The sequence below is a fragment of the Amphibalanus amphitrite genome, unplaced genomic scaffold (genome assembly GCF_019059575.1).
Source record: "Amphibalanus amphitrite isolate SeventyFive unplaced genomic scaffold, NRLGWU_Aamphi_draft 001422F_arrow, whole genome shotgun sequence".
In the NCBI taxonomy this organism is placed as follows: Eukaryota; Metazoa; Arthropoda; class Thecostraca; order Balanomorpha; family Balanidae; genus Amphibalanus; species Amphibalanus amphitrite.
In genome coordinates, this window is record NW_024882915.1 from 1337 (window position 1) to 145515 (window position 144179).

Sequence of the window (144179 nt, forward strand, 5' to 3'; positions counted from 1 at the left end):
AGACAGAATCGAGCAGCAGGATCAGATTCAGGTTCTAGTGCCAAACAGTGTGCTTCAGCCCAATATGACAAAGGGCTGCTTGCTTAGACCCAGTAAATGGTATGACACCCTGTGGCATGATTTGTAACGCTACCAGTAAAGGATGCCTATGCTACAGCATCCAGTAAGGTGATGTCACAGCCAGGAGTCGACTCCCTACAACATGCTGCCAGTACTAGTACAGAGAAGTGCCCAGTGGCACAGGGAACAGGCTGCAGCCCCTGGCGCGGGTGAGGGGCTCGCTCAGACCCAGTGCGGGCCGCAGAGTGCCAGTACAGCCTCAGCCCTCAGGGGTGCGGTGCGCTCACCTCCGGGCGTGGTGGAGAAGATGGTGCCGCCGGGCGTGGAGCTGTAGTCGTGCGGCAGCTCGCTGACGTGGCCCAGCTGCACGCTCCTCGTGGGGATGTTTTGGCTCATCGACTGGCGGGCCATCGGAGAGGCAGACATTTTGCAGACGAATCAGCGGCGACCAGCGACGGCGACGTGTCTCACAGCGGGCTCACAGCCTGGGCGGTCGGCGGTCTCTGCTCCACAGGAACGGCGACCTAATGCACGTAAAGTCAGCGCAGCAACGCAAAATCGCGAGGAGCGACCTGAAAACACGACAGACCCGCCTCTCCGAAACAACGTAAACAGCAACAAATACGGTCAGCTACTGCGCCACTACTGTTACAGCTGCGTATTTGTTGTAGCGAATATAACATGTGACGACTTTTGTGCGCAGTTTCTGTAAATGTAAATATAAATCGATCCAACTTTAAAAAAAAATTGCCTGAATTTTTAAAATTGACATAATGTTTTAAAATCTTATCAAGCAAATTAAAAACAAAAAAACAACAAAAATTATAGTCCCTGCTAATCCTTGAATTAGACATGCCATTTTTCATGGAATTTAGGACCATAACTCCCTTATTTACAATCAGTAAAATCATAAGCGAGCGAGACCTCGACTCACGGCGTTTTTGTGGCGATTTTGTGGCGTTTTCTGTCCCAAAAAGTCTAAGTGAAGTATTGTGCATGCGTGAGCGGAATCTAATCAGGAATGCTCTGCAGCAATTAACAAAATACTTCCGGTTCTTTGGCTCGCTATTTTGGAAAGTGGCTGCTCTAATCACAAACACTTAAAATATTTTGTTTACCAAGTAGGATAACATTTTAATCGTTTTAACTTATTGTGAATCATTTTTCATTTTTGTATTTATCAATTTTTTACTTATTTTACCATTTTTCAAGTTATGCAAAAAGTGTTTTTGATCAAAGACAGCGCCTCAGAGTCTCCAAACATCCTACTTCCGGCAGCGCGTCGCGGTAGAGGGTTGGTCCGCTTCCCCTCCGTCAGTATATTGTTAATTGGGCCTAGCCAAGGCTAGATTCCTCTCAGAGCCAGAGGTGAGTTAATGTAACTTAAATTATTGAGTTGTTTGGTGAGTTGTTTTTGTTTGTTTCCAGAGATCAGTTTGGGTAACTACGAGGCGAAGATCATAAAATTGATTGGTCAACAAATAGACTTTTGATCACCATATATGGGCATAAATGCAGCCCTCGCTTCTCAGTTGGGGAAACTACGATGCGAACATAAAAATAGATTGGTCAATAAATGGACTTTTGATGACCATATATGGGCGTAAGTGCGGCCCCCGCTACTAAGGGCTAAAAATGGTATAACAAGCCGGTACTTGCGGTGTTTGGAAGCAAACAAAATTTGCGCACCGTTCCCCAATTCAGTGTAAAATTTTGCGACCATCTCTTAGTCCCTTGCTCAGAAGTAAAAAATCTCGGACTTGTCTTCGACCACACCTTTAGTTGGAATTCGCATATCACGCTCGTTAGTAAACGCTGTTTCTGAGTCCTAACTGGTCTGTCACATCTGAGGCACAGCCTGCCAGCCGGTGTTCTAGCCACTCTAGTAAATGCTCTGGTCCTGTCTCAGATCCGCTACTGCCTGGCAGTGTACGGTAACGGCTCGCAGCTCAATACGTCTAGGATTAAAAAAATATTAAACTTCTCCGCTAAAGTCATTTTCGGCTGCAAAAAATACGACCATGTATCAGACTTAAAGGAAATAGTTCACTTTCACGAAATTATTTTTTTGCAACGATTTATTATTTTTTATGTTCAAAATAATCAGCAAAGAAAATAAAACCTTTTTATAACAAAATATTTTTTTTCTTTATTTTGATATAGGAAGAACTTTTCAGTTTCTGTAAGGCACACGCGATCCAGTATGAAAAGAGCATGGGTCCCGAAAATTCTTCAGAAACAGAGAAATTATCGCAGCCACCGGCATTTGGGCGATCTGCTCGATCTGATAATGTTCCCCTGAATGTTCTAATTGATCAGTACGAGAATTTCTCTAGAGTTCTCGTAGATAATTTCTCTAGTTTCTGAAGAATTTTCGGGACCCATGCTCTTTTCATACTGGATGGAAATATATGCAAGGCACACATCCTCAACGCAAGACACCTTTTTCGGGACGAGAAATAGAATATCTTTGCCTAGGGTGATCGTTGGGCTGTAAAAGCTCCTGATTTATGCTCGTCTCAGCCCAAGCTACGGAACTGCTATTCCAGTTCAAAACCCATGTTAAAAAGTGAACTATTTCCTTTAAACCAACGGCGTGGCTGGCTGTCAGCTGCGGATCTAGGCAGGTTCCACACAATCACTCTCACTCACAAAGTTCTCCGTTCTGGCAAACCAGACTCGCTCGCCTGTGTGCTCCGGACTGTGGGTGATGTGCACGAGCGACCCACAAGACAGGACAGTGACCTCTTTGTCGCTCGATCCCGAACTGAAATGGGGAGGCGCCGCTTTTCGATCCGTGCACCTGCCCCCTATAACACGCTACCACTAAACCTTCGCCACCTCCCAGGTGCCCCCTTCTCAAGGCAGTTGAAATGTTCCCTTAGGAGAAACGCTGGGGCGAGCCGAGATCCTTTGCGGAGATAAGTCCGGAGGCTGATGAGTGAGTGCATTTTAGAGTGTGAGACGTGTGTATGAGGCTTGTCCTCCTGTTTTTATTCCCTTTTTAATCTGTTGACGATGGGTAGGAATAGCCTGAAGCTTATTTGGGATTGCCCAAATACGTGGATATGAATATGAATATCGCGTCCACTTATCGGAAAGAAAAGGCTTCCATTTTCCACTAGGAATTAGTGTGATTTGATTAAATTCAGCTAATTGACTCAAAAAAGGCAATAGGAAAATGGCTTTTCTGGGTATTAGTATATATTGGGTCTGAGTGGACAATTGTGACGCTGTTGATATAAATATGTAACAGCAAAAATTTTAGGTTTTAGGTTGGTAGGTTGTAGGTAAATAGGTAAGGTTAGGTCAGTTTTGATTATGTTTTTTCTTTTATTTGCAAGACATAAGTATCATTTTTGGATTCAGGATGTCAAATTATGTAATAATATGAAAATTTTGTCTTTTAACAGTCACTCGGGCTCAATGTATACTTTTACCCTTTTCTGCAGGTTCTGGGCGTCACAATTAGCTGGCCATTCAATAAATGGATTGGTGTTTTGAAAGAAAATTGTTAAAAGATTTAATGATATGTGTTTGTATGACTGTGTGTGTCTGTGTGTGTGTATACTGAAGTGTGCACCCAGTGTTTATGTGTCCATATTACATGAAATCATGATCTGAGAATCTTTTACCAAAAATTCAGTCAAAAAAACAAGTAAATTCAGCTTGCCTAAAACTCAATTATTTTAGATGACCTAGGTTGACCTTGACCCTGACCTCGACATCTGTACGTCATCAGACAACATGTTCCATGATAGGTGGGAGGTAAGACTGGCAAAAAAGGCCGAAATCAAGGTGTCAAAAGCTCACAAGGCCCATAGCCAAAGCAAGATGTTGAGAATTGGTCATTTGGGTCATGACATGACCTGGAAAACAAGGTCATATCTCTGAAATCAAAAACCACAGAAACTTGAAATTTTCAGTGGACATCAAGAAAGGATAGAGGAGCAGCTATACCAAAAATCAGGCTTCTAGCTCTAAAAATGTTGAGTGCAGTGCAGAGCAGAAAGACTACCTGGGGGTGGGTGGCACCCCCCCCCCCATGTGTGGGCGAGGGTAAACACATAATACATGAGAAAAGCTTCACTGATTGTGCTGAAAGGTAGCCTGTAGCCTTCACTACCACCTATATAGGGGGCATTCCACGATAGATCGGCCAAAAATAGATAAAATTTACACCCTCATATTTTATTTTTTGCTTAAAATTGGTCTACTGTTTTGTGATGGGCAGGGAACCCAGCTGTGGCAAGGATTTTTTCCTTCGAACAACGGTTTCCGAGATATAGCCTCGGGCAGTTCCTGGAGGTCACACTGCAACCCTATGTTTGGCGGCTTATAACTCAGAAACTATTGGTTTTCTACGGTAAAAACTTTATATAGTTCAACTCGCAATCAACCAACAAACGTTTTGGCTATCTCGCATTTTCGATTTTTGAAAATTTTGATCACGTGACATCTTGACCTTTTTTTCGAAGAGTGACCTTGATATTTTCCCAACTGAAAGTCGCAATTATGTCTGATGACGATTAAAGCCTTATCAATTGTCATTCATATGCGCAAATAAAAAAGTGGCTTTCGGCCTGCGTTGACCTCAGGTCAGGTCATTTTTATGACCTTCCCATTATTACGAGCGGGAGCGACAGCGAGATCTCGAGAACAAAGCAAAATAGTGACAAGTGGTAAACGGCACAAAGTACACATGGATAAGGTCTACAATTTTTAAGGAGGTCATTTTCAGGTCAGGTCAAAGATGACGTCACAGGGGTAAAAAGAAAGTCTAAATAGCGGCACTACATATATATGAAGTTTTTCTCGAATAACTTTCAAAGTATCCCAGCTATGAACAAACTAATAGCACCATCGTGATCCTCTCGTCGATCCGCATCGAAACATGTGTATGTTGACCTGGAAAGGTCAAGGTCAAAAGTTGACCTTAGGTCACGTGACCTTAAGGTCATCATATATATCATTCGATGGGCCTTGACGAGCTGAATACAATGAGCCTATCCGCGCGGCTGTATCTCAAACCTGTAAGGAGTTATTAGCAAAAAAAACATTTGGTGACCTTTGATGACGTCACATGACCCAAGAGCAACGTCACAGTTGACCAAGAGCAAAAAAGGTCTCAAGGTAGTCAAAGTTAGTCGTATATGAAGTCACTCATGGTATATTAGGCAATTCCGACGCGTTTTAGTGTAAAAACAAGGGAGCTGATTTTTTCCCCAATTGACTTATAATGGGGTGGTCAAGAAATTGACCTGATCTTAGGTCATCGGTATTGAAATTCAAAACGAACTGGCGCTAGGCGAAAGCAAACACAATGGTGCCTGTTCCACGTCTCTTTCTTTATTAGATCAAAAGGTACAGCCAAAAGGCTATTTTGACTTCCTTTTTACCCCTGTGACGTCATCTTTGACCTGACCTGAAAATGACCTGCGTAAAAATTGTAGACCTTATCCGTGTGAATCCTGTACCGTTTACCGCTTGTCGCTATCTTGCTTTATTCTCGGAGATCTCGCGTCGCTCCCGCTCGTAATAATGGACAGGTCATAAAAATGACCTGACCTGAGGTCAACGCAGGCCGAAAGCCACTTTTTTTATTTACGCATATGAATGACAATTGATAAGGCTTTAATCGTCATCAGACATAATTGCGACTTTCAGTTGGGAAAATATCAAGGTCACTCTTCGAAAAAAAGGTCAAGATGTCACGTGATCAAAATTTTCAAAAATCGAAAATCCGAGATAGCCAAAACGTTTGTTGGTTGATTGCGAGTTGAACCATATAAAGTTTTTACCATAGAAAACCAATAGTTTCTGAGTTATAAGCCGCCAAACATAGGGTTGCACGTGACCTCCAGGAATTGCCTGAGGCTATATCTCGGAAACCGTTGTTCGAAGAAAAAAATCCTTGGCACAGCTGGCTTCCCCGCCCATCACAACCCATTAGACCAATTTTAAGCAAAAAATAAAATATGAGGGTGTACGGCTTTGGTCGATCTATCGTGGAATGCCCCATAGCGTTGTTCTATGCCCAGGCCGGACCAGGTTGAAAAAGCTTTGGGCACTGTCTGATGTCCCAAAAGCACCTCCATGGGGCGCCACATGTATCATCTGGATGCAGGATGTCATACTGTAAGAATATACAAAATTTATGTCTGGAAAGTGAATCAGACTTCTGAATATCGACCTTTTATTGTTCTAAGCTGCTGCGTTTCACATGATGAGTCATTTAGTCAGTTCTGCTACTGACTGCTCTGAAGACACTCGACTTCTGATGGCCGTGGTGTGGCCGGAGGGCTGTCTCCTGCCGCTCTCTACCTCTCTGACTGTGTTTGGCACCCCCGCAGATGGACTGCTCGCCACCAGAGCAGAATTGGAACGGACGGAGCAGTCTGCAGAGACGGCCGGGCAGCGTCTGTCCGCAGTCTGCAGACGGCTGAACTGCGTCTGTCCGCGGGCTGCAGACGGCCGAACTGCGTCTGTCCGCGGGCTGCAGACGGCTGAACTGCGTCTGTCCGCGGTCTGCAGACGGCTGAACTGCGTCTGTCCGCGGTCTGCAGACGGCTGAACTGCGTCTGTCCGCGGGCTGCAGACGGCCGAACTGCGTCTGTCCGCGGGCTGCAGACGGCTGAACTGCGTCTGTCCGCGGTCTGCAGACGGCTGAACTGCGTCTGTCCGCGGTCTGCAGACGGGTGAACTGCGTCTGTCAGCGGTCTGCAGACGGCTGAACTGCGTCTGTCCGCGGTCTGCAGACGGGTGAACTGCGTCTGTCAGCGGTCTGCAGACGGCTGAACTGGCACCTTACTGGATCGGATGAGACTGTAAGATTCATTAGAACGGCGAGGCCCACAGCCATACACACATCGGCGCCGCAAACGCCCGTACGTACTCGGCGGCGGCATCGTGTAAACCCATGACTCATATGAAACACCCAGTGACACCTAGCGGTCGGCCAGACATTGCACTGACGTGGAAGTGACTACAGGCGGCGGCGCCCCACGAACTGCACCCTTCCCTTTGCTGACAAACCATCACAGAGGGAACATCTTTGTGCTGCCTGCCGACGATTGCAGATTGCCACTAGGAGCAAATAAGGTGGGTCGTATCCTGCATTTCCGCTGCCGCCCTACTGGCCGCCACGACCGACTGGCCCTAGGACAGGGTTGCGCGTCGGCCATTATTGTTCAGGCCAGAGCTCTCCAACGGCCGACAGTATCACAGACCGTATACGCAGTTATGCTCGTGCCCCATTTCAGGGAGTTACGATTTATGCTGCCACCAGACTGCTAGCCTCGCATTTTGTTGTGTTCATAGACCTGTCCACGTGCATGACCTAATGTCTCTGTGCACCCAAGGCTAAGCCACCCTGACGCCATCTTGGCGGGAGCGACCAGCAATCGTGTGACCTCTGCCCAGCGATCGCGTGATCGTGACGTCAGCGGTAGGTGTGGACACCTCCTGCGCTGGTGGCGCCGCGGCGGCAGCGACAGCAACTGCTGGTAGCCACGTGGCCGCCAGCGGCGCAGGCGCGGGCGTGTCACGTAACCGTCACTGCGCCGTGAGGCGGCCCGGTGACTCATCCGCCGTGACGTCAGCTGACCGTGACCGTGGCGTAGCGGCCTTTGGCCCGGCGCCCGGACCGCAGGTCCGCAGCTGATCGGGGGTCGTCTTGCACCGGGTCTGCAGCGGGCCATCTGGACTGGAGTCAGGTCACTGCTGGCCGTATGCCACTCTGTGGGTGCAAGAATGACTGCATGCTGCATTGCCGCCACGGGCATGTCCACTGATCGTCACACCTACACCGGAACTCGCGCCTATCTGCCTCTCACCGGTCCGGTGACCGTCGCACTCCCACTGAACTCATCTGTCCGCTGGCAGTGTGTAAGGTACTGAGAAACTTGTCCATCGACGCAGCCTGTATTAAGTCCCGGCACCGACTGACCGGCTCGGCTCACCGGCCGGTTGCGATCGTCCGCCGTGTGCCCGAGGCGCCGGACGTGCACAGCGGTCAGCGTCCACACAGGGACGCGTCAAGGGTGTGCACAGATGTCAGTGCACACAGACAGGCCGCCAGCCTTCACCAAGTCCCTACACTGCCCTTCCCGAAGAAAATGAGCCATTACGCTGCACACCAACACACAACTATGTAAAAAAATAATCAGTTTGTTTCCGCAATCGGCCCAACCGGCGATGACCAGCTTCGCTAGCACCAGACTCCGCCGGTACGGACGTTAACTGTTTCGCAGCCGTCAGCCCGCCGCTATCGGGGGGCACCGCCACTTCGACACAATCATCGCCTGATGGCGCAGGCGCCTTCGCTAATGGCACCCGCGTGCCCAGTCACAGAAGTTTCCACCGGCAGCCGCCGTGCGGCAGGATCCAGTCCGGGTAAGCAGGTCGGCGGTCGCTGGGAGGCGGAGCTCGACATTCTGAGCAGAGGCGCGTGCAGCTGGGTCGGCGGCGTCGGCTCCTCTGCAGCCGCACTCCTGGTTCGGCCACGGTCTCCGCTGCACCAGTAGTCATCGCAGGAAGTTCTGTAACCGTGTTTCCGTTTAGTCTACGTCTCAACTGATCAGTATGCCATCGCCATATCCTGCCGTCCTCTAGCTCGATCGCGTACGGTACTGGCCCGTCGACACCAACGACCACTCCAGCAGCCCATGGCGACCCAACACCGTAGTTTCCAAAAATAAAAAACACGAGATATGACACACCAAATCTTCTTTCAGATCTTACCTTGCTGTCATGATTTCCTTCTGTTTCACCTGATGCTCAGTCACTCCCTTCCGCATGTCCGGGTGAAGGAGATCCAGCCGGCTCCGGATGCTGCGTCCAACCATGAGCTCTGAGGGATAAACTGAGGTCGTGCTGTGAGGTGTGATATTCTGATAGCGCAGCCAACGAGACAAAGCATCTTCCCAGTTGTCGTCAGACCTCTGCAAGGCAAGCTTGACATCACGCACAGCATGCTCAGCCAGTCCGTTGCCTTGGCTGTGGCGAGGTTCTTTCGTCCTGTGATGTCTGCCATTTCCCTGCATAAAACATTGAAACTCGGATGAGGTGAATGATGTGGCGTTGTCAGTCACAACCGTGTCTGGTAATCCCCATCGGGAACACATTTCCCAGCCTAGTAATCGTCGACTTGGAGCTGACAGTGGTGCAGCACTCTGCCTCAATCCACTTAGAATAAGCGTCTACCAAGATCATCACGTACCTTCCTTTCGTGGGCTCGGCAAAGTCGATGTGTATCCGTGACCAGGCACGATCCGGCCAGGGCTACATGCGGAGGGCAGCGCGATCAGGTGCTGGCCTGCTCTCCTGGCATGCCCGACACAGGCTCCCGACACGCTCGATGACCTTGTCCATGTGCGGCCACCAGACGCAGCCTCTTGCTAGAGCCTTCATGCGACGTACTCCAGGTTGCGCCACGTGGAGCTCGGCCAAGATCGCTTTACGTGCCCTGCTCGAAATAACGACTCGGTGACCCCTTATGAGCACGCCGCAGCATACGGACAATTCCAGCCGTTTACCAGCAATGCAGACAGTTCCGAGTCCGTGCTGATTGGCCGGCCACCCCTTTTGGACAAGACGCTTCACTCAGGACAGCACTGGATCCCGTGATGTCAGCACCGCTGTGAGAATTTGCTTGGCTCTGGAGACTTCGGCCAAGGATGCACACCTCATGTCCGGCAGCGGCCGTGCAGCAATGTCAGGTGGTGTATGGTACTGAGAGACTTGTCCATCGACGCAGCCTGTATTCGGTCCCGGCACCGACTGACCGGCGCGGCTCACCGGCCGGTCGCGATCGGCCACCGTGTGCCCGAGGCGCCGAGCGTGCACAGAGGTCAGCATCCACGCAGGGCCGCGGCAGGGGTGTGCACAGATGTCAGTGCACACAGTAGGCCGCCAGCCGGCACCAAGTCCATACACAGTGACACTCACAGGTCCGCTGACCGTCGCACTTCCCCGGCCCGCTGGCTGGAAGCGCCCTCCTCTGCCCGCTGGCAGTGACACTCAACGGTCCGCTGACCGTCCACTTCCTCGGGCCCCTGGCTGGAAGCGCCCTCCTCTGCCCGCTGGCGGTAACACTCAACGGTACGCTGACCGTCCCACTTCCCCGGCCCGCTGGCTGGATGCGACCTCTGCCCGCTGGCGGTGACACTCAACGGTCTGCTGACCGTCCTACTTCCACGGCCCGCTGGCTGGAAGCACTCTCCTTTGCCCGCTGACAGTGACACTCACCGGTCCGCTGACCGTCCCACTTCCGCGGCCCGCTGGCTGGAAGTGGCCTCCTCTGCCCGCTGGCAGTGACACTCAACAGTCCGCTGACCGTCCCACTTCCACGGCCCGCTGGCTGGAAGCCCCCTCCTCTGCCCGCTGGCAGTGACACGCAACGGTCCGCTGACCGTCCCACTTCCACGGCCCGCTGGCTGGAAGTGCCCTCCTCTGCCCGCCGGCAGTGACACTCAACGGTCCGCTGACCGTCCCACTTCCACGGCCCGCTGGCTGGAAGCGCCCTCCTCTGCCCGCTGGCAGTGACACTCAACGGTCCGCTGACCGTCCCACTTCCACGGCCCGCTGGCTGGAAGCGCCCTCCTCTGCCCGCTGGCAGTGACACTCAACGGTCCGCTGACCGTCCCACTTCCACGGCCCGCTGGCTGGAAGCCCCCTCCTCTGCCCGCTGGCAGTGACACTCAACGGTCCGCTGACCGTCCCACTTCCACGGCCCGCTGGCTGGAAGTGCCCTCCTCTGCCCGCTGGCAGTGACACACAACGGTCCGCTGACCGTCCCACTTCCACGGCCCGCTGACTGGATGCGCCCTCCTCTGCCCGCTGGCAGTGACACTCAACGGTCCGCTGACCGTCCCACTTCCACGGCCCGCTGGCTGGAAGCGCCCTCCTCTGCCCGCTGGCGGTGACACACACCGGTCCGCTGACCGTCCCACTTCCCCGGCCCACTGGCTGGAAGCGCCCTCCTCTGCCCGCTGGCAGTGACACTCAACGGTCCGCTGACCGTCCCACTTCCACGGCATGCTGGCTGGAAGTGCCCTCCTTTGTCCGCTGGCAGTGACACTCACCGGTCCACTGACCGTCCCACTTCTACGGCCCGCTGACTGGAAGCGCCCTCCTCTGCCCGCTGGGTCTGACACTCACTGGTCCGCTGACCGTACCCATTCCGCGGCACGCTGGCTGGATATGGAGCAGCGCCCACTGTCACCGGTCCGCTGACCATACCATACCTGTCTGCTGTCTGTCACGTCTCCCTTACTAACCTGCTGGAACCCATACTCACCGGGTCGTCAAACGGTCCACTTTCTCGAGCCCACCAGCCGGTTGCCGCCGGGGGCTCTGCTGGACTAAGTAGACCGCAGAACTGGGCCAGCCTCCCCCCAGCACCAACTACCGATGAGTCACCTATTCATTCGACTAACGTCAGGGGCGACTTACAGGTCCCCGTGCCGCTGCGGCAGCGGCGGTGAAATCAGCCGCCATTCCTTCTCTCAACGCCGAAACAGGATTACCGACTAACCTTCAGAGCCGCCGCGGCGCCCGCACCGGCCCGCGCAGAATGAACGATGATGCACCGACCGGCCGCCGCCGTGTGGCGTGTCAACAGTCTGCCTCGCCCGTGCCTGTCCCATCTGCACCATGCGCGATACCGCTCCCCGAGCTGGGTCTACTCGGCTCGTCACAGCGTTCCCGACAGCCGTCTCGCAGGCGCCGCGCTCAAAGCTGCAGCAGCAGCCCGGACACCACCGACTGGGCAAGCCAAGACACCGCCGGCAGCTCCGAGTGCTCCTCTAGCTCCGCCGTCGCATCACCGCGCGGCCACAGGCGGTCTCGGACGTCATTATCCCTCACCCCTCGACGTCGCTGCCTCCCCACCGGAACGGTCGGTTTCCTTACTTTCGGCACCGTCCCCTCCACCTCCTGCCAGCCCCCTCCTCCCCGTGGCCTGAAACTGCCCACCGTCAGTGCCACCGCATTTCGCGCGCTCGCCGCGCGCACCTCGGTAGTGTCGGTGGCCGAGGTAGTCTTTCCCCGCCTACCTCCCTCCGCCAGCCTCCGCGGTCAGCCGAGGTACCCGCCGTTCACCCCGGCCGGTTACCTGCGTGGTGTCCCGGCGATCGCGACCTCTACGGCCTAATTTTCCCATACATTTGGCAATTTCTTTGGCGTCTTTCAGCGGGAAATCACGGCACTGACCCTATGCAGGACGCTGATCGACAGAGGGCGTGAAAGGAGTCGAGACCGAGTCGCGCCAAAAGAAAATTGGTATATTAAGGTTACTCGTATCACCGATCGCCGAGCACGTGCTAATGGCACCTTACTGGATCGGATGAGACTGTAAGATTCATTAGAACGGCGAGGCCCACAGCCATACACACATCGGCGCCGCAAACGCCCGTACGTACTCGGCGGCGGCATCGTGTAAACCCATGACTCATATGAAACACCCAGTGACACCTAGCGGTCGGCCAGACATTGCACTGACGTGGAAGTGACTACAGGCGGCGGCGCCCCACGAACTGCACCCTTCCCTTTGCTGACAAACCATCACAGAGGGAACATCTTTCCCCACCTCCTCCCCACTCCCCCACTATTACATTATCTTCCCTCCCAACCCATTGTCTCCTCCTTTCATCAGTCCGTCTCGTCTTTCAGCGGGTCTTTCAGCGGGAAATCACGGCACTGACCCTATGCAGGACGCTGATCGACAGAGGGCGTGAAAGGAGTCGAGACCGAGTCGCGCCAAAAGAAAATTGGTATATTAAGGTTACTCGTATCACCGATCGCCGAGCACGTGCTAATGCGTCTGTCCGCGGTCTGCAGACGGCTGAACTGCGTCTGTCCGCGGTCTGCAGACGGCTGAACTGCGTCTGTCCGCGGGCTGCAGACGGCCGAACTGCGTCTGTCCGCGGTCTGCAGACGGCTGAACTGCGTCTGTCCGCGGTCTGCAGACGGCTGAACTGCGTCTGTCCGCGGGCTGCAGACGGCCGAACTGCGTCTGTCCGCGGGCTGCAGACGGCTGAACTGCGTCTGTCCGCGGTCTGCAGACGGGTGAACTGCGTCTGTCAGCGGTCTGAGGATATCGTCCGGCCGCCGACCCAGCCGCGCGGTGACTCAGGTACGACACGCGCCGCGCGGAGCCGCGGCTCTCATTTGTGGTCTCAGTGATGACTTACCCAGTCAGTTCTGCTACTGATCGCTTTGACGACGCCCGACTCCTGATGTCGCCCAGTGGTCCCGGTGTCCCCGACCGTTGGTCGGCCCGTCTGACCCGTCCCCCTCTCTGCGGCCCTCCCTGCAGACACCGCGGCAGAGGCTACGCCGGCCCTGTATGGACCGGGCAGAGACTACACCGGCCCTGTATGGACCGGGCAGAGACTACACCGGCCCCGGAGGGACCGGGCAGAGGCTGCCAGCCGCGGCGGTGACTACGCCGGCCGTGTACTGCCGCCACCAGGGACCGATGGATGCTACCCTGGAGGACCCGCCGGGCGCCGGGCGGAACTATCTGTTCTGACTGCCGCGTGCTCAGGTACGTACTACCTTCGGGAGCGGCGAGCCGTGCCGTATTGAAGATTGAAGAGCGACATTACTTAGCTGCCATCTTAACCTCGCACGCATTGTTTTTATTTTAGAATGGTGCAGTTAAAATCAGCAAACGTAAGGGTGAGCTAATTGCCTGTTACGTTCAATGAGTACCGGACGGTGTGTGGCGCCGCTGTTGATCTGTGTACCTCCGCTGTGATGATTTCCACCAGTCAGTTCTGCTACTGAGGCGCTGTGACGACATACGACTGCTGACGGGGCCGGTCAGTCCGCCGGCCCTGCCCGCCCCGAGTCCGGCTGACGGCGCCTCCCTGTGTTCCAGACGGGTCCGAGCTGGCGCCTGCCGGAGACCGGGGGCGGACCGCCGACCCCCGGCGGGGCACCGGGCCGAGCTGGCGGCTGACGGGCGCCGTGAGCGGCTCCCACTGCAGCCGGTGGCGGACGGCCGCCGGCGCTCCGGTCCTAGCCCGCGTGTGCCGCCGCGCGCAGCGGGAGCCGCCGCGCGGAGAGGACTGTGCCGACTGCAGGGGGCGGCACTGCGGCCACTGCGTGCTGTGAACTCCGGCGGCCGTGTGCCGCAGCCAGGGCTGTGCTGTGACCACTGTGCTGTAGGTGGGCGGTGTGCCGCGGCCAGGGCTGTGCTGTGACCACTGTGCTGTAGGTGGGCGGTGCTGTGATCACTGTGCTGTAGGTGGGCGGTGCTGTGACCACTGTGCTGTAGGTGGGCGGTGTGCTGTGACCACTGTGCTGTAGGTGGGCGGTGTGCCGCAGCCAGGGCTGTGCTGTGACCACTGTGCTGTAGGTGGGCGGTGTGCCGCAGCCAGGGCTGTGCTGTCACCACTGTGCTGTAGGTGGGCGGTGCTGTGATCACTGTGCTGTAGGTGGGCGGTGTGCCGCAGCCAGGGCTGTGCTGTGACCACTGTGCTGTAGGTGGGCGGTGTGCTGTGACCACTGTGCTGTAGGTGGGCGGTGTGCCGCAGCCAGGGCTGTGCTGTGACCACTGTGCTGTAGGTGGGCGGTGTGCCGCAGCCAGGGCTGTGCTGTCACCACTGCCCTGTGACGGCTGTGACAGTCCCTAGGCTCGGCAGTGGGGTTGTTATGTACTTTGGTGATGCGCTGGCCGCTACAATTTACCGCTGCCAAGGGCAGAACGTCACATGGCAGCTGTAGCCACTTTGTAATGAAAAGGTTCAGTTATGTGCGTGTGTTTCTGCTGTCTTCTGTTCAATATATCGTCTACGTAATCAATACCGGTTTTAACCAGTTTCGTAGGTTTCGCTGGCACAGGCAGTACACCGGGCTATTCTTTAACCCCGATTTCAGTGTATTTTACCATACAGATCGAGTGAGTGTGACCTTTGGCGACACTAACTGCCCAGCGGTCAGCCTCGGCCGATCATACACAACACACGGGCACAGGAACGAGCGTGAGGCGCGTCCAACACATCCGACATATACATACTGGATGCTGATCAATCAATCGACGTTAACTGCATGATGCATGACATTGTTTCACTGACCCGCGTGCTGGATGGAGACACTAATTTATAATTTTCGGAGACGTCTTTTTTCGTTTTATTCGAACGTCTCCCCCCTCACTCTAACGGGTCAGTGGACAACAGCGGAGCATATAATTTAAGTACGTCCTCGCCAGCGAGGTTTTATCCGCATAGCAGTAACGAACACCCGACTGGCTGCCGGTGCCCTCGGTGTCCCCTCATTACGTGGTCGGGCTCGCCAGCATGCTGCCGTGACCGCTGTCCGTACCAGCGCTACCAGCGCCCTCTTTCCCACTCCTAGCCTGGTCGCCAGCGCCATCTGCAGACGGCGGCCGCCGCCGACTGGCCAGCGGCGTCGGCAGCGGCTCGTAGGTGGCCGCCGCCGCCAGTGACGTCACCAGGGTAGGCCGTGACGTCACCGGCGGCCGGGTGACCTGGTCAGGCCGCAGGTAACCCTCCGTGAGGTCGTTGATCTTTTGAACTGAGGTCCAGCTGCCGGCAGAGAGAAAGGAATCGGTGATCTAATGTAGCTTCAGCGACCACTGGTTCTCGATGAGTCCCCTCAGACCCAGTCCCCAGACCCAGTCCCAATCCTTCTAATCCAGTCGCCTAGCCCAGTCCTCTCCGATCCCATCTCCTAATCCAGCCTCCACTAGCACAGTCCTCTCATACACCGTCCTCTCACACACCGTCCTCTCATACACCGTCCTCTCATACACCGTCCTCTCATACACCGTCCTCTCATACACCGTCCTCTCATACACCGTCCTCTCATACACCGTCCTCTCATACACCGTCCTCTCTGACCCAGTCCCCGGACCCAGTCCCAGTCCCAGACCTCTGTGTTCCATCCTCACCTGATGTGGTTCTCGCTGCCCCGTTGTTCCTCGCCGTGGCCCGGACCGGGCTGCTCACGGCGTCCGCCGGGGGCCGCGCTGACGTCATACTGTCCGCCGTCGGCGGGCTGCCCGTGGTCCGGCCGACGGTCCGCCGTGGAGTGGCGGTCCTGCCACCTCCCGTGGTCCCACGAGGCCTCTCCGTGCCGGTGGTCCTCTCCAGGTCGGTGGTCCTCTCCGTTTCTGTGGTCCCATATAATGTGTCGATGGTCCTCTCTGTATTGATGTTCCTCTCTAGCTCGGTGCTCCTCTCCGTGTTGATAGTCCCCTGCGTGTCGGTGGTCCTCTCTCCAGAGTGCCTCCTCGTCCCAGCGGTCCCCGTCGTGTCCTCCGTGGCCGTCCTCCGCGGCGGTCGGCTGCAGCTCCAGCAGCGTCTGCGGCGCCTCCTCCAGCCGGCGCCGCAGCGCCGCCAGGATCTTGGGCAGCTCCTCCGCCAGGGAGGGCTCGGCCGAGGTCCGTCCGCTGGCGCCCGACTCTGTGACACACAGGGTGAGGGAGGGGTCGGCTGTGACACACAGGGTGAGGGAGGGGTCGGCTGTGACACACAGGGTGAGGGAGGGGTCGGCTGTGATACAGAGGGTGAGGGAGGGGTCGGCTGTGACACAGAGGGTGAGGGAGGGGTCAGCTGTGATACAGAGGGTGAGGGAGGGGTCGGCTGTGATACACAGGGTGAGGGAGGGGTCGGCTGTGATACACAGGGTGAGGGAGGGGTCGGCTGTGATACACAGGGTGAGGGAGGGGTCGGCTGTGATACACAGGGTGAGGGAGGGGTCGGCTGTGATACACAGGGTGAGGGAGGGGTCAGCTGTGATACAGAGGGTGAGGGAGGGGTCGGCTGTGATACAGAGGGTGAGGGAGGGGTCGGCTGTGACACAGAGGGTGAGGGAGGGGTCAGCTGTGATAGGTACAGGGGGTGAGGGAGGGGTCGGCTGTGATACAGGGGGTGAGGGAGGGGTCGGCTGTGATACAGAGGGGAGGGAGGGGTCGGCTGTGATACAGAGGGTGAGGGAAGGGTCGGCTGTGATACACAGGGTGAGGGAGGGGTCGGCTGTGATACAGAGGGTGAGGGAGGGCTCGGCTGTGACACAGAGGGTGAGGGAAGGGTCGGCTGTGATACAGAGGGTAAGGGAGGGGTCGGCTGTGACACACAAGGTGAGGGAAGGGTCGGCGGTGATACAGAGGGTGAGGGAAGGGTCGGCCGAGGTCAGTCCGCTGGCGCCCGGCTCTGCGGAGGAGTGGAAGGGGGAGGGGAGCAGGGAAGTCAGCCGCCCACAGAGCAGCAGGTAGCGGATGAAGAGGGCGCGGCGGCACTCGTCATGCACCGCGCCGCACACTCAAATGCTGGTTGATGATTATACGATAATGTGGAAGACGCGTTTTTCTAGTGAATTTCGATATTTGTCTGCAGCTCAGGGGCGTCGACACCGGTCCGACTTTTCCGACTAGTCTGACCACTTTTTCGACTAGGCGGTGCCCTGCTGTGGCTCGCGGGGGCCCCTGCTGCAGACCGCGGGGGCCCTACTGCGGCTCGGGGGGCCCTGCTAAAGACCGCGGGGGCCCTGCTGCGCCTCTGGGGCCCTGCTAGACACCGCGGGGCCCTGCTGCGGCCCGCGGGGTCCCCTTCTGCGGCCGCGGGGGGCCCCTGTTGGGGCTCTCGGGGGCCCTGCTGCGGCCACGGGGGCCCCTGCTGCGGCCACGGGGGCCCCTGGGGGCCCCCACCGGTGGGGGCCCCCCGAGAAAAAGTCGGACCAGTTTTCCTTACGCGTCGACGCCCCTGCTGCAGCTATTACCTATTTATATTGTTTTTTTTTTTTTTACAACTCAATACCAACTTCACGGAGAATAAGAAATGTTATAACTTGCATTGCATAGGGGAGAGTGGGGCAATGGCGGACGGTGGGTAATGCCGGCCACCCATCTCTAGTGAGTACTTTGTCCATCACTAATCAGCTGATGTTGTTTACATTTCACTTGAGCGCCATTCTAGCACGTGGTGCAAGTTTGTCACGGTAGCTCCATTATTTTCATTTTATAGCGTTAAATGTGTTTTTCGTATCTGATTTTTAATTTTAGTTGCATCTATTTGCTGACTCTGAAATGTATTAACGCATTTTCAGAAGTGCTGCTTTGCAATGACCTTCAATTAAGCCTTTCTTAGGCGACTGCTGGATGTGAGGCGTTTGCGGCGCAATGCCTTTGACTGCTTTCTTAAAATAAAGCTGACCTCGGGGTAATACCGGACACGTGTCCGGAATGACTCCACGCGGTTTTGTTTGCGACTTCTGTCGTTAAAGCTCAACGTTTCGGGTTGCTGTGTTTACGGCTGTGTTAGTTTGCTTGCTGTGTTTACGGTTGTGCTAGTTTGCTGCTCTGTTGGCGCCGCGCTGTTGTGTTGCAGCGAGTGCAGTGTTGTGTTGCAGTGCAGTGTACTGTTAACTGCTGAATACAGTTGTCGTTTCTTAATTCTCACTTAAATTTCCATCGAAAGAACGGTTTAAGGATGAATACCAGTGACGATATTTCGACTTTTGTGCTATTGCACTTAGTGGCCGGCATTACCCCTCGCTTTTTTGCACCTCCATTTTTCACCACATTTTCGCGTAGGCTCTGAATTTGTCATCAGTGATCTGAGATACTAAAACTGGGTGCTATCTGAAAGCCTATTCCTTTGGCTATAACCACAGTCAAAATCACCATAAAATAGCTTCAAATAGCCAAGCTATTGAGCAAAATGCTTATGGTGTCGCCATTGCCCCACTCTCCCCTATGTGCTACAAGGCAACGCAGAGTAGGGCACAAGTTGAGAAACATTTTATGGTGATTGGCAAATATTTTTAGGTAGTAGGTATACCTCTCTTGGAGCGTCCAATGAGTTCAATACCACCTCTTTGGATCTGGAAATGCTTTAATAAGTGAGTAGGCGTATCCCGCTGACAGTCAGCGTCTAACAGGTAGGCACTGCCGGATCCGCCACCGACTGCCTGACTGCCCCGCTGGCGGAGCCCGACTGCCCCGCTGGCGGAGTCTGACCTTGTAGAAACTCAAAGTGCGGCTGGTCGTCCGGTGGCAGCCATTTTCCTGCCAAGATGGCGTCGTAGAGCGCGTGCGCCGTCAGCTGTTGGCGCCTCAGGGGAATGTCGAGACTGAGTCGGCGGCTGCGGGGAAGGAGGGGGGGGGGGGGGGTCAGGTGCCGGAGACGGGTCAGCGTGGTGAGGTCGACAAATCAACAGAAGCGTCTGAAAGAAACAGAAGTAAGCAAACAAGTACGGCTCTCGCGAGATTAAGCGGTAGGTTTTGCACGGTAAGTTTACTCTGACCTGCTGCTGGACTGTGTCCTCCGTATACTGTCCCCGTACTGTCCTCCGTATACTGTCCCCGTACTGTCCTCCGTATACTGTCCTCGTACTGTCCCCGTACTGTCCCCGTACTGTCCCCGTACTGTCCCCGTACTGTCCCCGTACTGTCCCCGTACTGTCCCCGTACTGTCCCCGTACTGTCCGTGTACTGTCCCCGTACTGTCCCCGTCCGTACTGTCCCCGTACCTGCTGCTGGACGTGTGTCCCCCGTACTGTCCTCCGTTTACTGTCCCCGTACTGTCCCCGTACTGTCCTCCGTACTGTCCCCGTACTGTCCCCGTACTGTCCCCCGTACTGTCCCCGTACTGTCCCCGTACTGTCCCCGTACTGTCCTCCGTATACTGTCCCCGTACTGTCCCCGTACTGTCCTCCGTATACTGTCCCCGTACTGTCCTCCGTATACTGTCCCCGTACTGTCCCCGTACTGTCCCCGTACTGTCCCCGTACTGTCCCCGTACTGTCCCCGTACTGTCCTCCGTATACTGTCCCCGTACTGTCCCCGTACTGTCCTCCGTATACTGTCCCCGTACTGTCCTCCGTATACTGTCCCCGTACTGTCCCCGTACTGTCCTCCGTATACTGTCCCCGTACTGTCCTCCGTATAATGTCCCCGTACTGTCCCCGTACTGTCCCCGTACTGTCCTCCGTATACTGTCCCCGTATACTGTCCCCGTATACTGTCCCCGTACTGTCCCCGTACTGTCCCCGTACTGTCCCCGTACTGTCCCCGTACTGTCCTCCGTATACTGTCCCCGTACTGTCCCCGTACTGTCCCCGTACTGTCCCCGTACTGTCCCCGTACTGTCCCCGTACTGTCCCCGTACTGTCCCCCGTACTATCCTCCGTATACTGTCCCCGTACTGTCCTCCGTATACTGTCCCCGTACTGTCCTCCGTATACTGTCCCCGTACTGTCCCCGTACTGTCCCCGTACTGCCCCCGTACCTGCTGCTGGACGTGCGTCCTCCGTATTGCTCCGGCCGCTGGGAGTAGATGTTCAGGTGCAGTACAATCTGTCAACAAAAAGAAGGTAAAAGAAACAGAAACAGCCCAATTCAAAGGGTTCAGCGATTTTCTCTACTTCTTAGACTTCGTCCAGTTTTCTAGTAAAGCAAACCTGAACTCATCAAAAGAGCCTGAAATAGTCAGCCTGCACGTATTTGGATCATTGCAATCAGTTATTTGGTTTAGATGTGACTTGTCTGAAAATCCGTAGAATTTTGTTAAAAAGCGTTCTTGACATTGTAAAGATGCGCGCATCAATGTCTCTTGCGTGTTAGATAAATATTTCTTATGTTTGCCACCCTCTGGCTACTTTGTCGGTGACGCTGGCTATAAAGTAGGTACACATTTGTTTTGTTTCGGTTTCGGTTCGGCGCGGCGGCTCGTCGGCACTCACCTTGTGCATGTCGTCCTGGCTGGTGCCGAAGCCGTCCTCTCCGCCGTCCGGCCGGCTCCCCCGGTAGCTGCCCGTATCCTCGAGGTAGCTGGGGCTGAACCGGTGCTGTCCGCCGGGCCCACCCGGCGCGCGGCCGGCGTCCGAGTGGCCGCCGCTGTTGTCGGAGTAGCCGTTATTGTTGGAGTAGCCACCATTGTTGGGGTAGCCGTTATTGTTGTTGGAGTAGCCACCATTGCTGGTGTAGCCGTTATTGTTGTTGAAGTAACCGTTATTGTTGGAGTAGCCGTTATTGTTAGAATAGCCGTTATTGTTAGAGTAGCCGCCGTTATCGTAGTGGTCACCATTGCTGTCGTAGCCGTTATTGTTGGATTGATAGCGGTGTCTGTCATTATGGAAGTCGTTCTCCCTATTGTCTGAGTTTCGATAGCCGTCATTGTTGTGATCATCAAAATCGCTATTATAATTGTTGTTGTAGCTGTTATGCCTGTTGTTATCGTTTCTGTTGTAGCTGTTACGGTAATTGTTATTCTCCTGGCTGTTGTAGTTGGTGTTGTCATTGTTGTAGCTATTGTCGTTGTTGTAGTGATTGTTGTACACGGTATGGTCGTCGCGGTGCTGTCTGTCGAACCGGTTCCGGCCCCGGTGACCGGAACTGAGGTAGAAGTTGGACGACTGATACCTGCCGACGAGTACCGAGAATAGGGTCATCAGGTCAGGTCAGTGGCCATCAGGTCAGGTCAGTGGCCATCAGGTCAGAAGTCACCAGTCAGCTGAGAGGTCACCGGGTCAGGTCGACCTTCATCAGGCTACCTCAGAGCTTATCAGTCAGCTCAGAAGTCATGGGTAGGCTTATCGGTTATCGGATCAGGTCAGCCGTCTGTAGTTCTGGTCAGCGGTCATGAGGCCACCTCTCTCTGCAGTCGTAGTCTGTTTCCCAGCTGCAGGGAGGCGTTTCCCTCAGCTAGGAGCCCTTGACGTGCTGAGTTCACTGGTGCTTTTCTTGTTTCTCTATCTTAATTAGATCAAAAGTTATAAGCGAAATAAACTTTTGACCTGTTTTTAGCGAAATTTTTACATTCATACCCCCAAAACCCCCTTAAATATTGACCTAGAGCAACCAAATTTGCACAGGGGCGAGAACTCCAGGGGGCCCATCTACCTACCAAATGTGGTGTTTCTAGGTGCCATAGGAGCCAATCGCGATGGGGGGGGGGGGGTTGCATCGACCCCTGCCTGAAAAATGCCCTGCCAGGGTGAGGGTTAAAGTACACATCAAGCTGGGTCCATTCATGTCCGTAATTTGCAATTTGCTTTAAACTTGATTTTTGGCAATTTGTTAAAACATTTAATATTTTTGACAAAAAACTATGTAGATAACATGGACCATAGACCAACAATAGACCAATAAAATAAAAACTATGTAGACCAATAAAATAGATATATCTAAAAAAAATTCCGAAAATTGGCATTGAAAATTGACAAAAGACGTCAATTTGATAAGGCAGAAGCCATACCAAGTTGAAAGTTGATAGCAAGCGGTTCGTAAGTTATTCCAGAACAAACGGAGGGGTCGGATCCGACCCCCCCCCCCCCGCCCCAGGCGGTCGCGAGTTAATAAATCGCATGCCGTTTAACATAACGGTACAATATCGGTGTTCAAAACTTATTTTAAAAATACTAGAGGGACAGCATTACGCGCAGCGTAATAAATCAGTTTTATTGCAATCGGCCTAGTATCGGCTGAGTTACTGCAAGAAAAAAGTTTGGCGAATCCTTTGGCCGGCGGTGCCTTGCGCCGGTGTTCATTGCCAAGGGTCAGTGACCTGCCGTCTCTGATTTCGCTCAGTTTTCAAGCGAAGAAACGTTAGCACGTGCCGTCTGCTCGAAGCCGGCCGGGGCCCAAATTCCCGCAAAGATGCGCCCGCCACGTGCAAACCATCGGACCCACCCCCACCAAAATTTAATACGACAAATGGTTGCACGCGCCCGACTCGGCACCAAAGTTTCAACCCCGTAACACGTACCGTTCCGGAGCAACAGCCCGCCATAGGGAACAGACGTGTTACGCACGTACAGACATATTGATTTTATGTAGGCAAACTAGGTGTCCAGCATTACGCGCAGCGTATGATAAATCAAGTTTCATCAAAATCGGCCCAGCAGCGGCTGAGATATTGCAAGAATAAATTTGGCGTCTCCTGCTGGCCGGCGGTGCCCTGCGCCGGTATTCATTACCGAAGGTCAACGACCTCCCGGCTCTGATTTCGCTCAGTTTTGCAAGCGAAGAAACTGAGCCTACGGCACGTGCTCTCCGCTGGGCGCCGGCCGCGGCCAAATTCCCGCGAAGAGGCGCCCGCCACGTGCAAACCGCCGAACGCACCCCCTCGAAAAGTTGATACGACAAATGGTTGCACGCGTTCGACTCGGTGCGAAAATTTCAACCCCGCAGCCCGCACCGTCGCCTCGCAACAGCCCGCCAAAGGGAACTTATGCGTTAAGTACATACGCACAGACGTTTTGATTTTTATATAGGCAAACTAGAGGGACAGCATTACGCGCAGCGTAATAAATCAATATTCATTAAAATCGGCCCAGTAGCGGCCGAGTTATTGCCAGAATAAATTTGGCGACTCCTCTCGGCCGGCGGTGCCCTGCGGTGCCCTGCCCTGCGGTGGCCGGCGGTGCAAAGGTCGACGACCTCCCGGCTCTGATTTCGCTGAGTTTTGCAAGCGAAGAAACTGAGCCTACGGCACGTGCCGTCTGCTCGAAGCCGGCCGCGGCCCAAAATGCCGCAAAAATGCGCCCGCCACGTGCAAACCGCCGAGCGCACCCCCACCAAAATTTAATACGACAAATGCTTGCACGCGCCCGACTCGGCGCCAAAATTTCACCCCCGCAGCCCGCACCGTTCCGGAGCAACAGCCCGCCAAAGGGAACTGACGCGTTACATACATGCATGCATACATACATACATACGTACAGACGTTCTGATTTTTATATAGGCAAATAAGTCACATCTCCATAACAATGTGCGCTAGCCAGTTTTCTCAGTACCTAATTTAGCTAGCAATTCTCGTGCTGTGTTCAAAACTATTTTTACGGTGGGTGTCGAACTTAAAAACGAGCTATAGGCTCTACATAGTCCAGGATCCGACTGCATGGTGACTAACTTTCAGTGACGCGGTCTGTGCCCCGGCAGTATGTCGAGTGCACGGAAGTGTGCACAATGGCAAATCAGTAGGGATGTCTGTAGACACCGGCCTGCTTATACACGATAACGATATACAGAGAAGGTGCAGATGGCTAGGACACACTCTTTCATACAGGTCTAGTCGTTTGGAAACAGGTAGAGGTTTTGGCATTCCACTGCGACTCTCGTACAGGCTGCGAAGGAGCACCAGCTGGGTTACAGTGGAAATTCAAAACCCATGCTGGTCCCATGTGCGCTTCTTCGCATGCAGCCGTGTGGGTCATACCAGGGGATAGGCGGCGCGGGCCTAATGTGTGTCACAGTCATGCCTTGGGAGAAAAAGTCAGCTCCACCCCCCCCCCCCCCTCAAAGCTCGATGAAAACCTGCGCAGCCAGCTACTCTCAAAAACACCCCTGTCTCACTGAAAACTCCATGAAACTTTAGCATACGGGTGCGAATATAATGGCACTGACTCGTGCGAGCTGGAAACAGAATCATTTATACAGTACTGGATACCGAGTTTTGCCAGCACTGATCGGAAACAGACTAGGTACTTCAAACTGCAGTGGATAGTAAGTGCTGTGAGTGCATTGGCCAGAAACAGGCCTACACAGTACACAGTGATCACTGCGCGATGGGGGAGGGTAATGCACCTAATCGTGTGCCCAGTGGAAGGTGCAGTGTATAGAGGTAAAGTGTCCGAGCGAATGTAGTGTATATAAAGGGACAAATGTCCGGCAGAAGATATATATTATAGAGGGGCAAATGTCCTGTAGAAGGTGTAGTGTGCCTATTGACGGCAAAGCGCCCGGTAGAAGATGCAGTGTTTATAAAGGGACAAATGTCCGGTAGAAGATATACTCGTATATTATAATAGAGGGGCAAGTGTCCTGTAGAAGGTGTAGTGTATAGACGGGAAAGTGTCCGGTAGAGGATGCAGTGTATGGAGGGGCAGACCTCTCCGTGCTCGGCAGAGGGCGCAGCTCAGTTGGTGTGAAGAGGGACGCAGCCTGTGTCCGGCAGAAGGTTGCGTGGAGTACCGGATCCTGACCGGTGCTGGGGCCACAGTGTGAGGTGACACGTGTACCTGGTGATGCGAGGTGTCCTGCTTGCCACGTGGCCGGCCGGACCGTGTCCCTGATGTGTGACCCAGCCTCCCACCAGACGCTCGACCATGCAAGCAGCCAGTCGCGCTGCCATCGCAGCCAGTCGCGCTGCCATCCCGCCGTTCAGTGAGACAGACAGACAGAAGCAGCCAGTCGCGCTGCCATCCCGCCGTTCAGTGAGACAGACAGACAGACAGACAGACAGACAGATGGAAGACGGGGGTCGCCGGTTTCGTGTATTGGTTCTACATTCCGATAGAGGCACAGAAGAGAGCCGTCAGTTTGGACAGCACGGTTCAGCTCGGAGAGTTCAGTTCAGCTCGGGCGGACAGTATAACGCGGACAGTTTGATCGAGAAGGCACCACGTTGTGCGAGTCAGTGCGCGTTTATATGGTAAGATTGTGCGCCCGGCTCCCCCAACACTGTCTACCACGGGAGAACGGGCGGTACTGGAACCTTTGGTTACACTTTGGGTAACAGCCAAAAGATCACAGCGGGACAGCCAAGCCATCACAGTGGAACAGACCAACCATCAAAACGGGATCGGAAGATAAAAACGAACGGTCACGTGGCTAAAACGCCGACCAGCACGGCACCCGTGCCAATGGTCACGTGATGCGCCGAGCCAGCCACCTGACTCCAACGCAAACACAGCGCCAGTGGGCCTGTCCTGTCACGTGATATTACCGCCTGCCACCACATGCGCTAGCCCGTGCTGATCAGTGGACGGACACTCTCGATCCGGGGATTGTGGGCCGCCCCGACAACTCCGAGACATCGCCGCCAGATGATTGGGGGCACTGGGCCTACGCCTGGGGATGGGCGTGGGCCTGGACCTGGGGATGGGCGTGGGCCTGGACCTGGGAATGGGGATGAGGATGGGGATGGGGATGGGGATGGGCTTGAGCCTGGGCCTCAGCTTGAGCTTGAGCTCTGGCCTGGGTCTGAGCATGAGCCTGGGCCTCAGCATGAGCTTGAGCTCTGGCCTGGGCCTGGGCTTGAGCCTGGGCCTCAGCCTGAGCTTGAGCTCTGGCCTGGGCCTGTGCATGAGCCTGGGCTTCAGCCTGAGCTTGAGCTCTGGCCTGGGCTTGTGCCTGGGTCTCAGCTTGAGCTTGAGCTCTGGCCTGGGCCTGTGCATGAGCCTGGGCTTCAGCCTGAGCTTGAGCTCTGGCCTGGGCTTGTGTCTGGGCCTCAGCTTGAGCTTGAGCTCTGGCCTGGGCCTGTGCATGAGCCTGGGCTTCAGCCTGAGCTTGAGCTCTGGCCTGGGCCTGGGCCTCAGCCTGAGCTTGAGCTCTTGCCTGGGCGGCCTGAGCCTGAGCCTGAGCGGCCTGTGCCTGGGCTTTAGCCTGGGCGGCCTGTGCCTGTGCCTGGGCTTGGGTTTGGGCTTGAGCATGGGCCTGGGCCTGGGCCTGTGCTTCAGCCTGGGCCCGTGCCTGTGCCTGGGCCTCGGCTTGAGCCTGTGCTTGGGCCTGTGCTTGGGCCTGGGCCTGAGCTAGAGCTTCAGCCTGGGCCTGGGCGGTAGGTGTCTGTGTCACCTGAGCTTCCTCGGAGGCAGGCTCCACCTTGTTATCAAGGTATTCGTGAAAAACGACTTTGGAAATAGTGGGGAGGTGGGGCTGGGATCCCCTCACTAGGTTTTGCGATGTCAGGGGCGCGGAGGATCCCATCAGCATCAGAACTTCCATAGGGTGGGGCCTTCCCAGGGGTGAGGGAATAAACGGGAGCCCGCCCAGTGGTCCAACGGCAAACTGAGGCCCACCCAGGGACCGAGAAAGGAACTGAGAACCACTCTGAGGACCCATGGTAAACTGTGGCAGGCCTACAGATCGAGAAAGGAACTGAGAACCACTCTGAGGCCCCATGGTGATCTGTGGCCCAACCATGGATCGAGAAAGAAACTGAGGCCCACCCTGAGACCCAACGGTGAACTGCGGCCCAACCCTGGATCGAGAGAGGAGCTGCGCCCCGCCCAGGGGCCCGGGGAGGTACTGAGCCCCGCCCAGGGGTCCAGGCAGGTACTGCATGCCGGACCGGTCACCTGGGTACTCGTGGTACACCACCTTGGAGACCCTGGCGGGGATTCCCACGGCCGGGGAGGGTCCGGTCCGGTGCTGGGGAGGCTGCGGGACCTGCGGCCAGCTGCCCTGAGCCGCCACCTGTTGGTCAGACGCCGGCGCGAGCGTACCGTCGGGATACTGGTGGAACACCACCTTGGAGACGGTGGGCGCCGCCGGCAGCTGCGGCCAGCGGCCGTAGCGGCCGGCCGCCGGCTGCTGTCCGTACCTGTCCGAGTTATCCACCGGGTACACGTCCAGCATCAGCTGCAGCGGCCGGCCGGCCGAGCCGAGCGCCAGCCCGTCCCGGCGGTACCCGGCCGGGTACACGGGCCCGTCGCGGCGCTGCCCGGCCGGCGGCACAGGCCCGCTGCTGAACCGGCCGTAGGCGCCGTGACCGTTGCGCGCCGTGTCGCCGCTGATGTAGCTCAGGATGTCCTGGATGCCAGTGGCCGTCCGCGGGTAGCTGTACTGGGGGTTCCCCACAAGCGGCACCGAGGGAGCGGACGGGAACCGGCGGCCGGCCGGACTCGGTCCCACTGGGATACCGTGCGACCGCGGAGGCGCGAACGGGCGCTGATTGGTCGGAGGCGGCGGGAACGGACGCTGATTGGTCGGAGGCGGCGGGAACGGGCGGTGATTGGCTGGTGGCGGCGGGAACGGACGGCGACTGGAGTGAGGCGGGCGCTGATTGGCCGGCTGGTGTGGCGGGGCCACGCTAATTGGCGGACGGAAGGGGCCTGGCCGCAGCCCGGCGGGGGTCACGGGCCGGCGCGGCGGGAAGCGCGGCCCGAGCAGCCTGCTCAGCGCCACAGAGCTGGGCAGGGTGGGCGGCACGGAAGTCAGAGGGCGCGCAGAGGTCACCAGGTCACCGGTGCGCCCCTGGACGCTGAGCGGCAGCGGACCGATCGGCACCGGGCGCCGCACCAGGTTGGCCTCCTGGTGGGCGTTGAATCCGGCCGGGAACCCGGCGCCGGGCCGCCGGAGCAGCAGCGCCAGCTGCGGCCGCGCCGAGTGGCCGGCCGGCGGCGGCAGGCTCGGCCGCTGCACCGTCTGTCCAGAGGGCAGCGGCGGCGGCCGCAGCAGCGCCGGCCGCGGCGCAGTCAGCACCGGCGACGGTCGGCGCACAAACTGGGGCCGGCCCGCCGCCTGCCGCTCCTGGAACATCACCGGCACGAAGAGCGGCCGGCGCTGCTGCGGCGGCGGCTCCGGCCGGCGCGTGGTCGAGGTGGTCGCCGTGGTGGGCGTCTCCTCGCCGCCGAGCGGAACGGGGACGTAGGCGACGTACCCGGCCCGCGCCTCGGGCTGCAGAGCCGCCTCCGCCTCCGCCTCGACCTCCGCCGCCACGGCTTTCGCTACCGCCTCCGCCTCCGCCTCCGCCTCCGCCTCCGCCTCGGCCACGGCCTCGGCCTGCTGCCGCTCGCCCAGCACAATGGCCTCCTGGAGGGCGCTCTCGATGGCGGCGGCGTGCGCGGCGGAGCCGGCTCCCTCGGCCTTCACGGCCATGTCCAGCTGACCGCCGGCCGTGCGCGCCACCGTCAGCACGTAGTCGTCCTCGGCGCGGCCGCCCGGCACCGTCACATAGATGTCGCCCGAGTCGGCCGTATAGGTGTCGCTCGGGTCGCCGCCCGCCTTTGGCTGCGCCGGGGAGCCCTGCCGACCGTCGGCGCCGCCGAGGCCGGCCAGCAGCGGCTCGTGACGCGGCGCGTCCAGCGCCGCCGCCGCCTCCGTGACGTCAACATTGGGCAGCTGACCGCCCGATGACGTCACCGACGAGATGACCTGCGCCAGCTGCCGGACGGGGGGCGGGGTGTCAGCTGGTGGGGCCGGGCGGAGCGTCAGTTTGTGGGAATAGGAGGGTTCACACTTGGAGGAGGCCGTGTCAGTCGGAGGGGAGCGAAAGCTTGAGATTTGACTACATCCATATTTCCCAAAGTACTGCTTATACCAATCGCACCACTCTCTCGCCGCCCTTATCATTATCCCGCTTCCCTCCTCCTCTTGTTCTCTCACCACCAGTCCGAAGATGATGAGGCACACGGTGACGGTGAAGTAGATGATGGCGCGCCACCGCCGGTTATCCTTCTTCATCCTCCGCTCCTCCTGGTCCAGCTTATGATCCAGCACTGCAGGTCAACAGAGGTCAGCAGGGGTCAACAGAGGTCAGCAGGGGTCAACAGACGTCGACAGGGGTCAATAGAGATTAAAAGGGGTTAGTAGAGATTACCCATAAGGTCAGCAAAGGTCAGCGCCCACCTACCACCCCTGTGGCTACTAGGTACTGCCTATACCTATACCCTGAGTGACTTCGGTCGGGACAGCCCAACTGATCATATGTAGGTCGCACCCTACAATACCAGTTCGCACTGCTGATCACACAGCGAGTCAACTGTAGTCGCAGCCGCTCACTCACCTGGGACGCTTACTGACTGCACAGCGAGTCCACTGTAGTCGCAGCCGCTCACTGACCTGCTACGGGGTCCGCCTGCAGCTGGGGCGCCGGAGACTTGAATCCGACCAGACTCGCCATTTTACCGAGCATCCGCGACTGGGGGTGCCGGTAGATCACACTGCCATCTGACGACAGAAAACGCAACTCTCAGTAACACTTAGTCACTGCATGCAGCCACTGTCGGATACAAGGGAGGACGTATCTACGGCAGCCGCTACGTCGCAGAAATTGATGAAAGTTTGCCTGTTCCCTAAAATATAAAGTAATCAATAAACCAAGGAAGCTTTACCAGACAAATTGTTTGTACTTCCACTGCAACGTAAAAGGAAGTGATTCATTTTTTTTCATAACTTTTAGGTTTTTTTCCGGGGGGAGGAGGGAGATACTTAGGTTACCTAGGTATACCCCTTCGCAGCGCCTAGGACAAGCTCTCTGGATCCGTCAATGACTGCATGTAGTTCTTAACAATGTGTCACTCTCGAGTAGCATGACACTTGGGTTCTCCTTTCCTGTAGGGGAAAGTGGGTGTATTGCGCCCTCCTAACCAATTGCGCCCACCAACATTCCCACGAATTCAATGGCATGTTTATAATTTTGTGTTCGAAAACAATATTTTCACCACCTGATAGTTCATTTTATGGCCCAAGCTCTCCGACGAAGCCAATCAGCAGGGCTCAGTTACGCCATCAAAGATATTACGGCGTTTTCTTAGCTTTTTTGCAGTATTTTGAACCGTTGGCTATAAAAATCTGTGATACGTGTGTGATTTTCAGAGTGATATTTAGAAAGAAAGCCCATTTTTTCATTATATTTCACTTAAACAGTAAACTTCCTTCAGCATATTTATGATAACTTCTAAGCTTTTATTAAAAAGTGCCTCAATTATAATTGCGCCCATGGCAATTGCGCCATGGGGGCGCAAATAGAATAATGGTGTAGCTATTGTATCACGACAGTATGAATGCACCATTAACTGATTGCAATAAATAAGGAGTTTAATGCCAGGCAGGGGAGCAGCCCGCTGTCGCCAGTCCGCAAATTATTTATCTCGTCAAACTTATAATGCAGCTGCCATTTAGGCTGCCAACTTGTGGTGTAATTGACAAAATACGGCATTTTCAACATGGACTCGGGCGTGAGAGGTGACAGCTATGATCAAAAAGTAAAAACTGATGTCAACAAGTTGTCGAAACGATAAAAATTAATCATTTTGAGAGAAACGATTGAAAATTTAACCATACTTTCACATATATCTAGTCGGTTACATAAAACGTTTTCGTTGCACTTTTACAAACATACGGACACATATAAAGTTATTTACATGGGCAAAAAAACATCGCTATTTATATCTACATTTATTATTTATCCAGCCTGATTAACATTATAAATGTTTAAGTAAGCCGCAACGACATTACACTGCCGGGGTGTATGCATTCCGTCTCATTCGCTTAGCCATGTTAAAGTATAGGGCGCAATTTGATTCTAATTGCGCCATCCCCCTGGCGCAATTTACAGCAGTTGTCGGTAAATGCGCCCTTTTGCATGTTTCTGAAAAGCAGCTGTCGGAAGCAAGCGAAACATTCTTAATTGATCGGGAGGCTCTTAAATCGTAGCTAATGAGTTCCTCTTTAAAGTGGTTACCAGTGCATGCTTATATCTTCAGCGGTTTTCTTACAATTAACGTTTTTCCTTAAGGTGGCGCAATTCACCCTCCTTCCCCTACTCTTACACGCACAGTAGGCTTCACATTTCTCTTCCATCTCCTTTTTACTTAAAGTATTATTTCATACAAGTTCAAGCAGAAGCACAAACGGTAACCAAATACCTATGCCTCAGCAGAGAGTGCTCTGTGCTCATACAGTTACCTACATTCAGCACAAGAACCTCCAGAATTCGCAGAGTAGGTGGCTGGACGATTAGGGAAGTGGGCAATGGGCATATAGGTATGTAAGACAAGCGCAACTCCACAAATAACAGGAACTAGCCAACACAGGACGACAGTGCTTCTCCTCCCCCCTCAGATATAGTCCCGCTCCCGCAGATATAGTCCCCCTCCCCCGAGATACAGTCCCGCTCCCCTCAGAAACAGTCCCACTCCCCTCGGAGACAGTCCCGCACCCCTCAGAGGCAGTCCCGCTCCCCGCAGATACATTCCCCCAAGAGACAGTCCCGCTCCCCTCAGAGACAGTCCCGCTCCCCTCAGAGGCAGTCGTGGACTGATGACTGATGAGATACATCTGTGGATCTCCAACATCGGGAAGGCACGGATCTGAAGGCCTCCAACATCGGATAGGACCGGATCTGAGGGCATCCAACATCGGGAAGGACCGGATCTGAGGGCATCCAACATCGGGGAGGACCGGATCTGAGGGCATCCAACATCGGGAAGGCACGGATCTGAAGGCCTCCAACATCGGATAGGACCGGATCTGAGGGCATCCAACATCGGGAAGGACCGGATCTGAGGGCCTCCAACATCGGGGAGGACCGGATCTGAGGACATCCAACATCGGGAAGGCACGGAGCTGAGGGCCGACGCTGTCACCGAGCGCTGGAGAGGGGACGCCGACACCCTCTCAGCACCGGGACCCGCCGCTCGCCCGCTCACTCACTCACTCACCCACTCACTCACTCACTCACTCACTCACTCCTTCACTCACTAACTGCCACCGAACTGCCCTACTCCCTAACTCCTTGCTTCGGCCTTTGTTCGCAAGGGTCTCTCAGTTCCCAGCCCCGTGACTCTGCCGCACGAGTCCCCGTTAGCGGAGGCCGACCCAGCCGTCTGACTCAGCCAGTTGTCTCACTCAGCCAGTGTTCTCACTCAGTTGTCTCACCCAATCTGGTCACTATGCGCCGTGCCCGTCTCGGTGGCTCTGTGCCAGCCACTGGCGGCCCCCGGACCTCTGCCGGACTCTTATATAGAGTGCGGCTCGTCTTCGGCCCCACCACCCCGGCAGTGACGTCGGCGGGGGGACCGGGCGCCGGAAAACGCCGGCCGAGGCGCGGCCTACCTACCATTGTCCGCCGTCGGCCGTGTTTCCCTGTTTGGCTGCGCGGAGAACCATGGGAACCGGCGCCGAGAACCACGGGAACCGTCCGCCGAGAACCACGAGAACCGTCCGCCGATGGCACTTCCCGGGAGAGGATCGGTAGCGGGGACAGCGGAACGGACGGTGGACAGCGGACGGTGGACGGTGGACGGTGGACGGTGGGTGGACGGTGGACGGTGGACAGCGGAACGGACAGCGGACGGTGGACGGTGGACGGTGGACGGTGGACAGCGGACGGTGGACGGTGGACGGTGGACGGGGTGGACACTGGACGATGGGTGGACGGTGGACGGTGGGTGGACGGTGGACGGTGGACGGTGGACACTGGACGATGGGTGGACGGTGGACGGTGGGTGGACGGTGGACGGTGGACGGTTGACGGTGGACTGTGGACGATGGACGGTGGACGGCGGACGGTGGGTGGACGGTGGACGGTGAGTGGACGGTGGGCGGTGGACGGTGGATTGTGGACGCCGAACAGTGTATAGTGGCTAGCAGACGGGGGACGGCGCGGGCGGAGGTGCCTCCTCCACCGACCCCGCGGATGGTCGGACGTCGCACAGCGGCTGGACTAGGAAATTAGGAGGAGGAAAGTCGCCAAAGCGGGTCAGAGCACCGGCAAAGTCAAATGTCGGCCTGCCATCCCTAGAAACTGTTCTGTCTTCTTATAACGGATCAAGGTAAATGTATTCTTTCACTGTTGGTGAGCGTAGCTAACAATTGTAAAGACTGGAGCTTGTGGAGTGTGGAGCCGTGTGATTTATAAGGAGCCTGTGAGGTCGTGTGATTTGTAAGGAGCCTGTGAAGCCGTGTGATTTGTAAGGCCTGCACTTGATCACAACGCTGGACACTACCCTCTTGGTTCTTTTTGTATACTGGGGTATACATCGTCTTAAGTCGATCTCTACGGAATTCACTAATGGCTAGGCTATTTCATGGCCATGCGTTGCATTCTTCATGCCATGGTCCGCCACCTGGTGGCTGAATTTATATCCTCAAGTTGAATTTGTTGACGCCTCAGCGTTTCAATCTTCCCGGTATCCCGGCGGTCGCAGCATAGAGGTAGGGTAAGGTGCCTAATTAGCGACCCTTTCCGATTTGCGACCTACCTCCCTACAGAAAAACTGGCAGGAGAAAACGGGGTAAAAATGTCGTCAAAAGGTCAGCCATACTTTGGTTATCAAATTAAATTATTTTCCGGTCGTCGATATTTCTGGTGGGACGTTTCAGGTGAGTTTAAATAAAAATGACGAGTTTCTTATCCAAAACGTGTGTGTTTGGGCCCTCTCTGATGAAAAGCGATGCACATTAGGATGATGCACCTTTTCATTCTGAATCGACATTTCTTTTTCAATTGATTGCCGTTTTCCCATAGTGAATCGCTCAACTGTGCACAGCATGGCGGTTAAAAATGTGTCGCAACTCATATTTCCTATTTGCGCCTGACATGGTCGCAAATAGCTCAAGAAGGGAAAGAAAGGGGAAAAGAGAGAAATGAAAATAAGGTGTTGCTGAACCTTGCAATGTGTGGCAGGGGATGCCAAATGTCGTCACCGACTGCAGGGGTGCCGAATTCAGCGCGGACCTCGAATATCATACGAGATAGCCCGCAAAATTTGGGTTTCCGCCTTCTTTTCGCCTTCGGTGCATTACGTGATCAGTTTTTACTTACGTAAATGTGTTGGATAAACGTTCCTGTTCGAGTGATTGACTGCTTTGCGTATAGGTTACCTTTTTGAGATAATATTTCATCTTTTCAGGCGTCGCATTTTTTGCCATTTTTAATATGGGGAAACCCATAGACTTATTAGCGACCCTCCCCGGTCGCTAATCGGGAAGAGTTCCCTATTAGCGTTTTTTGCAATGGTTTGCCAAAATGCTCACTACAAATAAGTTAGTGAATATTGGGGCAGAAAATGACTATATTTTAACCCGCGCCTTGCTGGGGGTCCTGGATTTCCACGCCCTGCTGGGGGGGGGGGGTGTTTGAACACCCCCCCCTTGTAACTCGGCTCCTGGGCCACGTAGCGATACGCGGAAGGCGGCGTTCGAAAGAGCGTAAAAAATAATGACGAAATCACTTAGGTCAATTTTTTGGTCAGGTCAAAGGTCAGGTCACCAGAGGTCATTGAAGGCAAAATTTCGCCGATTTCCAGGTCGAATGTCGAATATTTCCAAGAAGCCAACGCATAACTCGGGAACCAATAGAGCTACAGCGCCGCGGAAAAGCGCATTCGATAGCCCTATTAACGCCCTTTCTGAGTAATTCTCTCAGATTTGACCTAACGTCAACGGTTTTGCCTGCAGGGGGCAAAAACTGCAAAAATAGCCGATATTTTCGAAAACAGTTTTTCTGCAATAACTTTTGACCCAAGCCTTGTACGAGCTTACTTTTACCGGCATCGTGTTCCTCTCGTCAAGACGCATCGAATGAACTATAACTTGACCTTGAAAGGTCAACTTGAAAATTTGACCTCAGGTCAAGGTCATGACCTGACCGGAAAGGGTCATGTTGCATATCAATCGATCCGTATCGTCGAGCTGAACACATCTAAGGCGTTTTCATCGCTCTAGCATGCCTCTATCAAAATTTATTTGCGAAAAACTGTTAGATACCATTCGTGACCTAAGATGACCTCAGGGCATAAACAAGGGTCACGGACACCATTTTTAAGTTTAGTGTGTCTAAATCACTTGTAATTCGGTGTTTGGGAGTGTTTATAATGTCTTTCATCCAAAAGAGGCGCATTTCAATTTTCTCCCATTGACTTATAATGGGGAGGTCGCAAAATTGACCTGACCTTGAGTCATCGACATCAAAATTCTGAGATATACATTTTGTACATGCTATTGCTCTTAGCAATCGCTGAAATTTTCAAAGCGATCGGTCACTCGGTGTAGCTATGACAGACATTGAAAGTTTTTATGAGGTGAGGTCACTTCAAGTGACCTGGTGACCTGACCTTGAATGACCTTGGTCTGAAATTTTCACAACATGTGTAGAATTGATGTATGATAAGGTGTAAAAAAAACGGCGGCGCTCCGCGCCGCCGTTTTTGAGATATTCGCGAAAAACCACAAGGGGGGGTGTTCAAACACCCCCCCAGCCGGGCGCGAGTTAACCCGCGCCCCGTTGGGCTCTGCCGAGCAACGCGCCCGGTTGGGGGGGGGGGGCCATTTTGGCCCCCCCCTAAGATCTCGAGAACCACGCAACATAGCGACAAGCGGTAAACGGCGTTGGATAGCCCCAACGGGGAACTACCTTGTGACCCAATTTTATTGACCTAGGTCAAACCGATGACGTCACAGGTCAGGTCAAAGGTCCAATTTTCACCGTTTACAGGCACTTCAAGAAATGCGTTGTAAAATCGAGTAAAATGCATTTCATTGAAAATCATCGATGGGGAAATGTTCTTTAAACACATATTTTGCTATTTGAGGTCACTGATACCAGGTCAGGTCACAGAGGTCAGGTCACGGGGGGTCACAATATGAAAGTGTCGTGTGATACATGTTTTATGGTCCATTTTACATGACAAATGCGATTATATGGGTCAGGCAGCCTTTGGGGCCAGCTTAGATCACGTTTTGGTCAAGGTCAGGTCAAGGTCAGGTCAAGGTCAGGTCAAATTAGGTCAAATTTCAAAGTTAATATTTTTGCATAAAATGGGTATCGAATCGATGCAGCTTGTCACGGGGAGTTCAATGGTGGTCTTTGTTTTGCCGTACGAGGTCTAGAATTGCTAAAAATTGAGTTCAAAAATTTGACGTCATCATTTTTTAACAGTTTTTTTCGCTATAACTTGGCCAAAAAACGAGATATCGATCTGAAATTTGGTATGTATATAGAAGAGCGCTGGGACTATCACATATATTCCGGTTTTTTCGAAATTCGGAAAAATTTTGGATTTTTTCAAAGTTTTTTTTTTTTTAATCAATTTTTTGATTTTTTTGGGTCAAAAACCAAAAATTTTGAAAATCCGAGACAGCAGTTTTGTAGCGCCGCCTTTTGTCTACTAGACCATATAAAGAACTTTGAAATTGCTTGATAACTGTAGATTTGGTGAGCGTTTCAAGATTGCATGTTTTTTGCTCATTTTTGCTCGAACATGACGTCAGTTTGACCTCAATAACTCCTGACCTAAGGTGACCTAAGACTTGAAATTTGGTGTGAAGGTGTCAAATTGATGCCCGGGAAGGTACTGAAAATTTGGCGGCGCTGCGCGCCGCCGTTTTCTTGCTATTCAGGAAAAACCACAGGGGGGGGGGCCAAAATGGCCCCCCCCCCAACGGGGCGAGGGTTAATAGAAAAATGAACGATCTCTCCGAAAATCAAGCCAGTAATACAGTAGCACCCACAGAGCGTGAGCAATGACGGTGCAAATTAAGGGGGTCGCTAATTAGGCACCTTACCCTACGTCTCCTAATTATTTTCCTGTTATTTCTTTTTAAGAGAATGATTCATCGAAAACTGTTGTTTTGCTAACATAACCATTCGTTGTTGGTCATTGCTTGCAGGTTTTGTAAACAAAATTGTGTGTTTGGAACTTTTCCAGAAAGAATTAAAGTTCATGTATACTAAGGTATACAAATGTCCTTGGCCCGAAAAATTTTGAGACGTGCTTAAGAAGTAGCACTACAATTATTCGGAGGAATTGACCTCTGAAAAAATAAATGTACACCCGAGTGACCAACGGGATCCTGCACGACGGAGAAATGTAAACGTCAGTATACAACGGACTGTGCCTAGGACTAGTCATGTATACTGTAGTATACATGGTTGCTGGGTCAGTTAAAGCCATTTTTTGTGGCTCACAAACAACATTATGCCTTCAAATGGCTCTGTGATTGAGCGTTAACATTCTTCGAATCGTTGGCGACCCTAATGACCGTAGATCCTCACTCAAAGTTTGATAAATCGCCCGATGAATTAGAATCCGACCCCTAAGCACAATGCCATAGGCAAGCACCTCTCTAAAACACACCATACGGCGAATTTTTTTTTTAGAGATGTCGCTTCAGATAATGCTGCAAGGTCTTCCTCTACTGTTTATCGATTCGCAACAGGTGCTACAACTTCTATATCTTCAAAGGAAATGGCAACTAAAGACCTAAGAGCAGTGGGCAAGGGGCAGAAGAAGCTGAAGTTAAGGGCGAGTGGTGTTGATAATTAAACGTGTCAATACTATTAGCCATTTTACGTCCTAAACAAACGAAAAAATACACTTTGGTGTTTGTATGGAAGTTTTCATGGATTGCATTTCAGTCAGATTTTATAGGCTTTGAGTATTTTTGTATATCCCAGTATACATGTCACTGCGCATGCGCGATGACCTTCACGGCTGAAATGTCACCAATCTGGTCATTATTGGCACCAAAGCTCTCAGCCAAAAAAGTTTCGTTGCTCTCCATTCATGGGCGAATTGGCGGGACTCAAGAGGCTACACATGACGTGCTGCCGCAGAGTGTTAGACATTGCTGCACGGAGAGAGAGAGAGAGAGAGAGAGAGAGAGAGAGAGAGAGAGAGAGAGAGAGAGAGAGAGGGAGCGAGAGAGAGAGAGAGAGAGAGAGAGAGAGAGAGGGAGCGAGAGAGAGAGAGAGAGAGAGAGAGAGAGAGAGAGAGAGAGAGAGAGAGAGAGAGAGAGAGAGAGAGAGAGAGAGAGAGAGAGAGAGAGAGAGAGAGAGAGAGAGAGCGCGAGAGAGAGAGAGAGAGAGAGAGAGCGCGAGAGAGAGAGAGAGAGAGAGAGAGAGAGAGAGAGAGAGAGAGAGAGAGAGAGAGAGAGAGAGAGAGAGAGAGAGAGAGAGAGAGAGAGAGAGAGAGAGAGAGAGAGAGAGAGAGAGAGAGCAGATATTTGGCACACTGGCAGCTCCCCGATCGAGGAGCATCCAGAGCATAACTCACGTGTCAGCTCTGCGGCCGTGAAACGACACTGGGCGCGCCCACAATGAGTGTCGGTGGTGCCACTTAATGTCCGCGACTCACGGAATATCACCCACGGGCCACGAGCCACGGCACCTCACTACTGCACGGGCCACGAGCCACGGGACCTCACTACTGCCGCACCATCAGCTGAGACCCCACGGCACCTCACTACTGCCGCACCATCAGCTGAGACCCCACGGCACCTCACTACTGCCGCACCATCAGCTGACACCGGCCAGATCTGCCGCAGTCGGCTCCAACTCAGCACAATGGCCATACTGAGTCAATCCCTGACCATCTGGCACACAGGACTCGGGGGGTCACGACTGGTACGAGTCACGACTGGTGCGAGTCACGACTGGTGCGAGTCACGACTGTCCCGAGTCACGACTGGTGCGCGTCGCATTTTGTGGACTGTGACCACCGCATAAGCCATTGTTTTGGTTGCTAATAGATACGGATGTTGTCACCTCTAGCTTCCAGTGCTATCTCATCAGGTAGAACACAGACCTCTGAAAACGTGGACTGAGCGCAGAAATTTCGGCCATGACTATAGTATCCCTAACTTTCAGATGTTATATCTCATCAGTAACACCCAGATAGGCCCTGTCTTCACTGTTTGATGGCCCCGTGCACTAAAACTTGAAGGAAATGTGTCCGGGAGATATCGGCTGGCACAGGGGATGGTCTGCACGTGGCGCGTGAGGGGTGTTCACAAAGCTGCTCTTATGATACGTCCCCTCCGGAACCGGGCCACTGACTGAGCTCGGTTATATGGCCTTGACTGAGCTCAAATTTGGTATGTGACCAGATAAAATGCATCCGCCTCTATCACATTCTCAAAGAGGGGGTGCTGCTGCACGTGCGCACGTGCTTCGTGCGCACCCTTTCTTTATACCTCCGGAACTATTGGTCCGATTGAGTTAACATTTGATATGTGGCCTGATGACATATATTAGCCACACAGAAGCGGCGGAACACCTTCAATTAAGCGGGAGGGGGGGGGGGGCACTGCCGACTTCTGGTCCCACTCTTTCCATGCAACGCCCATAGAGCTAATGTTAAAATGCCAAAATCAAAGGGGGACACGGTGCCCCGGTGCCCTCCCCGTTCCGCCGCCTATGGCCACATATACATCATTAGACTTACAGAGGTCTATGGGTAGAATTTACGAAAAGATCTCGGAGACTCTCTAGAAATGCTCACTGCATTATCTTTTTTTAACCCGTGAGTTGCAGGGGGGGGGGTAAATGCCCCCACTTTTTCAGCGCCCTATAGCTGAAAAACTGCATTTTTGGTACCTGTAGTGAATTGATTGAACTTTCTTTTGACAATATTAAAAAACGGTCATAAATTTTCGAGATATCCAAGTTTTAGTGACGTCATTACTTCTGAGTTTTCGACCAAAAACGGCATATGTTCGAAAAATCATATAAAATCAAAGAATAAACATAAAATAATATCAAAGAATAAACCTAGATACATTCCCTAAACGCCATTAGACATCCGGTACCACGGTCCATCAAATGACATATTCGATTTTCGAATATCGTTCCAAATGTTCCAAAATGTTGGCAATTTCTCGTGATAACTTCACGACCATGATGCACGCATTTCTCAAATCGATCTTTTTGGAAACAAAACGTACCCGTATGATAAAATTAATCACCATCGTGTTTAACGACCAAAAGTGGCAATAAACAACATGTGTCGTGTCATAGGCTACGAATACGACTTTTGATTTTGGTGCTATATGTAGGTACTGTGTTGTTACCGCTGATAATCTGGCGGCTCTGTTAGGCCTCAGCCAATGAGAGGCGCGGCCGCGTGGCCCGAGGGCCGGCCGCCGCTCGGCCGGTCAGCCGAGCCCGTGATCAGACGGATCGGGGCGCTGCGGAGACGGGCGGGTTTGTTTCTCTTGTGATTGTGTTGCGTCTGCTGAACGCAAGGCTGAACGGTAAGCTGAGATTTGTTATGTTACTTTTGTACTGAGTTTGTGTGCTTCAGTAAATTTTGTTCACGCTCATATTACGGGATTTATGTTAATGGCATTTTAACCTTCCAGGCGGTGGGGGGACATTTTTTTGCCCCCCCCTTTAGTTTTTTTTCGATATATCTCGAGAACTGCTGCGCCGATCGTCACCAAACTTTCAGTACCCTCCCGGGAGTAGCTAGCGCATATGGTGACCAATTTTTTTTTCCAAAGGCTATGATAGGTTGGCCGCTAATGACGTCAGAGTGACGTCATTTTTGCCATTTTCGACCCAAAAAAAGGTTTCGCGGGAAGAGCTGTCAGGCCTACAGCTCTGGAGATACAGAAAAATGTTTCTGATATAGGAGGTGTAGAATTAGGAGGGCTACAAAACTGCAATCTCGGATTTTTATTTCTTGATTTTGACCCCGAAAAATCAATATATATTTTTTGAATATAATGGCCTAAATCCAAAAAGTTTATAAATTTCGAAAAAAAAACACGGAATACCTAAATGTTATAGTTGCTACCCCCTTCTATCTACACTACATACCAAATTTGAGATCGATACCTCTTTTTTTGACCAAGTTATAGCGAAACAAACTTCAAAATTGATGACTTCAAATTTTCAAACTCAATTTTTAGCAATTCTAGACCTTGTAGCGCAAAACGAAGACCACCATTAGACTCCCCGTGACGAGCTGCATCAAATCAATACCCATCTATTTTATGCAAAACTAACAACTTTGAAATTTGACCTTTTTTACCTGACCTTGACCTGAACTTGATGGTCTTATAACCAACACCATTGAGTTGGAAATGAAAAATTGGCCATAAAACATGCATCACACAACAACAGTAAAGTTGGGTTTATGCGGTGACCCTTGGTGAATGACCTGTGATCTGACCTAGTATGACCAGTGGCCTCTAATAGCAACATATGTACCAGACAACTGACGCCCTATCGCTGATTTTCGACAAAATGCGTTTTACTCGGTGTTACAGCGTTTTCCGTAGATGACCCGTGAACGGTGAAACATTTTATCTTTGACCTGACTTGTGACGTCATCGGTGAACCTGAGGTCAATGAAATTTGGTCTCCTTCGACAAATTTGACAGGGCTATCGAACACCGTTTGAATTTTTCGGATCCGTCCAGTAGTTTCGGAGATACGGGGAGGGGCAAAAAAATGCCCCCACCCCACCGCGCGGAAGGTGGCCGGGAGGCCCACCGCCTGCCGGGTTAATACGTTTCAGGACGCGGGGAGAGTTAGGCATGTCTATACGCGGTACTCAACGCATTCTGGCGCGAGCTTCCGTGCTGTCATAATATATTGGAAGCCTGAATCAAGACGATTTTGCACTCCCGACCGCTTCGGCTTGCTTACCGATTGACCTAACCTTGACCCTGACCTATGCTTGACTGACCCCTACATGAATCCGACATTCGTGTAGCACTTCTTCGAAGGATTGTGAATGTGCACAGTTTTGACAGACTTTATGACGAGAGACGCACAGTGCGTGGTTGTTAACTTCACGCTACTGAAAGTCCAATGTCAGGTGTTTGACCTGACCTTGACCCGACATCTGACCTCTAAATTCAACTTTCTAATACTCATCTGAAGCGTCTCGTCGCGTTCTTTCGTTTGCTGCCTCGTTCGTTTCGCTAAGCCTATTGGTTCTCGAGGTATGGGCTAGGGGCATTTAACGTCCCTACATACATACATACATACACATACACATTTATTTTCAACATTACAAATGAGCAAAACACTGTTGCTCATATCCCTCCCCCCCAGGAAACGGCGGGTTGATACATTACACCGCGTAAATAATTTGAGAAAGCATGATTTGCATCTCGAGAAACGGCCTTAAACTGAACATTTGTTTAAAAAAATGTTTTTGCTCCACTCCTTCGGAGACTCATACAAGTCAAGTTTGTTTATTTTGCTTAACGACAAAACCCCACGCCACATAAGGTTACTTCGTGTTCAGTGCAATATAGGCTGCGTTTTTGCCGCAACACAACATCATAGCACAATCGAAACATCACAATGGAAGAGTGCTGAGTAACTAGTTATTTAGAACTACAGGAAATCGCCTTAAACATACATTGGAACACGGTTTTTTGTTCGCGAACAGTCGTCCTGTCGTGGCCGGAGTGGTCGTTAGGTGTGTGAGAGCCCCCATTGTGGCCGCCTGCATTTTATACTGACCGCCTTTCCTTCCCCGGCTCTGTATATCGACCACCGTGGCGCCGGTGTTTGACACTGGCACCTCGGGCGGGACTGGGCCCAGCGCCGGTGTGACACTGGCACCTCGGGCGGTAGTGGGCCCAGCGCCGGCGTACCGGGCGCCCGGGAACAGTGGCCGCCGTGTCACTAGTTCTCCAAACAGCGCCGCCGGACTCGGCTGGGGGGATGGCCGGCCACACCGCTCCCTGGCTCCGGAGAGCGGCCGAGCGGCCGGGGCCTTTACCGGGCGGCCGGTCGTACTATTGGTCTCAAGATAAGGGTCCAGGCGGCCTGTAGGTTTGATGCGGTGAATACCCTCACCCTCGCCACAGCTGGAGTGGGGGTAGGGGAGGGGGTGCGTTCGGCCCGGGTCTGACAGCGGGGTCGCTCGCCGCAGTGTGGTGTCCAGCGGTGCAGTCGGAATCAGGCGGAATTATGCCGGCGGCCGTAACCGGTCGAAGGGCCTGGCTCAGTCGCGTCTCGAGACGATTTACCGAGCAGGGTGTCAGCGATAGATGGGAGGGGGTGTGGTCAGGGCGCTGTTTGATCACCAAATCAGCATGCTGTCAGTTTGCTGGCGTTTCTCATCTTCTCATTGGTCATTGATGAACCACACGTGGTGTGTGCGATTGACCAATGAGAGACTGAGACGCCTGTAACTGGCTTCCATATATTGGAAAACCGACAGCAAGCGGAAAAAAACGACAGTGCATGGGGCGCACTACATAGCTTTAAAGCTCACTCCGCGAAAGCATAACTTCCCATGGTTGAGGTTGACGAGTGTTACCTACCCCAGACTTCTTGCGATTGCTCTCAACAAGGCAACCATAGAAAGCTGAAAATAGCACACCTGACTTGATTCAAGCCGATTCTCTGGTGACACCAACGACCAATTACATTTTCAATTCTCGTCGAGTCACTGACCTTTGACGTCATAAAAGACTTCACTCGGTCCTAAAATATTGCGGCTTGGCAACTCCGTCATTGCTAGGTCAACTTCTGCAGATAAATAAAATTCACATGACTTCATATTCTTCCGAGACCTTGCAACTTTTCTGACTCGTTATTTTCTATAAAGTTCACGTAAATCTATGTCAATGACGTGATTTCACCATCGTAATTCAACAAGGAAGAAGGGGTATATTAAAAGCTATTTTGATGACAAAAAATGATTTAAGACTATCGTTTGCACATGGAGTCGTGCTCGTATCGCTTCACTCCGTGCAAGATAGATGCTCAACTTTTGCGTTTTGAACCATGTGCAACGTCATAAACGACATTACATAGATATTGGAGCTTTTTTGTCATTAACTACCGTTCCAACTGAAATACAGGGTGATTATATTAAACCGCGAATAGGTAGAACAAATCTTTTAAACGTCAAGCCGTTAGGCGAGACGTTTAAAATATTTTTTCCACCTACGAGCGGTTTAATAATTTCATCCCGTACCGCCGATATCTTTCGGGTGCTTAACCCTAGAACGCCTAGGGGGGGGGGGGTTGTATCAACCCCCCCCCCCTGAGGTTTTTTCGAAGTGCACGCTAAACGGCTTGTCGTAGCGGGCTGAAATTTTCAATACCCTCTGGGGCAACCTTTGCGCATCTTTTGCCGAAAAAAAATTGATCGGGTCATGTCAGGTCACGGAGTTATGACGTCATAAGAGGTACAGCCTCCGGCCGGATTTTCACAAACTGAGTGCCAACGCCCGAGGTTTCCTGCCGGTGGTACGGACATCGGTTGATGGATCGTGATGAAACTTCCCATGCATGTTGGGGCAAGTATTGGCTATCATATGGTATAAGAAATTTGACCGGGTCAGGTCAGGTCACGGAGCTATGACGTCACAAGAGGAACAGCGTCCGGTACTATTTTTGAAAAGCGCCCGAACCACTATTTTGCTAATTCTTGTCACCTCAATGGGAATATGCAGCAATATTAGCTTCTATAGAGAGCAAATGGACCTCCCAAATCCAAAAATACAATCAGATTTCAAAAATTTAAATTTTGATTTTTCGAATTTCTGCCGCCGACTGTGACCTTGCCGACTTCCGGCGCTCCCAACGCGCCATTTTTAGAGCTAGGGAAACGAAATACATACCAAACGATAGAGAATTGATCAAGGAACACGATAGTGAAGGTTTCAAGTCGATATCTCCCACCGTTTTGCCGCAATCGCCGCCGAAAGTTGAAAAAATTCTATTTTTCCGAAAATTTGACCTTTGACCGGTCAAAAGTAGGTCAAATGTTGACCTAGGACCAAAAAATATACCACCAATCGCGAGATCTCGTTGAGAGCAATCCGTTGTTTTTTTCCGCTAAGCTCTACGACCTTCCGTTTCGAAACGCCAGGGGGGGGGGTCGTAACAACCCCCCCCCCCCTGGTCGTTCGTGTTATGAGAAATGGCCTGGTCGTGCGAGGGTTAATGGTAAAGAATTCATTTTATATAACAATACGACATATTTCAGATTAGACGAAATGTCTACTAGACGTTTAACAGTTTGTTAATCGTCTAGACGTTTAATAAATCAGTTACACGACATCTGATAATTTTCTCTCTTTACACGTAAAGCAATTGTAAACGCTGTCTACGGTGTGGGATAACCGCATTTAAACATCCACGCGCTATCCCCTAAATTACAGGGTAATCAATAAAGATGACATAAAGTCAGTCCTGCCAGAGGCATAAGACATAATGCATTAGCAGCTCACCGTTGGAATGATAAATCTTAGACATTTTACATCGCACAAACAGAAATCAGTTGTGTCGCTCGATGAAAGCTTGCTTCTCCGCGCGGCAGACCTCGGCCAAGACCTTCGCTCCGTGCACATCCTTGTATGGAATCAACTTTTGTGTATTCTTCGGCGAAGGAGCATGTATTCTTCTTGCGGGTGCTTGCTGTAGCGCGAGCCACTTCTCGTCACTCAATATTACCCTTTCGAACCATTCTTCCGCTTCACTGAGCCGTGAGCCAAAAGGTGCACGCGCTTCCAGCCTCGACACCATGCTGTCAGGGTAGATGACGGTCATTAGGATCGGGTGATAATGTTTCCAGTTCAGTTTCTTATTGTGGAGGATTGTCCATCTTAGAGATGTCAATCGAATACCAACTTTTTGGCATACCGATACCAAACCGATACCAACTTGGTATTTGGTGTTTCGAGGCTAACACATTTGGTATTTTGTTGGTAGGTATTGTGAGTCCTCGCTTATGTAAAAGAGACTGTGACTTTGGTAAAAAGTTGGTATTTCCCTGATATTCCCAAGTCGGTTCGGTTTCGGTATTTTCCCACGGTTCCTGTTGGTATTTGGTTTGGTATCGGTATCACAACTTTCTGTAACTGACATCATTAGTCCATATATTTAAAAATGCCTTCCCAGGGTTTCTTAATCCATTGCGAACGTGAATACTGGACAGATTATTAAAGAATTGCTAGACTCTCATCACCTTCGAGCAACTGAACAAGATCCGCACCCCTTGTCACTCTGCAGTCTGGATTTTTCATGCTTCATGGACTTCACCGTTTAACCTCAAGCAACTCAAGTTGCGGAGCGAACTCAAGAGTCCAAGACCCTTGATGAACTGAACGCTGCCGTGTGTCGTCGAAGGCCTCGTCTGCACGATGGCCGGCGATCATTTGGGGCTCCAGCGGGGGCTTACTATTCGCTAATGAACACCCTGCACCTGTGCACGTGACCTGACCTCAGAGGTCACATGTTGCTCTGACACTTTTTTAACTTGATTGTGAATCGCTGGGTGTTGTTTTTGTTTGCAAGGCGTTTAGCTTAATTATGGGTGAAACGGCGGCGGGGTCCAGCACCCCCCCCCCCCCACTCTAGACCCCTCTCGGTTTTCAGAAAGCCGATAGGTCCGACGACTGACGAGGAATAACGGATACAACGACAACGAGACACGTGCACTCTTGAAATATGTCTGTTCCGTGTGGATTTGATTTTTGAGAACGTTGGCCTTGTCTTGTCTATAAGCTGAAATCGCCAATCAGCCTTATGCATTACCTAGCTGCATCGCTTCGAGTCCCATCGGTGGGAATGGCTTCTATACTCTACACTATTCGTGCTTTCTTGGAATGATATCACGTTCGATAGAAGTATGAAGCGAACACATAGCGAACGGGGCGAGAGTAACACTTAACATATTGTTTACTGGTTAACCCTACCGAAGCTTTAACAATGCAGTTTTTGAAATGAACTGTTCAACAGTTGTTCAGCGCAATAAACGAAATTATATGAAACAACTTAGGAAATTAAAAGTTATGAAGGTTGAAATATGCAACCGTTAAGATAATGATATAAATAGTGATTAATGACGTTGTCGGCGGTATGCCGATCATGACAACATTAATTGCTACGTCCTAAACAAACTGCCACGTCTTGCAGTCTAAGGTGAAACTGCAATGAATGATGTGTGAGCTACATGGTCCGGCATAAGTTTTATCCTCTAAAAAAATGTTCTCTCTAAGTTGCTACATAGGGGACAGCGATTCTCTTTAGCGTTCAGTTTATTTCCCACGAACAGGAACTTACATACGAACGCAAATTTGCATGCTGGTAACTAGGTTGTGCAGTAAATACGGCTGGATTTTTTTATCATACCCGTTTGAGCTGTAACGACAAGGCGCCGAGGCTGGCCGCCGACTTCTGTTTGTCCAGGTCCTGCTGGACGATAGCCTGAAGTTCGTCGATCAGGATGAGGTCCGAATGGCAGCCGGCTAGCATCTCTTTCCTTCAGAAGTCTGACACGTTCAATTCGCACCACCGCTAGGCCTTGGCAGAGCGATGAGCTGGCGCGCCGTCCTGATTGAAAATGCATGCCAACATGTCATTGACCATGCGTTGGCTTAGTATTGGGCCGAAGGTAGGTAATGAGCCTCGGAGAGCTCTTCCAATAGCGTCTCACGGTCCTGTTTGGAGATGTGATAGCGCTTCAGCGCGAGCCGCTTGGCCAATTTTGTCGCTAACTACTGGCCCCTCTTCCCGGCCGCCTTTTTCAATGCGATTTATGTAACGTTTGAAATGGTAGGCGCACGCCGGCAAACTGGAACGATCAGCAACTCTGCCAGCAGCTGTATGCGGTTCTGCGACACCTGAGCGAACGTCATTTCAGCGAACGACATTTGAGCGAAACATTTTCAGCGATTATCAATTTAAGCGATTGGCTTTTTCAGCGATTGTCAAGTCGGCGAATTCAATCACAGCAATTATCAACTTTAGCGAGGACCAGAATCAGCGAAACCAGATTGAGCGAATATATGGTGGTCAGTGGGAGACCAATTGAGCGATGCAGTTACATCGAATGACCAATTACAGGAGTTACAGCAGTTACAGGAATCCAGTCTATGTTTCAGGGACCTCACCCAAATATCTGGAAATTCGTACGGTGCTTGGGGCAAGAACAAATTTTACAACATGGGGAACTGATCCAAATTCAAGCGGGACAATTTCGCGAAAAAAAAGCACAAGCAATATTGATCTCTGAACAAACGTTTGGTCACCATTATTGACAAAGAGCAGGGTGGGGTAGGGGGGGGATGAAATTGAACCGTTGGAATTTTTGACAAATGTAGTATTAAATTTGGAGCTCAATGTCTGTCCTTTGAACGCGCGACATCCACCATCCAGTTCCGGATAACCATGAGAAATTCCGGAAACATTCGTACGCATACGCTCGCAAAAGAAAAAGATCCACCGTTACAGGACGATGAAATGTTTCGCTGAACTGACAGTCGCTCAAATTGTAGTCGACGAAATAGATGTCGCTGAAACATAGCTTTCGCTAAAATTGATAATCGCTATATTTGATAATCGATGAACTTGATAATCGCTGGATTGCCATTCGCTGAAAATGGTTCGCTCAAATGACGTTCGCTCAAATGACACTCGCTAAAGTCGCTCGCACCGGCCGTATGCGTATACCAACAACACCGGACTGTGCAGACAGTTCGCCCATAATTAAGACTTGCAAACAAAAACAACAGGCAGATGTCCCAACCAATCAGCTATGACACGCTGTGCCATTTCGGCCTGGAGCATGCCGACTGTCTGGTTCAGCTCCCTTGATAAAAATTTCAGACCTTCATGTAGCGACGCAGCCGTTCAGGTGGACAATCTCTGTGAAACTGGCCGTAGCTCGGTGATCCGTGACCCGAGGTCCGTTCGTCACCTCATGTTCTGCGGCCAAGGACCGTGCAATGCAGGAGTGCAGCCTAAATCGTCATCCCTCAGGTGTAGACACGATTAGGAACCGGAAAGTGTTGTCATAGGTAGTGGACATAACTTTTGTGGAACCCTGTAGTGTCGTCCTCATGTATAGTCTTTCATTGTCAGCGGGGCGCTACATGGAGTTAAAATGGCGAGCGGCCCTCCCGCCGGAATGGTGAGCGTCCTTCTCTGTCAAACGCGGCGCTAGTTTCCGCCTAAGCTCCGCTGGCCCGCCCAACTGCTATGCCATGCGGCACAGTCTACAAGTACAGGTGACCGGTCGCGAGATCGGAGCTCCGTAGCACCGAGCGAGTGTGGCGGAGGTGGGGGTATTCACCGCATCAAACCTACAGGTCGCCTGGACCCTTATCTTGAGACCAATAGTACCTATATCGTGTTCAGCCGCTGCTCACACGGCGCGTCCAGGGCTGAGTGGTGCTCGCTATCTACCCTCTGCCCAGTGTGGACAACAGAGCGAAACAGCGCACACTCTGAACCACGCCTTTATTAGGTGATGCAGGCTTCAGCCATTGTCATACAGATGTGCAAATACCAACACAATTCGACCTTCTGGAGAATTCTTCTAACTTTTGCGTTGCTCTCCATGAATGTCCTTTTTGATCTACTTGGAAAAGTTGCTGGGTATTTCGGTGTCAAAGAGATCACTCTGACACTGGTGACAACTGCGGCACACCGGCGGCAACTGTACCGCAACGGTGACAGTTGTGTGACAGTCGCGGCCGCAGGTCGTCACGGCCCGTGACGGGCCGGCGTCACGGACCGGTTTCACCGGGCTGCCCTCGTCCGTGACGGCGCCGAGACCATGCCGCCGCCAACTGTCCCCATAACGCTCGGCTGGGGCACTACTGCACACGTGCGCACGTGCAGTGGGCGCTTCCACGGCTCGAGAACGGCTGGGTCACTTACGCATACACTCTTAGGGATCGATAACTAGGCTGCCGGATAAAAGTCATTTTCGATCCAGTTTGCACGTGCGCACGTGCAGGAAGACGCCTTGACATCTTGAGAGCGGATGGGCCGATTGCGCTAAAATTTGGTACACCGTTAGGGGCTAGTTAGTAGGGTGCCGAGGCCCGTGCGTAAGTCAGTTGGCGGTGCTGCTGCGCTCTTCCGAGCGTGCAGGCCGCAGAAATCACTCGCGCGCGCTCGTATGTCGCCCCAAAAGGCGTCTTTACTGATTATTATGAGAGCAACACACAGTGGCGGATACTGGGGAGGGCAAATAGGGCAATTGCCCCTCCCAAACATCAAAATTTTAACATTGCTGCTATATTAAGTGCATGGAAAGAACCAATATTGTACTGGTTTGCTCCTCCCAAAACTCTGAGCTGGATCCGCCAGTGGAACACAAGAAGGCATGATGTACAAAAGTAAAAGGTTCAAGTAGCTTGGGAGTATCCAGACTTCAGCTTTCTTTCTTTCTCATGGTTTTGGTCTCAGAACAGTTCATGTTCAGTTCTCACGCAGTCACGCTGGATAAATAAATTGGGCCGAGACACGCTGTCGAGACAAACATTGAGAGCAAGGCCATATACCATTGAGAGCATATCGAGCAGTTTTCGCAGGCCCGTCACGAGCTTTACATCATCCAGTGCGTCTTATTGGCACATTCTGCCTCGGTGGGAATTTCTCATTGCAGGTACACATTCAGTGGAGCATAATGTTATGCCCGAGGAAAACACGCCGCCGTAGATGGCTATACGGGGTCGCCGGAGGGCGTTTTAGGCACACCAGCAGTTCGTCTGGCACAGCCGAGAGCAGTTCGTCTGGCACAGCCGAGGGCAGTTCGTCTGGCACAGCTGGGGGCAGTTCGTCTGGCACAGCTGGGAGCAGTTCGTCTGGCACAGCTGGGAGCAGTTCGTCTGGCACAGCTGGGAGCAGTTCGTCTGGCACAGCTGGGAGCAGTTCGTCTGGCACAGCTGGGAGCAGTTCGTCTGGCACAGCTGGGGGCAGTTCGGCTGGCACAGCTGGGAGCAGTTCGTCTGGCACAGCTGGGAGCAGTTCGTCTGGCACAGCTGGGAGCAGTTCGTCTGGCACAGCTGGGAGCAGTTCGTCTGGCACAGCTGGGAGCAGTTCGTCTGGCACAGCTGGGAGCAGTTCGTCTGGCACAGCTGGGAGCAGTTCGTCTGGCACAGCTGGGAGCAGTTCGTCTGGCACAGCTGGGAGCAGTTCGTCTGGCACAGCTGGGAGCAGTTCGTCTGGCACAGCTGGGAGCAGTTCGTCTGGCACAGCTGGGAGCAGTTCGTCTGGCACAGCTGGGAGCAGTTCGTCTGGCACAGCTGGGAGCAGTTCGTCTGGCACAGCTGGGAGCAGTTCGTCTGGCACAGCTGGGGGCAGTTCGGCTGGCACAGCTGGGAGCAGTTCGGCTGGCACAGCTGGGAGCAGTTCGTCTGGCACACCAGCTGGGAGCAGTTCATCTGGCACAGCTGGGAGCAGTTCGTCTGGCACAGCTGGGAGCAGTTCGTCTGGCACAGCTGGGAGCAGTTCGTCTGGCACAGCTGGGAGCAGTTCGTCTGGCACAGCTGGGAGCAGTTCGTCTGGCACAGCTGGGAGCAGTTCGTCTGGCACAGCTGGGAGCAGTTCGTCTGGCACACCAGCTGGGAGCAGTTCATCTGGCACAGCTGGGAGCAGTTCGTCTGGCACAGCTGGGAGCAGTTTGTCTGGCACAGCTGGGAGCAGTTCGTCTGGCACAGCCGGGAGCAGTTCGTCTGGCACAGCTGGGAGCAGTTCGTCTGGCACAGCTGGGAGCAGTTCGTCTGGCACAGCCGGGAGCAGTTCGTCTGGCACAGCTGGGAGCAGTTCGTCTGGCACAGCCGGGAGCAGTTCGTCTGGCACTGCCGAGTCGAGTTCGACCTGATATTCCGTGCGAACGCGTCCGTGAGCTGGTAATGCGTGCGGCAGTCGGCTGGTGGCCCTTTAAATCACACATGACGGCATTAAACCATTCACCCAGACTTCTAACCTGGATGGGGAGGAGGAGGGGACGGGGAGTCGGATCCGACCCCTCCCCCTCCATATCTCTGGAATCCAATCATCCATCGAACCGTTTGAGGCGGCAGCGTGAACTTTAGCATCTCTCCTTCCACATCAATTTGACGGGCTTTGTGAAAGTTGGAGGCAATTTGACGAAAAAAGATTTGTGGTATTCTCACTTTACTGCCCAAACTATGCGAAATGTTTGGCTAAAATATTGCATTTGGAAAAATCGCAAGATTGCGACTATTATTAAGGTGTGGATCACCATACAAGATACAAAGACATTACATTCAGAAAAAAATGTATCAAATAAATGGCAAATGAGCTGTCGGCTTCGGCCATCATTAAGTTTTACAAACTTGTAATGTAGGATGTAGAAAAACCGATCTGTCCGGTGAGGGTTAAAGTGGTACATCAGAAACAAGACCGTTTTCGCAACGGGTTAACTAGGATACGCACCAAGCTCGATCCGAATTCTGAAGCAAATCACAATCTTGGTAGATAATGCACAGAATCTGTTGGGCGAATTTTCAGTTTTGGATTTATCTCAATATGTAATATAATAGAAATTTTATAAATGAGGCTACCAAACAATAAGAGTAACCTAAGCTGAAAAGGCTACTAAGAATCAACAACGAACGTAATTTGACCAAATAGCCCCAAATGTGAGCCGTGCCAGATATGCCAGATACCTAACCGTCGTGAAAGTTCCGCTAATGTCTGCACGGTCTCCCACTGTGCCGCGTGTAGTGTGTCAAGTTTGGCGCAATGTAAGCGGCAATTACGACGCGGAGTGTGCGGCGTATTCGGCGCAGCTGCGGCGTGACGGCCGCCGACCCCGCCGCTGTGCACCCCAGCGGGTACAATTGTGGCGCGCCGGCGGCGGGCAGAGCCACGGCGCTCAGCTACGCGACACTATGCATGGTTATCCCGCGCCGGGCCAGGGGCCTGTGGTTTTTCGCAGATATCTCAAAAACACCTGTTCTTGCATCTTTTCCGCACATGTTGTGAAAATTTCAGACCCAGGTCGCCTTAGGTCAGGTCACCAGGTCACGCCAAGTGACCTCACCTCAGAACAAAAAATAAGAATGCTCGTCATAGCTACATCGATTGATCGATTGCCTTGAAAGTTTCAGCGATTGATGGACAAATTTATGCAAGGTGACCTTTTTATTTACGTAAATATAAAAGGTAGCTTTCCATGAATTTTGTTAAATAATGGATAAACAAAGTTCAATGTTTTTCGTCATATAAATGTAAACCATCTTAAAAACCATACATTGTCAATAATCTGAAACCAAGGAACCGCCATCGGACTGACGTCCAGTGACGTCACCAGTCCGCAGTGACGTCACCCGTCCGTAGAGTCGCGCGGTCAGCGGGGCGTGTGGGCCCACCTGTGACGTCACCGGCGCAGTCGCCAGCTGACTGGCGGCGGGACCGCTAACGGTGGATCAGCCGGGGCCAGATCACTGAACTGTGACGCGGTAGAACTTATGCGCGGCACTGACAGAGGTTACGGGCAGAGCCGTAACCCTCACCGTAACTGGCTGGTAATGGCGTAGCTTCGCATTTGGGGGGGGGGGGGAGAGAGAGAGCGAGAGAGAGAGAGAGAGAGAGAGGGAGAGGGAGAGGGAGAGGGAGAGGGAGAGGGAGAGGGAGAGGGAGAGGGAGAGGGAGAGGGAGAGGGAGATTGAGAGGGAGATTGAGAGGGAGATTGAGAGGGAGATTGAGAGGGAGATTGAGAGGGAGATTGAGAGGGAGATTGAGAGGGAGATTGAGAGGGAGAGGGAGAGGGAGAGGGAGAGGGAGAGGGAGAGGGAGAGGGAGAGGGAGGGGGAGAGGGAGAGGGAGAGGGAGAGGGAGAGGGAGAGGGAGAGGGAGAGGGAGAGGGAGAGGGAGAGGGAGAGGGAGAGGGAGAGGGAGAGGGAGAGGTGGAGGTGGAGGAAGGAGGGAGTTAATGTAATTCTGCGTTTAAGCCTTACAATGTTTTTATATTTAGGCAGGTATACCTACTAGCAACTGCATCAAATTATTTCATGCTAAAACTTTACCATAAAGCCGACGAGTGAAAGGCGAAAGCAGTGACCAAAGGGACAGAAACCGATCCACAGACCACAGCTGACCAAACAGACACACAGATCCACAGACCACAGCTGACCACACAGACACACAGATCCACAGACCATAGCTGACCAGACAGACACAGATCCCCAGACCACAGCTGACCAGACAGACACACACAGATCCCCAGCCGACAGCTGGACAGACAGACACACACAGATCCACAGACCACAGCTGACCAGACAGACACAGATCCACAGCCGACAGATGGACAGACAGACACACAGATCTACAGCCCACAGCTGACCAGACAGACACAGATCCACAGACCACAGCTGACCCGACAGACACAGATCCACAGACCATAGCTGACCAGACAGACACACAGATCAACAGACCAGAGTTGACCAGACAGACACAGATGCACAGACCACAGTTGACCAGACAGACACACATATCTACAGACCAGAGTTGACCAGAGTGACAGCCGATCCTCCAGACTGCAGCTTGGTGCATCTCCGCCGCGGGGACTGCAGGTGGGCGCATCTCCGCCGCGGAGACTGCAGGTGGGCGCATCTCCGCCGCGGAGACTGCGGCGGAGCACAGAAACGGACCACCACGGGCCGGGGCAGTAACCACTAACCAGTAACCACCGTGAACAGTGCGGCGAGCGCAGCTGTATTGGTCGGATGGAACAGAAGCGAGCCACCACGGTGATGGGGCGAGGGGCGGCGCGGGTGGTCCGGCGCAGTGGCTGCGACAAAACACCTGATATACAGGTAGCACCTGGCGCGGTGCTGTGGCTTTGTGTAAGCAGTATGGTAATTGGTAGCCATCGCTGCAGGGCGTCCTATGGTGAGGAGGTGCGCCCAAGATTCCTGTGTCAATGGTACACACAAGGCACGCTGTGATCCGGATTGGAGACAAACACTGCGATATGACGAGACGAGCCCTATTCCCTCTACAAATGAGCATCATGAACTGGAGGATACTGCCGGACGGGAAGTTGCACCACCGTGGCTATGAACTGCCGAGGCTACTGCCGGACGGGAAGCTATGAACTGCCGAGGATACTGCCGGACGGAAGTTTCACCACCGTGGAGGCTACTGCCGGACGGAAGTTCCACCACCGTGGCTATGAACTGCCGAGGCTACTGCCGGACGGGAAGCTATGAACTGCCGAGGATACTGCCGGACGGAAGTTCCACCACCGTGTCTATGAACTGCCGAGGCTACTGCCGGACGGGAAGCTATGAACTGCCGAGGCTACTGCCGGACGGAAAGTTCCACTGCACCGTGGCTATGAACTGGAGGCTACTGCCGGACGGGAAGCTATGAACTGCCGAGGCTACTGCCGGACGGGAAGTTCCACTGCACCGTGGCTATGAACTGGAGGCTACTGCCGGACGGGAAGTTGCACCACCGTGGCTATGAACTGCCGAGGCTACTGCCGGACGAGAAGTTCCACTGCACCGTGGCTATGAACTGGAGGCTACTGCCGGACGGGAAGCTATGAACTGCCGAGGCTACTGCCGGACGGGAAGCTATGAACTGCCGAGGCTACTGCCGGACGGGAAGTTGCACCACCGTGACTGGATGGGACAAACAGGCAGCTATACTGCAGTGCGTACTGCGTATACCAGTAATATACATAGTGATACACCACCGATGGGTGTACTGTGCTCACGATACACAACCACAGTTGTACTGCATCCGCGATACATCATCAGAAAGGTATACTGCGCCACTGGTACACCACCGGTGGGTGTCACGCACCAGTGACCAGTGATACACCACCCACAGGTGTACTGCGCCACTGGTACACCCCCGGTGGGTGTCACGCACCAGTGACACGCCGTACGTTACGCTACTCCACTGGCCAGCGCTGCGAAACACGCCGCAGCCAGCGGTGCTGACCGCAGCATGGGACACGCTCCTTTGAACACGTGACCGCAGGACACAGTCTCGGTGACCGGTCGGCCGGGACAGGGCGGCGCCGCGTGGGCCGGTCACGTGTCACTGTGCCGCCCCGCTGACTGGCGGTGTTACGAGACACCGCGTGCCACGAGCCGTCACACGCGGCACGTGCCGCACGTGACGGTGGCATGGACTGATCACGTGACACAGCACGTTCGGTACGTGACTTTGTACGGACGGCGCCTGTCACAGAAGGCTCCCGGGTGGTCTCAGCATTCGGCCGCTCCTATAGCAGTCGGTGACACACCAGGGAAATAAGCTAAAATTAGAGCGCTCTATTTATTGCTCCCGCTACTTCACCGTCTCCCATAGGGTCCTGTGTTGAGCTGGTGTCGAGGCTCTAAAAATGACGCCGATTTTTGCACCCTTCTCACAAAAACCACTCGGATCGCCTGGAAACTAATTGTTCCGCTCTAAAAATTTCATGATCGACGGGAAAATGAATGAGAAAAAGATTGGTCCTGAAATAGTTCTGAACTCCCTGTAGAACATATCGAAATATGGCTGCAAACTAGGAGCATGTCCAAATCGACAAAACAATACAAATAAACTTACCGGGATTTTTTTATTTTCCATGCATCTGTGTATGAAATCAGTCGGTTTTTCGGAAAGATCATCTTCTGTTTAATAAATAATCCCACAATTGCAATCGAGAAAAAAAACATTTCCGCTGTGACAGCAGTTTTGGCATTGTGCCAGTAGTGTGGCGTGCGCGGTGCTGGGTGGTCGTCGGGACGGAGTTGTGAGTATTTTCGGTGTTTTAATGGTTGATGGCCATTTGAACCAGCTTTATATTATTTCCTACGAATTTTTGCATCAAATTATTGCTTTGAAAGACCATTGAAACCCCTTATCTCTTCATGAAACACGATCATATTCATCGTCGACGAAAATGGCGCGGGACTCCATGTGCATTCCGATCGAAATAAATCGTAAATTAAATAATATTCGATGATAAGTATCATATTCTAGTGACACATTTTCATAAAATAAGGCATAAACTTTGCAAGGAAGTCAACATTGGATAATTGGGATTCTTATTTTGCTCACATATCCTTGTAGTAGTCAAATGGCTCAATTGTTAGATAAATGTAAGTAAATGTTTTGGCTTGATGTTTGCTGTGAAACCACCCAGCCACTTGCTGGTTGAGTGTTTTCTGATAATTACCTGATAATCATTTCTCCTTTTCCTTAAAAGAAACTAAAATTCCTTTCAAAGTAATCCATTTTTAGGAAAGGCGGCTTGCTCATTGACATTTCATGTTTTTGTTTTGTTATTGCTGGCAGTATTTTGATACAATAATGCAATATGAATTTTTCGCAATAATAAAACCTAAGACAAACTTAGTTAATGCGTCAATCAAACACCCAACAGAAAGATTGTGAGTCCTTGTGACGTGAAGTAGAATATGCTATTAATGTGTTATATAGAATATGCTAATTATTATTTGATACTGATAGCTGAGCATGTGAATTATGCCACAATAAAATTTCATTTTCTGGTTTTGAAATAGCCGGCAGTATTTTACTTCAACAAATGTAATATACATGGAATACATGTTGTTATGTTATGTGAAAAGTTAAATAACAGCCAACAGAAGGGGTTGTTTCAGCAGATAATGTTTGTAAATTGTACCTTATGCATTACCTTTCTTTTCTGCAGGACCATGCTTCCGCTGGGTGGTCGACATTTGCCTCCTGAAGAAGTTGAGCAACATGAAGACTACCAGATGAGGTGTCTGCAGTTCATGTGGAACTCTGCAGACTACAAGTTGTGCCAACCACAACCAAAGTGCTGTGATCATGGAGGCATGAACCTCATGACAACACTTCAGATTTGCAGTTGAACCAAAGTGTAATTCAAACCACCTGTGGCATCTCACTCAATGTGTGAACAGTGTGATTATTGTGCAGTGTTCAGCTGCAATTAAGACATTTATTAGTGACTTGTTTTGCAATTAGCCACCAAAAGCATTTTTGGGCTGGCTGCTGTAATTTGTTGTGCACTGCGCAGTAGTGGTAGTGTTTTGTCACTTGTCAAGTTGTCAGTTGTGCATGTTGCATGTTTCTCTTCCCTCGGCCCTCATTATCAGTTAAGTGGTGAATTGGCATCACTCAGTCTCCCCAGATCTCCATTGACTGTCTGTCAACCGATTCCCGGATGAAAAGTCAAAACGTTAAAAGTAAACGGATAAAAAGTCAAGGGACATTAAGTCAACAGACAGAAAGTCAACATCGCAAGAAGTCAAAGGACAAAATGTCAAATGAACAAAAAGTCAACCTGCCAAAAAGTCAACACGCCAGAAGTCAACAAGCTAAAAGTCAACACGCAAGAAGTCAAAAGACATAATGTCAAAGAGACAAAAAGCCGACATGTCAAAAAGTCAACGCGCTTAAAGTCAACACGCTAAAAGTCAACACGCATAAAGTCAACACGCAAAATGTCAACGCGCAAAAAGTCAACACGCAAAAAGTCAAGACGCTAAAAGTCAACACGCCTAAAAGTCAACACGCCTAAAAGTCAACACGCTAAAAGTCAACACGCGAAAGGTCAACATGCTAAAAGTCAACACGCTAAAAGTCAACATGCTTAAAAGTCAACACGCGAAAAGTCAACACACAAAAAGTCAACAAGCAAATAGTTAATAGGTGCGCGAAAAGTTGATGCGCAAAATGTAGTCAACAGCAAAAAGTAGTCTTCAACAGCAGTCGTTAACTAAGTCGGTACAAGTACGCCGCAGCCCGCGTCTCCGGTCGGCGACTGACCCGCGCCGTGCCACCTGATCCCCGGCCGGCTGCACCGCATAGTTAGTGATAGCGCGTCTCGGCGCGTCCCCGTACGTACCCCGACACTACCGATAAGAACACTCCTACCTATTTTTTAATTTGCTTTAAAAAGTATATTGGGAATGTGAACTTATCTATATAAAGTTGGCGTACTGTGCCTGCTGGTGGCGGGGGGGGGGGGGGGACAGTTCCGATAAGGAGGCGTAGGGCGGAGGCGAAGATGAAGGAGAGGGACAGTAACTGGTGGCCACAATGCGCTATACTTGTCACCTCTCTTTGGACGTCACAGCTCCGAGGTCCTAAAAAATTGTGTTTACGGAGCGAGCGGAGTCTCATACTGAATTAAAGGTAGTGTGCCACCTTTGAAAGATTTCCCATTTTATTTTTCCTAGGATAAGAAGCTTCTGTTTTTACCTAATATCGCAAAAAAAAAAATCAAAAATGGGCCTGGAATAGTGCCTTTTTCGCCTAAAAGTTTATCGGTTTTTAGATATGTATAACAACTGTAGTGGGCTCACCTGCAAACAGGCGTCGGGCAACAATCGCGAATGCGGCGCACTTGTGACAATAAGCAAAGGTCATTATAGTGTTACGACCATACGACGTACGGGAATGAGTTATCAGCTGTCTAATCGTAGACAACACAATGTCGAGCCTTAAACTGTAAGCCCGTATTGGTATTGTTTCTTATATTTGGCTGTCAAACATTATTTATGGTTTGAAATATGATTTTATGTAAAATAATTGATATGAAAAAGCCGTCTTATAAGTTATGACCCCATTTCACAACACGCAAGTGGCAGAAATGACAATGATCAGTTGACGCATTTTTCTTGGCCGAAGTCAGAGCGCGCGGCCCGACGCACCACGCGTATTTGGAAATTCCGACCTCGACGAGCATCAGAAGCCACCTAACAGGCGTGTTCGAAACCGCAGGAGATGATGATGAACGGGTTTATCGAAACTTGATTGGATGAGCATATCGGTAATAGCGATTTCAGTGTGTGCATTTATTGTTCATAGTGGTGTGAAATGTGGTTGGGGTACGACCGACAACCCGTCGGGGCGAATTTCGCACTGGGGTACTCAAAATTTGAAGAATTTAAGACGTTTCCATGAGTTTTGAAGGTATGGATAAGTTCTAAAAATCCGGTTCTCCTTATCTGGGCCATTAACTCCATACGGTCCAAGAAAGCTGGCACACTACCTTTAAGGGAAAATCCTGAGTATGAGCGGCCGGCCGGCCGGCCGGCCGGCCGTGGGGACGCTCTTCAAAAGCTAATATCTTAGGAACGGGACATCCGATTGACAAGCGGTCTTCTTTACTGAATGTCACTTGGACGTAAAAGTTCTGTGGTGTGATGGCCACCATGCGTTCTTGCCAACCACCGCACGTGGCGCGTGGTAAAGTTGGACATTTTTTAAGAACCCCCAAAATTGCAACCTCAATAACGGCACAACGGTTGGGCCGATTGAATTGAAACTCGGTACACAGTTAGGTCTCCATCAGATAATTCATCTGCATGTGTTAAGGTTGGGGTGCTACAGCACGTGCGTACGTGCAGGGGGCGCTCCCAGATCTCGAGAACGGCTGGGCCGATTGCGCTCAAATTTGGTACACGGTTGGGGACCAGCTAGTAGGGTGCAGTGCAAAAGTCAGTTTGGACCCCGCTTGCACGTGCGCACGTGCAGTGTGCCGCTTCCAGATCTCGAGAACGGCTAGGCCGATTGCGCTGAAATTTAGCACATCGCTAAAGACCTGTTAGTAGGGTGCAGTGCACAAGTTAGTTGGAGGTACCCCCTCGCAATTTCGCACGTGCAAGGCCCATCCTCTCGCTCGCTCCGTTGGTCGCCCAAAAGGCGTTTTACTGGTTTTAGCAATCGCATCTCGATAACTTAATTGACCTATACATTTTGATGAAAATTGGTCACCTTAATTGTATGCAGTCCGTACCTTTCGATGAAAATTGGTCGCCTTAATTGTATGCAGTCCGTGAATATTAACAGGTTGTTGTCTGTTGATGCTGATATGAGCGTTCCTTTCAAGGCAGGACAATCCGACAATCACACAATTGCCTCTCGTTCCAACTTCCACCTATCTAAAAGAAACGACGCGCTTTACTATTGTACCAATTGTACCATACAATACGCTTGAACTATAATAAAAGTGTGAAATCGCTAATAGTACCCGTGACGGAATCAATTGATGAGAAACGTCTCCCTACACAATATAGGAAATTTGAACAAGCGAACCTTTCGTATCGATAACATTCCGGGTTACTATATTTGTTGAAATAATTCCAGTAAACTGCGCCTGGGACAGCCAGTTGTCTCGAAAGATCATATAAAGCTGCCTCATGACAACCTTATGATGCGAGCGAGCTCCCACCTAGTACGTAAGTGTCAACGGATGTGTGTCAGATTTCAGCCAAGCATGCCCGTGTGACCAGCTGAGTCGCGGTTGCGGGCCATGGGAATCCCCATCAGTCGCGCAATGGAGGCAGTCTCGCTTCAATGTCCAATGATGCAGGTTATATTGTGCAGCATCCTGCTTAATTGTGTACAGCTGTTTGTAAATATTATCTCATGTATGTAATGACTGATTATCCAGGTGTCATTGACTTTGTCTCTTTGACTTGTCCTTTTGAGTTTTTGGATTTTGGCTTTTTTCCTTTGGATTTTTCGTAATTTGACTTAATGTCCTGTTGACTTTTCGTCTTTTGACCTTTGTCCTCTTTACTTTTTGTCCTTTTGACTTTTTGTCCCTTTGATTTTTTGTCCTTTTGACTTTTTGGACTTTGACCATATGTCTTTTTGACTTTTTGACCTTTTGACTTTTTATTTTGACTTCATGCCCGGTTGACTTGTTGTTTTTTGACTTTTTGTCCTTTTGACTTTCTGTCCTTTAGGTTTTTTGGATTTTGACTTTATGTCCTGTTCACTTTTTGTCTTTCGACTTTTGTCCTTTTTACTTTTTGGCAATTTGACTTTTTGCCGTTTTTACTTTTTGTCTTTTGACCTTAAGTCCATTTGACTTTTTGTCTTTTGACTTCTATGCTAGTTGACTTTTTGTTCATTGACTTTTTGGCAAGTTCACTTTTTATCTTTTGACGTTTTATCCTTTTTGACTTTTTGCCTTTTGACTTTCTTCTTTGTTGACCTTTTACCTGTTGACTTTTAAGATTTTTGACTTCTTGCTTTTGACGTAATGTCTGTTGACTAATCATCCTTTTACCTTTTATCATTTGACTTTTTGTCCGGAACCCACCTAACTTGAGATGGTATTTGCTAATAGTGTCAGAAAAGAAGTGATTGTAGACATTTTTAGGAATATGAGCTCCGTTTCATGCGTGTTCCAGTGGTCATTTTGTCACATGTCCCATAGTGTAATAAATGGAAACTGTTGTTCCCTTTTGAAGGTACTCGCGGATGCAGAAAGCGTTGGACCTAATTATTAAACGCACCCTCCTATCAGCGACGCACGAAATCGACAAATATCATCCTTTTTAGAACAGGAGGAAACGAAAATTTGTGAACATAGCTGTACCTACAACAGTGCATAAGGAATTGAAATTCTTGGAGTTTTTGAAATTCGGAGAAACTAAAGTTGTCGACAGGTATGCCCCCTTGCACGTCAAAGACCGCCTAAAAAACAAACGTCTACAAATGAAGGCAGTATTCGTATGTTCGTTGTAATTGCAGCAGCCTAGCAACATGCATTGCGGTCCGATGGCGAATTACACTCGTGCTCAAAAACTATGCCGGTAACTGCCAATGCACTTAGGTCATAGGTGAGGAGAGGAAGTGTTATGTTATATGTCAACATCATAGAAATGGCTTCATCTGAGCTGTGCCTATTGTACATAATTCAACCAATCTATGCATTTCGTTTCTTGCAATCTACTCATGCTTTCACTCCAGCTTCAGAGTAATCATCCCATATTGTATGTCTTAAGATATTGATTTCTATGGCGGTTTGCAATTGCTAGCCACGTCTCACCTCAGTTTGGTGGCCCCGCATCGGCCCACTCGGCCGCTCTAAAATTGACTTACGGAGGAGGATGGTGGCTTTTATTTTAGCTTCTCCGCTGACTGCGGGGAGCGCCGTCGCCGAGGTAGGAGCAATAATTAGCTTATGTTTGGGACTAATTTCCACGCTTAACTAACATTTTAATGTTATTTTAATTAATTCATGTTAATCTTTGACGCATTCTCTTTCTATTGATACCATCCACCGGTCTGAGAATTACTGCCTTGCTGCGTAAGGGCCGATAAAAGATCACGCTTTTAGGGGTATCTCTTCAACATGGGGCAGGAGCAATAAATAAAGCGCTCTAATTTTAGCTTATTTCCCTGGTATGTCACCAACTGATAGGCCGTCTCCAAGTCGCCCATGAATGTGATGTATACGGCTCTCAGCGCTTTCCACCCCTACCGTTTCTCTGACTTCCAGAAATTCGTAGTATTCTACCGGTCGGGTCAGGGTTCATGAATTTGACCGTTCAAGGTTGACACAGGACCAGGCCTCTGTAGCCGTGCGTCAGACTAGCTGTGTACGAGTCCGGCTGTGTATTTCTGAGGGTGTGTGTTTCTGAGGGTGTGTATTTCTGAGGGTGTGTATCTGAGGGTGTGTGTTTCTGAGGGTGTATCTGAGGGTGTGTGTTTCTGAGGGTGTATCTGAGGGTGTGTGTTTCTGAGTGTGTATCTGAGGGTGTGTGTGTGTGTGTTTCTGAGTGTGTATCGGCTTCTCAGTGTATATGTGGAGCCTGGGGGTGTCTGAGGCCGTGGGCAGCGGGTGGCACACGACGGCCCGCTGCCAGTGTCACAGCCACCGGAGAGGGTGGGTCAGCGGGAGCGGCGCCCCGTCCCGGCCGTGACCCGGCAGAGGTCACACCCCTCCCGGCCGTGACCCGGCAGAGGTCACACCCCTCCCGGCCGTGACCCGGCAGAGGTCACAGAGTCACCGGCCGTGACCCGGCAGAGGTCACAGAGTCACCGGCATGACACAGCCGAGTGTCCGGGGTCGTGCGACCCAGTGCTACGGATATATTTTGCTCTTTGGATGGATAGCTTGCCAACTTATGCTTTCGAAAGCTAAGCTTTGCGCTGTTGAGAGCGCCTGAGCATTGATGTTTTGTTGATGTTTTGAGCATTGTCTGTTTGTGACAGACTGTACTGTTCGAATAGACGAAGAGCGCATGCAGTGTTTGCTTGTGCTAGACGGAAGGTGTTAGCGGGGCAGATGCTGCTCTCTGCAGTATTCAACCGATAGTTCCATACACAATGCAGTTCACATTTAACCCGCGCCCCACTGGGGTCTGCGTATAACACGCCCTACTGGGGGGGGGAGGGCTCTTCATAGCCCCCCCCCCTCCTAACTCTGAAACTACTGGGCCGATCGTCAAAATTCAAACGGCGTCTGATAGCTCCGGAAAAACTGTCGAGCGAAACCTAATTTCATTGCCCTCGAGGTCACCGATGACGTCACAGGTCAGGTCAAATTAAAAATTATTAGCATTTTGGCTTGTTCACATTTTGGGCTCTGGCCGCCGTCTTACAATTCAGATCAAGCTCATTTTTTGTTTATACACTCGTGAACAGATGCTCTAGATACCCTGAGGGTACCAAACTTGTAATTTGATTTTCAGGTCAGAGTCAGGTCATCACAGGTCATGGAAATATTATATCATGCGTCGGTCATGTGCCACATGTTTTATGGTCCATTTGGGCCATAGATTTCGAATTTAATCTCGTCTGAGTCATTTGAAGTCATTTTGAGTCTAATTCAGCTTAGGTCAGGTCACTTTCAGGTCAAAAAAGGTCAAATTTTGAAGTTAAAATTTTTCAACGAAAAAGGCGTTCATTAGATGAAGTTTGAGCTCAGGAACACGATGGTGCTATTTATATTGGTGTTCGATGTCAAATACGTACTGAAAAATTGATTTGAAAAATTAATAATTGTGAGTTTTTTGCAATAATGCGTATAGCTTGGCTTTTTTTGAAAATATTTAGCTAAAAATTGCTAGAGTAAGTCATAAGCATGCGTTCTATCACATATATTCCTTTTTCGAAAAGTAAAAAACTTTTTTGAAAAAATATAAAAAAAAATTTGAATTTCATTTTATAAAATTTCCAAAATTTTCAAAATTTTGAAAGTCCGAGAAGGCAGTTTGGTAGCGCAGTCTATTCTGAGTATTTTCATGCAAAAAAAAATTGGATCTAGCTTAAAAACTGAGCTCTGGGAGCGATTGCCCTGGTTCGATGTTTTGCGTCGAAATCGGCCGAACATGACGTCACTCTGACGTCATTTCCGGCCGACCTATGGTAGCTACGAAGTTCATATTTTGACACAAGGTGTCAAATTGATGCAGCCGAAGGTACTGAAAGTTTGGCGTCGATACGAGCGGTTTGGAAGTTATTGTAGAAAAACTGGAGGGGGGGGGGCTATGAATAGCCCCCCCCCCCCCCAGTGGGGCGCGGGTAAAGAAGCAAGCTAATTTGATGATCGGTTTGTGGGAGTTAACACTTAACTTATGGAGAATGTTTCTAGGTTTGTATTTTGTGGTAAACATGATTCTCTAAAACCGAAGAGAGCTACGATTCCTTGCTGAGAGTTATGACGTAGGTAGGTACTTTTTGCGGCCTTGGGTAAGACGGCTGACATTGGCTGCCTTGCATTCACTGTATCAGGTCTCTGAGCTGGCCGAGCTGCGGGTGGACGAGGCGTGCCGAACCGGCAGGGGCTGCCACCCGCCCGCTGTCTCATCCACCGGACGACAGAGCGCTAACCGGTTTCTGAGCCGGTGGCCGGGTGAGCGGTAAAAACCCGCCCGGACGAACGGAGAGAGGCGCCGTGCAGCTCTCGGAGGTGAGCTACCACAGACTGCACGGAACGCCACAGACCGCACGGAACGCCAGAGAGCTACACAGACTACCACAGACTGCACGGAACGCCAGAGAGCTACACAGACTGCACGGAACGCCAGAGAGCTACACAGACTACCACAGACTGCACGGAACGCCACGGACTGCACGGAACGCCACAGACTGCACGGAACGCCAGAGAGCTACACAGACTCCACAGACTGCACGGAACGCCAGAGAGCTACACAGACTACCACAGACTGCACGGAACGCCACGGACTGCACGGAACGCCACAGACTGCACGGAACGCCAGAGAGCTACACAGACTCCACAGACTGCACGGAACGCCAGAGATCTCCAGAGACGACTGCAGACCCCCCGCAGACCTAAAGAAACCTCCAGGGACTCCACAGACCTCCACAGACCTCCACAAACTACCACAGACTACTACAGACTACTACAGGCCATCACAGACTCCACAGTCCTACATAGTTCAAGTTCAAGTTCGTTTATTCACGTCGAATCCGCTCTCATGCGGCTTTTCACCAACGCACGTGGAAATGGTAAAACGGGAGATGGAGAACACACACTCATCATACATAACTACATCAGAAATTCACGTCATCATCGGGAAGATTCACTACACCGTTAACTATGGCGATTATGTCTGGGTCGCCAGCAGGTGCGCCCTGACTGCTCGTTTAAAGGACGACTGGCCATCATACGTCGCACAGAACTCATTGAATGCATTGGCACCGCTATACACTAACTGCCTTCTACCCGCCTCGGTGCGTATCCGAGGTAGACGCAACCGCTGTGCGTACCGGGTGTTATGGCCGTGATCGTCTGCGGTTTCCATCCTGGATGCGATATTCGTCGGCTGTCCAGTTTGTCGAATGGTTCGCACGATACATATTCTGTGATAACGGGCTAGGTTTGTCGCGCTCAACCACTTCAAATCTTTCAGCACATCGGTCACATGACTGTACTTCCGGCGCCCGCTTATTACTTATTACTCGCGCACTGAAATTCAGTACTCAACTGAATTACATAGACCTCCACAGGCTCCACAGACTACTACAGACTACTAAAGGCTTCCACGGACTCCACAGACCTACACGGACTTCCACAATCCATCACAGACTACTACAGACTACTACAGGCCACCACAGACTCCACAGACTCAGACTCTACAGACTCCACAGACCTCCGCAGACTCCCTAGATCTCCCTCAGACCGGGAGTGAAACCAGAGCCAGCAGCACGCTACGCCACCGCACCGCGGTGCCAGCGGTGGCAGCTTTCCACCGCTGTGGCACCGGCCGCGCCCGACTCAATATCCATCGACCAAGACGTGACTGCTGCATTGTGTGCGGCACAATACTGCTGTGCGCGGCACAAAACAGCACTGCGCGGCACAATACTGCTGTGGGCGGCACAAAACAGCAGTGCGCGGCACAACACAGCTGTGGGGGGGGGGGGGCACAATACAGCTGGGACGGCGCAGCGGCCGGCGTTTGTTCTGGAGAAAGGTGACCGCAAGTTGTGACACACCACGTGTCACTGAACTCTTCTGTCCGTGTCATGACATATTGCATGTCACTGAACTCTTCTGTCCGTGTCATGACATATTGCGTGTCACTGAACTCTTCTGTCCGTGTCATGACATATTGCGTGTCACTGAACTCTTCTGTCCGTGTCATGACATATTGCGTGTCACTGCTGACCGTGGCCCGTGATGAAACTGAAGGGAACATACCGGCGGGACTTGTATCAAGATGAACCGCAGCCGCACTGGCCGGGACTGACTGGGACTGACCGGGACTGGGACTGACCGGGACTGACCGGGACTGACCGGGACTGGCCGGGACTGACCGGGACTGACCGGGACTGGGACTGACCGGGACTGACCGGGACTGACCGGGACTGGCCGGGACTGACCGGGACTGGCACTGACCGGGACTGGGACCGGGACTGACCGGGACCGGGACTGACCGGGACTGACTGGGACTGGCCGGGACTGACCGGGACTGGGACTGACCGGGACTGACCGGGACCGGGACTGGCCGGGACTGACGGACTGACCGGGACTGGGACTGACCGGGACTGACCGGGACTGACCGGGACTGACCGGGACTGGCCGGGACCGGGACTGACCGGGACTGACCGGGACTGACGGACTGGGTAAAAACCGACCAATGATCCCTGACCAGTGATCCCTCTTTGTAACCACGGCAGGGTAACAACCGACCAATGATCCCTGACCACGGCAGGGTAACAGCCGACCAATTATCCCTGACAAAGCAGGGTAACAAACGACCAATGATCCCTGACCAGTGATCCCTCAGGTTAACCACGGCAGGGTAACAACCGACCGATGATCCCTGAACAGTGATCCCTCTGTGTAACCACGGCAGGGTAACAACCGACCAATTATCCCTGACCAGTGATCCCTCAGGTTAACCACGGCAGGGTAACAACCGACCGATGATCCCTGAACAGTGATCCCTCTGTGTAACCACGGCAGGGTAACAACCGACCAATTATCCCTGACCAGTGATCCCTCAGGTTAACCACGGCAGGGTAACAACCGACCGATGATCCCTGAACAGTGATCCCTCTGTGTAACCACGGCAGGGTAACAACCGACCAATTATCCCTGACCAGTGATCCCTCAGGTTAACCACGGCAGGGTAACAACCGACCGATGATCCCTGAACAGTGATCCCTCTGTGTAACCACGGCAGGGTAACAACCGACCAATTATCCCTGACCAGTGATCCCTCAGGTTAACCACGGCAGGGTAACAGCCGACCAATTATCCCTGACAAAGCAGGGTAACAACCGACCAATGATCCCTGACCAGTGATCCCTCAGGTTAACCACGGCAGGGTAACAGCCGACCAATTATCCCTGACAAAGCAGGGTAACAACCGACCAATGATCCATGACCAAAGCAGGGTAACAACCGATCAATTATCCCTGACCAGTGCTCCCTCAGGTTAGCCACGGCAGAGTAACATGTCGAGCTGTCTCAGCAGTCAGCTGGGCCGAACTGGGCCGCCCCGGCCGGATACACACCGATCAGGAAAGTGGCTGCACCGCTCGCCGAATGGACCGAGATTCACACCGGGAAAACAACCGCCCGTGTACATACATCCTGTTATTAACCCGGCAGGCTCATTACTGGGTACTGAGGAAGGTGCAGTTCTGTAAATCATACAACGGGTACACAGTGCAGTTCTGTAAACTGTGTAGCGGGTGTACAGCGCAATTATGTAAATCGTATAAGTGGTTACTGTTTTCATAAGTGGTTACTGCTTTCATATTCTGTTGGTATCATTAATATCTTGTGAATATACAGCTTTGGATTTGTTTAACATTCCTTGTAAGTAAGCGATCTAAACAGGCATAATTATCGTCGTCGTAGTTATCGCAAAATTGTAAATGGAATTGGCTTATTTTTGTCGTTGAGGTGCAGTCTAAAGGAATGACCAAACATCTTTAAAAAATGCGCATGCAAAAATGAACACCTCCGGCAGTCCCTCCCACAATAGCCATCACATTATGCTTCATTGCAAAAAAAGCAACAGCTTTTGAGTTGAGTCAGCAGTGCTTTGCGGTGCTCCACTGCTGCAGACCCTGAGGCGGTCAAAGCACTGTCCGCCTCTGTTCAGGCAGGCGTGACTGCGTCATTGGTGCGCTTTGGCAGTAGGTTTCCACACAGTTTTGCCCCTTTGGTCGTACACGGCATGACTATATCGATAATCACGACTGAGCATTGAATTTCCGACGGACATAGCAGCAGGAATGGGCGCGTTCTTTGTTTTCATTTGCTTGTTATACAGCTTGGAGTCGTACAGGCCAAATATAGGCGAAATACGGCGGTATTAACCTTCCAGGCGGTGGGGGGGGGGGCATATGTTACCACCCTGTCGCATTTTTTGCGTGTGAATAAAAAACCGCGGCGCCTAGCGCCGCGCCGCTTGGGGTAGCTTTTGGTACATCAATTTTGGACAATGTGTGAAATTTTTGACCCCAGGTCATGTCAGGTCAGGTCACCAGGTCAAGTTAACTGACCAAGCCTAAAAAAGTTTGCAATCATGTCCAGCCTGCAGTGTTTGTCAGAAAGGTTTTAAACTTGGTGGATTGCATGATGTTATAGGCGCCTACAATTTGTATATCTCGGATTTTTTATATCCGTGACCTAAGGTCAGGTCAGTGGCGTGACCTTTCCATTAAAAGTCAATGGAGAAAAATGAAAATGCCCCTAGATCCGTGTGTATGTATACATAGGAACAGTCTAAATATTTCAGAATCACAATGATTTGGACCACTCGTGTTGACCAAGGTGTCATTTTTTGCTGATAGCCTCTAGAAAGGTCATCCGAGGTCATTTGAGGCTACAAACATCTTTTTGCCAATAACTCGCGATTGGAAAGAGATAGAACGCTGGGGATGGTCTCATTGTGTTTGTCTTGCCAAGACGCATCGACTGATATGCAACATGACCTTTTCCGGTCAGGTCATGACCTTGACCTGAGGTCAAATTTTCAGGTTGACCTTTCAAGGTCAAATTATACTTCATTCGACGCGTCTCGGCGAGAGGAGCACGATTCTGGCAATAGAAATGTCGTGGCTTTTTGTTGTCAAAAGTTATTGTCAAAAACACTTCGTAAAAACAGCTATTTTTGGAGTTTTTGCCCTCTGGAGGCTAAACCCGTGACCTGAGGTCAATTTTGATAATGACCTTTTCAAAAGAAGAGTTCAAGAGCTATCGATTGCTTTTCCATGCGTTTTTCTAGCTACTATAGTTCCTGAGGTAACGGCATGTTTTCTGAAAAATATAATGACCATTGGCAAATTTTGACCTTTGATGACCTCTGGTGACCCCAATATTGCTCTAAGATGAAAAATGACTGAAATACTTTCACACGTACGCATTGAGAGCTATCGACTGCTTTTTACCGCGTCTTTCTAGCCCTCTTAGTTTTTTTAGTTAGAGGTGGGTAGTAACATATGCCCCCCCCCCCCCCCACCCACTAGGGCGAAGTTGGCTGAGACCGCCACTGCACACTGGTCGGAAACGCTCCAGCGAGAGGCCAGCGGCCTTTCCGCAAAAGTTTTTTGCTTGTTATTCCACAACTAGTGAAGCAAACTTCATAAAACTTTGTATACCTTCTCTGTCATATGTAAGCTATCATTTGGATGTCAAGCACTAAATATATGACGTGAATCTGTTAAGCTATGACGTCATAATTGAGTATAATACAGGATCTAGCACCACTTTAAGTCAACAAGAGAAATTGGAAGCTGCTATTCGGGCACGGGGAATGGTTTCATGCTTGACTTTAGCATTGTTGACTTTGCGTGACGTCATTTATGACGTCACTAAGGCCATATAAGTTTTTCGTCAATTACTCCTGATCAGATGGAGCTAGAGAGTCGGGAAAGCCACCATTGGACTCAGGAAGACCTGCCGAATCGAATGATATGCGATATGACCTCCTTTAACCATTTTCGTGACCTGAGGGGCTCCGACCTGACCTTGACCCGAGGTTAACACCTTAAGTTGACTTCACCCGAACACCAAGTATAGCATTCAACGCGCCTGAGCTAGACAAACACGATTATGCCAAAATCGCGGCAGTGCGACCATTTTTGGGCAAAGTAATTAACCTAAAACCGAGCCCGTGCCTTGTGGCACTTACCTGACCTAAGAGGTCACTGGCTGACCTAAGACCTTAAAATCGGGTAGTACCTAATTTTTGCGTCTTATAACGGCACAAAAGCTTGTTTTTTTTCCGCGAGGCTCTAGCTCAATTAGAGGCGAAACGGCGAGGGAGTTGTACCAGCCCTCCCCGGTCAATGTAGAAAACCAATCGGTCCGGCCAGGGTTAAATACCGGAATTGTGATCTAATGTAAAAAGACGGCCCAAGGTAACCCGACGTCAGTGACAGGTGTCCTATATTTGCAGCGTCTTATATTCACGAAGGTTTCAATTTCCACTTTCTTCAGCCGAGTGAAGGTTGTCAATAGCAAGGCTCTCTAAATGCAAGCCGTAATTGCCACGCAATATGTGGAAGGCTTTTGATGTCAATACATACATAAATGCATAAAAAAACGCGCTTTTCACAAAATTCATAAACTCAAGCGCATCTGTTTTTAATGACCAGTCAACTACGCATGGATGCGTGCAGGCCACACAGGTCAGCGTAAGCCGGGCGCGGCGGCCGAGCCGAAACTGGGGCGGGGCGGGCGGTAGTCGGGTAGGAAGAGCGGCTCCTGCAAATTTTGCGCAAATATGCGCAGCTAGCTTTGATGTTGCCCTGGTGTAAATTTAAATCCTACTTCATCTCACAAAAAATCAGAGTGGAACTAGATGGGACTACCTGTTGTTTCCTTACCTAAACTTTGCAGTTATATTCCAGAATCACTGTAGGAGAGCCTTCATAAAAAAGCTATAGTACATCTTAGTTAGGGAAAAAGTATACCAAAAATTTTGCATTGACCACTCGGCAACTTCATAACGAACATTTTGATGCATAATATGTGGGATTTCAATTTGGTGTCTATCAGCAATAAGACTCTGAATATCCGGCTCAAGAAACCTCTTGCTCCGCGTCAGTTTCCTAGTTCTGGGATACCCCATCTTCGGGGGCTGATTGCAGCTATTTTTGGTCACCTGGATTAGTTTTTTGGCCTAAGTATAATAATTTGGTCAATTTCAAATCGATCTACATAAAAAATAATCCGAAACTCCGGAATCGCCCGTGGCCTCTCGTGAGGGCGTTTCCGACCAGTGTGCACTGGGGCGCGGGTTAAAATGCAGTTGGTGTCACAGGATCCAGCTAATCACAGGTCAGGTATGTCAAGTTTCAGCTCGCTGTCACCGGCGTGTTCGGAGCTATCGCAAACAAAAACTGGGGGGGGGAGAGGGCACCCGCCCCCTCCCCTCGGCCGGGTAGGGTTAACCCAAGCGCCGCCCCTGTTTTTCTTTTTCTTCCGTATGAAGAATAGACCGAACAAACTGATAGTCAGTGGCGGATCCAGGGGGAGGGGCAAAATGGGCATTTGCCCCCCCCCCCCAAACGCCATAATTTTAACATTACGCCTATGGACAATGCATGGAAAGAATCGATAAATTGTTATGGTTTGCCCCCCCCCCCCAAAAAAAAACTGAGCTAGATCCGCCTCTGCTGATAGTTCACATACCTATAATAACAAACATGACTCCCAAGTCCTGGCTCCTAGGACGGTGCCTACAAGACGTGATGAAGACTGCGGTGGACATAATGCCTACATGTAGCGCGGCGTTCTGCCGCAGGGTGACCAGACGACCCCCACTGCGGCACCCACAGCCACAGCCACCGACCTGCCACTGACCTTTCTCCTCCGACATGAAGTCGTCTGAAGTCTGAAGCTGTCAGTGATTTCAGCAGCTCATTACACTCTGGCACGTGCGACGCTATTGCTACGTCCTCTTAGTTGCACACAGCAGCTGAGACTGAGCGGAACACAGCAGAAACGGGCCGCCGCGCCGCTGACAGCTCGTAAGGCCGGTCTGTCGCTGCGCTAGCCTGTCAATATCGCCCTTACCGCTCGGCCGGGTGGCGACAGAGGTGATCTGCCGCCGGCTTTCCAGGCATTGTATGTATGTATGTATGTATTGACGATCAAGAGCAATCCACAATCGGCGTGGCGATTTGTCGCCTTTAGTGCGCACTTTCACCGGCGCGGTGAGCGGCAGACGAGTCGGGAGCTGCTTTGGAAGGTCGGAGATGTTGTTTTGGTACCTTCACTTCTCACGGGCCACTGGGAGCCGGCTCAGGTTTGAGAGCCACTGCGGGGCGGTTAGTCGGTGGATGGCGACCCCAGCCCTGCCGCCCGGCGGGGCTGGACATGCACTGTGCAGTCAGTCTCTGTCTATATAGGAGTTGTTACCACCGGGTGATTCGGCATAGGGGATCCACGGTTCATCCGTCTTCGCTGTCCTCAGGACAAACGGACAAACCCTTCCACCCCCCCCCCCCCTGGCGCTTCCTTTCCGGTCCGGGCGGTTTCCCACCTGGTGGATGAGGCGACGGCCTTTTGCAAAATCATGTTGAAAGCGCAGCAACTTTTTATTTCACGATTTGTTTCAGACATTCTTGAAATCATGGACATCATTTTACGATTACATACCGTTTAGGGCTGGAAGCCGAGAGAACAGGATACAATGAAAAATATACTCAAATATTCAAATACGTTTTCGGTGCAACCAACAACAGCACAGCTCATACTAACGATGGACCTATAGTCCTATACACCCAGGAGCGTGTTATGACCCTGATTGATTCGCTCACGCTCTCGGTCTGTCTCATGTCTGACCGGCCACGGACGGAGCTTTCGGCGGTCGGTCTGCTATATTGGTGTCGTATTTGTTAGCTTAACCCTCGCCGGACCTATTGGTTTTCTACATACGCGCCGGCCGAGGAGGGGGGGAGGGGGCTGGTACGACCCCCTCTCGCCGTTTCGCCCCTGGTAAAGCTAGCGCGTCGCGAAAAAACCGAGCGTGTGCGCCGTTACGAGACGCAGAGATTGGTACCCGATTTTAGGGTCCTAGGTCAACCGGTGACCTCTGAGGTCAGGTCAAGCGCCCCAAGGTACGGTTCAGTTTTTGGTGAATAACTTCGCAAAAAAAAAAAACGGCCGCAGAGCCGCGATTTTGGCAGCATCGTTTTTGCCTTGCTCAGGCGCGTCGAATGATATACTTTTTGTTCGGGTCAGGTCAACTTGGGGTGTTGACCTCAGGTCAAGGTCAGGTCAGCACCCCCAGGTCACGAAGTTGGTCGAAAGAGGTCATGTCGCATTTCATTGGATTTGACAGGTCTTCCTGAGTCCATTGAAGGCTTCCCCGACTCGCTAGCTCAATTTGATCAAGAGTTATTGACGAAAAACTAATATGACCTTGATGACGTCATAAATGACGTCACGCAAGGTCAACATTGCAAAAGTGACGCATCTAACCTTGCAAGGAGTGCATCAAATCACGAGATTCTGTGTGCTTGAGAAAGTTGGAGATCGTTCCCGGCGCCAGAATAGCAGTTTTCATTTTTCCCCATTGACATATAATGGTGAGGTCACGAAAATGACCTGACCTCATATGACCTTTAGGAAAAATCCTAGATACACAAGATGTGAGACTCATGACGGATACTAGATCCTGCAAGTTTTTTTTTCCCTGTGAAAGCTCCTCTGGCAGTGAGGGCGTTGCGAAGTTGCGACATCTGAAGACCGTGCAGAGGCTCACTTATGACGTCATAGGTCAGTGACCTGACCTGACCCGAAAATGCTGTTGGTTTCAAAAGATCCGGCTTGAACCAAAGGTCAGGTATGCCAGGTTTCAGCTCTCTATCGCCGGCGTGTTCGGAGCTATCGCAAAAAAAAACTATGGGGGGGGGGGCGGCACCCGCCCCCCCCCCCCTCGGCCGGCGAGGCTTAACCCGGCGGCCGCTGGGCCTCCGCGCCACCCGCCGGCCGCTGGGGGGGGGCATATAGTTGCCCCCCTTTACTTCTGCGACGATATCGTCGCAACGCGAAGAGATAGAGAAGCGAAACTTTGAACACATCTTCCTGAATACCTAGCCGAGGTTGTGTCCAAATTTGGTGTCGACCCCATTTGAAATGACGTCACAGTGACGTCATAAGTGAAGTTATAGATTTGCGACTCTCATATTCCTCACGATACATCAGATATATGGGACCGAATATAAAGGGCCGATTATTGGTCAGAAACTAGATGGAAGTGTAGTTAGATGTTTTAGGATGACAGCAGGTGCTGTCTAGTTCATTTACAGTCGAGTTTCATGCTCAGCGTCATCAGAAACGGTCCATATCGGAAAACGACAAAACTTTATGACGTCACTGTGACGTCATCTTAGGTGCTACAACCACCAAACTTTCCTCAAACATTGCCTAGGTATTCATTTGAAGCTATGCCAAGTTTCACGTTCGTAGCTCATCAGGTTTCGGAGATATTTCACAAAACGTAAAGGGGGGCAACTTTATGCCCCCCAGCGGCTCGTGGGTTAATTATCTAAGCTCCTCCTCTTCCCCTGACCGGGCGTAAAGATCTTTTGATCTCATTCTCCAACCTATTATTCCTGAGGTGCTCGAAATACCTACAGAAGACTTGATTGCCGCGTCCCGCAATCGAGAAAGTTACGAATAAATCGGAAATAGAATGACAGAGCTGATGGACACTCGGCCAAGGCGACCTTATGCAACATCCATACATCAAAGTAGGATATACATTGACAAGAAGTTGACCAATTAAAACCGCGAAGTACACACCTACGATGCCAATGTGATCAGAGTAGGTATAACTTACTACTTCCTTCGGCTATTTGAAAGCAATCTGACCGCAAAGTTGACAAAATTCTTAATCCGCGCCCCGCCGCGCTGGGGGGAGGGGGGCAAAATCTCCCCCTCCCGGTTTTCGCCAGTAACTTCTAAACGCGTTACGCCAGCGACATCAAACTTTCAGTACCTTATCATACATCAATTTAAGACGATTCCTGAAAATTTGAGCGAAATCCGTCGGATTTTGTTGTTGAGAAAATGACTAAGTGACGTCATGTCAGCCATTTTCGCCTCAAAAACGGTAAAATTTCAAACGCCGCTAACATCTTCATTTTTAAGGGGGGATCAAGACGTAACAAAAAGGTTATACGTGATTCTACTTTGTCTATCATATGGCCATATTGGATTTTGGCCCAATTTTTAAATTGATTTTTTTTTTGGAAACATCATTAAAAAAATTCAACATTTTGAGTGTATCGAATAAAACGGAATACATGTCAGAGAAGTGGTCCATGTGCACCTACATAGCAATTTTTAGATGAATCGGTTCAAAAATGTGGGATTTATTCAAACTTTTATGACGTCACGACACATACAATTTTTGATTTTTTTTTGAAGTTCTAGACCTCGTCCGGAAACAAAAATAGCACCAGTTGATTCGCCGTGAAAAACTGCATCAGGTAGACACCTTATAAGGTTTTAACAACCAACTTCAAAATTTGACCTCACTTGACCTGACCTTGACCTGGCGGCCTCGCCCTGAGATTCATCCAGATGTGGTCCATATCACTTAGTGATTGTGCCTATGGAATTCTATGAATAAAATGACCCATAAAACATGCGTCGCACATGCCCTTTTCTATATATCGTTTTTGGTGACCTGAACTGACGTTGACCTTGACCTTTGCATGACATTGTATGCAGCGATTATTGTCCTGGTAGCCTAATAACACGTTTTGGGCAATCAGTCTCAGTCATTTCTTTGGAAACTACGGTGCAAGGCCGATACTTTAGAAACTTGCATTTTGTACCCTTGACCTGACCTAGACCTGACCTCTGACCTACTTAAGCAAAAAAATGGGCTCTTAACCCTCGCCCATGTAGGGGGGGGGGTTGGTGCAACCCCCCCCCCTGAGGTTTTTCGGAAATAGTGCAAAAACGGCGGCGCGCAGCGCCGCCAAATTTTGGGTACCTTATGGGGCAAACCTTGCGCATCTTTTGATGAAAAAAATTTGACCGGGTCATGTCAGGTCACGGAGTTATGACGTCACAAAGGGAACAGCCTCCGGCCGGATTTTCACAAACTGAGTGCCAACGCCCGAGGTTTCCTGCCGGTGGTACGGACATCGGTTGATGGATCGTGATGAAACTTCCCATGCATGTTGGGGCAAGTATTGGCTATCATATGGTATAAGAAACTTGACCGGGTCAGGTCAGGTCACGGAGCTATGACGTCACAAGAGGAACAGCGTCCGGTACTATTTTTGAAAAGCGCCCGAACCACTATTTAGCTAATTCTTGTCACCTCAATGGGAATATGCAGCAATATTAGCTTCTATAGGGAGCAAATGGACCTTCCAAATCCAAAAATACAATCAGATTTCAAAAATTTAAATTTTGATTTTTCGAATTTCTGCCGCCGACTGTGACCTTGCCGATTTCCGGCGCTCCCAACGCGCCATTTTTAAAGCTAGGGAAACGAAATACATACCAAACGATAGAGAATTGATCAAGGAACACGATAGTGAAGGTTTCAAGTCGATATCTCCCACCGTTTTGCCGCAATCGCCACGGAAAGTTGAAAAAAGTCTATTTTTCCGAAAATTTGACCTTTGACCGGTCAAAAGTAGGTCAAATGTTGACCTAGGACCAAAAAATATACCACCAATCGCGAGATCTCGGCGAGAGCAATCCGTTGGTCTTTTCCGCTAAGCTCTACGACGCTCCGTTTTCAAACGCCAAGGGGGGGGGGTCGCACCAACCCCCCCCCCCCTGCATGGGCGAAGGTGGCAGATCGCCGTTTACGGGCGAGGGTTAAGATCCGCCTCGTTGAGAGCTCTCGATTGCCGTTTTCCCCGTCTTTCTATGACCATCGGTTCGGAAGTTAGACAGGGGCAGAATCTGCCCCCCCCCCCCAGCAGGGCGCGTATGTCTAAATGCCTAAATAGCCCAGCGCGGCGCGGGCTATCTCGTCCAGCAGTTCACTGTGCGCCTACCAGGACATAACAATTTCCGAGGTTCGACATATTTTCGCTAGCAATCGTATCGTATCGTCATATCTTATTCGGTCTTACCAAACTGTCACAATTTAGGGGAAGTTGGGGCAATGCCGGAGTTAGGGCAAAGCCGAAATTCAGGATATTTCGAAAACTGTACGACATGGATGCCACCTGTCAGTGATTATCTGAAGCTTAAGTGACTACAATTATCGCATGTTTGTTACGAGTCGTCATTCGGAACACTTCGGCTGTGAGGGCGCCAAGAGCGTTTTCAAGGTACGTTTCCATTGTACTACATGCGCCTTTGAAGCTGCATAGTGCATTTCTTACTCATCATGCTACCGTTTGTCTGGCCAATTCGGTCAAGTAATCTTCAGCATGTCTTTGCATAAGTGTGCTGCCTAGTTGAGATTTATACAGCACGTTTAAAAGTTATGGGCCTGCAAATGAAAGTATGGCTGGCTGGGGTAATGCCGAAAACGTGCAATTACGCACGTTAAAGCACGCTACGTGGACTTAACTGCTGTAGAATAGCAACGCGTAATTTTAGTCACACAAATTACACTTTCAACCGACACAACGGCCTGCTACCTATACGGAATGATTTACCTGGAATTTTCTTATTATATCACACAATTATAACTTCCAGTGTGCACCAAGCGTCCTCAAGCCCTTAAAACGCGTGTCAGTTTTGATGAATTCTGGATAAAGTTTAAGATAAAATGGCAAAACATTAATGTCGGCATTCCCCGTAGATCATTTCTCCCATTTTCGGCTTTCCCCGCAGTCCGGGGCAACGCCGAAAAAGTCACTACTTTGATATTTTTAGTTTGCGCGCTTAACGGTATGCGAATTCATCAAATGCGCCTGGTATGTTTGAAAGGCAAAAGACTGGCCTCTCGAATGACGCCAACAAGAATATCTTATGTTGTCTACCTTGCGTGCTACGGGCGTCAGAAAAAAAGTATTCGGCATTCCCCCAACTTCCCCTAATTTGCTATGACCGAATAGGTTGTGACTTGTGAGGGACGGCTTGGCGAGGCAGAAATCGGATTGCTATTGAGCGCTTTTGCAACAAGCATTAATTCATATAAACATTATACCTACATATCTAGGGTCCGGACAGGCAGTGAAAAATACACGTTGGACGGGTCATTCGTTGGGGCTGGGGCATCCATTCCCATGAAGACATTAGTCGCACCTTGCCCGAGCTGCCCAGGTGGGCAGCTCGGTAAACTATTAGTTCGCGCTCTCACCACCAGACAGCAGCACTTTCCCCAGTGCTTGTCTGTGGCTTGCGACCCGGCCGGGCCGGGGAAGGAAACCCATCCAAGATTCCTTTACTACTCATCCCAACCACCACAGCCCGGGAGGGGGCGTTTTTCGCACCCCCCTCCCCGTCCAGCTCCGTTGAAATAACAAAAGTGTTAACAAAAGTTTCGTAAACAAAAGTGGTACCTACCAAACGACAGGTCTTAACCCTCGCCGGACCTAGGTACCTATTGGTTTTCTACATACACGCCGGCCGAGGGGGGGGGGGGGGGCTGGTACTACCCCGGCCCCCCTCGCCGTTTCGCCCGTGGTGGAGCTAGCGCGTCACGGAAAAATGAGCATGTGCGCCGCTACGAGACGCAGATATTGATGCCCGATTTTAAGGTCCTTGGTCAACCGGTGACCCCTGAGGTCACGTCAAGTGCCCTAAACCGCGCGGGGCTGGGGGGTAAATTTTACCCCCCCCCCTCGCGAATTTTGGCAATAACTCAAAAACGGCGGCGCGCAGCGCCGCCAAACTTTCAGTACCTTTTCTTACATCAATTTGACACGTTCTCTGAAAATTTGAGCGAAATCCGTCGGAAAAGTTTTGAGAAATTGACGTTTTAGTGACGTCATGTTCGCCATTCGATAGGCGTTATCACAAGTGTATTCGCGGCCATTGGGGCGACGTAAGAAAAGAAGAAAACAACTGGCCCCAAGAACTTTAAATTATCAGTTAGCATGCACCTTTTCCTTGATATGTAGAGAATTTACCATTAATTGTTAGATAAAATTGCATTTAAAATCTTCCATTGATGCTTTTTTCATCGTTTGCACAATATGTTCTCTTACTAAGCTAGAAACACTAATTAGAAATAGTTCCCGCATGATGGTCAAGAACAATAGGGAAGGCTTGAAGTGAATACAATAATCTAAACGGTTTTGTAACCTATGTGAAGACACTTCTAAAATTGCCTGTAGAAATATTGAAGGCAAAAGTTCAACTTTTTCTTAAGACGGATATCTATAAACCTATTCAACGTGTGACAACTCAGCCGGTATTTCGTCGCCTACAGCCCAGCTTTCCCTAGTGACCGATAGAGGCGCTGCTATCGATGTCCACCCGTGCCGCCTAACGTTTCGCCTCAAAAACGGCAAAATTTCAAACGCCGCTAACATCTTCATTTCTAAAGGAATCAAGACGTAACAAAAAAGGTTATACGTCTTTTTACTTTGTCTATCAAATGGCTATCTCGTTTTTAACATTTTAGATTTCAGCCCAATTGTTTAAAAAAAAACTGACTTTTTTTGGGAAAATAGTTATAAAATCCAAAATTTTCAGTGTATCGAAAAAAAACGGAATATATGTCAGAGAAGTGGTCTATGTGCACCTACATACCAATTATTAGAAGAATCGGTTCAAAAATGTGGGAGTTATTCAAAATTTTATGACGTCACGACACACAAAAAATTGGAAATATGAACTTTTTGGAAGTTCTAGACCTCGTACGGAAACAAAAATAGCACCATTCGATTTGCCGTGAAAAACTGCATCAGATAGACACCTTTTTAGGCCTTAACAACCAACTTCAAAATTTGACCTCACTTGACCTGACCTTGACCTGACCTCGACCTGAAATTCATCCAGAGGTGGTCCATATCACTTAATGAATGTGCCTATTGAATTCTATGAGTAAAATGACCCATAAAACATGTGTCGCACGTGCCCTTTTCTATATTTTGTTTTTGGTGACCTGACCTGACCTGACCTGACCTTGACCTTGACCTCTGAATGATATTGTAGGCAACGAATATTGTCTTGGTAGCCTAAGAACACGTTTTGGGCAATCAGTCTCAGTCCATGATTCCATTCTTCGGCAACTACGGTGCAAGGCCGATACTGTAGAGACTTGCAATTTGTACCCTTGACCTGACCTTGACCTTGACCTAAAACTTTAAATTAAGTACATGTTTTTAGTTGTTCGTGATGAGATCTTTCAATTGGCCTTCGAATTTTCCAAATCGGACCATTAGTTCGGGAGATAACAGGGGGGGGGGTAAAATTTCCTCCCCCCAAGCCCCGCGCGTTCGGCTGGAGACCCCAGCCCCGCGCGGGCTAAGGTACGGTTCAGTTTTTGGTGAATAACTTCGCCAAAAAAACGGCCGCAAAGCTGCAACTTTGGCAGCATCGTCTTCGCCTCGCTCAGGCGCGTCAAATGATATACTTTTTGTTTGGGTCAGGTCAACTTAGGGTGTTGACGTCAGGTCACGGTCAGGTCAGCACCCCCAGGTCACGAAGCTGGTCGAAAGAGGTCATGTTGCATATCATTCGATTCGGCAGGTCTTCCTGAGTCCATTGGTGGCTTTCCTGACTCGCTAGCTTAATTTGATCGGGAGTTATTGACGAAAAACTCACCTAACCTTGATGACGTCATAAATGACGTCACGCAAGGTCAACATTGCAATTACACATCTAACCTAGCAAGGAGTGCATCAAATCACGATTCTGTGTGCTTGAGATTGTTGGAGATCGTTCCCGGCGCCAGAATAGCAGTTTTCATTTTTCCCCCTTGACTTATAATGGTGAGGTCACGAAAATGACCTGACCTCATATGACCTTTAGGAAAAATCCGAGATATACAAGTTGTGGGACTCATAATGGATACTAGATCCTGCAAGTTTCATTTCCCTGTGACATCTCCTCTGGCAGTGAGGGCGTTGCGAAATTGCGACATCTGAAGACCGTGCAGAGGTTCACTTATGACCTCATAGGTCAGTGACCTGACCTGACCCAAAAACGCGGTTGGTGTCAAAAGATCTGGCTTGAATCAAAGGTCAGGTATGCCAAGTTTCAGCTCTCTATCACCAGCGTGTTCGGAGCTATCGCGAAAAAAACCCTATGGGGGGGGGGGGCGGCACCCGCCCCCCCCCCCTCGGCCGGCGAGGGTTAACCCGCGCCCCGCTGGGCTATTCAGCCATACGCGCCCTGCTGGGGGGGGGGGGGCAGATTCTGACCCCCCCCTGTCTAACCTCCAAAGCGATGGTCGTAGAAAGACGGGGAAAACGGCAATCGAAAGTTCTCAACAAGACGGATCTAAAGAGCCCAATTTTTTTTGCTTAAGTAGGTCAGAGGTCAGGTCAAGGTCAGGTCAAGGGTACAAAATGCAAGTTTCTACAGTATCGGCCTTGCACCGTAGTTGCCGAAGAATGGACTGAGGCTGATTGCCCAAAACGTATTCTTAGACTACCAAGACAATATTCGTTGCATGCAATGTCATTCAAAGGTCAAGGTCAAGGTCAGGTCAGGTCAGGTCAGGTCAGGTCACCAAAAACAAAATATAGAAAAGGGCATGTGCGACATATGTTTTATGGGTCACTTTACTCATAGAATTCAATAGGCACACTCAATAAGTGATATGGACCACCTCTGGATGAATTTCAGGTCGAGGTCAGGTCAAGGTCAGGTCAAGTGAGGTCAAATTTTGAAGTTGGTTGTTAAGGCCTAAAAAGGTGTCTATCCGATGCAGTTTTTCACGGCGAATCGAATGGTGCTATTTTGTTTCCGTACGAGGTCTAAAACTTCCAAAAAAAAAAAATCATTTTTCAATTTTTTTGAGTGTCGTGACGTCATAAAATTTTGAGTAACTTCCACATTTTTGAACCGATTCTTCTAAAAATTGGTATGTAGGTGCACATAGACTACTTCTCTGACTTATATTCCGTTTTTTTTTCGATACACTAAAATTTTTGGATTTTATCAATATTTTCCCAAAAAGTCAGTTAAAAAAAAAATGGGCCAAAATCCAATTTTTTCAAAAAACCGAGTTAGCTATTTGATAGACAAAGTAGAATCACGTATAACCTTTTTTGTTACGTCTTGATTCCTTTAAAAATGAAGATGTTAGCGGCGTTTGAAATTTTGCCGTTTTTTGAGGCGAAAATGGCGAACATGACGTCACAAAAACGTCAATTTCTCAAAAAATTTCGGACAGATTTCGCTCAAATTTTCAGGGAACGTGTCAAATTAATGTATGATAAGGTACTGAAAGTTTGACGTCGCTGGCGTAACGCGTTTAGAAGTTATTGGCGAAAAACGGGAGGGGGGGGTAGATTCTGCCCCCCCAGCGGGGCGCGGGTCAACCCTCGCCGGCACTTGTGCCGTCGAAGGACGCAAAATGGCCTGTGCCGGCGAGGGTTAATATATAAATTTTCACCCCATCTCCAGGAGATCTGGCTCCAGCCTCCACTCCAACTGTGGAAATTACTAACCCGTCCAAGGGGGCCTGAACCCACTCCAACTGTGCAAATAACAGTCCAGTTGCTTCGGCTGCTATCCTGCACATCAGTGACCAGCTGATCACCTGGGCCCTGTTTCACCGCCCGACGCTGCGCGCGCTGCAGCGCGCTGGGAGCTGAGGCATACCCCTGGCGTAAGTCGAATGACGTTGCGTGCGATCCGTTAGCTTATGATGAATCACGTTTGGAACAGAGGTCCTTAGGAACCAATTACAGAGAGAACAGAGGTTTGAGTGCGAATGCTGGTCGCGTGCTGATGGTGCTGGCGCTGGGGTGCTAGCGTTTTACGATGACTTCATAGCGTAGCGTCAGAGTGGAGTTTGTTGATATTGCCATGTAAACCCAACGCACCGACGCGCGCAGCGCTCTGCCGTGAACACCGCCCTGGTGACTATCACTACGGTCAGTGGGGGGGGGGGGGGGGGGGGGAGGTCGATAGCAGCACGGCTCTGAACAGGGAGCCCTGAACATCGCCGGCCCGGGAAGGGTGCTACTGTCCGATAGATAGCGTTAGCTATACCACTTTGAACTATCGTCGCCGGGCCACTGCCGACAGACGGCTAAACCACTCTGTCTGAACTGAGAGCTAGCTCCGTCGCCGGGCCGGGAAGGGTGCCGCGGCCGTGTGGTGCTGCGACCGCGGCCGTATGGTGCTGCGATTGCCGGCGCGGTGGCCGCTGATAGCGTCCCGCTGATATCAGCGGCGATAGCACCCTCGCAGCCCTCTCTGAGAGACGCTCTGAATCCGTTCGTCAGCGGAGTATCTAATCAGCGGCGCCGTCCCGGCCACAGTCTGCCCTCAGTAGCGCCGTCCCGGCCACAGTCTCCCCTCAGCGGCGCCGGTCCGGCCACAGTCTCCCCTCAGCGGCGCCGTCCCGGCCACAGTCTGCCCTCAGTAGCGCCGTCCCGGCCACAGTCTCCCCTCAGTAGCGCCGTCCCGGCCACAGTCTCCCCTCAGCGGCGGTGTGCGCGGGCTCCTTGTCGCGTGCCGAAGGGGGCAGCGCTGGAAATCCTGACAGTTTAGAGTGGCGGGCTTCTGCGTGTGATAGAGCTGCTGACATTGAACTCGGTGACCGGCCGGCTGGCAGTCCAGGCGCCGTGAGGCTGCCGACTTTGGAAACAGCCCGTACCGATTTTCTCCTGTTTTGAATGTTAGGGCTGAGAAACTGAAGGTGGTCTTTTCGAGTGAGCGGGGGCTGCTCGTGCACCAGAAGAATCACCAGCACCAATTAGGCACACCACAGTGAGGGCGCTCAGTGTTAACTAGGAGCAGTTGGTGCGACAGGTCACCAGTCCGGAGGCCCGTCGAAGCCAGCGGCAGCGCAGCAGTGCAGCGAATCTGAACACCAGAGCACCACCAGAGAGCGACTCATCTCCGGGACTCTGAATTCACCGACCCTGTGACGTCACTGGGGACGGATCGCCGGGAGGGAGATGACGTCACTGGGGACAACTCGTCTTCTGCTGGCGCTGTTGGCGCTGGTCGGCGGCGGCGGATCAGACACAGGTATATATCCACCAACCCAATGCAGCCGCGGACTCGGCGTCGTGGCGGTGACGCTTTTTACGACGACTGAAACGTTACCGCTCAATAACAACCACTCAACTTTGCATCAACAACCCACGCCCCGCTGACGGTCCTGGGCCCAATCTTACCAATCTGGGGTATTTTCCATAACGGAGTGACTGGGGGGGGGGGGGCTCAGTAGAGCCTCCCACTCCGAAACTACCCCCCCCAGTCCGGAGAAAGGAGGGGGCGCCCCACCCTCCTTTCTCCGAAACTACTGGGCTGATCGTTAAAATTCAAACGGTGTCTGACAGCCCTAGAAAAACTGCCAGAGGAAACCTATTTTCATTGTCCTCGAAGTCACCGATGACGTCACAGGTCAGGTCAAAGTAAAAATTATCAGCATAATTGCTCGCTCACAATTTAGGCTCTAACCGCCGGCTGCCAAGTCCCATCAGGCTCATTTTTGGTTTACGCTTTCCTTGATTTATGCCTTAGATACTATCAGGGGGCGTCGAAGTCTAGTAGGAAAATCTGGCAATCCCCGGCGTGACGTAACGTCGGGGATGACCGACGGCACCTTGCACTGAAAGATACGGCAGAATGGCTATTTTTGAAAAATGATTAAAAATACTTTTGTGCTGTTATGACACATAAAACGCTTATCAGCATGTTCCTCATCATGTGATAAAGCCATATCCGTGGTCGAAAATAGCCGAGCCCCTCCCAATTTCCAACCACCGACCTCATAAGCAAAGGATGTAAGCGTAATCCTTAAGGGCGACTTTCCAATACATAGGGGAAGTTGGGGGAACGCCGAAGACTTTTTTTCTGACGCCCGTAGCACGCAAGGTAGACAACATAAGCTATTCTTGTTGGCGTCATTCGAGAGGCCAGTCTTTTGCCTTTCAAACATACCAGGCGCATTTGATGAATTCGCATACCCTTAAGCGCACAAACTAAAAATATCAAAGAAGTGACTTTTTCGGCGTTGCCCCGGACTGCGGGGAAAGCCGAAAATGGGATAAATGATCTACGGGGAATGCCGACATTGATGTTTTGCCAGTTTATCTCAAACTTTATCCAGAATTCATCAAAGCTGACACGCGTTTTAAGAGCTTGAGGATGCGGTGCACACTGGAAGTTATAATTGTGTGATATAATAAGAAAATGCCAGGTAAATTATTCCTTATAGGTAACAGGCCGTTGTGTCGGTTGAAAGTGTAATTTGTGTGACTAAAAATACGCGTTGCTATTCTACAGCAGTAAAGTCCACGTAGCGTGCTTTTAACAAGTGCGTAATCGCACGTTTTCGGCATTAGGTACCCCAGCCAGCCATACTTTCATTTGCAGGCCCATAACTTTTCAACGTGCTGTATAAATTTCAAATAGGCAGCACACTTATGCAAAGACATGCTAAAGATTACTTGACCGAATTGGCCAGACAAACGGTAGCATAATGAGTAAGAAATGCAGCTTCAAAGGCGCATGTAGTACAAGGGAAACGTACCTTGAAAACGCTCTTGGCGCCCTCACAGTCGAAGTATTCCCACGTTAGGCGGCACGGGCGGACATCGATAGCAGCGCCTCTATCGGTCACTAGGGAAAGCTGGGCTGTAGGCGACGAAATACCGGCTGAGTTGTCACACGTTGAATAGGTTTATAGACATCCGTCTTGTGAAAAAGTTGAACTTTTGCCTTCAATATTTCTACAGACAATTTTAGAAGTGTCTTCACATAGATTACAACACCGTTTAGATTATTGTATTCACTTCAAGCCTTCCCTATTGTTCTTGATGATGCAGGAACTATTTCTTATAAGTGTTTCTAGCTAAATAAAAGAACATATTGTGCAAACGATGAAAAAAAACATAGATGGAGGATTTTAAATGCAATTTTCTCTAGCAATTAATGGTAAATTCTCTACAGATCAAGGAAAAGGTGCATGCTAACTGATAATTTAAAGTTCTTGGGGCCAGTTGTTTTCTTCTTTTCTTACGTCGCCCCAATGGCCGCGAATACACTTGTGATAACGCCTATCGAATGACGACTCGTAACAAACATGCGATAATTGTAGTCACTTAAGCTTCAGAGCATCACTGACAGGTGGCATCCATGTCTTACGGTTTTCGAAATATCTCTAATTTCGGCTTTGCCCCAACTCCGGCATTGCCCCAACTTCCCCTATCCGTACATATGCGTCCTTATGGAAATCGGTAGTGTGGCGATTGGCGACGCGCGCGACATCTGTGTGGCGACCAAGTGGCGACTGTGGCGACACCTGGTGGCTGCTTTTCTGCTGTATGTAGGCATTGGGGTTTTGCCAGATATGGTTCCTACTGCTACACAACTATGTTGACCCAATACTAGAGTTATTTTGCCAGTAAAAGGCAAGCAAATTGAAAGTCAATTTATAAAATTGCTTTTTAATGATGACGAGGAAAAAATACAGAAGTTTTGATTGAATAGTTATTAACCCGGCAGTTGTTGGGGTATTTCGCCACCCACCGTTTGCTGGGGGGGGGGGGGGCGTTAAACGCCCCCAGCCGATAACTCGAGAACCAATAGGCGCAGCGAAACGCACGAGGCGGCAAACGAAAGAGCGCGACGAGACGCTTCAGATGAGTACTTTAAAGTTGAATTTTGAGGTCACAGGTCGGGTCAAGGTCAGGTCAAACACCTGAAATCGGGCTTTCAGTAGCATGGACTTCAGGACTTCGCAGTGGGCGCCTCTCGCCATAAACTCTGTGAAAACGGTGCACAATCCATCTTATAAGGCCTACAAGAGTGTCAGCTCCATGTAGGGGTCAGTCAAGCATAGGTCAGGGTCAAGGTCAGGTCAACCGGGTATGCAAATATCCCCGAAAATCAAAACTGATATTCGCAGCCTGTGACACATGTTGTATAGGTAATTTGGGGCGTAGAACACGATGGTAACATTCATTTTATCATATGTGTACGTGTTTGGCTCAAAAAGTTCAATTTAAGAAATTCATGTATCATGGTCGTGAAGTTGTCACGAAAAATTGCCAAGATTCAGTTCAAGATAATGGAAAATACGGAACGATATAGTTCGTTTTTCTTAAGTTTGCCCCTCACTGTAAACGTCTTTTTGAACATAGCACGAGAATTGCTAGCTGAATTACTGAGAAAACTGGTTGGCGCACACTGATTTGACAAGATTTCACAGACGATCAATTTCATCAAATTTATTTACTATTTCACAGACTCGTAAATCGTATTTGCCAATACCTACAGGTCCACAGGGATAGACGATTCCTCAGGAATTATGTCTGAACTAATAAATAAATTGCACGGCGCTTAACATAACGTCAAATCGTCGGTGTTCAAAACTTATTTTTGAAAATATTATTCATATCTACAATACAATGTGCGCTAACCAGTTTTTTCAGTAATTCGGCTAGCAATTCTCGTGCTGTGTTCAAAGAGACGTTTACAGTGAGGGGCAAACTTAAGAAAAACGAACTATAATCAATAATCGAAGATAGCCATTTGATTGATCATGGTATTGGCAGGCTAATGGCGTTTACGGCATGTCTGTATGTCTATTCTGTGATTTTATATGATTTTTTGAACATATGCCGTTTTTTGATCGAAAACTCAGAAATTATGACGTCACTAAAACCTCGATATCTCAAAAATTTTCCGACCGATTTTTTTGAAACTTTGTCACAATAAACTTCAATCAATTCCCTACAGGTACCCAAAATTTGGCGCGCCTGCGGGGCGCTGTTTTTATGCTATGGCCCGGCGAAAAAAGTGGGGGCGTTTAACGCCCCCCCCCCCAGCAACTCGCGGGTTAAAAGACCCAAGCGTGAAACTATATTCTGGTAGGTTTAGTAGAAATTAGGTATTTAGGGCCTTGGATACTATGATGGTACAGAACTTTTACTTCGATTTTTTTTCAGGTCAAGGCCAGGTCATCCTAGGTCACGAAAATTGTATGTTATTTATCTGTCACGTGACTCATGTTTTGTGGCCAATTTTACTAACAGATTTCGCGGGAAACATCTCGTTTGTGCCATTTGAGTTCATTTTCAGCTGAGTTTACCGGAGGTCAGGACACTTTCAGGTCAGAAAAGGTCAAATTTTGAAAATGAAATTTTCAAGAAAAAGATGCCTGTCAGATGCCGTTTGAGCTGAGGAACACGATGATGTCACTTATATTGCTGTGCGATTTCAAAAACGCACTGAAGAAATAGTCTTGAAAAATATTTAATTGTAAAGTTTTGACGATACTGCAAATAACTTGAGTATTTTTTTTTAAGATATCGGGGTAAAACTTGCTAGAGTAGTTTATCAGTGTGTGTTCTATCACATATATTCCGTTTTTTTTTTTTGCAAAAAACCTGTTTTTTAAATAAAGAAAATAAATTGTTTGTTATTGGAAATGCATATATTTCAAAATTTTCCAAATTTTGAAAATTCGAGAAAGCAGTTTGAAAGCTACTTGCATTTTAGTCCACTCATGGAAAGAAATTGGATCTAGCTTTAAAACTGAGCTCTTGAGAGCGTTTGCCGTAATTCAATATTCGCATCAAAATCGGCCGACATGACGTCACTCTGACGTCATTTCCGGCCGAAAAATGCTAGGTAAAAGTTGAAATTTTGACACCATGTGTCAAACTGATGCCGCTGAGGGTACCGCAAGTTTCGTGTTAATCAGTCAAACGGTTTAGAAGCTATTGCCGAAAAACCCGAGGGACTCTGTAGAACCCCCCCCCCGTCATGCACCGGTTAAGGTCCTAGGTCATTGGTTGACCTTCCAGGTAAGGTCAATGACCCAAAAGTCGGGAAAATCGGAACCTGTTAGAAAGTCATAAAGTGTGGCTGCCATGGGGTTTCTTGGGGTACCGATTACGAATATCGTGTTAGTTTTGATCACAGATGATGTTTTTAAGCATTTAGAACAGGTCGGGTCAGGTCAGGTCAGGTCAACCAGTTGGGGTCGTGACGGGTATTCGTAGTAGGTGTCAACTGCCTCTGACAGCTTCATAACATGTTACGAAGGCACCATAACTACTTCGTAAATGTTCAAATGGTTTCTAAATTCGAATTTAGCTCCAAAAACTAGCCTAGAAACATGTAAAACTCGAAAAAAGTGAACCGAGGTCACTTAAGGTCAATGATCTGACCTGACCTTCAGGTGACCTCGATACCCACACTAATGCATGGGAGCAACATCAAATCACATGTTTGAACGTTTGCGGTTTGAAACCACGAAAAGCTTGCAAACGCGCGGCTAATGCGAGCCGACATACGCCGAATCGCGATTCAAGCCAAACATGGTCTCGGAAAGTAGGTCACAGGTCAAAGGTCACTTTGGTCAGGCTCATTGAATTGTTAGGGTATTAGGGTAGTTGTAAAATTGATCAAATCGAGGGTATTGAAAGTTTCGTTGCGATCGGCCGCTTTTTACGCGAGTTATTCGCGAAAATCGGAGGGGGTCCGTTCGACCCCCCCCCCCATACGGGCAAGCTGGGGTTGAGTGTCACCTTGAGTTGGGGCTGAGTGATACCTTGAGTTGGGGCTGAGCGTTACATTGAGTTGGGATTGAGAGTTACATTGAGTTGGGGTTGAGTGTTACATTGAGATGGGGTTGGGTGTTATGTTGAGTTGGTTTCGAGCACTTTCTACCATTTGGTCGGGAACATTGGTGTGAGTGTTACATTCTGCCCTACCGAGCGAGTTGTTGTACAGCCGTTTGACTGCCATTCCGCTGGCCTTTCCCTGGCCGCGGCTCTTGACTCCTACTCCGCCGGCTTCTATTAGCGCCAGCTGTGTCACTCTGACTTTCGCTCGTGTTTTCCATCGGCGATATGTGACTCTGACCTGACTCCCCGTCTGTGTGACTCTGACTCTCGACTGCCTGACTCTGACTCCCCGGCGTCTCTCAGCACATGTGGTGTGTCTCTGAGTCACCGCTCGTGTTTTCCAGCGGCGATATGTGACTCTGACCTGACTCCCCGTCTGTGTGACTCTGACTCCCGAGTCCCGACTGCCTGACTCTGACTCCCCGGCGTCTCTCAGCACATGTGGTGTGTCTCTGAGTCACCGCTCGTGTTTTCCAGCGGCGATATGTGACTCTGACTCTGACTCCCGACTGCCTGACTCTGACTCCCCGGCGTCTCTCAGCACATGTGGTGAGTCTCTGAGTCACCGCTCGTGTTTTCCAGCGGCGATATGTGACTCTGACCTGACTCGCCGTCTGTGTGACTCTGACTCCCGACTGCCTGACTCTGACTCCCCGGCGTCTCTCAGCACATGTGGTGTGTCTCTGAGTCACCGCTCGTGTTTTCCAGCGGCGATATGTGACTCTGACCTGACTCCCTGTCTGTGTGACTCTGACTCCCGACTGCCTGACTCTGACTCCCCGGCGTCTCTCAGCACATGTGGTGTGTCTCTGAGTCACCGCTCGTGTTTTCCAGCGGCGATATGTGACTCTGACCTGACTCGCCGTCTGTGTGACTCTGACTCCCGACTGCCTGACTCTGACTCCCCGGCGTCTCTCAGCACATGTGGTGTGTCTCTGAGTCACCGCTCGTGTTTTCCAGCGGCGATATGTGACTCTGACCTGACTCGCCGTCTGTGTGACTCTGACTCCCGACTGCCTGACTCTGACTCCCCGGCGTCTCTCAGCACATGTGGTGAGTCTCTGAGTCGCTGCTCGTGTTTTTCAGCGTCGGCGGCGTGCGTGGACGACTGGGATGGACGGTGGAACAACCTCTTCGAAAACACCAACGACTCGCATAACATCGGCTCAGCGTCGTCCGCCACCAGTCAGTACCAGTCAGTACCCGTCAGTACCAGTCAGTCAGTACCAGTCAGTACCAGTCAGTCAGTCAGTACCAGTCAGTACCAGTCAGTCAGTACCAGTCAGTCAGTACCAGTCAGTCAGTACCAGTCAGTCAGTACCAGTCAGTCAGTACCCGTCAGTACCAGTCAGTCAGTACCAGTCAGTCAGTACAAGTCAGTCAGTACCAGTCAGTACCAGTCAGTCAGTACCAGTCAGTCAGTACCCGTCAGTACCAGTCAGTCAGTACCAGCCAGTCAGTACCAGCCAGTCAGTACCAGTACCAGTCAGTACCGGTCAGTCAGTACCCGTCAGTACCAGTCAGTCAGTACCAGTCAGTACCAGTCAGTCAGTACCAGTCAGTCAGTACCAGTCAGTCAGTACCCGTCAGTACCAGTCAGTCAGTACCAGTCAGTCAGTACCAGTCAGTCAGTACCAGTCAGTACCAGTCAGTCAGTCAGTACCAGTCAGTCAGTCAGTACCAGTCAGTCAGTCAGTACCAGTCAGTCAGTACCAGTCAGTACCAGTCAGTTCCAGTCAGTCAGTACCAGTCAGTACCAGTCAGTCAGTACCAGTCAGTCAGTACAAGTCAGTCAGTACCAGTCAGTACCAGTCAGTCAGTACCAGTCAGTCAGTACCAGCAAGTCAGTACCAGTCAGTCAGTACCAGTCAGTCAGTACCAGTCAGTCAGTACCAGTCAGTCAGTACCAGTCAGTACCAGTCAGTCAGTACCAGTCAGTACCAGTCAGTCAGTACCAGCCAGTCAGTACCAGTCAGTCAGTACCAGTCAGTCAGTACCAGTCAGTCAGTACCAGTCAGTCAGTACCAGTCAGTACCAGTCAGTCAGTACCAGTCAGTCAGTACCAGTCAGTCAGTACCAGTCAGTACCAGTCAGTACCAGTCGGTATCAGTCAGTCAGCACCAGTCAGTTCCAGTAGGTCAGTACCAGTCAGTACCAGTCAGTCAGTACCAGTCAGTCAGTACCAGTCAGTACCAGTCAGTTCCAGTCAGTCAGTACCAGTCAGTACCAGTCAGTCAGTACCAGTCAGTCAGTACCAGTCAGTCAGTACAAGTCAGTCAGTACCAGTCAGTACCAGTCAGTCAGTACCAGTCAGTCAGTACCAGCAAGTCAGTACCAGTCAGTCAGTACCAGTCAGTCAGTACCAGTCAGTCAGTACCAGTCAGTCAGTACCAGTCAGTCAGTACCAGTCAGTCAGTACCAGTCAGTCAGTACCAGTCAGTACCAGTCAGTCAGTACCAGTCAGTACCAGTCAGTCAGTACCAGCCAGTCAGTACCAGTCAGTCAGTACCAGTCAGTCAGTACCAGTCAGTACCAGTCAGTCAGTACCAGTCAGTACCAGTCAGTTCCAGTCAGTCAGTACCAGTCAGTACCAGTCAGTCAGTACCAGTCAGTCAGTACCAGTCAGTCAGTACCAGTCAGTCAGTACCAGTCAGTCAGTACAAGTCAGTCAGTACCAGTCAGTACCAGTCAGTCAGTACCAGTCAGTCAGTACCAGCAAGTTAGTACCAGTCAGTCAGTACCAGTCAGTCAGTACCAGTCAGTCAGTACCAGTCAGTCAGTACCAGCAAGTCAGTACCAGTCAGTCAGTACCAGTCAGTCAGTACCAGTCAGTACCAGTCAGTCAGTACCAGTCAGTACCAGTCAGTCAGTACCAGTCAGTACCAGTAAGTACCAGTCAGTCAGTACCAGTCAGTCAGTACCAGTCAGTCAGTACCAGTCAGTCAGTACCAGTCAGTACCAGTCAGTACCAGTCAGTCAGTACCAGTCAGTACCAGTCAGTCAGTACCAGTCAGTCAGTACCAGTCAGTCAGTACAAGTCAGTCAGTACCAGTCAGTACCAGTCAGTCAGTACCAGTCAGTCAGTACAAGTCAGTCAGTACCAGTCAGTACCAGTCAGTCAGTCAGTACAAGTCAGTCAGTACCAGTCAGTACCAGTCAGTCAGTACCAGTCAGTCAGTACCAGCAAGTCAGTACCAGTCAGTCAGTACCAGTCAGTCAGTACCAGTCAGTCAGTACCAGTCAGTCAGTACCAGCAAGTCAGTACCGGTCAGTCAGTACCAGTCAGTCAGTACCAGTCAGTCAGTACCAGCAAGTCAGTACCAGTCAGTCAGTACCAGTCAGTACCAGTCAGTCAGTACCAGTCAGTACCAGTCAGTACCAGTAAGTCAAACCCAGTCAGTCAGTACCAGTCAGTGCCAGTCAGTCAGTACCAGTCAGTACCAGTCAGTCAGTACCAGTCAGTACCAGTCAGTCAGTACCAGTCAGTCAGTACCAGTCAGTCAGTACCAGTCAGTCAGTACCAGTCAGTCAGTACCAGTCAGTACCAGTCAGTCAGTACCAGTCAGTCAGTACCAGTCAGTCAGTACCAGTCAGTCAGTACCAGTCAGTACCAGTCAGTACCAGTCAGTACCAGTCAGTCAGTACCAGTCAGTACCAGTCAGTCAGTACCAGTCAGTACCAGTCAGTCAGTACCGGTCAGTGCCAGTCAATGCCAGTCAGTCAGTACCGGTCAGTGCCAGTCAGTGCCAGTCAGTACCAGTCAGTACCAGTCAGTACCAGTCAGTACCAGTCAGTACCAGTCATTACCCGTCAGTCAGTACCAGTCAGTCAGTACCAGTCAGTACCAGTAAGTCAGTCCCAGTCAGTCAGTACCAGTCAGTCAGTACCAGTCAGTCAGTCAGTACCAGTCAGTCAGTACCAGTCAGTACCAGTCAGTCAGTACCAGTCAGTCAGTACCAGTCAGTACCAGTCAGTACCCGTCAGTCAGTACCAGTCAGTCAGTACCAGTCAGTCAGTACCAGTCAGTGCCAGTCAGTCAGTACCGGTCAGTGCCAGTCAGTGCCAGTCAGTACCAGTCAGTCAGTACCAGTCAGTCAGTACCAGTCAGTCAGGCGCGTAACCACCACTGGGGACACTGAGGACCGGTCCCCAGTAACTTCAAGGATACTGGGGACCGTCCCCAGTAAAACCTACGAATCCTGAATTTGCTTAACCTTCGCCCCATTGGGGAGGGGGCACATCAATTTTGGACAATATGTGAAATTTTTGACCCCAGGTCATGTCAGGTCAGGTGACCAGGTCAAGTTAACTGACCAAGCCTAAACAAGTTTGCAGTCATGTCCAGCCTGCAGTGTTTGTCAGAGGTTTTAAACTTGGTGGATTGCATGATGTTATGGGCGCCTATAATTTGTAGGGGAGAGTGGGGCAATGGCGACACCATAAGCATTTTGCTCAATAGCTTAGCTATTTGAAGCTATTTTATGGTGATTTTAACTGAGGTTATAGCCAAAGGAATAGGCTTTCAGATAGCACCCAGTTTTAGTATCTCAGATCACTGATGACAGATTCAGAGCCTACGCGAAAATGTGGTGAAAAATGGAGGTGCAAAAAAGCGAGGGGTAATGCCGGCCACTAAGTGCAATAGCACAAAAGTCGAAATATCGTACCTGGTATTCATCCTTAAACCGTTCTTTCGATGGAAATTTAAGTGAGAATTAAGAAACGACAACTGTATTCAGCAGTTAACAGTATACTGTACTGCAACACAACACTGCACTCGCTGCAACACAACAGCGCGGCGCCAACAGAGCAGCAAACTAACACAACCGTAAACACAGCAAGCAAACTACCACAGCCGTAAACACAGCAACCCGAAACGTTGAGCTGTAACGACAGAAGTCGCAAACAAAACCGCGTAGAGTCATTCCGGACACGTGTCCGGTATTACCCCGAGGTCAGCTTTATTTTAAGAAAGCAGGCAGCAGTCAAAGGCATTGCGCCGCAAACGCCTCACATCCAGCAGTCGCCTAAGAAAGGCTTAATTGAAGGTCATTGCAAAGCAGCACTTCTGAAAATGCGTTAACACATTTCACAGTCAGCAAATAGATGCAACAAAAATTAAAAATCAGATACGAAAAACACATTTAACGCTATAAAAATGAAAATAATAGAGCTACCGTGACAAACTTGCACCACGTGCTAGAATGGCGCTCAACTGAAATGTAAACAACATCAGCTGATTAGTGATGGACAAAGTACTCACTAGAGATGGGTGGCCGGCATTACCCACCGTCCGCCATTGCCCCACTCTCCCCTATATCTCGGATTTGTTATATCCGTGACCTAAGGTCAGGCCAGTGGCGTGACCTTTCCATTACAAGTCAATGGAGAAAAATGAAAATGCCTCTAGATCTGTGTTTGCGCATAGGAACAGTCCAAATATTTCAGAATCACAGTGATTTGGACCACCCGTGACGACCAAGGTGTCTTTTTTGCTGATAGCCTCTAGAAAGGTCATCCGAGGTCAGTTGAGGCTACAAACAGATTTTTGCCAATAACTCGCAATTGGAAACTGGAAAGAGATGGAACGCTGGGGATGGCCTCATTGACTTTGTCTTGTTGAGACGCATCGACTAATATGCAACATGACCTTTTCCGGTCAGGTCATGACCTTGACCTGAGGTCAAATTTTCAAGTTGACCTTTCAAAGTTTCAAGGTCATATTATATTTCCGCGTCTCTGCGAGAGGAACACGATTCTGGCAATAGAAATGTCGTGGCTTTTTTAGTCGAAAGTTATTGTCGAAAAACACTTTTCGTAAAAACAGCTATTTTTGCAGTTTTTGCCCTCTGGTGGCTAAACCGTTGACCTGAGGTCAATTTTGATAGTAACCTTATCAAAAGAAGAGTTCAAAAGCTATCGATTGCTTTTCCGTGCGTTTTTCTAGCTATCATAGTTCCTGAGATAAATGCATGTTTTCTGAAAAAATATAATGACATTTGGTAAATTTTGGCCTTTGATGACCTCCAGTGACCCCAATACTGCTCTTAGATGAAAAATGACCGACACTTTCAAACGTACGCATTTAGAGCTATCGACTGCTTTTTACCACGTCATTCTAGCCCTCTCAGTTTTTGAGTTAGATGTGAGTGGTAACATATCCCCCCCACCCCCCACTAGGGCGAAGTTGGCTGAGACCGCCACTGGAGTGCGGGTTAAAACACTGACATAAATTCATTATATAAAGATATTTGTTATCAAAGAGACTAGGTGCAGATTTGGTGAGAATTAGTTTCATTCTTTGGATAGACCGTCCTGAAAACGGCTGTTACTTATCGACGATACTTCCACAGTCCTAGTACCGCGAGCAGTGCGCGATATGAATGCGGTGCACTATTTTCAGGTGTTTCCCTGTCTGGTGAGGAGTGTTTCCCTGTCCGCGAGCAGTGCGCGATATGACTACAGTGCACTATTTTCAGGTGTTTCCCTGTCGGGTGAGGAGTGTTTCCCTGTCCGCGAGCAGTGCGCGATATGAATACGGTGCACTATTTTCAGGTGTTTCCCTGTCGGGTGAGGAGACGACCGATCTGCTGGACATATCCGAGTACTTTACCGTGTCCCTGAACAGCAGCGGCGGCATCAACCTCACCCCGAAACCGAGCCTGGTCGGCGTCAAGGACTACCCGGTAAGGTGGTAAGGACTACCCGGTAGGGTGGGAATGACTACCCGGTGGGATGGGACCGACTACCCGGTAGGGTGGGAATGGCTACCCGGTATATGGTAATAAGGACTACCCGATAAGGAGGCAGCGACTACCCGGCGAGGTGGCCGATGGCGCGGGTGGTTTTCATCACCGCGATTGAACCGAGGCAGTGCTCATCACAGTTTTGGGTCACATTTTTTATGCGAGTGACGAAGGTATCTATCTAATGTGTGCTCAATTTAGCCAAGTGCTTCGACGGTTATAGATCATCCCGACACACGCTCTAACGATATTGGCTCAGAAGGCATTTCACAATATGAAAACGCATCGCATGTGTGAACTTGTGACAAGCGCATCACAACGTGTTGAGACGTGTCTGGTTTTGTTTTTGCGACAGACAAACATGAGGGAGATTGGCCCAGGAACGGTGACGGTCAACTGCACCGGAACAGTGAGTATGTAGTCACCAGCAGTTGCTACCCATCACCCCCGGACGGCGGGGGAGCAGGCTACCACCGCCCCTGCGAGACTAGCGCCGCCATGCGCCAAGAAGTGGAAACACCACGTGACTGAGGCCACGTGAGGGCAGGGTCACGTAATGGAGGGGCGGAGGCGGAGCATAGTAGCTTTTGCGCCCGACACTAACTGAAATGCAGTGCTGTAATTGGGCGCCTTAGCATAAATGAAACCCGGCCGTCAGAATCAGCTGTTCGCCTTACATGGAAAGTGAGCCTTTGCGTTCACTGTTCTGTATTGGTTTGAGAGCCACGGCACCATACGAATTGTGAGCTCCTTTGAACGGGTCACCGCCCGAGGCACTGAGGCGACGGCTGTGCCGGGCAAATTCTAGCCTGGTGGGAGAGCTGGGCCAGGGAAAGTGCGATCGAGCAGCCACTGCACTGGGACGTGGATTGGTATTATCCAACCGCGACAAACGATGTCAGCAGCCTCTTCTCGTGTCATAGACAGTGTCTATGACATGAAAAGCTAGACAAACAACGTGGGCAGTGCCGAATCAAAAGCTACTAAACGAGCCAGTTAACCTGCGAGTTGCTGGGGGGGGGGCGTTAAACGCCCCCACTTTTTGGCCGGGCCATAGCATAAAAACGGCGCGCCGCAGGCGCGCCAAATTTTGGGTACCTGTAGAGAATTGATTGAAGTTTATTGTGACAAAGTTTCAAAAAAATCGATCGGAAATTTTTTGAGATATCGAGGTTTTAGTGACGTCATGATTTCTGAGTTTTCGACCAAAAACGGCATATGTTCAAAAAATCATATAAAATCACAGAATAGACATACAGACATGCCGTAAACGCCATTAGACTGCCAATACCATGAACAATCAAATGGCTATCTTCGATTATTGATTATTTTCCGAATTTTCCAAAATCTTGAACTGAATCTCGGCAATTTCTCGTGACTACTTCACCACCATGATACATGCATTTTTAAATTTAGCTTTTTGAGCCAAACACGTACACATATGATAAAATGAATGTCACCATCGTGTTCCACGCCTCAAATTACCCATAAAACATGTGTCACAGGCTGCGAATATCAGTTTTGATTTTCGGGGATATTTGCCTACCCGGTTGACCTGACCTTTACCCTGACCTATGCTTGACTGACCTTTACATGGAGCTGACACTCTCGTAGGCCTTATATGATGGATTGTGCACCGTTTTGACAGAGTTTATGACGAAAGGCGCCAATTGCTAAGTCCTGAAGTCCATGCTACTGAAAGCCCGATTTCAGGTGTTTGACCTGACCTTGACCCGACCTGTGACCTCAAAATTCAACTTTAAAGTACTCATCTGAAGCGTCTCGTCGCGTTCTTTTGTCTGCCGCCTCGTGCGTTTCGCTGCGCCTATTGGTTCTCGAGTTATCGGCTGGGGGCGTTTAACGCCCCCCCCCCCCAGCAAACGGTGGGTGGCGAAATACCCCAGCAACTGCCGGGTAGTTGGCGAGGTAGCCAGACCGAATAACAAGTTTTTTATTCGATTTTGGTTGACAAATGACATACAAGCCCGCTGTGATGGACCAACAAAGGAGCTGAACAGTTCATACATTTTCTAAAAAGCTCAACAGCCTAAAAATTCAAAAGTTAAATGTTAACCCGCGACCGCCTGGGGGGTCGGATCCGACCCCCCCCCCTCCGTTTTTCTTGAATAACTCATGAACCACTTTCGCTATCTACTTGAAACTTGGCATACCTTCTCCCCCATCAATTTGACGTCTCCTGTGCAATTTTTAAGAAAAAAATCCAAAATTTTTTGAGATATATCGATTTTAGTGATGTAACTACATGGCTTTTTTAGTCAAAAAGTGGTAAATGTGTAAAAAATCGCCAAAAATCAGGGTTTTAAGCAAATTGCAAATTGAGGACATGAAAAGACGCAGCTCAACGAGTTCTTTTAAAATGGCTATCTCGGATTTTCCATAAAATGCGTTTTTCACCCCTAAAAATTCAAAAAACTATATTTTTTGGAAACAGCTAATAAAATCCAAAATTTTGGGAATTTCCAAAAAAAACGGATTATATGTTGTAGAGCTCTATTAGAACATTAGATGCCCCAAATTTCAACTTTCTATCTTGATTTTTGACCCCCAAATTGTAAAAAATAGCTCCAACATGCATAGGGCATGGTGACGTCATAAGCATTTTCGTGAATTAGAGGCACTTTTGAACATCGCATGTGAAAACAAATGGCACCACTAGATTCCTGGGACAAAGCTCGTCTAGAAAAGTGCATTTTTATGTCAAAAATAAAAAGTTGAAAAATTGACCTTTTTTCTCAGCCCTCGTATAGTATTAACGATTTTTTATGCTTTCAATGCACACTTATCACCAGCACAGTGACTTAGGGTCACATATAACCATTACCATCGGGTTCGGCGTGAAAAATAAGCCATAAAACATGTGTCGCACGCCCATGTACCAGAAATTGAAAACCGTGACCTTTCGTGACCTGATCTGACCTTGACCCGTACTTAGTATGACCCCTATACGCACATGGTACCTTCACTAGGCCTTTGAGGTCATTGTTGGTGAGTTTCGAGCAGCAGCTATCGATTCCGCTGTCCGTAAACCTAATCATGCAAAACCCCTGAATTTGACCTTTGACCTGACCTTGACCCGAAAGTTGACCTCAATCTTAAAATCTTAAGAGTGCTTTGGGAAGGTCTCGTAGAGACCTTTCGAACGCCGCCTCGCGGGGCTCGATACGACCATTGGTTCTCGAGATGACAGGGGGGGGGGTCGGATCCGACCCCCCCCCCCAGGCTGTCGTGGATACGGAAATAGCCCAGGCGGTGCCGGGTTAAAATTCAGCCTGCATGTTTAAACTCTGGTCCGGCACTGGCAGGAAGCTTATATTGCCACTTGCAATTCCACTACGTTGTAATATAATCAAGAGTTCTGTGAGAGCAGCAACTGAAAGCCCAGTTGAGGGGGGGGGGGGAGGGCGGCGCAAAACGGCCCCATCTCTCCCTTTCAGTCGATATCTTCTAAATTATAGCAAATGTCGCCACCAAACTTTCAAGACCCCTCCGGGCATCATTTTTACACCTTTTGACCAAATTTTTCCAGAGCTCTTACAGTGTCCCAAAATTTGTAGATGTGGGTGGGAAACGACATCCAAATGAAAATCTTCTTACTCTCACCTCCAGTTTTCAAGCCCAATTTCCACTCCCAATTCCACCGAGAAGGGGTAATGGCGTGAATGGTTGTTTTGCATCTGTCACAATTGTAGATAGATTAATGTTTTTGATCATTTTCCCACTCTTTTTAGGCTTTACCTGACCGACAATTTTTCACTCTCATCCTTTTTTTGGTCAGCAATTTTCCCATCTGACACCCAAGCAAAAATGCAATTTTAGGACACTAAGCTCTTATGAAAGGTTAGTCACAAATGACGTCAGAGGGATGTCATGTTCTGCCATTTTCGACCCAATAAAAGGTTTAGCGGGAAGAGCTGTCACGCTCACAGTTTTGAACATAACGAAAAATATTCAAGATTAAAAAGATGTAAAATAAACGGCGCTACCAAACTGCTACCTTTTATTTCCAAACAAAAATTGATTTTGTTCATCAAAACTATAGAAGTATAACACCCCGAAAATACCAACAACATTCAAAATTAAAACTGAAATATATGCTATAGAACTATCTGCACTAGATATGCCAAACTTAACCCACGCACCGACGGGGGGCGGATATCCGCCCCCCCCCTGAGGTTTTTCGCGAATAGCGGGAAAACCGCGGCGCGTAGCGCCGCGAAATTTGGTATGGCTATAACCTCATCAATTTTACACATGGTGTGCAAGTTTGAACCTCCTACCTTTTAAGGTCAGGTCACCAGGTCACTTTGAATGACCCAACCTCAAGTCACTTTTTTGCAACTTTGTCACCGTGCCAGAGCTACAGTAGATGTCGGAGGACTTTGAAAGTCGCAGGATATTATTAGGTCATTAGTAGCTACAATTAGTATATCTCGGAATTTTGATATCGGTGACCTAAGGTCAGGTCAATTTCGCGACCTCCCCATTATAAGTCAATGGGGGAAAAATCAACTCCCTGTTTTTACCACTAAAACGGGTCGGAATGGCCCCATATACCATACATGACTTCATATACGATCAACCTTCACTACCTTGAGGTCTGTTTTGCTGTTGGGCAGCTGTGAGGTCATGTGACGTCATCAAAGGTCACCAAAGGTTTTTGGCCAATAACTCCGTACAGGAACAAGATACAGACGCGTGGATGGTCTCATTGTGTTCACCTCGTCAAGACGCATCGAATGATATGCATGATGACCTCGAGGTCACGTGACCTGAGGTCAACCTTTGACCTTGACCTTTCGAGGTCAACATATATATCATTCGATGCGGATTGACGAGAGGATCACGATGATGCCCTTAGTTTGTTCCTATCTTGACTAATTCGAAAGTTATTCGAGAAAAACTCTCTCCATATCTAGCGCCGCCATTTTGACTTTTTCGACCCCTGTGACGTCATCTTTGACCTGACCTGAAAATGACCTTTGTAAAAATTGTAGATCTTGGCCGTGCGTATCCGATGCCGTTTACCGCTTGTCGCTATCTTGCTTCGTTCTCGAGATCTCAGGGGGGGGGGCGGTCATCCGCCCCCCCCCCGTCGGTGCGAAGTTGGCGCAGACCTCCGTCGGTGCGCGGGTTAACCCTCGCCCGCACATGCCATTTTCCCATCCTAGAACGCACATGGGGGGGGGGGGGGTTGCCACCCCCGGGCCATTTCGTTCCTGTTGGAGATAGAGCTTCGCGGTAGAGACCAAAAAGATTCTTTGGGAAGAGACAAATCCAATGACACCCAGTTTTACCTTCTCAGGTCAGTCATTGACCTTCCAGATCAGGTCAAACTAAAAAATGTTGCTGTTTTGGGTCACCGTTGGATATCAAGTGCGCTGCTTAGCATATACCGATGACGATGCCGTTTTCTGGTGCCAAGCCAGCTAGAAGCTCTTTGTGACACTACCCGACCAGATTTTTCATGCTGAGGTCATTTCAGGTCAAGTTAGGTCAAGGTCAATGATATGTGTTTGTATGTCTGTGTGTCTGTGTCTATACTGACGTGTGCACCGAGTGTTTATGTGTCCATATTACATGAAATCATGATCTGAGAAGCTTTTACCAAAAATGCAGTCAAAAAACTTCACGAAAAGTAAATTACGCTTGCCTAAAACGCAATTATTTTAGATGACCTAGGTTTACCTTGACCCTGACCTTTAGGCAAAAATGCCTAAAACGCAATTATTTTAGATGACCTAGGTTTACCTTGACCCTGACCTGGACATCGTACATCATCGAACAACATGTTCCATGATAGGCGGGAGGTAAGACTGGCAAAAAAGGCCGAAATCAAGGTGTCAAAAGCTCACAAGGACCATAGCCAACGCAAGATGTTGAGAATTGGTCATATGGGTCATGACATGACCTGAAAAATAAGGTCATATCTCCGATACCAAAAATCACAGAAACTTGAAATTTTTAGTGGACATTAACCCTCGCATGTGTAGGGGGGGGGGGTCGGATGGACCCCCCCATGGTTTTTTGCGAATAACTCGCGTAAAAAGCGGCTGATCGCGACGAAACTTTCAGTCCCCTCGCATTGATCAATTTGACACCTACCCTGAAAATTTCATGGCCCTGACTCAAATGACCTTTGACCTGTGACCTCTTTTCCGAGACCATGTTTGGCCGGAATCGCGATTTCGCGTATGTCGGCTCGCACTAGCCGCGTGTTTGCAAGCTTTTCGTGGTTTCAAACGTTCAAACATGTGATTTGATGTTACTCCCGTGTGTGTCAAGGTCACCTGAAGGTCAGGTCAGGTCATTGACCTTTGGTGACCTCGGGTGACCTCGGGTCACTTTTTCGAGTTTTACATGTTTCTAGGCTAGTTTTTGGAGCTGAATTCGAATTTAGCAACCATTTGAACATTTACGAAGTAGTTTTGGTGACTTCGTAACATGTTACGAAGCTGTCAGAGGCGGTTGACACGTATTACGAATACCCGTCACGACGCCTACCGGTTGACCTGACCTGACCTGACCCGACCTGGTCTAAATGCTTAAAAACATCATCTCTGATCAAAACTAACACGATATTCGTGATCAGCACCCCGGAAAACCTCATAGCAGCCACACTTTACGACTTTCTAACAGGTCCCGATTTTCCCGACTTTGGGTCATTGACCTGACCTGGAAGGTCAACCAATGACCTAGGACCTTAAAATTGGGTATCATCGGCTTCCTCTCGTCACGGGCAACACGCTCGTTTTTTCCGCGAAGCTCTAGCTCGATCAGGGGCCAAACGGCAAGGGGGGGTCCAACCGACCCCCCCCCCCCCTACACATTAGAAGCTGGCAAACGCCGCACACATGCGAGGGTTAAAAAAGGATAGGGGAGCAGCTATACGAAAAATCAGCGCTCTAGCTCTAAAAATGTTGAGTGCAGAGCAGAAAGACTACCTGGGGGGGGGGGGGGCAACCCCCCATGTGCGGGCGAGGGTTAAACTCGATAGCTCCATTTTTAGCAAAGTTATGGCAAAACAAACTACTCAAAATTTATTACGTAAAATTTTCCAATTCAATTTTTAGCCGTCACAGAACAGACAGAGAAAGCCAAAGACCACCATTGGATTTCCTGTGATGAGCTGCATCGAAAAGATACCCCGTTTATACAAAATATCAACTTTGAAATTTGACCTTCTTTGACCTAATAATGTAAACTTAACTGGCCCCAATGGCCGTCTAGCCGACACCATTGAATTTTAAATGTATAATTGGCCATAAAACATGTATCACACGTCCCTAGCATAGTTGGTTCATATTGTGACCCTTAGTGACCTGACCTCTGTGAACTGACCTGGCATCCATGACGTCTTTAGGCAACATATGTGTTAGACAACCAACGCTCCATCGATGTTTTTCGATAACATGCCTTTTATTTGATGTGTTAACTGACTGCAACGCATTCCTTAGACTAAATCGGTGAAAAAATGCGACTTTTGACCTGAGTTGTGACGTCATGGGTTGCATCTAGGTCAACGAAACCTGGTAACAAGGTCGTTCCCTGGTGGGGCTATCGAACGCTGTTTGCATGTTCAAAATCGGTCGGTAGCTTTCCGAGATCTCAGGTGGAAGGCGAAACGGCTGCACCACCCGATCAGGTGGTAAGGTCCGCCAATAGCCCAGGGGGGCGCGGATTATTTATTCACTCATACAGTGTCATTTATTTTGAGAACATCTTTCTCACGCCATGACATGGTCCTCTCATAATAGAACGAGATGAGGAGTGTTTTCAAGCCCCTTTATGCACGGCTCGAAGTGTCATTGAGCTATCAACTGTCAGCGGTTTTCGGACAATGAAGTTCTTAGTTCTTACTGAATCCAATTTTATTTCAAACATTTTGTCACTGTGCTAGTTTTCTTCTTATACGTTTTTAAACGTTTTTTTTTTACGTTTAAAAAACGTTTTAAACGTTTTATACGTTCTTTTATACGTTAAAAAGCGCTGAAATCTTTGATAGACGAAACCGGTCCACTTATTCTTTTTCTAATTGTTTTTTGAATATATTCGTAGACTACTGGCCAGGGATGCGGAGCCGGAGTCGGAGCCGGAGCCGGCATATTTTGCCCGAAGCCGGAGCCGGAGCCGGAGTCGTGAAATAATATAGCCCGGAGCCGGAGCCGGACCCGGAGCCGGAGCCGTCAATAAAGGGGGCGTTTTCTTAATGGGTCAAATTCGAATGCTGTAAGGGTGTCATAATTAACCCTCGCACGACCAGGTCATTTCTCATAACACGATCGACCGGGGGGGGGGGTTGTTACGACCCCCCCTGGCGTTTCGAAACGGAAGGTCGTAGATCTTAGCGGAAAAAAACCAACGGATTGCTCTCAACGAGATCTCGCGATTGGTGGTATATTTTTTGGTCCTAGGTCAACATTTGACCTACTTATGACCGGTCAAAGGTCAAATTTTCCGAAAAAAATCAAACTTTTTCAAGTTTCCGCGGCGATTGCGGCAAAACGGTGGAAGATATCGACTTGAAACCTTCACTATCGTGTTCCTTGATCAATTCTCTATCGTTTGGTATGTATTTCGTTTCCCTAGCTCTAACAATGGCGCGTTGGGAGCGCCGGAAGTCGGCAAGGTCACAGTCGGCGGCAGAAATTCGAAAAATCAAAATTTAAATTTTTGAAATCTGATTGTATTTTTGGATTTGGGAGGTCCATTTGCTCCCTATAGAAGCTAATATTGCTGCATATTCCCATTGAGGTGACAAGAATTAGCAAAATAGTGGTTCGGGCGCTTTTCAAAAATAGTACCGGACGCTGTTCCTCTTGTGACGTCATAGCTCCGTGACCTGACCTGACCCGGTCAATTTTCTTGCACCACACGATAGCCAATGCTTGCCCCAACATGCATGGGAAGTTTCATCATGATCCATCAAACAATGTGGGTATCACCGGCAGAAAACCTAGGGATTCGGCGCACACGTTTGGTAACTGTCGGCCGGAGGCTGTACCTCTTATGACGTCATAACTCCGTGACCTGACATGACCCGATCAATTTTTTTCGGCAAAAGATGCGCAAAGGTTGCCCCAGAGGGTATTGAAAATTTCAGCCCGCTACGACAAGCCGTTTAGCGTGCACTTTGAAAAAACCTCAGGGGGGGGGGTTATACAACCCCCCCCTAGGCGTTCTAGGGTTAACCTTCGCCCCAGTGGGGGGGGGCATATGTTACCAACCTGTCGCGTTTTTTGCGTGTGAATAAAAAAGCGCGGCGCGTACCGCCGTGCCGCTTGGAGTGACTTTTTGTACATCAATTTTGGACAATGTGTGAAATGTTTGACCCCAGGTCATGTCAGGACAGGTCACCAGGTCAAGTTAACTGACCAAGCCTAAAACAGTTTGCAATCATGTCCAGCCTGAAGTGTTTGTCAGAAAGGTTTTAACCCTCGCCCGCACATGCCATTTTCCCATCCTAGAACGCACATGGGGGGGGGGGGGGTTGCCACACCCCCGCGCCATTTCGTTCCTGTTGGAGATAAAGCTTAGCGGTAAAGACCAAAAAGATTCTTTGGAAGAGACGAATCCAATGATACCCAGTTTTACCTTCTCAGGTCAGTCATTGACCTTCCAGGTCAGGTCAAACTAAAAAATGTTGCTGTTTTGGGGCACCGTTGGATATCAAATGCGCTGCTTATCATATACCGATGACGATGCTGTTTTCTGGTGCCAAGCCAGCTAGAACCTCTTTCTCACACTACCCGACCAGATTTTTGCTGCTGGGGTCATTTCAGGTCAAGCTAGGTCAAGGTCAATTATATGTGTTTGTATGTCTGTGTGTGTCTGTATGTATACAGGGTGTCCGGATAGTTCTGGCGCTTTTCAACATTTTCTAAAACAAATGCCATTGGTTCATAGATACTAATCAATGGATCAAAACAATGACCAGGGACACCAAGCCACATGCTTCCGCTACGTGCTCATTCAATGTAACCACCGTCTGTGCCGACGACGGCCTCGACGTAGGGGAGGAAGCGTCTGCGGGTTTTGACGATGCGGGGCATTTCCAGGTCCTCCCATGCTGTCATGATGCGAGTCTTCAGCGACTCCAGGTTGGGGTGAGAAATGGCCTAGATCCTGTTCTACAAAACGCGTAGCACGCCTTAGTCGAGCGGGTCAGGTTAGGAGAATAAGGCGGCCTGATCTCATTTCGCCACGGTGATCTGGCCCGGCAAGATCCTCTGTCAGTTTAGCTTGAATGGCAGCGGCGTTGTTGGAGGGTGCTCTGTGCTGTTGAAATGCGAAGTGACCCTTAGGGCATGTCGTCTTGACCCTCGGGTTGATGTGGCTGTCCAGGAACCCCTCGTGGGCCAGCCTGTTATTCATTTATTCGACATTGACGAAGATGATGGGACATTTTTGTCCATCAGACCCCCGCACTTTCTTCGATTGCCGCGCTGAAATGCTGCTCCGTTCCCATATCGCGTTCGAAACGGTCTGAGAATATTTTCTAAGGAATTCCCGAGTCGAAATAAACCTTTACCTGCTAAACCATTCATCGAAAAACGCCGCATCGCGCTGCAACTCGAGCCTCGTTCAAGTCGCACCCGGCCGCCGCGCGCAGGCATTCAGCGACAAGGCGCATCTTCGCCCATCTACCCATCACTGAAAACGATTTCAAGGTCATATTTACACGACCTCTGGCTGAGCAATCAACGAGGGGTCATGTCTGTGATGATTGGCTGAATGTCCAATAATCACAGCGCGCGTTACACGGCGTCCAAAAGAAGCGCCAGGACTTTCCGGACACCCTGTACAGATGTGTGCACCGATTGTTTTTGTGTCCATATTACATGAAATCATGATCTGAGAAGCTTTTACCAAAAATGCAGTCAAAAAAATTCACAAAAAAGTAAATTCAGCTTGCCCAAAGCGCAATTACCTTGGATGACCTAGGTTGACCTTGACCCTGACCTTGACACCTGTACATCGTCGAACAACATGTTCCATGATAGTCGGGAGGTGAAACTGGCAAACAAGGCCGAAATCAAGGTGTCAAAAGCTCACAAGGCCCATGGCAAACGAAAGATGTTGAGAATTGGCCATTTGGGTCATGACATGACCTGAAAAACAAGGTCATATCTCCGAAACCAAAAATCACAGACACTTGAAATTTTCAGTTAACATGAAGAAAGGATAGATAAGCAGCTATACGAAAAATCAGCAGTCTAGCTCCAAAAATGTTGAGTGCAGAGCAGAAAGACTACCTGGGGGGGGGGGGGGCCCATGTGCGGGCGAGGTTAACAGCGCACCGACGGGGGGCCCATCCGCCTCCCCCCCTGAGGTTTTTCGTGGATGGCGGGAAAACCGTGGCGCGAAACGCCGCGAAATTTGGTACGACTATTTTCTCATCAATTTTACACATGGTGTGCAAGTTTGAACCTCCTAACTTTGAGGGTCAGGTCACCAGGTCACTTTGAATGACCCAACCTCACGTCACTTTTTTGCAACTTTGTCACCGTGCCAGAGCTACAGTAGATGTCGGAGGCCTTTAACCCGCGCCCCACTGGGGTCTGCGTATAACACGCCCTACGGGGGGGGGGGCTATTCATAGCCCCCCCCCCTCCTAACTCCGAAACTACTAGGCCGATCGTCAAAATTCAAACGGCGGCTGATAGCCCCGGGAAAACTGTTGAGCGAAACCTAATTTCGTTGACCTCGAGGTCACCGATGACGTCACAGGTCAGGTCAAAGTAAAAATTATTAGCATTTTGGTTTGTTCACGTTTTGGGCTCTGGCCGCCGTCTTACAAGTCAGATCAGGCTCAGTTTTGGTTCACACACTCGTGAACAGATGCTCTAGATACTCTGAGGGTACCAATCTTTTACTTTGATCTTAACCCTCGCACGATCAGGCCATTTCTCATAACATGAACGACCAGGGGGGGGGGGGTTGTTACGACCCCCCCCTGGCGTTTCGAAACGGAAGGTCGTAGAGCTTAGCGGAAAAAACCAACGGATTGCTCTCAACGAGATCTCGCGATTGGTAGTATATTTTTTGGTCCTAGGTCAACATTTGACCTACTTTTGACCGGTCAAAGGTCAAATTTTCGGAAAAATAGACTTTTTTCAACTTTCGGCGGCGATTGCGGCAACACGGTGGGAGATATCGACTTGAAACCTTCACTATCGTGTTCCTTGATCAATTCTCTATCGTTTGGTATGTATTTCGTTTCCCTAGCTCTAAAAATGGCGCGTTGGGAGCGCCGGAAGTCGGCAAGGTCACAGTCGGCGGCAGAAATTCGATCAAAATTTAAATTTTTGAAATCTGATTGTATTTTTGGATTTGGGAGGTCCATTTGCTCCCTATAGAAGCTAATATTGCTGCATATTCCCATTGAGGTGACAAGAATTAGCAAAATAGTGGTTCGGGCGCTTTTTGTTGTGATTAGTAGCCTCTTACCTTTTTTTACCTTCACCCGTGACCCGTGTTGATGTACCCTACCTTTCCTCACCCAGTAAAACTTTCCTCTATTTGCCCGCCCCTGTCCTGAATCCATCACTTTTTGTTAGTGATGTAATGCTTCCATTTTTCACCGAGCCGATTTCGTTTTGTTTTTATCCTTTCCAGTCAGTCTGGATCCATCTGTCGCCGTGTTACCGCTACCTGTAAAGTAATAAACCGGCAGAGAAGTTGACGTTGGAATTTCAAGTTGCTAACCAGAGGAATCGGCCTGTAATTTTAGCGTATCTACCACATAGTCCTCCGCGGCCGGATGACTGTTTTTTCAGTCATTTGCTTCTTTGTTTTTTGCTGATTGCGATGCTTTGAAGATTTGCGCTGTGATTTGACATCAAGATGCCTGACAAGATGAGTGAGGAAGTGGAGGTGTTGGTGAAGGACAGAACTCTGCTTAGAGGTAAGGCCACAAAGCTGACCCGTGACTTGAAAGACTACAGGGCAGGAGTAGTCGATCAAGATGACTTGGCGTACAAAATTCATGTTTTGGAGCAGCTAGAGCAGAAGATGGTTTCTTTGCAGGATGTTCTGACTGTCAAGGGAGTGTTTGACGAGAGTTCACATTTAGATGGCATCAGGGAGGAGGTTTTCAAGGCAAAACGTCATCTGTCAAGGATTGAGAATGCGTCTGCTCAACCAGCCCCAGCTCAGTCTGACTCTACTGACCTGAGGGCATCTGATGTAAAGATTCCAGTATTTTCTGGAGATCTGTTACAGTGGTCGGAATTCTGGGACCTGTTTGAGGTTGCTGTGCATACCAATTCAAGGTATGTGAATGTACAGAAGTTCAGCATACTAAAGAGCCACCTCTCTGGTTTAGCACTGCAATGTGTTAAAGGTATACCAGTGTCTGATGCTTGCTACCAGTCAGCTGTGGAGGCATTGAAAGACCGATTCTGTAAAATCGAGAGAGTGAGGGAGGAGATCATGAAAAAGTTGTTGAACATGCCCAGTGTCAGTGACGACCTATCTGCCATGAGATCCTTCATAGACCATCTGATGTCACATGTGAGGACACTGACCGCGATGGGAGTGAGCTGTGCTAACCTGTCGAGCCTGCTTCTTCCCATAGCCAAGGGAAAGCTGCCAGAGTCATGGAGGCTCGAATGGGCGCGCCAGCACCAGCCGGATCCAGGGTTGGAGGACTTCCTCGGGTTTCTTCGCAAGGAGATGGACATGAGGGAGGAAGCCAACATCGGCGCCAGGCATCCTGTCCCTCCGGAACGGAGCCCACTGCACTCAGTGAGTATGCTGGCGGTGAGTCGGAACCGAACAACCCCTGCCAGTGCTGCATGGACCTGCGTGGCTTGCAAAAAGGATAAACATGGCCTGAGCAAGTGTCTTGACTATCAGAGAATGTCTGTTGATGATAGATGGCTTGTAGTGAGGAGGGCTGGTTTGTGCTATCAGTGCCTGGGGCCGCACTTTGCTCGTGACTGCCGCAGCTCCAACTGCCGTGTGTGTGGAGAGCGACACCACACCAGTCTCCACAGTGAGCCAGGACGCCAGCCCGGAGCTGGTACCCGTGACCGACGGCCGCCCGCACACCGAGCGGACAGCCGTCCTGAGCAACTGCCTCCCTGCCGCGAGGGGAGCTACCTACCAGATCTGCCGCCGCCACCGCCAGTTGGTCAGCAGCCTCAACGTCCAGGTTGGTCGCCCGCTGTTCCCCGCCAGGCCATGAATGTCACCGCGGCTTGCGCTGCTGATGTGCCACAGCCAGTCTTACCAACGCCAGTCTCACCACAGCCGCTAGTGCCAGCATCCAGCACTACCGCTAGGGTGAATACCGCTTGTGCTATGCCCGACGTGCATATGACGCCGTGTGCTGTCGCTCACTGCTCACCTGATGCTTGCCTGCTGGAGGCTGCTCCGTCTGACCGACCTGCTGCATGCGAAAACTTGTGTTACATGCAGACAGCTCTGGTGGAGGCGTCTGGACCGCGGGGTACCTGCCAGCTTCGCGTTCTTCTCGACGGCGGCTCGGACTCGTCGTACGTGAGGACATCTGCAGCGGAGCTACTCGGTCTGCCCACGGTGGGGAGAGGTGTGTTCGCCTGCCTGGGCTTCCAGGAGCGGCTCGAGGAGCCGAGGATGTATGAGAAGGTGAGGCTGTCTGTGCGGAGCCGTCACGGTGGGGAGCCTCACGTCTTCGATCTGTGGAAGACTGATCGTCTCTGTTCCCAACTGACCCCCGCCCGACCGCCTACTGCCGTATTTACACCGCATCTTCTGCTTGCTGATGATTTTGAGGGTGGGCCGGTGGACGTGTTGATCGGCGCCGACCTGATGTACAGAGTTGTGTTGTGGGAGCAGGTGAAGCTGACTGACCATCTCAGGGCCCTGGAGACTGTGTTCGGCTACGTCCTGCACGGCCGAGATGGGTCACCGGTGGACTGCGAGCCGGTGGACTGCGCGTCTGTGAAGTACGCGCTCCGTTGCTGCCGGCTTCCGTCGCCAGACTTCAAGCCGGAGCAGCTCTGGAGTCTGGAGGCGCTCGGCATCTCCGGGGACGAGGACGAGAGATCACCGATGAAGCCGAAGTGGAGTGACGCCGAACAGAGGTACGAAATGAACCTACTGTGGAAGTCTGATGATCGCCCCCTCTCTAACCTCAGCTCAGCAGCAGCCCGGATCGGACGCATGGAGGGACGGCTCACAGTCCCCGAGCGGGAAGCGTACCAGAGACACCTGGAAGATCTGTATAGAGCCGGCGTGATCGAGACGCCGCCCAACGATGACCTACAAGGGTTCTACCTGCCGCACCGCGGCATCTGGCGCGGTGGAAAGCTGCGGGTGGTCTTCGACGGCTCTGCCCGGGACGCCACTGGCCACAGCCTGAATGACTACCTGGAGCCGGGAAGCAATCTGCTCAGACGTCTGCCTGCCGTGCTGCTCAACTTCAGACGAGACGCCGTGGGAGCTCAGACAGACATACGTGCTGCCTTTCACCAGGTTTCGGTGTCCGAGGAAGACCGAAAGTACCTACAGTTTCTGTGGGACGGACAGCGTCTTCGTTTCCGCAGAGTTCCGTTCGGTATAACATGTTCCCCATTCATGCTGCTGCAAACTATCTCTGTTCACCTGGACCTGTACTGTGGGGAGGAGCCGGGTCTGTGTGAGAAGTTGCAATGTGGCCTGTACATGGATGATGTGTGCACCTCCTTCTGCAGCAGAGCCGAAGCTGAGTCGAGCATGTCGCGGGCGGAGGAGATCTTCCGCGACGCAGGCATGGAGTTGCACAAGCGGCGCATCTCCGGTGACGCTGACAGCGAGGCCAACGTTCTGGGTCTTCTGTGGAACCCCGCCACGGACCTGCTCGCAGTGAGTGTGCCTGGCTTCCATGTGGCCAAGACCAGGAGAGAGATGCTGTCCCTGCTGAGTAAGCCGTTTGACCCGCTCGGTGTACTCTCTCCGTGGCTTGTTGTCGGCAGGTCTCTGTTCCAGAGAACGTGGGGAGTCGGATGCACGGTCAGCTGGGACGAGGAGCTGCCCCCTCAGCTACAGGAGGAGCTAGCAGAATGGCTCACAGACGCACCAGATCGAACTGTATGGTTCCCCCGCGCGCTGCTGACGAATGACTGTGACGTCACCTACCATGTCTTTTGTGATGCCTCAAAGAAAGCGTATTGTTGTGTCATCTACGCTGTGCAGGGTGGGGAGTCCAGGCTGCTCATGTCCAAATCTCGTCTCGCGCCCCTGACTCCCGCCCTCAGCGTGCCCAGACTTGAACTGATGGGCGCCCTCATCGGCGCCAGGCTGATGGACTTTGTCAGACAGGCGTTGAGTCTGGAGAGCCCACAAGTCGTCTATTGGACCGACTCCATGGACGTCATCTTCTGGCTGAAGAGCAAGAAGAAGCTGAAGCTGTTCGTGCAGAACAGAGTGACCACCATCCTCCAGTTGACTCGAGCGGAGCAATGGCACCACGTAAGAGGACAAGACAACCCGGCCGACCTGGGGACGAGAGGTATGTCCATGACCGCTCTGGAGAAGTGTGATCTGTGGTGGCGAGGACCGACATTTCTCCGACAGGGACCTGATGCCAGGATCTGCTGTGGACCGACAGACGAGGCCGACAGTCTGCAGCCGTCTCAGGAGGCCACCAGGGAAGTGAAGCTGCAGAAGCCCCCGTTGAAGCTGACCCTGCTGACGACGCGAAGTGACACAAGTGAGACCCTACCGTTTGACATTACGTCATGTTCTACCCTCACACAGGCTGTGCTGAGGCTCGCGTGGGTGTTCCGTTTCGTCACCAACAGCCGCCTACCGAGGGAGGAGCGCCGGACGGGTCCGCTGACGCCCGAGGAGAAGAGACTGAGCCTCCGCTTCTGGATCAGAGAGGCACAGGCCCGTGCCTACAGAGAGGAGACCAACGCCGTACGTGCCGGTAGACTGCTGCCGGCCGGCTCACCGCTTCAAAAGCTGCATCCACAGCTAAGTGACGATGGCGTGCTGGAGGCGACGCTGCGCAGTGGGGAGCGGGCTGTACCTGTGCTGCCCGACCTGGCCCATGTCACCACTCTGATTGTCGATGACGCGCACCGCCTCTGCTTCCACCAGGGGACGCGGGTAACCCTCTCCCTGCTGACTGCTGAGTACGCGGTGAGGAGACGCACGGTGCGTCGAATCGTTGAAACCTGTCGCCGATGCCGTCGTTACCGATGCGTACCGTACCGATCACCTGAGGGAGCACTGCCCAACTTCAGAACACAGCCGAGCCGTCCATTTGCCAAAGTCGGTGTCGATTTTTTCGGCCCACTGTACGTTGATCAGAGCCAGGCGAAAGTGTGGGTGCTTTTGATAACATGTGCCACTTCCCGTGCGGTGCACTTAGAGCTTGTTCGCTCACAGGCCACCGCTGACGTGATCCTGGCGCTGAGACGGTTCTGCGCCATCCGAGGGACGCCAGCTCTGGTGTACAGCGACAACGCTCGGACGTTCCGGGCCTTGCTTGGCCACCTACCCCGGTCGGTAACGTGGAAGTTCATCCCTGAGGCTGCCCCCTGGTGGGGAGGGTACTGGGAGCGTTTGGTGGGCGTGACAAAGAAGGCTCTTCGCATCACCCTACATCAGTGCCACCTGACGTTTGAGGAGTTGTCTGCCACGATGTATGAGCTCGCTTTTTTCATAAACCTGCGCCCCCTCACCCAGGGCGATGGTGAAGATCTCCTTACCCCCGCCCACCTGCTGTTCGGCGTGACGAGCATAGACGGTGTCTTGTGCCCAACATTGAAAGAGTGTTCCATCAGCAGGGCCTGGCGTCACCAAAAGCGGGTCTGCGACCATCTGATCCGGCGGTGGTGTGATGAGTACCGCAACGCTCTCCGCTGCTGGAGCGTCTCGCCCCGTGGACGACCTAGCCGTACACCGCGCGTGGGAGACGTGGTGCTAGTCCACAGTGAGAGGCCGCGCGGCCGGTGGCCTGTGGCGCGAGTGACGCGGCTGCTGGCGGGACCGGACGGCCACGTGAGGGCCGCCGTCATCAGCCTGCGCGGGCGGAGCACTCGCCGCCCTGTCAGCCGCCTGTTCCTGCTGGAGGCGGCGGACTGAGTCGGACTGAGTCGTACCGGTGCAGTGATCGGGACGAGTTACGTCGCCGCGAACTATCGCAGAGTGCTGTGCCTTTTGTCGTATTCATCGTTCTGTTTGTTTTTCGAAATCGGTCGTGCGCTCGATTTCGAGTGGGGAGTGTGTTGTGATTAGTAGCCTCTTACCTTTTTTTACCTTCACCCGTGACCCGTGTTGATGTACCCTACCTTTCCTCACCCAGTAAAACTTTCCTCTATTTGCCCGCCCCTGTCCTGAATCCATCACTTTTTGTTAGTGATGTAATGCTTCCATTTTTCACCGAGCCGATTTCGTTTTGTTTTTATCCTTTCCAGTCAGTCTGGATCCATCTGTCGCCGTGTTACCGCTACCTGTAAAGTAATAAACCGGCAGAGAAGTTGACGTTGGAATTTCAAGTTGCTAACCAGAGGAATCGGCCTGTAATTTTAGCGTATCTACTACACTTTTCAAAAATAGTACCGGACGCTGTTCCTCTTGTGACGTCATAGCTCCGTGACCTGACCTGACCCGGTCAAATTTCTTATACCATATGATAGCCAATACTTGCCCGAACATGCATGGGAAGTTTCATCACGATCCATCAACCGATGTCCGTACCACCGGCAGGAAACCTCGGACGTTGGCACTCAGTTTGTGAAAATCCGGCCAGAGGCTGTACCTCTTATGACGTCATAACTCCGTGACATGACATGACCCGATCAATTTTTTTTCGGCAAAAGATGCGCAAAGGTTGCCCCAGAGGGTATTGAAAATTTCAGCCCGCTACGACAAGCCGTTTAGCGTGCACTTCGAAAAAACCTCAGGGGGGGTTGATACAACCCCCCCCCCCCCTAGGCGTTCCCCAGCCAGCAATTCACTTGGGCTGAACTGTGGCAAACGTCGGGCAGCTTGGGCTTAGCTTGGGTTTGCCCACTTTGATCAAAACCAATGTATTTTTTACTAGGGCTGAGCTTGGGCATGCCGCAGCTATGCCCACGTGCGGATAGCAGTAGCTCAGCCCGACATCTGCCCACGCATCCAAAACAGGCTTAACTTGGGCGGAGCGCGGGCTGATCAAGCTGGCTGTGTCCTTCGGCTAACTGGAGTAAAGCCGGAGTTAAGCCATACTTGTTCGGCTGTTCGCGCATGCGCAGTTCTGCGCCAATCATGTGCAGCGTTTGTGACAGTCTGCGCGCTGTGCGACGAAACGACACACCGGTGTTTGGGCATTTGGTGGTTGATGTTTGGGCGCGTGTGACAGCGCGAAGAACGGATAGTGCTCATTGCTCTTATCAAGTGGACTGGCATGGAGTTTTACGGTAGGTAATTGTATTGAATGGTGCGCTTGATCGTATGTAAACGTCATTATTTTGACTGAGTTTCACGCCATCAAACATGAAGCTGAATAGCTGTTCAGCCTGGCGACTTACACCCTCGCTCAGAAAAGCCGCATTCCGTGCCTTTATGTATATCTTTGTGAAATACCAGCACTTCTGAACCAGGAAAATGAAATACAAAACACAAATATTTATCTACTTATCACCGAGCACGCTCATTCTCTGTCCGCGTTGAAAAATTCGAATGAATATTTTATACGGATCAATGAGAAGTGCTGTTACAGTATTAATGCAACAATAAGTTATTTTTCAAGCAAACATGCAATGTAAATTAAACCAATCGATCTCTTTTTCAGGTACGTACTTACCATTAGAGCAAATTGTTCCAAAAAAAATGGAATAGTTATACAAACCAGGACCGGGTGGACGCCGCTGTCGCCCTCGCCAAGTGGTTTAGCGGAAACTGCCTGCTTATAATTAAGTAGGTATACCTACATATACGGAAACTGCGCCGAAAGCTGGCCGACCACCTACTGCAGATGTGTGTGTGTGTGGAGGAGCCAGACGCCTCCAAAGCTCCCATTCACCAGAGTGAAGTTCTTTATAAACGATTGTTTGCTAATTGCTTTATGTCTTATGAGCGATTACTTGCTGTCCTTACTTTATGCTTTCGGTTAAGTGTTCAACCAAGTAGTGAACAGGTCGAAACGCCACGGGACAGTCACGTAACCACTTCTGTTCATGAAAACAGAGGAAGATGTTGGCGAAGGTCGGTCCAAGCGGCAGGCCCATACCGACGCCGTCTGTCTGTTTGAACAGGTCACCATTGAAAAGAAAGTAAGAATTGAGGGACGCTGTTTCTAACATAAGTCTAAAAAGGTTTTTGGTGAACTTGACAACAGAATCTTTTCCATTGAAGACATAATTGATACAGATATCGATAGTTTCACGAACAGGTATGTTGGTAAACAAGTTTTCTACATCGAAGCTAGCCATAACCATGTTGTCATCTAGAGTAACTTTCACTGGCGGATCCAGGGGGGGGCCACGGGGGCCATGGCCCCCCCCAAAGGCCTAAAGTGGCCTGTTTGGCCCCCCCCAAAACGTCAGAAAAAAATTCTAAGAAAATATACCTTGATGGAGGTTTTTTGCACTTGGTGAAGTAAAGTTTCCACAGTATAATATGGAAGCAATATGGTAGCAGTGAGGGTCAGTCAAAAGTTGCGCGAGCGGAGTCGACCTTCAAAAAAAAAAAACTGGTGTTGGCACGTGTTTATGGCGCGGCAGCTGGTAGTTGGCGGTGTTTCGCGTGGTGTGGCATCACAATCACTGGCGGATCCGGGGGGGGGGGGGGGGGGGTAGCACGGGAGCCTGTGGGGCCCCTGACAGGCCCGTGGTGCCCTTGCTAGGCCTGTGGTGCCCCTCGACCCTGGCAGGCCTGTGGTGCCTCTGGCGGGCCTAGGGTGCCCCTGCTAGGCTGCTGATGCCCCTGGGACCTGACAGGACTGTGGTGCCCCTGACAAGCCTTAAGTGCCCCCAACAGGCCCGTGATGCCCCCGACAGGCCCAAGGTGCCCCTGCGACCTGCGTGATGCCGTGATGCCTGCGAGGCCGGTGGTGCCCCTGCGAGGCCGGTGGTGCCACTGCGAGGCCGGTGGTGCCACTGCGAGGCCGGTGGGGCCCCTGACAAGCCCATGGTGCCCCTGCGAGGCCGGTGGTGCCCCTGCTAGACCGGTGGTACCCCTGGCAGGCCTGTGGTGCCCCTGCTAGGCCGCTGGTGCCCCTGGGCCCTGACAGGACTGTGATGCCCCTGACAGGCCCAAGGTGCCCCTGTAAGGCCGGTGGTGCCCCTGTAAGGCCTGTGGTATCCCTACTAGGTCTCTGGTGCCCCTTTGACAGGCCCATGGTGCCCCTGCGAGGCCGGCGGCGCCCCTGGCAGGTCTCTGGTGTCCCTGACAGACCTGGGGTGCCCCTGACAAGCCTGTGGGGCCCCTCACAGGCCCATGGTGCCCTTGCTACTTGCTAGGCCTGTGGTGCCCCTGGCGGGCTGGTGGTGCCCCTGCTAGGCCGGTGGTGCCCCTGACACGCCTGTGGTGCCCCCGGGCACCAAGGGGGGTCATGACCCATGTGGCCCCCCTTGGATCTGCCACTGATACATAATATATTGATTTGTAAAGGCGTTATGGCTTATGCAATATGCAATTGCAGGCACTTGATATGCCTCACTTATCCCTTATTGGGGGCTCTGGCGGGCTCCTGAGGGCCCACGTCTATCTCCGGGAGCCCTTGACAGGCTCCTTTGGGTCCTTTCAGTCCACTATAGCATAAGAGGTCTCCATGCGAGTCCTATACATCTGAGGGCGTACCCTGACGTCTGAGGTACCCAACTGCAGCTCCAATGGTCTCTTACACTGGCGGATCCAGGGAGGGGGCATTTAGGGCCATGCCACCTTCCCAGAGGTCTAAAGTGGCCCGTTTGCCCCCTCCCCTAAACGATAATGAAACATAGTTCAATCAGTGCGTGGCCTAGGAGCCGAGTTAGACAGGGGGTGTTTTACCACCTCCCGGCCCGCAAAGGGACCCAAGCACTGACTCAAAGCGGGTTAACTGGTCGACAAAAGCAATGGTAAGTGCTTACAAAGTAATATAAAGGCATGGGTCGGGTGGGCTACCATTTATATATTTTTTCTTTCTAGTTAAAAAAAAATCATAATGTCGGGGCTGTGACGAAAAATAAGTGGCCTAAATCCGATGAGAAAACAGGATTTGGGGGTACCCTAGGTTTGGCTCCAGCATGAGTTGGCCCCCCCCAAAACGCAAGCCTGGATCCGCCAGTGGTAACTTTAGACATGTCTTCAGCAAATTGGTAGCTGTTCTTCACAGTGAAGTCATTTTCAGTGTAAGGAGCAAGTATAGGAACAAGAAACTTCGCCAGTTTATATGTGGGTGTTTTACATGCCGAGAAGATAGGGCGGAGAGGAACCAAAGCCTTATGAACCTTCGGCAGTCCATAAAGTATGCCGGGATTGGAACCTGAGCAATATAAATGGCCGTACTCAGTTTCTGAGATCGCTGCAGTCTCTTTAAGTTTAGCCAAAAGCCTGTTCACCTTTCCTTCCACTTTGAGTACCTAATACCTTATGCAGTGGCTCCTTGATCTTAACAAACTTAGTTGCATCAGAGAGAATAGTGGTGAGCTTACCCAGGTAATCGTTTCGATCCAAAATCACGACACCCTTGCCCTTGTCCGGTCTGGTCACCACAATTGACTTGTCCGAGGCAAATTCTTTCAGCGTCTTGATGTCATCACGGGAAAAAATAGAAAATACTTTGCTGGGCTTGAAATCGTGATAGTATTTGTCACTTATTGTTCTAATCCTTCTTTTCACGTCGTCGAACTTGAACTGAGCTGGTAGTGGTAGATGGCTGATCGAATCAGCAAGCTTTTCGAAGAACAGGAAGTAGTTGCAAAAGTTCAGTTTCCATGTTGGTAGTTTAAAGTCCAGACCAAATGCAAGAAGAGTCTTGATGCGTGTTGGAAGTGTCTTTGATGATAGATTGAAGATCACCTTATCGGGGTCACATGGTGCGGTGTTGCTGGCGACACCGAGCCTTTGCAGTTTCTTGGAGTGTGTTTGTACAATCCTTTTCCTGTGTGCAGTGATGGTATCTTGCACTTCTTTTGAGAGCCAGAAGTATTGAAAGAAGGTAAGTGCCGTGGAAAGATGGCGTTTTTTTGCTTCACAGGATGCATCCAGCAAAGTGATTCTTCGTTTCTTTTCTTTGATTTCATGGTCAAGGAGATCGTTTTGAAAGTTGTGATATAACTTGGAGCCTTGAAGTGATTTTTTGTAAAGCTTAAATGTAAGAAACTTTGGATACACTTCAAATGCTTTGCATGTTTCAAGAAAAATTAAGTCTTCCTTGACCTTGACCCTTTTCTTCTCTTCATCGATGAGTTTGAAAGCGTCTTTCGTTGCTCGTCTTCCATGGTTCCGGTGGATCACATTGAAAAGGGAATCTCTTGGTAACCTTAAGAGCAGTATAAAACTCACAAGCAAGTAAGTTACTGAGTTTGTCATAAACTATTATATCGTAAATGTTCGTTCATTCCAAACCGGTTTCGTTTCATACAAGAAACATCATCAGTGGTACACTTCACAAGTGTCAGTGGTAACGGACAAACAGCACAATAATAAATACACACATATACAGTTGGTGCACACGCTAAACATACATGTGGTCCTACAGGGCGCGATCGATAAAAGGTCAATAACATGAAGAGCTACACATTGTAAGCAAGGTTACCTGACAACAGACAGGGGATATGCCGATGTTGTGCCATTAAGCCTTGGCTTCAGTTGATGGATGAAAAGTGATTCCAAGATCCTGAGAGAATGTGATGGCTCGCTGTCTAAAATGGTGAAATCGTTGAAGGAGACAGGGGTGTCACATGTGTGACTGTGATCGCGAATGGACGATTGTTTTGGAGTTGTTAGAATATTACCAGTGCGGTCAGAAATGCCCTTATGTTCACATACCCTGGTGTACAAGCGTACATAGGTGGAACCTATGTACGATTCCTCGCACGAGGAACAACGAAACTGGTACACTACACCAGAGCGGATGCACATAGGGACATTGTCTTTGAATTTAAAGAGACTTCCAATGGTAAATCTATTCCTGAGAACTATCTTGGGGCTTAGGTATGGGTAAAACTTCTTAAACATCTCAGTTAGCTCATTTTGCATATTGATCGAACCCTTACCTAGATATGGGAGGACAAAATACTTCTCCAACTTTGGAACTGTTGGTGCAGTCATACTGCGCTTATTGAACATCTTGTCGAGCACTGTCCGGATAATTGTTTCAATAAACTGCTTGGGGTAGCCGTTCTTTTGGAAGAAATCTCTGATGAAGTTCAGCTCTATATCAATCAATTTGTAATTGGAGCAAAGGCGGAAGGCACGAGTCACAGCCGAATAAACTATTGCCCTTTTGACGGTTTGTGGGATAAAACTGAAAAAGCTCAATCCCAAGCCTGTAAAAGTGGGCTTTCGGAAAACGGACATCTGAAGGCGGTTGTTTCGACGCACTACGTTCAGGTCAAGAAATGACAGACAGCCATTATTTTCGATCTCTTTTGTAAAACGGATTTTGGTGTGCTGACTGTTCAGGTAAGTAAGAAAATGATCTATATGAGTCTCGTCTTTGAAGATGATAAAGCAATCATCTACGTATCTTCTGTAGTGAACAGGTCGAAACGCCACGGGACAGTCACGTAACCACTTCTGTTCATGAAAACAGAGGAAGATGTTGGCGAAGGTCGGTCCAAGCGGCAGGCCCATACCGACGCCGTCTGTCTGTTTGAACAGGTCACCATTGAAAAGAAAGTAAGAATTGAGGGACGCTGTTTCTAACATAAGTCTAAAAAGGTTTTTGGTGAACTTGACAACAGAATCTTTTCCATTGAAGACATAATTGATACAGATATCGATAGTTTCACGAACAGGTATGTTGGTAAACAAGTTTTCTACATCGAAGCTAGCCATAACCATGTTGTCATCTAGAGTAACTTTAGACATGTCTTCAGCAAGTCAGCCACTACTTTCCTTTCGAAATGCTCGATGACCGGTTAACAGAGCATATGAGTGACCGTAGCAATTTTAAATATGCATTAAAACCACACAACCTGCTGAAAGTGCATTGGCTGCTCCTTGCTACTTGATCCAGTGTGAAGCAAAAACAAGATGAAGTCAAGTCGAGACTTGAGAAAACAGGAGCCGTCACTCGAGCCGAACCCGAGCAAAGCCACAGCAGTTTGCAATGTATAAACCCCATTCACTTCTATGGCTTAAGTCGGGATAGACAGGGCACACAGAGTGGGCTTGCCGGAGTTTAGCCCGCTCGGGCCCAGAGTAATTTCCATTATATAAATGGATTCACTGCTCGGGCTTAAATCGGGCTAACGCCAATCGTCGCTCAACTAGGGCTAAACTACGGCTGCCCGGAGCTCGCAGAGCGGGCATACCTCCGGCAGAGCATGGGCTTTAGTCGGCGTTTCTGTGTCATACGCCGACTTTAGCCCAAGCCCTAGCCGACTTTAGCCCGACTAAAAATCTCGGGCAATCCGCACTTGAGCCTGCTTGGGCCCGGAGCAAAATTGCTGGCTGGGTCTAGGGTTAAGGTCAAGGTCAGGTCATAACAGGTCACGAAAATATTATATCATCCGTCGGTCACGTGACACATATTTTATGATCCATTTAGGCCAAAAATTTTGAATTTGATGTCGTCTGTGTCATTCGAGGTCATTTTGAGTCAAATTTAGCTTAGGTCAGGTCACTTTCAGGTCAAAAGAGGTCAAATTTTGAAGTTAAAATTTTTCAACAAAAAAGGTGTCTATTGGATGCAGTTTGAGCTCAGGAACACGATGGCGCTATTCATATTGGCGTGCGACCTAAAATTCGTGCTGAAAAAAATGATTTGAAAAATTAATAATTATTAACTTTTTGCAATAATGCGTATAACTTAGCCATTTTTGAAGCTATTTAGCTAAAACTTGCTAAAGCTAGTCATAGTAATGCGTTCTATCACATATATTCCGGTTTTTTCGAAAAGTCAAAAAAATTTCTAAAAAAAATGTAAAAATATAAATTCTGAATTCTATTATGAAAATTTTTCAAAATTTTCAAAATTTCGAAAATCCGAGATAGCAGTTTGATAGCGCAGTCTATTCTGAGTTCTCTCATGCAAAGAAATTGGATCTAGCTTAACCCGCGACCTGGTGGGGGGGCTATTTTTGCCCCCCTCCAGACTTTTCGATATATCTCCAGAACCGCTGCGCCGATCGTCACCAAACTTTCAGTACCCTCCCGGACATCAATTTTACACATTGTGACCAAACATTTTCCCAAAGGCTATGAGAGGTTGGCCGGAAATGACGTCAGAGTGACGTCATGTTCTGCCGTTTTCGACCCAAAAAAAAAAAGGTTTCGCGGGACGAGCTGTCAGGCCTATAGCTTTGCAAATACAGAAAAATGACAAAAACATAAAAGCTGTAGAATTGACAGGGCTACAAAATTCCTATCTCGGATTTTTGAAATTTTTGGATTTTGACCCCCAAAAATCAAAAAAATATTTTTTTTTTTTTCAGGTCAAGGTCAGGCGAAAAAAGGTCAAATTAAAAAAATGATATAATCGTCGAAAAATCCAAAAAGTTTTTTGAATTTCGCAAAAACCGGAATATATGTGATAGTCCTTACCGACTTCCATCCACATACCAAATTTGAGATTGATACCTCTTTTTTTGGCGAAGTTACAGCGAAAAAACTGTTCAAAGTTGATGACGTCAAATTTTCAAACTCAATTTTTAGCAATTCTAGACCCCGTAGCGCAAAACAAAGACCACCATTAGACTCCACGTGACGAGCCGCATCGAATCAATACCCATTTTATGCAAAACTATTAACTTTAAAATTTGACCTTTTTTGGCCTGACCTTGACCTGACCTTGACCTGAACTTCACCAGAAAGTGACCTAAGCCGTACCTGATAGTCTTATAACTAACACCATTGAGTTGGAAATGAAAAATTGGCCATAAAATATGCATCACACAACCTTAGTAAAGTTGGGCTCATGTGACCTGACTTGTGACCCTTGGTGACCTGACCCGTGACCTGACCTGGTATTGTCAGTGACCTCTAATAGCAACATATCTACTAGGCAACTGACGCCCTATCGCTGATTCTCGACAAAATGCATTTTCTTCGGTGTTATAGCGCATTTCCTAGATGACCCGTGAATGGTGAAACATGTCATCTTTGACCTGACCTGTGACGTCATCGGTGAACCCGAGGTCAATGAAATTTGGTTTTCTTCGACAAATTTGACAGGCCTTTCGAACGCCGTTTGAATTTTGCGGATCCGTCCAGTAGTTTCGGGGATACGAGGGGGGGGGGCAAAAAATAGCCCCCCCCCCCCACCAGGTCGCGTTATAAACAGACCCCACGGCGCGGGTTAAAACTGAGCTCTTGAGAGCGATTGCCGTGGTTCAATGTTTTGCGTCGAAATCGGTTCAACATGACGTCACTCTGACGTCATTTCCGGCCGACTTATGGTAGGTACAAAGTTCAAATTTTGACATAAGGTGTCAAATTGATGAAGTCGAAGTTGCTGAAAGTGTGGCGTCGATACGTCAAGCGGTTTGGAAGTTATTGCAGAAAAACGGGAGGGGGGCTATAAATAGCCCCCCCCCCAGTGGGGCGCGGGTTAAAGTCCCAGGATGTTATTAGGTCATTAGTAGCTACAATTTGTACCTATATCTCGGAATTTTGATATCGGTGACCTAAGGTTAGGTCAATTTCTCGACCTCCCCAATTATAAGTCAATGCGGAAAAAAATTAACACCCTGTTTTTACCACTTAAACGGGTCGGAATGGCCCCATATACCATACATGACTTCATATAAGATCAACCTTCACTACCATGAGGTCTGTTTTGCTGTTGGGCAGCTGTAAGGTCATGTGACGTCATCAAAGGTCACCAAATATTTTTTTGCCAATAACTCCGTACAGGAACAGGGTACAGCCGCGCGGATGGTCTCATTGTGTTCAGATCGTCAAGGGCACATCGAATGATATACATGACTGACCTCGAGGTCACGTTCAACCTTTGACCTTGACCTTTCGAGGTCAAAAAATATATCATTCGATGCGGATTGACAAGAGGATCACGATGATGCCCTTAGTTTGTTCCTATCATGACTAATTCGAAAGTTATTCGAGAAAAGCTCTCCATATCAAGCGCCGCCATTTTGACTTTTCGACCCCTGTGACGTCATCTTTGACCTGACCTGAAAATAGCCTATGTAAAAATTGTAGACCTTGTCCGTGCGTGTCCGATGCCATTTACCGCTTGTCGCTATCTTGCTTCGTTCTTGAGATCTCGGGGGAGGGGGGGGGGGCGGTCATCCGCCCCCCCCCCCCCCGTCGGTACGAAGTTGGCGCAGACCCCCGTCGGTGCGAGTGTTAAACTTGGTGGATTGCATGATGTTATGGGCGCCTACAATTTTTATATCTCGGTTTTGTATATCCGTGACCTAAGGTCAGGTCAGTGGCGTGACCTTACCATTATAAGTCAATGGAGAAAAATGAAAATGCCTCTAGATCCGTGTGTACGCATAGGAGCAGTCCAAATATTTCAGAATCACAATGATTTGGACCACCCGTGACGACTAAGGTGTCTTTTTTGCTGATAGTCTCTAGAAAGGTCATCCGAGGTCATTTGAGGCTACAAACATATTTTTGCCAATAACTCTCGGTCGGAAAGAGATACGACGCTGGCGATGGTCTCATTGTGTATGTCTTGTTTTGTTGAGACGCATCGAATGATATGCAACATGACCTTTTCCGTTCAGGTCATGACCTTGACCTGAGGTAAAATTTTTAAGTTGACCTTTCAAGGTCGAATTATAGTTCATTCGACGCGTCTCGGCGTGAGGAACACGATTCTGGCAATAAAAATTTGGTTTTTTTTAGTCAAAAGTTATTGTCGAAAAACACATTTCGTAAAAACAGCTATTTTTGGAAATTTTGCCTTCTGGAGGCTAAACTGTTGACCCAAGGTCAATTTTGATAATGACCTTATCAAAAGAAGAGTTCAATAGCTATCGATTGCTTTTCCCAGCTTTTTTCTAGCTATCATAGTTCCTGAGATGATGGCATGTTTTCTGAAGTATATAATGACAATTCGCAAATTTTGAACTTTAATGACCTCTGGTGACCCCAATATTGCTCTAATATGAAAAATGAACGAAATACTTTCAAACGTACACATCGAGAGCTATCGACTGCTTTTTACTGCGTCTTTCTAGCCCTCTTAGTTTTTGAGTTAGAGGTGGGCGGTAGCATATGCCCCCCCCCCCACACTAGGGCGAAGTTGGCTGAGACCGCCACTGGGGCGCGGGTTAACCCGGCACCGCCTGGGCTATTTCCGTACCCAGTCCACGACAGCCTGGGGGGGGGGGTCGGATCCGTCCCCCCTGTTATCTCAGGAACCAATGGTCGTATCGAGCCCCGCGAAGCGGCGTTCGAGAGGTCTCTACGAGACCTTCCCAAAGCACTCTTAGCCCTCGCCGGCACAGGGGGGGGGGGGTGATGCAACCCCTCTAAGGTTTTTCGCGAATAACTCGCGTAAAAAGCGGCCGATCGCGACGAAACTTTCAGTACCCTCGCATTGATCAATTTTACACGTTCCCTTAAAATTTATTGACCCTGACCCCAATGACCTTTGACCTGTGACCTCTTTCCCGTGACCATGCTTGGCCGAAATCGCGATTCGGCGTATGTCGGCTCGCATTAGCCGCGCGTTTGCAAGCTTTTCGTGGTTTCAAACGTTCAAACATATGATTTGATGTTGCTCCCATACATTAGGGTGGGTGTCAAGGTCACCTGAAGGTCAGGTCAGGTCATTGACGTTTGGTGACCTCGGGTGACCTCGGTTCACTTTTTCAAGTTTTACATGTTTCTAGGCTAGTTTTTGGAGCTGAATTCGAATTTAGCAACCATTTGAACATTTACGAAGTAGTTTTGGTGCCTTCGTAACATGTTACGAAGCTGTCAGAGGCGGTTGACACGTATTACGAATACCCGTCACAACCCCTACCGGTTGACCTGACCTGACCTGACCCGACCTGGTCTAAATGCTTAAAAACATCATCTCTGATCAAAACTAACACGATATTCGTGATCAGCACCCCGGAAAACCACATAGCAGCCACACTTTACGACTTTCTAACAGGTCCCGATTTTCCCGGTTTTCGGGTCATTGACCTGAGCTGGAAGGTCACCCGATGACCTAGGACCTTAATATTAGGTATCATCGGCTTCCTCTCGTGACGGGCAACACGCTCGTTTTTTCCGCGAAGCTCTAGCTCGATCAGGGGCCAAACGCGAGGGGGGTCGTACCAACCCCCCCCCCCCTTGTGCCGTCGAAGGACGCAAAATGGCCTGTGCCGGCGAGGGTTAGAATTGGGTATCAACGGCTTCCTCTCATCACGGGCAACACGCTCGTTTTTCCACGAAGCGCTAGCTCGATCAGGGGCCAAACGGCAAGGGGGGTGTCCAACCGACCCCCCCTACACATTAGAAGCTGGCAAACGCCGCACACATGCGAGGGCTAAATTAGCAATATGTTAATTGTTTTATTAACTCGCGACCGCCGCGGGGGGAGGGTCGGGTCCGACCCCCTCCGTTTTTCTTGAATAACTTATGATCCGCTTACGCTATCAACTTGAAACTTGGCATACCTTCTCCCCTATCAATTTGACGTCTTCTGTGTAATTTTTAAGAAAATGTTTCAATTTTTTTAGATATATCGATTTTAGTGATGTAACTATAGGTGTTTTCAGTCAAAAAGTTTCAGTACATGCTGAAAAAATTGCCAAAAATCAAGGTTAAAAGTAAATTGCAAATTAAGAACATGATTAGACGCTGCTCAACGAGTTCTTTAGAATAGCTATGTCGGATTTTCCATAAAATGCGGTTTTCATCCCAAAAATTCAAAAAACTAAATTTTTGGGAAAACAGCTAATAAAATCCAAAATTTTGAGAATTTCCAAAAAACGGAATATATGTTATAGAGCTCTATTAGAACATAAGATGTCCCAAACTTCAACTTTTTATCTTGATTTTAAGCTCCCAAAATTGCAAAAAAAAAATAGCTCCAACATGCATAGGGCATGGTGACGTCATAAGCATTTTGGTGAATTAGAGGCACTTCTGAGCATCGCATGTGAAAACAAATGGCACCTCTAGATTCCTGGGACAAAGTTTGTCTAGAGAAGTGCATTTTTATGTCAAAAATAAAAAGTTGAAAAATTGACATTTTTTGGCTCTCGTTTAGTTATGTATGGTATAAACGATTTTTTATGCTTTCAATGCGCACTTAACTTATCACCAGCAGAGTGACTTAGGGTCACAGATAACCATTAGGGGAAGTTGGGGGAACGCCGAATACTTTTTTTTCTGACGCCCGTAGCACGCAAGGTAGACAACATAAGCTATTCTTGTTGGCGTCATTCGAGAGGCTAGTCTTTTATCTTTCAAACATACCAAGCGCATTTGATGAATTCGCATACCGTTAAGCGCAAAAACTAAAAATATCAAAGAACTGACTTTTTCGGCGTTGCCCCGGACTGCGGGGAGAGCCGAAAATGGGATAAATGATCTACGAGGAATGCCGACATTGATGTTTTGCCAATTTATCTCAAACTTTATCCAAAATTCATCAAAGCTGAGTCGCTGACACGCGTTTTAAGAGCTTGAGGACGCTTGGTGCACACTGGAAGTTATAATTGTGTGATATAATAAGAAAATGCCAGGTAAATCATTCCTTATAGGTAACAGGCCGTTGTGCCGGCTGAAAGTGTAATTTGTTTGACTAAAAATACGCGTTGCTATTCTACAGCAGTAAAGTCCACGTAGCGTGCTTTAACGTGCGTAATTGCACGTTTTCGGCATTACCCCAGCCAGCCATACTTTCATTTGCAGGCCCATAACTTTTAAACGTGCTGTATAAATTTCAAATAGGCAGCACACTTATGCAAAGACATGCTGAAGATTACTTGACCGAATTGGCCAGACAAACGGTAGCATAATGAGTAAGAAATGCAGCTTCAAAGGCGCATGTAGTACAAGGGACACGTACCTTGAAAACGCTTTTGGCGCCCTCACAGCCGAAGTATTCCAAATGACGACTCGTAACAAACATGCGATAATTGTAGTCACTTAAGCTCCAGAGCATCACTGAGACGTGGCATCCATGTCGTACGGTTTTAGAAATATCTCGAATTTCGGCTTTGCCCCAACTCCGGCATTGCCCCAACTTCCCCTACCATCGGATTCGGCGTGAAAAATAAACCATACAACATGTGTCGCACGCCCATGTAGCAGAAAGTGAAAACCGTGACCATTCGTGACCTGACCTGACCCAGACCCGAGCTTAGTGTGACCCCTATACGCACATGGTACCTTCACTAGGTCTTTGAGGTCATTTTTGGTGTGTTTCGAGCAGCAGCTATCGATTCCGCTGTCCGTAAGCCTAATCATGCAAAACCCCAGAATTTGACCTTTGACCTGACCTTGACCTGAAAGTTGACCTCAATCTTAAAATATTAAGGTCCTAGGTCATTGGTTGACCTTCCAGGTCAGGTCAATGACCCAAAGTCGGGAAAATCAGGACCTGTTAGAAAGTCGTAAAGTGTGGCTGCTTAAGGGTTTTCGGGTTGCTGATCACGAATATCGTGTTAGTTTTGATCACAGATGATGTCTTTAAGCATTTAGACCAGGTCGGGTCAGGTTAGGTCAGGTCAACCAGTAGGCGTCGTGACGGGTGTCCGTCTGTAGTACGTGTCAACCGCCTCTGACAGCTTCGTAACATGTTACGAAGGTACCAAAACAACTTCGTAAATATTCAAATGGTTGCTAAATTCGAATTTAGCTCCAAAAACTAGCCTAGAAACATGTACAGCTCGAAAAAGTGAACCGAGGTCACCAAAGGTCAATGACCTGACCTGACCTTCAGGTGACCTTGACATCCACCCAAATGCATGGGAGCAACATCAAATCTCATGGTTGAGCGTTTGAAACCACGAGAAGCTTGCAAACGCGCGGCTAATGCGAGCCGACATATGCCGAATCGCGATTTCGGATAAACATAGCCTCGAGAAATAGGTCACAAGTCAAAGGTCACTTGGGTCAGGGTCATAAATTTTCAGAGGAGGTAGAAAATTGATCAACTCGAGGGTACTGAACGTTTTGTCGCGATCAGCCGCTTTTTGCGCGAGTTATTCGCGAAAAACCATGGGGGGTCCATCCGACCCCCCCCCCCCCCCCCCTCCTACACATGCGAGGGCTAACCCTCGTCCGTATACACAGAAAATGAAGATCGCGAGTGGCCAATAATGCCCAAAGAACCCATGATTCAACCGAATTTAATCGAATAAATTGTAACATGGCAAGTTAGGGAAATGTTTGGCGTAGCTGAAAAATATGATTTTCGTGTTTCTGTCAAAATTGGCCCCTATAGAATTGTCCAATGTCGTGACATTTCCATGTCATAAAATGACTGTCGGGTACTTGCAAGTTCAAACGCCGCTAGCTTACTTCATTTTATACAAACTGCAAAAGAAAAAAAAATCATGAACATGGTCCCCAAAACGCGCTGCTTCTAATGCCAGGTCACAGAAAGACTCATTTCTTTTGGTTAACCGGTAATCTAGTGGCCTGCGTCTCTCCCAGCGGCCCCGTCCCACTCCCAGCGGCCCCGTTCCGCTCACAGCGGCCCCGTTCTGTTCCGCTCCCAGCTGCCCCGTTCTCTTCCCTGTTGCCCCGTTGCGTTCCGTTCCCCGTTGCCCCGTGCCACTCACAGTTGCCCCGTTCCGTTTCAGTCGGAGGAGCAGACTGTGACGGTGACGGTGAGGCCGTTGCCCCGTTCCTGTCACAGCGGCCCCGTTCCGTTTCAGTCGGAGGAGCAGAGTGTGACGGTGACGGTGAGGCCGTTGCCCCGTTCCTGTCACAGCGGCCCCGTTCCGTTTCAGTCGGAGGAGCAGAGTGTGACGGTGACGGTGAGGCCGTTGCCCCGTTCCTGTCACAGCGGCCCCGTTCCGTTTCAGTCGGAGGAGCAGACTGTGACGGTGAAGGTGAGGGACGCCAACACGGCCTCTCCTCAGCTCTCCAGCAGCTCCTACTTGGTGCCAGTGTCGGAGAACTACCCCACCCAGCTGGCCATCTTCGCACTCAACATCAGCGCTACAGGTGAGAACAGTTCGGCGACACCTGAGAGCGGGCGCCGTACGGCACCTGAGAGCGGGCGCCGTCTGAGCCAACGGCACCTGAGGGCGGGCGCCGTCTGAGCCAACGGCACCTGAGGGCGGGCGCCGTACGGCACCTGAGAGCGGGCGCCGTCTGAGCCAACGGCACCTGAGAGCGGGCGCCGTCTGAGCCAACGGCACCTGAGAGCGGGCGCCGTACGGCACCTGAGAGCGGGCGCCGTCTGAGCCAACGGCACCTGAGAGCGGGCGCCGTACGGCACCTGAGAGCGGGCGCCGTCTGAGCCAACGGCACCTGAGAGCGGGCGCCGTCTGAGCCAACGGCACCTGAGGGCGGGCGCCGTACGGCACCTGAGAGCGGGCGCCGTACGGCACCTGAGAGCGGGCGCCATCTGAGCCAACGGCACTGGAGGGAAACCTTTCAGCGATGACCAATTTAAGCTATTGACTTTGTTTGTTTGTTTGTTTGTTTGTTTGTTTGTTTATTTAATAATCACCAACGGGCTTGCACCTAATGACAGGTGAAGTCGGACAGTAAAATTATAAAAACATACACTAACACACGACACTGACACACCGGACACCCCGACACTCACATGCACGTAAATCCTACCATTCGGAGGAGCTATGTATAGTCTCTCTTGAAAGTATCGCGACTCTGAGGGGAGGGCGCCATCTGTCTCAGCCGCGGTTGGGCGGAAAGTTTGAGAGCCGCTGGTAGCTTTGACCGAGGCCTGACACGCGGTGGCAGCCGGTGCGGCGGGCGAGGGGAGTGGTTGCGTAGGGATGGGGGGCGGGGGGGGGGGCGGGCGGTCTCCGTGCGGTAACTTGTGATGGCAGTAAGCATGTGGTCAACGGGAGCCACCCTACTCGTAGAGGATTTGTTGAGATTTGTTTCATTACAAAGTTGAAAATTTGATCCGTCATCGGCACGACTACCTGCTACCACAGGTTTTTGGTATAACCCAGAAACCAGTGCACGAAGACGAAAAAAATCAGTTGCACCCGCTAACAGAATGCATCCGTGGTTGCAGGTGCACCCGCGAGCGGATTCCAATCACAAAAATATATGCTCTCTAGCCACATAGTCCTTTATTTGAACGTGCTCTCTGTTTTAATGAGCCGGCTAGCGAACAGCGACAAAAAATATTGACCGTCCAGCTGTTTTCTTTTTAAAAGCCTTATTTGATGCCAGGTTACCGCCCCCGCCCCCTCCCATGACCTGTTTACGTCGTTTAGAAGGCTTCTTCAGAGTATGGTTATGACAGAAATTTGCTTCGTGGTGATTTTACGTGTTTTTTTTTGTTTTTTTTTTTTTTTGTTGGGTTAGGCCCTTTCGGTCGACAAGACCATTGCAGAGCCGGAAGGAAGATAGGAATTAGGGGGAGACATTGGTCTGGGCAGGCACCCTAGTGAGTCGCCGGGGCTGAGCCCGTCTAAAGGACAGGCCACCCAGCCCCAAGGCACTCACTGCACCCAGCTACGGGGCGCGCTCCCTCAGGAGCAGCGGTGCCGCTCCAAGGGAGCAGCCCGCATGAGATAAAGTTGCCTGTCCAGCCCGGAGGAGGGTAGCGGCGTGGAGGAGAAGGATTTCAGTATCCTGAGGATAGAAGCACGGATAGGTGATTTTACGTGTTACGCACACTGTGTTAACAGTGATCGGCGCCCACCAAGACAGACCAATGAGCGCCCGACTGGTGAACCCAAGCGGCGCCGGTATCCGCCTGGGGCGGTGGACGGGGTCAAGGGAGAGCGATACGAGCATGACCCCTGGCCGGCCTCCACCTGTTTCGACCCAGTTGTCAGCAGCTGGTGCCTGCGTCATACAGCAGTTCTTTTGCCGCTGGCGTAGGATCGTGTTACAGCGTACGTTTTATGATACAGGCCACGACCTCACTGCTGGGGTCCTCAAACTGAATGGAATAGTTCGCCGAGCCGCCGCAGCCCGTGAAGCGATACTTTCAAGAGAGACTATACAGTGGGTCTATTTAAGATCTCCAGAGCCACCACGTGGCGCTACGGTCGGGGTAGGGCGAGTCCAAATCCCGAGGGAAGTGAGGTCACCGGTCATTGTGGGGGAAGGAGGGAGGGGAGTGACGCGGTATCACGGCGCATGGGGCGTGCGTAGCGCCGGGGGTGGGCCGCCCAGGGCCGCCCGCCACTGCGCCGAGGCTGAGGGGAGGAGATGATGGTTGCGGGCAGGGGTAGCCAGTAACAGTTGGTAGCATTAGGCCAAATGGGCGCTCAAAAACTACTACCCCATAGGGTTTGCATGTTAAATCGACCTTTTTCAAGCGAGCCCCACACGTAAGCTAAAAGATAAATTGCCAATATTATTGTGGGGAAAGGTAGCCTAAAGCTTCCCCTACAACCTTTTCATCTAGCGTTTTTCGATGCGGAGGCCATAACAGGTCCAAAAAGCATTGGGCGCTGCCCGAGGTACCAAAAGCCCCTCCATGAGGGCACTAGTTCGTGCGCATGCGCACATTGCCTCAACCCTGTACTAGCGTAAGTTAGCGATACTGCTCACGGAGTCGATCAGCCAATGAGCGTCCCCGATTACATTAATAGATGTCACTAGCATCACGTAAATCCTGCTTGCGAACACGTTTTAAGAATGAAACAGCTGCGCCATTTCCGCCTTCCATAGATTCCTTCCATCTTAGTATCAACTATAGGCTTTTCAACTAACTTTATTCTAAGTTTTAAACTATGGTTAGTATGTTATTTCTGGTTCATATAATTTAAAAATAACTGCTTTATGAATCTGGCTTTACTCGTCAGAATGGAATACGCTATTTATTCCATATTCAAAAAATATATCACCTTCTATGAAACTCATCCAGGTAAAATGGGCGCTTTCCGCGTCGTTGGTGTACCCGTTGTTCTATATACCCTGGTTGCGGGTGCGTTCACTCCGGTATGGTGGTATCCTGTTCATGTGGAACCGGCAAGAACGCGACTGAAGGGAATCATTATCTCAAACAAACGGGCAAGCCAGAGGCAGCGTCAGTTCCATCCAGCCAAAATGTTGAACAGTGATAATTGAAATCTAGGACGTATTCATAGCATGCAACTTTTCAGTCGATAGTAGCATGATGCTTTTCATGATGCATGATGAGGCTTTTCTAAACTGTTATTTGAGTTAGATATTTTTCATTTGGCACGTTCAGTTTTGGTGGGTTTTATCGGGTCGAAAAGAATAAGAAAAGAAAAAAGACTTTTGCCTTGTACGATTTCACGAATTCGATTTAAGGCCGGAACACAGCACACGCTTGCAAATCGCGTCGAACTCGCGTCAAGCGCGGAAATCGCTTCGTTCGCTGTGTTTTCACTTGCAATTCAGCTCACAACTCGCGTCGAAAACGCGTCCCGCTTGGAAAACGCTTTGCGCTCCCAACTCGCGGCTGAAACGCGTTGATTATTGACCTTTGACACTTGACCTTTGCACGTGACATCTTAGTATATCCATGCGTCTGTTTCATGATAAAATTTTATGCGGCGTTCTTTCGATGAAATTTTTTTAGCTTTGGTATTTTAAATGACGTTCTCCTCGATCATTAATTAAAATCAGCACAGGTTAAATGTTACTTTTTTTGTAGGAAATTCCTTACAAACAGTTGATGCCATGCCACACAGGTGTCTTTGCCACTTTGCCACATCATGCCACTTTGGAACTTAACTATAATTTGTTCCGTCAATTTTAGTATTTTAGTAAGTATTTGTTTACCACGTATCATGGTCACAATCGGTTGTTCAGAAGTTTTTCAAACGAATACATCACCGCTCTTGCAAATCTAAAAACTGTTATCGTTCAATCTAATCTAGCAATTCATTCAATCTAATAATCCAACGATTACCATCCGTAAGTAAACTACATGTCTCTCCTTTTGCGTTATGCAAATCACAGGACACTGGCGGATCCAGCTCAGAGTTTTGGGAGCGGCAAACCATAACAGTTAGCGTTTCTTTCCATGCACCGTCTATAGGCGTAAAGTTAAAATTTTGCCGTTTGGGAGGGGCAAATGCCCTATTTGCCCTCCCCTGGATCCACCACTGTCACAGGATATACTTAACCCTCGCCCGCACATGCCATTTTCCCATCCTAGAACGCACATGGGGGGGGGGGCATCCTCCCGCGCCATTTCGTTCCTGTTGGAGATAAAGCTTCGCGGTAGAGTCCAAAAAGATTCTTTGGGACGAGACAAATTCAATGATACCCATTTTTACCTTATCAGGTCAGTCATTGACCTTCCAAGTCAGGTCAAACTAAAAAATGTTGCTGTTTTGGGTCACCGTTGGATATCAAGTGCGCTGCTCATCATATACAGGTACCCATCATGTAGGTACGGTACCGATGACGATGCCGTTTTGTGGTGCCAAGCCAGCTAGAACCTCTTTGTCACACTATCCGACCAGGTTTTTGCTGCTGAGGTCATTTCAGGTCAAGTTAGGTCAAGGTCAATGATATGTGTTTGCATGTCTGTGAGTGTATGTGTGTATACTGATGTGTGCACCGATTGTTTATGTGTCCATGTTACAGGGAGTTTGAGAAATCCGTGAGTTTGCAAACTCCCTAGTGAGTTTGCAAACTCCCTGACCCATCAGTGACTTTGCAAACTCACTAGGTAGTTTGCAAATTCACTAGGGAGTTTGCAAACTCACTGACCGGTCAGGGAGTTTGAGAAATTCCAGAACGATTAGGCCAAATAAAATCAAATGTGTAAGATGAGGGTGGCATACGTGCCGCCCGTGATGTTAAAACAAAAGCGACTAGTGGTACGGCCTATATAACCGTCGCACGCTGACAAAAAGCTTACAAATCTTTCATTGTTTTACCGAAAAATGCTACTCGCGGCTATGTAAAGGGGAGGTTCGGAGCAACGTGCTCCTCCGTTCCGTCGTTTCCATCCTCAGGAATCAGGATGCTGAAATCCTTCTCGTCCACGGCCACGCCGAAACCTCCACTCCGGGCTGGACAGGCACCTTTATCTCATGCGGGCTGCTCCCTTGGAGCGGCACCGCTGCTCCCGAGGGAGCGCACCCCGTAGCCGGGTGCAAAGAGTGCTTGGGGGGCTGGTCGATCTGTCAATTCGGACGGGCTCAGCCCCGGCGACTCTGCATATAGGGTGTCTGCCCAGACCAATGTCTCCCCCTATAATTCCTATCATTCGTTCGACTCTGAAATGGTCTTGTCAGACCGAAAGGGCCTAACCCAACAAAACAAAAACAAACAAGCAGCGTGCGCCAATCACAGCTGGGCTGGCTGCCAGCAGCGCCGGCTCTCGATGACACGTCTATGGCGGAGTTGGAATGGGCGTGAATTGATGCGTGTGCCTGTACTTTAGCATAAGTGACCAACAATGAGCTGTTTCTACTTTGATATATTTAGCCTGACTCTGGAATAGCCACACTTGAGTGGAACGGGTCTAATTGGGACGTGAACTAAATAAATGTATAACTAAATAAAGCGGCGGTACATGCATGGGTAACTCACTGAGCAGTTTAAAATAAAAAAGGTATTTATGGTGTGCATATGATCTATAACCTCCACGTCTATGGCGGAGAGGTTATAGATCACATATAGATATAGGTTATAGATCATACAATACAATACAATATAAGCTTTTTGTCAGCGTGCGAGGCCTTAGAGCTAGTACATCGTCGAGTTTGCGGGGCGTCGAAGGTTCAGCTACCGTGCAGCCATGCAGTACAACGCTCTGCCCAGTGATTTTCCGGACATGTCAACAAACAAGTTCAAATCATCGCTCAAACGTCGCTTTCAACACTGATTTAGGCTTATGCATATGGGTTGCATGTATGTCAGCTGAAATCTATTCATGCATAGCCATGCGTTTTGGTGAGTTTTGTGTGATATGTTGAGTGTGATGTCTTTTTGTTCCATTCTCATATGACGCGGGAGCGTAATAGCCACAACTACCTGTGGATGCCCCCCAGATGTTAAATACAATACAATACAATATAAGCTTTTTGTCAGCGTGCGAGGCCTTAGAGCTAGCCTCCTTTGTTTTAACATCACGGACGGCACGTATGCCACCCACATGCTGCACACTTGTTTTCATTTGGCCCAATCACTCTGAAATTTCTCAAACTCCCTGACCGGTCAGTGAGTTTGCAAACTCCCTAGTGAATTCGTAAACTCCCTAGTGAGTTTGCAAACTCACTGATGGGTCAGGGAGTTTGCAAACTCACTAGGGAGTTTGCAAACTCACGGATTTCTCAAACTTCCTGTAACATCCATATTACATGAAATCATGAAATGAGAAGGTTTAACCAAAAATACAGTCAAAGAAACTTCACGAAAAGTAAATTCAACTTGACTAAATCGCAATGATTTTAGATGACATAGGTTGACCTTGACCCTGACCTTGACATCTGTACATCGTCGAACAACATGTTCCATGATAGGTGGAAGGTAAGACTGGCAAAAAAGGCCGAAATCAAGGTGTCAAAAGCTGACAAGACCCATAGCCAACGCAAGATAATAGGTATTTGTCATTTGGGTCATGACATGACCTGAAGAACAAGGTCATATCTCCGAAACCAAAAACCACAGAAACTTAAAATTTTTTCAGTGGACATCAAGAAAGGATAGAGGAGCAGCTATACGAAACCAGGCTTCTAGCTCTAAAAATGTTGAGTGCAGAGCAGAAAAACTACCTGGGGGGGGGGGGAGGATGGCAACCTCCTCCTCCCCCATGTGCGGGCGAGGGTTAACATGACATTGCAGTCTTGTTTAACCCGCGCCCCGTTGGGCTCTGCCGAGCAACGCGCCCGGTTGGGGGGGGCCATTTTGGCCCCCCCCTAAGATCTCGAGAACCACGCAACATAGCGACAAGCGGTAAACGGCGTTGGATAGCCCCAACGGGGAACTACCTTGTGACCCAATTTTATTGACCTAGGTCAAACCGATGACGTCACAGGTCAGGTCAAAGGTCCAATTTTCACCGTTTACAGGCACTTCAAGAAATGCGTTGTAAAATCGAGTAAAATGCATTTCATTGAAAATCATCGATGGGGAAATGTTCTTCAAACACATATTTTGCTATTTGAGGTCACTGATACCAGGTCAGGTCACAGAGGTCAGGTCACGGGGGGGTCACAATATGAAAGTGTCGTGTGATACATGTTTTATGGTCCATTTTACATGACAAATGCGATTATATGGGTCAGGCAGCCTTTGGGGCCAGCTTAGATCACGTTTTGGTCAAGGTCAGGTCAAGGTCAGGTCAAGGTCAGGTCAAATTAGGTCAAATTTCAAAGTTAATATTTTTGCATAAAATGGGTATCGAATCGATGCAGCTCGTCACGGGGAGTTCAATGGTGGTCTTTGTTTTGCCGTACGAGGTCTAGAATTGCTAAAAATTGAGTTCAAAAATTTGACGTCATCATTTTTGAACAGTTTTTTCGCTATAACTTGGCCAAAAAACGAGATATCGATCTGAAATTTGGTATGTATATAGAAGAGCGCTGGGACTATCACATATATTCCGGTTTTTTTCGAAATTCGGAAAAATTTTGGATTTTTTCAAAGTTTTTCTAAAAAAATCAATTTTTTGATTTTTTTTGGGTCAAAAACCAAAAATTTTGAAAATCCGAGATAGCAGTTTTGTAGCGCCGCCTTTTGTCTACTAGACCATATAAAGAACTTTGAAATTGCTTGATAACTGTAGATTTGGTGAGCGTTTCAAGATTGCATGTTTTTTGCTCATTTTTGCTCGAACATGACCTCAGTGTGACCTCAATAACTCCTGACCTAAGGTGACCTAAGACTTGAAATTTGGTGTGAAGGTGTCAAATTGATGCCCGGGAAGGTACTGAAAATTTGGCGGCGCTGCGCGCCGCCGTTTTCTTGCTATTCAGGAAAAACCACAGGGGGGGGGCCAAAATGGCCCCCCCCCAACGGGGCGAGGGTTAACCCGCGCCCCTGTTTAACCCGCGCCCCCGCTGTAGCTCGAAATTGGCGACATACTTCTGCACTCTCTCAAGGCTGACAGGTGTAGCATTCATTTTACTTTCTTATGCAGCAAGCTGAAAATGATAGAGCAACTACTTATGCTTGAATTTGTCGTTCTACAAAGGTCTGCAAAGCGGCTAAATTGCCCCGCTAGCAGGGTTATTTGGCCGGTGGGGTAGAGCAATTTGGCCGGTGTTAATTTGAGGCCTGGATTTTATGTTACGGGCAAGTTAGCTTCAGCGCCATCAGTGGCATGTGTCCTTTACGCATTTTTAGGCTGACTCGATGTCGGACTTATCTTCGAATGATTTTGACTCAGGTCTTACACGTATTTCAGCATTTTCCCGCACAACTGAAAATGCGCTTCCTTAGCATAGGTACACTGCTAAATCAAACATTTGCATTTTATTTGTGGTGAGAAAAACGTTAACTGTTTATTCTAGTAAGGAAATAATCGACTAATTTCAATTAAAAAATTATTAGCAATCAAAGAAACTACTCAGCTCAGTCTCAAATCCTCACAAGTCACATCTCATAGGCCTCCGATGTCTGCAAACGAGTTGTTAATAGTGTTTACTAGCTGGAGATGTGACTATCAGTTTGGTTTGAGCAGATCCCTAGCAACTTCGTCGTGCTGCTTTGAGCTGTGTCTTGATGAGCGCCTAGGAGACAGACTGTGCCGCAATGCCACCGCCAACGGCTATAATCCCAACCAGCTCGGTACGACGACCTTATCATTACATAGGTGGCGGAACCGGGAACGGAGGGGGGGGGCACCGGCCCCCCTTGATTTTGCCATTTTAACATAAGCCCTATGGGTGTTGCATGGAAAGAATGGGCAGTGCCCCCCCCCCCCGCAAACACACACTTAATTAATTGAAGGTGTTTCGCCGCTACTGCTTATCAAGTCGGCCGTTCCAGCATAGCGATCCTGAGAGCACCGTCAAAGCTGTTCCACTAGCACCGGCAAAATTACCCCCATTGCCATTCTGAAAAGTTTTGTCTACAAAGTCGTTGTGGTTTTACGGAACTAGATGAAATTACTCTTGAAAACGCTGAACATCTAAGCAATGGGACCACAATGTCAAAATTTGTCTACAGCCCGAAATTTACATGCCAGGCATATAATTTTTTGAACGGAAGTAAAAGCTACCATTTTTCTAATCAAATTTATGTTTTACTGATTTTGAAGAAAATTACGAAGGGGAGGTTTTTGAGAAAAAATCCACGGATTCCTCATTTTATGTTGACCGCAGTACAAGATACGTGTTAAGATTTCTTTAAACATCGAAACATAAAAACTAAACAATTTAATACATTTTACGTATAAAATTGTCAATCAAATGAATACCGATGTGCTGAAAGCAGGAGACCACGCCGGTATTTAGTTAAAATTGCCGTAAGCCAAGGTGCTTTATTTGGTTTCCATGGTTACTGACGCTATTACGCTTGCATTTCGCGAGCAGAGAAGCTGAAAAGTTGAAACAGATTCAACTTTTCAGCTTGCAACCCGCGCCGGACTGATTTTGCTTGCGTTTCGCTCGCGTTTCGCTCGCGTTTTCCGAGCGGGATCCGGCGTGATTTCGCGGCGTAAAAGCGAGACGACCTGCGTGTTGGGAGCTGAAAATATGCCATGTATTGCAATGGGAGAAGCGAGACGCGATTTGCGAGCTTAAAAGCTGTGTTCCGGCCTTTAGACGAAGGTCTGTGACCGAAATATCATCAATTCATCAATAAATAATCATTTTCATTCATTTGGTCATTTTCCGAGGAGAAGGTCATATATTCTAATGATACTTCCTACAAAAGAAAAAAGAGTTGAAATGGCTCCAGACAAATGACCAAAAATATTTTCCTAAAACTGAAACTTAGCTAAACGTTTATAAGCGATAATTTTGACTTTTGGGGAGGATATTGGGGAAAGATATTGGGGAAAGATGTCATCGTGCTTAGCTGTGTTGCAGAAGAAGGAAAGGTTTTGGTTGTGTCTAGATAAAACCAGACCCGGGAGTGGGGCTCGAACTCACGACATCGCGTTCAGCTCACAGGTTACCCAACCTCAACGCTACGAGCACCTATCGCCCTGCGCAGCGTGCTCAGTGTTTCGGCTAAAGTTCGGCCAATGTGTCTGACGTCTGTCAATGTCACGAGGCGAAACCCCAAGGTAAATGTCCGTCCCGGACTCCTGGTAGCTCGGTCGGTAGAGCGTTGGACTCCATGTGCCATGTGGTGAAGGCGCACGTCCCGGTTGCAAAAGTCCGGGTTCGAAACACGACGTGTGCTTGACGTTTTTTAGCCTCCTGACGGGTATGGTAGTGGTTGGTGGCAGGCCGCTGCCAGGCGAAGTCAGCGAGGGGACCGGCCGTGCGCGGCTAGGTGCGCACGTTAAAATTTGGACTCTAAACCATAGACCATTTTGCCATAGACTAAACCTCAAAATCATAGTCTGCATTCTGCAATAGACCAGGAATTGCTTGATCGGAGGGTAGGTAGATGGCAGGTTTCAACGCTTAACCCGGCCGGGCCCGGGGGATAATCCCAACCACCGCAGCCCGGGGGGGGGCGTTTTTCGCCCCCCCCCCCCTGTCTAACTCCGTAAATAAGGGAGCTACGGAAACAAAAGCGATACCAAACAAAAGGTCCTTACGAGACGATTCTAATGCGCCCAAAATTTTTGACCTCAGGTCAATTTTCAAGGTCAAAGGTCAAGGTCAAAGGCCAAAACCGGCACATGTGTAATGATCTCAAAGTAAGCATTCTAGAGGACGGCAGGCTGCATCAAACCGGCAAAATTGGGTGTCAAACGAAATAAGAGAATCTGAGGATTCTGAAAATGTGCTCCAAATCAAAGGTCAAGGTCAAGGTCACGCTCAAAATTGACCTCAAACTTGGCACTTTTTCGCACATCTTGCGTGCTAACTTCCAAGATGTTTTGAAATGTTTTGAGGCTTATCAGTTCCCTATTTGTGGTTCATCTTACGATACAAGGCTGCTCAAAGGTCAAGGTCACAGAAGAGTATCCCTGCTAGAGGCTATTTCACTGATTCAAGTTAGTAATAATAAATAAGACAATTTTGCCATCCGGAAGCTCTAAATGAAGGCTTAGAGGAAAATAGATGCCAGATTCGTGATCAGCGGGTACAAATCCATCATAAACGACCTTTCATGTGTCAAGGTCAACCAGAGGTCATTCGAGGTCACGTGAGGTCAACATGAAACTTGACCTTTTCCGAACAAAATATATACCATTCGACGCGGCTTGACAAGGCAAATGCGATGGTACCACTGCCGTAGCTCTAGGACCATTTTTGTCGAAGTTGTTTGCGAAAAACTAAAACCACATTTCGGGGTCGTTGACCTGATCTCTGACCTTAGGTCACCGAAACTATTTTTCTAATTTTTTCTAGGTCAAACGCTACACAGCCGTGCTCGTAATTTGTCTTTATCTCTAAAACTCTATTTTTAGCAGCTATTTGAAGTTTGCGTCTGTGACTCCGAAGGTTGCCGTGCAGGGGTCTAGAAAAATGGACCTTTTGGCGTCATCAAGGGGGCTAGGTCCAAATTTTTTACTTCAGAAGATGTCAAATTGATGGGAGAAAAGGTACTGAAAGTTTCGCCTTCCTATCCCTAAGCGTTCGTGAGTTATCGCAAATATTCGCCAGGGGGGGGGCGAAAAACGCCCCCCCCCCCGGGCCCGCGAGGGTTAACAAGCTCAGCTTGGCGGGGACTCTCTCCTTGTGATTCCTTCCATTCAAAAGGTTCGGGCCAAATTTATATTAAAAAAGGGGGAGCCGAACCAGGTTGGGCCGAGTTGAACCAGGCTGGACCGGGGTCATACATGCAATCATGGTCAGACAAAACAGAAGTTAATTTCGGGTCAAATATTTTATTAACTGATCTTATTGTTTTTCAGCTTACACGTAAAATAACTTTTAGCTTTTTATAACTCGAGACTTCATGCACAGAAATGTGGCGTTCGTCCACTTTTCCTCATCGTCTCTTAGCGACTTGATTTCATGTGGTGGCGGAACGGGGGGGGGGGCATCGGGGCACCGTGCCCCCGTTTGATTTTGGCATTTTAACATTAGCCCTATGGGCGTTGCATGGAAAGAATGGGACCAAAAGTCGGCATTGCCCCCACTTCATTAAAGGTGTTCCGCCGCCACTGCTTGATTTGACCCTAAAGGCGTCTTACCAGCAAAAAAAAGTCACCTGCGTTATGCCTAAATATTTGCCCAAGGGCGCTCTACGCAAGAAACGCCAGCCGGTCAAAAAACTGGCGAGCGAATACGATCTCTCTAGTGCTTGAATTATA

The 144179-nt window shown here is 49.9% G+C and overlaps 3 protein-coding genes and 1 long non-coding RNA gene across 7 annotated transcripts in view; 3 read left to right on the top strand and 1 right to left on the bottom strand.

The window, feature by feature from the left end:
- Positions 1–14924: 14924 nt before the first annotated feature.
- LOC122372945 lies at positions 14925–73185 on the bottom strand. 2 transcript variants are annotated; one of them, XM_043350629.1, is made up of 9 exons: positions 73054–73185; positions 29594–29701; positions 29138–29250; positions 27354–28915; positions 20773–21451; positions 20319–20386; positions 19049–19173; positions 15980–16493; positions 14925–15614 (listed from the first exon to the last, which is right to left on the bottom strand). In XM_043350629.1, the coding sequence occupies exons 1-9, from the start codon at positions 73067–73069 to the stop codon at positions 15344–15346; spliced, it is 3456 nt and encodes a 1151-aa protein (XP_043206564.1). In that variant the 5' UTR covers positions 73070–73185; the 3' UTR covers positions 14925–15343. The 2 variants fall into 2 exon arrangements, with proteins under 2 accessions (XP_043206564.1, XP_043206565.1); XM_043350630.1 differs by lacking the exons at positions 20319–20386; positions 20773–21451 and having other exon boundaries at positions 14931–15614.
- Positions 40433–68844, top strand: LOC122372949. The gene is made up of 3 exons (XR_006254955.1): positions 40433–40510; positions 65493–65670; positions 68657–68844. It is a non-coding gene; the product is annotated as an uncharacterized LOC122372949 (long non-coding RNA).
- Positions 73186–84617: 11432 nt separating the features above from the next.
- The window catches only part of LOC122372947 (protocadherin-16-like), an 82942-nt gene continuing 23380 nt past the window's right edge, over positions 84618–144179 (top strand). For all 3 annotated transcript variants that reach the window (XM_043350633.1, XM_043350632.1, XM_043350634.1), the window contains exons 1-5: positions 84618–85287; positions 91989–92087; positions 97458–97588; positions 98004–98057; positions 131731–131872. In XM_043350633.1, coding sequence (XP_043206568.1) covers positions 85215–85287; positions 91989–92087; positions 97458–97588; positions 98004–98057; positions 131731–131872 — 499 coding nt within the window. In that variant the 5' untranslated portion in view covers positions 84618–85214. The remainder of the gene's footprint in view (positions 85288–91988; positions 92088–97457; positions 97589–98003; positions 98058–131730; positions 131873–144179) is intronic.
- On the top strand, positions 111944–116125 carry LOC122372946. The gene is made up of 2 exons (XM_043350631.1): positions 111944–114553; positions 115028–116125. Exons 1-2 carry the CDS (start codon positions 111974–111976, stop codon positions 115724–115726), a joined length of 3279 nt encoding a protein of 1092 aa, XP_043206566.1. The 5' UTR covers positions 111944–111973; the 3' UTR covers positions 115727–116125.

What these genes read in the sequence shown, in the direction of transcription:
- LOC122372945 (XM_043350629.1), bottom strand. An exon ending in CCGGTGGATAACTCGGACAG is followed by an intron (nt 21,452 to 27,353) that starts GTACGGACAGCA and finishes ACTCGTCGGCAG; the next exon opens with GTATCAGTCGTCCAACTTCT. An exon ending in GCCAGGACGACATGCACAAG is followed by an intron (nt 20,387 to 20,772) that starts GTGAGTGCCGAC and finishes TTTTGTTGACAG; the next exon opens with ATTGTACTGCACCTGAACAT.
- LOC122372946 (XM_043350631.1), top strand. Translation starts at nt 111,974, where the DNA reads ATGCCCGACGTGCATATGACGCCGTGTGCTGTCGCTCACTGCTCACCT. An exon ending in ACAGAGAGGAGACCAACGCC is followed by an intron (nt 114,554 to 115,027) that starts GTACGTGCCGGT and finishes GTTCGCTCACAG; the next exon opens with GCCACCGCTGACGTGATCCT.